Source organism: Tinamus guttatus, unplaced genomic scaffold (assembly GCF_059628265.1).
Source record: "Tinamus guttatus ecotype Peru unplaced genomic scaffold, ASM5962826v1 Tinamus_guttatus_pri_ptg000546l, whole genome shotgun sequence".
NCBI lineage: Eukaryota > Metazoa > Chordata > Aves > Tinamiformes > Tinamidae > Tinamus > Tinamus guttatus.
Window position 1 is genome coordinate 2,356,911 of NW_028289080.1, and position 124,442 is coordinate 2,481,352.

At 67.9% G+C, this 124,442-nt stretch overlaps 23 protein-coding genes across 31 annotated transcripts in view; 9 read left to right on the plus strand and 14 right to left on the minus strand.

Annotated features, from left to right (window-relative positions):
• Positions 1 to 479: 479 nt before the first annotated feature.
• Positions 480 to 4,715, minus strand: DTX4 (deltex E3 ubiquitin ligase 4). Its single transcript, XM_088534172.1, has 9 exons — positions 4,493 to 4,715; positions 3,600 to 4,287; positions 2,691 to 2,752; positions 2,438 to 2,599; positions 2,295 to 2,356; positions 2,031 to 2,183; positions 1,182 to 1,343; positions 934 to 1,023; positions 480 to 723 (listed from the first exon to the last, which is right to left on the minus strand). The coding sequence occupies exons 1-9, from the start codon at positions 4,701 to 4,703 to the stop codon at positions 490 to 492; spliced, it is 1,824 nt and encodes a 607-aa protein (XP_088390298.1). The 5' UTR covers positions 4,704 to 4,715; the 3' UTR covers positions 480 to 489.
• A 1,112-nt stretch (positions 4,716 to 5,827) lies between these two features.
• CNTF (ciliary neurotrophic factor) lies at positions 5,828 to 6,509 on the minus strand. Its single transcript, XM_088534246.1, has 2 exons — positions 6,399 to 6,509; positions 5,828 to 6,325 (listed from the first exon to the last, which is right to left on the minus strand). Exons 1-2 carry the CDS (start codon positions 6,507 to 6,509, stop codon positions 5,828 to 5,830), a joined length of 609 nt encoding a protein of 202 aa, XP_088390372.1.
• A 2,185-nt stretch (positions 6,510 to 8,694) lies between these two features.
• ZFP91 (ZFP91 zinc finger protein, atypical E3 ubiquitin ligase) lies at positions 8,695 to 14,865 on the minus strand. The gene is made up of 10 exons (XM_088534247.1): positions 14,844 to 14,865; positions 12,231 to 12,449; positions 11,988 to 12,024; positions 11,750 to 11,839; positions 11,494 to 11,616; positions 10,463 to 10,513; positions 10,121 to 10,199; positions 9,760 to 9,874; positions 9,577 to 9,676; positions 8,695 to 9,262 (listed from the first exon to the last, which is right to left on the minus strand). Exons 1-10 carry the CDS (start codon positions 14,863 to 14,865, stop codon positions 8,752 to 8,754), a joined length of 1,347 nt encoding a protein of 448 aa, XP_088390373.1. The 3' UTR covers positions 8,695 to 8,751.
• Positions 14,866 to 18,449: 3,584 nt separating this feature from the next.
• On the minus strand, positions 18,450 to 28,855 carry CTNND1 (catenin delta 1). Of its 7 annotated transcripts, none has more exons than XM_088534168.1 (20): positions 28,736 to 28,855; positions 27,614 to 27,931; positions 26,776 to 26,847; positions 26,510 to 26,668; positions 25,798 to 26,330; positions 23,695 to 24,152; positions 23,411 to 23,594; positions 23,019 to 23,136; positions 22,333 to 22,486; positions 21,942 to 21,959; positions 21,626 to 21,694; positions 20,924 to 21,051; positions 20,317 to 20,467; positions 19,902 to 20,094; positions 19,687 to 19,801; positions 19,323 to 19,410; positions 19,056 to 19,103; positions 18,881 to 18,978; positions 18,681 to 18,752; positions 18,450 to 18,514 (listed from the first exon to the last, which is right to left on the minus strand). In XM_088534168.1, the coding sequence occupies exons 2-20, from the start codon at positions 27,806 to 27,808 to the stop codon at positions 18,503 to 18,505; spliced, it is 2,865 nt and encodes a 954-aa protein (XP_088390294.1). In that variant the 5' UTR covers positions 27,809 to 27,931; positions 28,736 to 28,855; the 3' UTR covers positions 18,450 to 18,502. The 7 variants fall into 7 exon arrangements, with proteins under 7 accessions (XP_088390294.1, XP_088390293.1, XP_088390291.1 ...); XM_088534167.1 differs by having other exon boundaries at positions 18,450 to 18,511; positions 18,681 to 18,755; XM_088534165.1 differs by having other exon boundaries at positions 18,681 to 18,755.
• Positions 28,856 to 36,586: 7,731 nt separating this feature from the next.
• Positions 36,587 to 40,590, plus strand: LOC148592651 (uncharacterized). Its single transcript, XM_088534248.1, has 2 exons — positions 36,587 to 36,677; positions 40,049 to 40,590. The coding sequence occupies exons 1-2, from the start codon at positions 36,587 to 36,589 to the stop codon at positions 40,588 to 40,590; spliced, it is 633 nt and encodes a 210-aa protein (XP_088390374.1).
• Positions 40,591 to 40,866: 276 nt separating this feature from the next.
• On the minus strand, positions 40,867 to 41,397 carry SELENOH (selenoprotein H). Its single transcript, XM_088534191.1, has 3 exons — positions 41,284 to 41,397; positions 41,059 to 41,204; positions 40,867 to 40,978 (listed from the first exon to the last, which is right to left on the minus strand). Exons 1-3 carry the CDS (start codon positions 41,394 to 41,396, stop codon positions 40,878 to 40,880), a joined length of 360 nt encoding a protein of 119 aa, XP_088390317.1. The 5' UTR covers position 41,397; the 3' UTR covers positions 40,867 to 40,877.
• A 335-nt stretch (positions 41,398 to 41,732) lies between these two features.
• On the minus strand, positions 41,733 to 43,256 carry TMX2 (thioredoxin related transmembrane protein 2). 2 transcript variants are annotated; one of them, XM_088534194.1, is made up of 8 exons: positions 43,044 to 43,256; positions 42,907 to 42,967; positions 42,720 to 42,833; positions 42,573 to 42,649; positions 42,396 to 42,502; positions 42,249 to 42,314; positions 42,035 to 42,164; positions 41,733 to 41,930 (listed from the first exon to the last, which is right to left on the minus strand). In XM_088534194.1, exons 1-8 carry the CDS (start codon positions 43,230 to 43,232, stop codon positions 41,796 to 41,798), a joined length of 879 nt encoding a protein of 292 aa, XP_088390320.1. In that variant the 5' UTR covers positions 43,233 to 43,256; the 3' UTR covers positions 41,733 to 41,795. The 2 variants fall into 2 exon arrangements, with proteins under 2 accessions (XP_088390320.1, XP_088390319.1); XM_088534193.1 differs by having other exon boundaries at positions 42,035 to 42,314; positions 43,044 to 43,233.
• A 260-nt stretch (positions 43,257 to 43,516) lies between these two features.
• MED19 (mediator complex subunit 19) lies at positions 43,517 to 44,800 on the plus strand. Its single transcript, XM_088534154.1, has 5 exons — positions 43,517 to 43,713; positions 44,010 to 44,266; positions 44,362 to 44,458; positions 44,542 to 44,636; positions 44,719 to 44,800. Exons 1-5 carry the CDS (start codon positions 43,521 to 43,523, stop codon positions 44,785 to 44,787), a joined length of 711 nt encoding a protein of 236 aa, XP_088390280.1. The 5' UTR covers positions 43,517 to 43,520; the 3' UTR covers positions 44,788 to 44,800.
• A 1,336-nt stretch (positions 44,801 to 46,136) lies between these two features.
• Positions 46,137 to 51,363, minus strand: ZDHHC5 (zDHHC palmitoyltransferase 5). The gene is made up of 10 exons (XM_088534308.1): positions 51,193 to 51,363; positions 49,300 to 49,421; positions 48,883 to 49,213; positions 48,696 to 48,798; positions 48,435 to 48,526; positions 48,227 to 48,359; positions 47,816 to 47,939; positions 47,361 to 47,473; positions 46,418 to 47,286; positions 46,137 to 46,342 (listed from the first exon to the last, which is right to left on the minus strand). The coding sequence occupies exons 1-10, from the start codon at positions 51,294 to 51,296 to the stop codon at positions 46,198 to 46,200; spliced, it is 2,136 nt and encodes a 711-aa protein (XP_088390434.1). The 5' UTR covers positions 51,297 to 51,363; the 3' UTR covers positions 46,137 to 46,197.
• Positions 51,364 to 54,387: 3,024 nt separating this feature from the next.
• On the minus strand, positions 54,388 to 56,344 carry CLP1 (cleavage factor polyribonucleotide kinase subunit 1). Its single transcript, XM_088534306.1, has 2 exons — positions 55,724 to 56,344; positions 54,388 to 55,084 (listed from the first exon to the last, which is right to left on the minus strand). Exons 1-2 carry the CDS (start codon positions 56,327 to 56,329, stop codon positions 54,413 to 54,415), a joined length of 1,278 nt encoding a protein of 425 aa, XP_088390432.1. The 5' UTR covers positions 56,330 to 56,344; the 3' UTR covers positions 54,388 to 54,412.
• A 1,303-nt stretch (positions 56,345 to 57,647) lies between these two features.
• On the minus strand, positions 57,648 to 61,656 carry SERPING1 (serpin family G member 1). Its single transcript, XM_088534249.1, has 7 exons — positions 61,639 to 61,656; positions 60,981 to 61,545; positions 60,011 to 60,148; positions 59,736 to 59,939; positions 59,230 to 59,372; positions 58,362 to 58,581; positions 57,648 to 57,892 (listed from the first exon to the last, which is right to left on the minus strand). Exons 1-7 carry the CDS (start codon positions 61,654 to 61,656, stop codon positions 57,648 to 57,650), a joined length of 1,533 nt encoding a protein of 510 aa, XP_088390375.1.
• Positions 61,657 to 63,553: 1,897 nt separating this feature from the next.
• Positions 63,554 to 65,188, plus strand: LOC148592656 (ubiquitin-conjugating enzyme E2 L3-like). Its single transcript, XM_088534250.1, has 4 exons — positions 63,554 to 63,580; positions 64,463 to 64,552; positions 64,772 to 64,958; positions 65,031 to 65,188. The coding sequence occupies exons 1-4, from the start codon at positions 63,554 to 63,556 to the stop codon at positions 65,186 to 65,188; spliced, it is 462 nt and encodes a 153-aa protein (XP_088390376.1).
• A 55-nt stretch (positions 65,189 to 65,243) lies between these two features.
• On the minus strand, positions 65,244 to 68,563 carry SMTNL1 (smoothelin like 1). Its single transcript, XM_088534251.1, has 7 exons — positions 68,090 to 68,563; positions 67,668 to 67,830; positions 67,144 to 67,177; positions 66,832 to 66,927; positions 66,216 to 66,318; positions 65,473 to 65,624; positions 65,244 to 65,389 (listed from the first exon to the last, which is right to left on the minus strand). Exons 1-7 carry the CDS (start codon positions 68,561 to 68,563, stop codon positions 65,245 to 65,247), a joined length of 1,167 nt encoding a protein of 388 aa, XP_088390377.1. The 3' UTR covers position 65,244.
• Positions 68,564 to 69,685: 1,122 nt separating this feature from the next.
• On the plus strand, positions 69,686 to 70,839 carry TIMM10 (translocase of inner mitochondrial membrane 10). Its single transcript, XM_088534187.1, has 2 exons — positions 69,686 to 69,807; positions 70,641 to 70,839. The coding sequence occupies exons 1-2, from the start codon at positions 69,737 to 69,739 to the stop codon at positions 70,837 to 70,839; spliced, it is 270 nt and encodes an 89-aa protein (XP_088390313.1). The 5' UTR covers positions 69,686 to 69,736.
• Positions 70,840 to 72,047: 1,208 nt separating this feature from the next.
• RTN4RL2 (reticulon 4 receptor like 2) lies at positions 72,048 to 73,928 on the minus strand. Its single transcript, XM_088534253.1, has 2 exons — positions 73,335 to 73,928; positions 72,048 to 72,818 (listed from the first exon to the last, which is right to left on the minus strand). The coding sequence occupies exons 1-2, from the start codon at positions 73,926 to 73,928 to the stop codon at positions 72,048 to 72,050; spliced, it is 1,365 nt and encodes a 454-aa protein (XP_088390379.1).
• Positions 73,929 to 78,440: 4,512 nt separating this feature from the next.
• Positions 78,441 to 83,464, plus strand: SLC43A3 (solute carrier family 43 member 3). Its single transcript, XM_088534254.1, has 12 exons — positions 78,441 to 78,641; positions 79,243 to 79,372; positions 79,718 to 79,764; positions 79,849 to 79,925; positions 80,002 to 80,094; positions 80,745 to 80,884; positions 80,970 to 81,070; positions 81,682 to 81,837; positions 81,917 to 82,021; positions 82,152 to 82,338; positions 82,428 to 82,551; positions 83,324 to 83,464. The coding sequence occupies exons 1-12, from the start codon at positions 78,443 to 78,445 to the stop codon at positions 83,462 to 83,464; spliced, it is 1,500 nt and encodes a 499-aa protein (XP_088390380.1). The 5' UTR covers positions 78,441 to 78,442.
• A 4,133-nt stretch (positions 83,465 to 87,597) lies between these two features.
• Positions 87,598 to 89,564, plus strand: PRG2 (proteoglycan 2, pro eosinophil major basic protein). Of its 2 annotated transcripts, none has more exons than XM_088534304.1 (5): positions 87,598 to 87,717; positions 87,798 to 87,929; positions 88,011 to 88,145; positions 89,068 to 89,179; positions 89,500 to 89,564. In XM_088534304.1, exons 1-5 carry the CDS (start codon positions 87,601 to 87,603, stop codon positions 89,556 to 89,558), a joined length of 555 nt encoding a protein of 184 aa, XP_088390430.1. In that variant the 5' UTR covers positions 87,598 to 87,600; the 3' UTR covers positions 89,559 to 89,564. The 2 variants fall into 2 exon arrangements, with proteins under 2 accessions (XP_088390430.1, XP_088390429.1); XM_088534303.1 differs by having other exon boundaries at positions 87,637 to 87,703; positions 87,769 to 87,929.
• A 548-nt stretch (positions 89,565 to 90,112) lies between these two features.
• P2RX3 (purinergic receptor P2X 3) lies at positions 90,113 to 92,353 on the minus strand. The gene is made up of 12 exons (XM_088534255.1): positions 92,226 to 92,353; positions 91,989 to 92,124; positions 91,841 to 91,912; positions 91,704 to 91,770; positions 91,536 to 91,629; positions 91,382 to 91,459; positions 91,191 to 91,314; positions 90,997 to 91,115; positions 90,830 to 90,923; positions 90,681 to 90,746; positions 90,269 to 90,346; positions 90,113 to 90,193 (listed from the first exon to the last, which is right to left on the minus strand). The coding sequence occupies exons 1-12, from the start codon at positions 92,348 to 92,350 to the stop codon at positions 90,113 to 90,115; spliced, it is 1,134 nt and encodes a 377-aa protein (XP_088390381.1). The 5' UTR covers positions 92,351 to 92,353.
• Positions 92,354 to 94,681: 2,328 nt separating this feature from the next.
• SSRP1 (structure specific recognition protein 1) lies at positions 94,682 to 99,341 on the plus strand. Its single transcript, XM_088534317.1, has 16 exons — positions 94,682 to 94,802; positions 94,885 to 95,070; positions 95,173 to 95,278; positions 95,362 to 95,552; positions 95,655 to 95,885; positions 95,968 to 96,071; positions 96,724 to 96,852; positions 96,929 to 97,150; positions 97,218 to 97,290; positions 97,708 to 97,846; positions 97,930 to 97,975; positions 98,065 to 98,194; positions 98,307 to 98,477; positions 98,663 to 98,754; positions 98,849 to 99,029; positions 99,239 to 99,341. The coding sequence occupies exons 1-16, from the start codon at positions 94,749 to 94,751 to the stop codon at positions 99,305 to 99,307; spliced, it is 2,124 nt and encodes a 707-aa protein (XP_088390443.1). The 5' UTR covers positions 94,682 to 94,748; the 3' UTR covers positions 99,308 to 99,341.
• A 1,703-nt stretch (positions 99,342 to 101,044) lies between these two features.
• CNOT12 (CCR4-NOT transcription complex subunit 12) lies at positions 101,045 to 107,352 on the plus strand. The gene is given in 10 exon segments (XM_088534256.1): positions 101,045 to 101,098; positions 101,100 to 101,683; positions 101,740 to 101,909; positions 102,202 to 103,199; positions 103,324 to 104,903; positions 105,125 to 105,983; positions 106,115 to 106,238; positions 106,310 to 106,444; positions 106,526 to 106,682; positions 107,292 to 107,352. Coding segments are annotated over 10 exon segments (4,722 nt in total).
• Positions 107,353 to 109,814: 2,462 nt separating this feature from the next.
• Positions 109,815 to 110,945, plus strand: APLNR (apelin receptor). Its single transcript, XM_088534153.1, has one exon. The coding sequence runs from the start codon at positions 109,839 to 109,841 to the stop codon at positions 110,943 to 110,945; it is 1,107 nt and encodes a 368-aa protein (XP_088390279.1). The 5' UTR covers positions 109,815 to 109,838.
• Positions 110,946 to 114,396: 3,451 nt separating this feature from the next.
• LRRC55 (leucine rich repeat containing 55) lies at positions 114,397 to 115,637 on the minus strand. Its single transcript, XM_088534173.1, has 2 exons — positions 115,034 to 115,637; positions 114,397 to 114,648 (listed from the first exon to the last, which is right to left on the minus strand). Exons 1-2 carry the CDS (start codon positions 115,635 to 115,637, stop codon positions 114,413 to 114,415), a joined length of 840 nt encoding a protein of 279 aa, XP_088390299.1. The 3' UTR covers positions 114,397 to 114,412.
• A 5,766-nt stretch (positions 115,638 to 121,403) lies between these two features.
• LOC148592666 (inner centromere protein-like) overlaps positions 121,404 to 124,442 on the minus strand; it is an 11,193-nt gene continuing 8,154 nt past the window's right edge. Inside the window, exons 15-19 of the mRNA XM_088534257.1 lie at positions 124,320 to 124,398; positions 123,338 to 123,445; positions 122,976 to 123,086; positions 122,037 to 122,184; positions 121,404 to 121,609 (exon numbers count right to left, since the gene is read on the minus strand). Coding sequence (XP_088390383.1) covers positions 121,404 to 121,609; positions 122,037 to 122,184; positions 122,976 to 123,086; positions 123,338 to 123,445; positions 124,320 to 124,398 — 652 coding nt within the window. The remainder of the gene's footprint in view (positions 121,610 to 122,036; positions 122,185 to 122,975; positions 123,087 to 123,337; positions 123,446 to 124,319; positions 124,399 to 124,442) is intronic.

Below are 124,442 nucleotides of genomic sequence, written 5' to 3' on the forward strand. Positions count from 1 at the left end.
GACAGGACGGGGCTGGCCTGGCCCCAGCGCCGCTCCGGCTCCTGGCGCGACAGTGGCGGATGCTGACACACGGATGAGACGCCGGGGCTGGTTCGAATCCTCGTGGCTCCTGGGACACTGACACTGGCTCCATGGGGCCAGACAGCTCCCTCACTGCCGCCAAGGAGGCCATTCCCAGACTTGGGCCCTTCACTCGCCCTCCTGGAGCTCACGGCCACCCCAAACTCCAGGGAAGGGAAGGGGTTGTCCAAAAAGACCTTCTCCCGTGTCCCCCGCAGGCCCCAGCGCGGGGCTGCTCCCACGGACCGAGCGCCAGGGCCAGAAGCTCTCCAGCTCCTCCATGCGCAGCTCCAGCCCGGCTTCTCCGACAGCTCTGCCCTCGGAGCAGCATCCGGTGGGACAGGAGAGGAGGCAGAGAGCCCGGACACGGGGAGGCAGAGGCAGGTACCCAGGGCCGTCGGCCCCTTTCCTCACCTCCCCAGCACAGTCTCAGTCCTTCTCCTGGGCTAAGCTCTCCTCGGTGATGCCCTGCACCGCGAGCTCGGCCAGCACGTTGTCCAGGTAGTTGCCGTCGGGGTAGCCGTGGCCGGTGAGGTTGGAGCCGAACTCAGTCTTGTGGTGGATCTCGTTCCAGATCACGGTGTCCGACTCGCCCGTGGTGCTCGAGGTGCCGATGGCAAAAATCAAGCGCCGGTCCCAGGCCACCAGCAGCAGCTTCAGTACCTGCGGGGACAGCAGACGGGACAGGCCGCGCGGTCAACACGTGCTGATCGCAGGGGGCCCAAGCCCAGCGCCCGGGGAGCCGGACACAGGCTATTCCTATTGAATCCCAAGTCCTCCCAGGCTGCCTATGAATCCCCTGAAGCTCCAACCTCTGCATCCCAGCACAGGCAAGGAGGAAGCAGCCCCCGGCACCCCGGGAGCCCCGCTCACCTTCCTGCCCTTCTCGCTGTCTGGCAGGTAACAGTGTCGCGGGAAGCCGCGGGCGGTGAAGTTCTTCCCGGGGTTCGGATGCTCCGGGCCCTGCAGCGGGCAAAGCGGAAGAGAAATTAAGAGCTTTGGAAGCCAGAAACGCTCCGTGCGCAAAGCAAGGTCCCCCCGCTTCCTCCCGGAGCAGCTACGCTCTGGGATGGCTCTTAGGGCCGCCAGGGCTGTGACGTGGGTCCGCCGCCGGCGCCCACCTGCACCCCCGGCGGGATGTTGTAGATGATGCGGATGGTTTTGCAGTCAGCATGGCCGGGCAGCGCGTGCGGGATGAGGTGGAACTCCATCTTCCCCGGCGGCTGAGTCCCGGTCTTCACCCCGTAGATGGTTTTGCAGGTCGGACACTGCAGGCTCCCGTCCTGGGAGCGGGTGGGGAGGGAAGAAAAGAGGGGGAAAATGGGAGATCAGGATTCCCCAGCATTGCCTCCGGCCCAAGCCAGCCTGCCAGCGTGGGGCACTCTGTCCCCACGCAGTGCTGGACATCATTTCTGTCACAAAAACACGCTCATTTCCAACCCATGCAGCAAGCGGCGGGGAGGGTGGGCAGAAGGCGCTGCTGCGAACCGGCTTTAACCAAACACCCAAGGCTCAAATTTCTCTTCCTCATCCGTCCCACCACTTTCCTCACAGTGTTTATTTTGTTTTTCTTTGCAAATAGAGGAAACCATCATTTTGGTTTTTTGTTTTGCAAATAATAGAAATCCCCACCACACGGCCCGTTTCCCTCTTGGCATCCAAAGCCAAAGGTCTGTTTGCCAAGGGTTCAAAACGCCCTTGGCGAGGGCAAACATGGGATGCGGAGCGGGCAGCACCGCTGCAACGCCCCGAGCAAAGGTCACCGCTGCCAGGCGCGGGAGCGGAGTCAAGAGCGTAAAACTATTTAAATACAGGTTAAAATACATATATATAGGAAAAAAAAAAAAAAAAACAAGCTTGTGCAACTCAGGCTCCTGACACGGCACTCCCGGCCACGCTCCCCATGACAGGCCCCGAAAGGGGACGCGGACCCGTCGCCAGAGGCAGTTTGGGGCACGCGGGGCACCCACCTTGTTGCCGTTGTTGTACATGGCGACCAGGCAGTGGAGGTGGAAGACGTGCCCGCACTTGGCCAGCTTGCCCACCAGGTCGGGCTTGACGGCCGGCTGGGGGCCCTTGTAGCCCGAGGGCGCCGCGAGCCGCTCCATGCAGATGGTGCAGTCCTGGCACGGGGAATCGGCAGGGCGAGCAAGGCTTAGGCAAAAATCCCGGGAATCCTGGCAAGCGCTGGGATGCCCCCGAGCTCCAGGGGGGACCGTGGGCGCTGCCCTCACCTCATCCGGGGGGTGCCGCACCTTCTGCAGGTATTTTTTGAGGACTTCCTCCGGGGTTTTGCCTGCGGCAGGGAAGACAGGGCAGTGTCGGCGGGCGCGACACGTGGGGAGCGGGGAGCCGGGGAGGGTGCCGCGGCGCTCACCCTTCTTGGCCTGCTTCTTGGTGGTCTTGCGGCAGCTGTGGGAGATGCCGGGGATGGCCTGGATGTCGCTCTTGCTGACGGGCGGCGGGTGCAGCACCAGCTTGGGGGGCCGCGTGAGGCACACGGGCAGCCCCGCAGCGCTCATCAGGATGCCCGTGATGCCTGCGAGCGAGAGGGGACACGCGCCGAGCTCAGCTCCCGCTGCCGGGACGTCCTCCCGGCGTCCGGAGCGCCGGGCGCCCCCAGGCCTCACCTGCCAGCGCCGGGTTCACGGGGCTGGAGCCGGTGAGGTTCTTCACGGGCACCGTGGGAACCCTGCGCAGAGCAGGAGGCGGCGGTGACGGCTCTTCCCGGCACAAATCCCAAGCGAGGGGGTGGGAAAAAGCCCCGTGCGATCGAGGGCAGGACTCGGCGCGGAAAAGCCCCCTCCCCAGCCGGGGTCACGCGCCGGGGGGCCGGGGCCGAGGGCAGGACGGGCCGGTGCCCGCACAATAGTTGCCCGAGCGACAGACGGGGAAAGGGAGAATTCCCTAATCTAGCGCCATGCACCCCCCCCTCACAAAAATAAAAGCCTTTTCTTTCCTTGGCTCTTTAGAAACCCCCGCCTGCGTCTCCAAACTATTCACAGCCTCTTTTTGTCGCCGCTCGCTTTTCTTTGCCCCCCTCCTCCCTTTTCCCTCGGCGCAGCCACGTCGCCGCGGCTGCTTCCTCCAACCCCCGCGGCTGCCCCGCGCCTCTGGTCCATGGGAAAGTTTCCCAGCGGGGTCAGGGGGAAGGGGGGAGGATGGAGAAGGGAAGGGGCCAGGCGGCGACAGAAGGCGGCCGGGAGAGCCAGACAAAGGGGAGAAACGGGCTGATTAACCGGTGCCCCCGGCCTCTCCCCTCCGCCCCTTCTCCAAAACACAAAGTGACTCCCGGGGCCGGGGGGGCGGCGGGGGGATTCCTTCACCGGGGCCTGAATAGCTTTTCTGGAGGCCCCGCGGGATGAGCCGCCCAACTTCTGCCACCGCCAGCACAACGAGCAGCCCCGGCCGAACGTCCTCATTGCGATGCAGGAGGCGGCCGCGCGCCGCCCCTCCGCCCCGGCCCCGCCGTGGGGCCCTAGGGAGGACGAGACAGGGACCCCGCGCTCTCCCGGCGCTGCCCTCTCGCTCGCACTCACCCGGACGCAATGAGCACGCGGGACTGGGCGATGGCCAAGCGCTGCAGGTGGCTGCGGTTGAGGGTGCCGAGGCCCTGGCGCGGCGGCCCCTTGCCATCGCCCGCCCCGCCGCCAGCGCTCAGGGCCGGCGCGCTGGCCGCCTGCCGCCGGCCGCCTTGGGCCGCGAGCGCCTGCAGGGCACCGGGCGGCCCAGCCGTGCTGTGGGGCGCCGCGGGGCCCGGGGTGGCACCGGGGGCTGCCCGGCGCTGTGGCGGGGCCGCAGGGCCGCCCGTCGCCGCCGCCGCCTTGACGCTGCGCACCAGGAGGCACTGGGGACACGTGCAGGCGGGCGCGGGCGGCGCGCCGGCGGCGGCGGCGGCAGCACCGGGGCTGGCCGGCCACGACTGCGACTTGGGCAGGGCGCCCGACACGAGCGGGTAGATCATGTCAAGGCGGCGGCGGACGCGGCGCTTGCGCCGGGTCTGCCGGTTGATCTGGCCCATGGTGGCGAAGTCGATGACGTAGCAGAAGCCGATGGCGCTCAGGTCCACCCAGGGGTGCTGCTTCTCGTAGGCGCGCTGGATGGTGATGCCCACGTCCATGTCGTAGGGTGTCCAGGAGCCGCTGTCGTTCTCCCACTCCCACACGACGCCTTTGCCCGGCGCCGACGACGGGTCGTAGTAGCTGCGCCGCACCGGGCGGATGGTGCCTGCCGGGACACGGGTCGTGGGGAGGAGGAGGGCGGACACGCCGTAATTTATTCCAGGCGGGGAAGGGGCCCGCGCCGGCATGCGGCATCTGGCGGGGGCTGCCGTGGGAAAGGCGCTGCCGCCATTCAGCCCAGGGGACAATAGCCACTGAGGGCCACCCGGCGCGCGGCGGGCGCAGCGAGGGGGCCGCGGGGCGCCACTCACCCGTGTCCTGGCGGAACTGGTGCATGGAGTGCAGGTCGATGATGTAGGGCGCCAGGCGGCTGTCGGCCTGGCCCAGCACGACGCTGCCGCCGGCGCGCGGCCCCGCGCGGGCCACCGCCTCGATGTGGTGGCTCACGGCCGGCCCGTAGGGCCGCCAGCGCCCGTGCTCGTTCAGCCATTCCCACACCACGGCAGCCGAGGCCAGCAGCATGGCCGTCCCCAAGCCGCCTTCAGGCGCCCCGCCGCCCGCGCGCCGCCGGCATCCCCGCTCCCAGGATTTTTTTTTTTTTCTTCCCTTTTTTTCCTTCTTTTCTGCCTTTTTTTCTGCGTTCCCCTGGGCGCGGCGCGGAGCCTCACCCGGGCGGCGCGGCGCCCCGCGGCACCGGGCGGGGGCTGCCCATGGCGCGGCCGCCGCGCTCCGCTCCCGAGCCCCGCGCGCCCCGCGCCGGCCCCGCGCGCGCGCCCGCCCGCTCGCGCGTACCGACACGCGCGTGCACCCGCGCGCGCGCCCCCGGCACGCCCCCTCTGACGTCACCCGCGCGGGCTGAGCCACCCCGCCAAGTTTTGGGGGGGTCCGGACCGAACCATCGCGGCGGGTGCGGGGAGGGGGCCAGGTCGCGGCCGCCGCGGGAGGCCCCCGAGGGCGCTCGCGGGTGGAAGCGCGCTGGGATCGCGGGGTAATTTTTCCCCGTTTTCCTCCAAAATGCGACATCACGGGGCTCGTGACCGCGAGCTGACTTCTTCCGCCTCTCCCGTTAAAAGCCGGCATCTCCTCCAGGTTGGAGGGTCGCGGCCGCTTCCCGGCTCACGGCTTGGGAGCCGCTCCTCGGAGGGCCCATCGCGTCCCTTCCGGGTGCCCCAAGCAAAGGCCACCGCTGCTGCCGGCCACCCGGAGGCTGCCTGCGGTGTCACCGCGCGGCACTTTCCCCACCAGAAACAGGAATCGGGACGAGTTTGGATCATGGTTTCCCGCTGTCCAGGTCTCCAGGGGGAGGAAATTGTCCCGCTGCCTCCTTCAGCCTTCGGCACCGTCACCTCATGCAGCACGGGGGCCTCCCCCACACCCTCCGCCCCACAGGCACGCCGGCGCTCCAGGGCAATTCCAGCTGGGAACAGGGCTTGTGCAGCAGGCGCAGATCAAGGGGGAGCGCCCCGCGGCACCCGCAGCTCCCGGCCCAGTTATTCCCACACCCACACGGAGAGAGAGAGGAAAACACAATCCCGAGCGGCTGGGAAAGCTCCCGCGAGGCTATTTATTCCCCCGTGCCATTCCCAGCCCCGAAATAACCCACAGCAGGGCAGCGAGGGACACGGCGAGGGGCACGAGGGGCTGGCTCAGGGGCTCTCGGCGGCACCGGGCTTGGCGAGCAGGCGCAGGTCACGCGCCGAGCGCACGGCCCAACGCGCCAGCTCGCGCAGGACGCCCAGGCCGCGCAGCTTCCTCTCGAAGAGGCCGAGGCGGGAGCTGGTGGCGGTGGCGGGGCGGGCGGCCTCGTCCTCGCTGCCGTCGCCGTCGTCGCCGCTGCCGTTGCCATCGTCGCCGCCGCCATCGGGCGCACGGCCCTCCAGCTGCAGCAGCTCCTCGAGGTGGTAGGCGAAGGCCGACACCTGGAGCAGGACGGCGGCCATGGCGTCGCGCAGGGCGCCCGGCCCGCCCTGCTCCCGCTGCTCCTCCAGCATCTCAGCGAGCAGCTCGCGGAAGGCCCGGTAGGCCGCCACGTTGGCCTGCAGCCGCTGCCGCTCCGTCTGCTCGGCCCAGCGCTCCGCGGCCGCCGCCGGCACCCCGGCCGGAGCGGCCGCTACCAGCGCCGCGTCCAGGCCCTGCCGCTCCGCCTGGCGAGGGAGGGAGGGATGAATGGAGGCGCCGGGGCGGCGGCGCGGCGGCCCCCGTGCGCCCCGGACTCACGTAGGCCTCCAGCAGGTCGGCGACGTCCGCGCGCATCTGGGCGGCCAGGCGGGCGCCGCGGCTGCAGAGGTCGCGGCGGCGCAGGGCGGCCGAGGGGGCGGCCGCCGCCATGGCCTCCGCGCGCTCACGCAGCGGCCTCCGCGCCCCGGCCCGTGCTGAGCTGGTGCATTCCAGGCGGGAGCCGGCCCGGCTCTCCCCCTCTTCCGTGCCCGGGGCCTGGCATGGAGCGGCAAATTCCCTCCTCTGGGATCAGCGGCGACGGATTAGCGTGCTAAGTCCCGCGCGCGTCGCCCGGCCCAGAACGAGTCGCTCTCCCCGGCGCTTGCCCAAACGCGGCGCCCGGCCCCGCTCCTCCCTCCCCGGCAGCCAGCGGGATCAGCAGCCGCCGCAATCCCCTCCGCCCGCCCGCGCACGCCGGGATCAACGGGAGCGCCCGGGTCGCGGCTGCGCGGGAAGGGGCGGCCGGCGCCGGGAAGTTGCTCAAGGCTGCGGGATTTGGGTTTCCCAGCAGGGCTGGCCACGTTTCACCCCGCAAACCAAAGCCCCAAGAGGAGCCCAAGGGGGTCCCCGAGCACCAGCAGCCTCTTCCCTACTTTTTTTTTTTTTCCTCTCCTCGGGCATGTTTAGTTTTTCCTCCCAATATTTATTGTGGTTAGGCAGGACCCAGCTTAACAGAAAACAGGAGGCGGGAAGCGCCGTTGCCTCTTTATTCTCCTCTTACACCCAGCCTTTTGCCCTTTCCCTCCCCTGGAAGAGAAAAAACGAAATGAAAAATGGGGGGAAAAAATACAGGAAAAAATACAAAAAGGAGTTTATTGCAAACTACTACAATAATTTATTGAAGCAAACTGCATGCGAGTGGAGGAGACAGCGAGAGGAGGAGCGGCGGTCGCGGGAAAGGGAGGCAGCACCGGGCGCCCCTGCGCCGGGGTTGGAGCGGGCTCTGCTTGGAGGACAGACGAAACCAGAAAAAAAAAGGGGGGGAAAAATAAAAATGAGGCTGGGGGGGTGCAGGGAGCGCCAGGAAGGGGCCCCGCCGCGGCTGGAGCTGCCACCCTGGGGACAGTAGGAGCCCGAGGGGCTCGTGTTAGTGTTGTGGGCCCGGCCGAGCGCCCCGCGCCGCTGCGACACAGGTTCTGGGGACAGCGAAGGGGCAACAAGTTGGGGAAATAACGACGACCCCACAGAAGCCGCCTGGTTTGAGCCATGGTCGGCACCGAGGGATAGCGCGGGGGCCTAGAGGCAGGTTTTTTTTTCCATTAAAAAAAAAAAAAAGTTTTCACTTAAATCTCCCGTTTTCCTGCCCTTCTCCCAAGCCCCGGTACGCGGATGGAGCCTGCAGCGCAGGCCGCTCGCGCGCGGCTGAGCCTTCAGCTGCAGTCCCAGCCGCGCCGACCCCACCGAAAATCAAAACAAGCGAACAAAAGAAAACAAACCAACCAAAAAACCCACCCGGGTTATTTTTCACCTCTTCCAAAAAGCGCTAAGAATCCAAGGCCACCAGGTCTCTGCGAGAAGCTTCCCAGAACTGGGCAAAAAGACCCAAAGTCCCGACACCAGTGGCAGCGGCACCACTTGCTCCCTACAACTCCCTAGTGCCAAGGAGCCGGCTGGGAAACAGCCCCAACCCCCTTTTTCTCCTTTTTTTTTTTTTCCCCCTCCCTCTTCCCCAAAAACGTAACTAAAAAATACCGACCCTTTCATCAATAAATAAGGAATCTCGTTACCACAACACAAAAAACGAAACGCGTTCAAAGTGCAAATCACTGTCGTGGAGCCGGGCTGCTCCTCCTCGCCCGCCGGCGCCCCCAGGCCTCTCCACCGATCTCAGGGCGTTCCCGGGAGCTCCGGAGAGGGGCCATCTCGTCGCCGCTCGCCCTGCCCGGACCAGCACGGGTTGAGGGTGGCCTAAAGTGCCAAGGCGGCCGCGCAGCCCCGGCGCGCGGGGAGAGCGGGGAGCGGGGCGCCGCGGTGCATAGAACAAGTGGGGACCGTGGAGGGGAGGCCCGAGGAGGAGGCCGCGGGGCGCAGAGCCGGGGGCCGCGGTGCTCCGGAGGGATCCGGCGCCCGACCCCGCTCGCTCCGGCTCCGCCGGCCCCTTCCTGCGCCGGGGCGCGGAGCGGGCGGCAGGAGGGAGAAGTGGTTGGGAGGCAGAGGTTGCGCTGTGATCCGCGCTGGAGCGGGCCGACCCTTCTGTTATTTACTAGTATTTCAAAGTTTTAACTTTTCTCTCTTTCAGCAAGTTTCTCCTTCTGTGGTTTTTTTTTTTTGTGTTTTTGTTTTCTCTCTCTCTCTCTCCTCTCTTTTTAAATACAGAGTCCGACCTGTCCCAGCACCGGGGGCTGCCCGCCCGCTAGGGCCCGGCGGAGTCCGAATCCTCGATGAGCACCTCAGTGGTGGCGCCCAGGATCTCCGTGTTGACCACGAGCCCCTCGGCGCCGGCGCTGCTGCCGCTGCCCACGAAGAGCTTGCCGTCGGCCACGATGCCCACGCGCTCGCCCGCGCCGCAGTACGGCTTGGGCAGCCCCTCGGCGCTCAGCAGCAGGCACTCGGCCGGAGCGCCGCTTCCCAGCGGGTCGGGAAGCAGCGGGAGGCCCTGGCTGTCGGTGGGCGGCGCGATGGCCTCGGGATTGGCGCCCAGGATGTCGGTGCTGGTGATGAGGGCGCCCGCGTTGGCAGCCAGCGCTTCGGCGATGAGCACCTCGGGGTGGCTCTTGGCCTTGTGCGCCACGACGCTGTCCTTCTTCTCGAACTTCTTGCCGCAGATGTTGCAGGAGAACTGGTAGAAGGAGTCGGCGTCGTGCTTCTTCATGTGCCAGTTGAGGGACGCCTTCTGCCGGCACGTGAAGCCGCAGATCTCGCACCTGCGCGAGGGCGACACGAGAGCGGTCACGGGAGGCCGGGAGGAAAAACCAGGGCAACGGCGCCCTAAATGGCACTTCAGCCACGTGCCAGCCCTTCCAGCTGTGTCTGCAGGGGACTTAGCCGCGCTTCCCAGGCCTCTCCGGAGACACTGCCTCGAGGAGCAGCAGGAACAAGAGGCAGCTCCAAGGCTCCATCGAGCGGGCGCTCCAAGAAGAGGTCCCAGCCCCACCTCCAGGGCTGCCCCTGCTCCCGCCGCGGCCCCGAACGCGTCCGCGGTCGCTCCCGAGGAGGGGAGCGAGGCGCAGGCACTCACTGCAAGGGCTTCTCGCCCGTGTGGATCATGCGGTGCACGGCCAGGTTGTGGGAGCTCTTGAAGGCGCGGGCGCAGTACTCGCAGATGTAATCGCGCTGGTCTGCGGGGCGAGGGAGGCCTGAGGCGCGCGGCCCGCGGGGCTCCGCGGCCCCCCGTGCCCGCGACGGCCCCCGCTGCCCGTACCTGTGTGGTGCTTGGCGTGGCGCAGGAGCTGCTTCTGGAGCCGGAAGAGCCGGCCGCAGGAGGGATGGGGACACACATATTTCTTCTTCAGCAAGTGCTGGTACTTTATGTGATGCTGGAGAGAGAAGGGAGCACGAGAGAAGGTTGTTAAGCCACCCCGTCACGCACAGCAGCGCGGCGGGCCGGGCTCTAGGATCTCACAGGAGACCACGGTAACGCGAGGGCGCAGAGCCTGGGCGCTCACAGCGAGCCAAGCAAGCGCGGCGCAGTGCCAAGGAGCACTCGGGGCCGGCGCAGGGTTTGCTGCCTTGTTGCAGGTGGCCAACGTGCCCGTCCCGACGGGGCAGAGCCCGCCACGAACCTGCAGGTAGCGCGGGTGAGCCAGGACGGTGCCGCAGCCCTCCATCTCGCAGCGCACGTACTGGATGGGAGGCTTCTTCCTAGGAAGTCGGGAGGGAAACCGGCCCAGATCAGCTGGAATATCCACAGGAGGACACGCGACGACCGCGCGCAGCTCGGCAGCGGTGGGAGAGCAACGGGTGGCTGCTCCACATTCCCTGTGCTGACGGGGACCCCTCGGCTCCCAGCTCTGCTCGAGGCTCTTAGCAGAGCTGAGGAAATCCCCTGCTCACTTCTCTTCTGCCTCCCTGCTATTCCGAGATGTTACCTCTAATCCCAGGGACGAGCAGGGGGCTTCACTCACCTCCTCTTGGGCAGCCTCGGGCTCTTGTCGTCCTTTCTCCTCCTTCCCCGCCTGCAGCAGGGCGACAGAAACAGAACCAAGAACCTTCTTTACAAAGATACCCGGCAGGGTCGGGAAACGGGAGCACATTATCGTTCAGAGGGAAATATTACCCCTTTCAAAGCAAAAGGGAACGCGAGGGGAGGACGCGTGCAGAGGGAGAACACGTTCTCCTTCACTGTCACACTGCGTTGCGTACCAGCACGGGGCCTTCTCTCCCCGTAATTCATTGCTGCCAACCGTTAACAAAGCTAATGCTTCAATAGCTGAGAAAAATCAATCGAGTGGATCTGGAGGACAGCAACGTTTAAGACAGAAATGCTCCGTGCATTTCTACCCGTGCGCAGGGTAGCGTGCGTGACCCTTCCCATTTCCTGAGGCGTTTTTTTCCCCCAGAAACAGAGGAGGCCACAGCAGTGACAAGCCAAACAGCGACTCAAAATTCACGTGAAGCCTTCAGGAAGGGGCATTTTATGTGCAAAAGTAGCATCTGATCCAAGCGACAGAACATTGAGCCCCAGAGAGACAATTTTCCAGAGGAAAATAAAAGAAAAAAGCATCTCCCAGAATCCGTGCCCTTCTGCTTCTCCAGTGCAAATCTGCCCTGCTGCAGCTTGGAAGAGCATCACACTGGAAAAGGCTGCCAAAAATCACGGGCCAGCAGAGGGAGCCCCATTTGTTTTCATTTCTCACAGGAAGAAAAAAAAAAAAAAAAAAAGCACAAAAGCTGCTTTTTCACCCTGTCACCCTCACGCAGGGTGACTTAACCCACTGTGCAGAACAACCCGGCTCAAGCCCAATTAAACCCCCAGGGCTTTCACTTTCCTTGCCAACGTGGGCAAGAGAGGAGGAAGCAGGACTGGGAAAAACAGAGGTTCTTTCCTATTATCTTTCAGGCCTAGAAGCACAAGAAAAAACGTCCTCCCTGTTTAAAGGGAGGAGGGAACCACCACAGACACCCCCAAGCCGAGCGTTCGCAGCGTCACACTCACTTCCTCGGCGGTTCTTCGTCTTCCTGAAACTCGCTCTCTTCTTTCACCTCCACCTTAATCTCTTTCTGCTTCTCCTTCTCCTCCTTCCCCTTGGCAGCTTTCCGCCTTTGCTTGGGAGCTTCCCTGCAAAGACAGGAGCGCGACGCTGCAGCGGGAGCGGGGCCGGGCTGCGGCGCCCTCGCGTTGGACTAGTTGCACCGGGTTATCCCGGCTGCTTTGCTCTGAAAGCCCAGCCAGTGCGTGATCCCGTGCCTACTTTTCTAAGTGGGGCTTGTAGGTTTCGTCTCTCGGGTCGTCTTTGAAGGGAACTTCTTCCTCGCTGACGAGCATCTCCTCATCATCATCACTGCCGGGAGAAAGGAACAGGACAGTGGAGCAGCGGCGTGAGCCGCACTGCGAGAACATGCGGGAAAGCCGCTGTTGCAGAGTCCTTCCTCATCCCCCTTCCTGAAACGCGCCCGAGGAAGGAATAGCACAAACTCAGAGCTTCCTACCTGATTCCAGCTGGAGACTGATGCTCTTCTGTGACCTCTGAAAGGAAAAGCCACCGTTAGGTTTCAGCCTGTGCAGGCTGCAGCGAGCTCCTGTGCCTCAACATACCTCTGGGGACACTCAGCGCCAGGGGGGCTGCTGGCAGAAGGGACCCGTGACCAAGACGCGCGACGCCTCCGCGGCCACGGGCAGCGGCCCCCTGCCCCGGCTCCCGGACCGGCTCCGCGCTCCTCCGCGCCACGTACCGTATTCCAGCTGGTCCGTGTTGGGTTCCGACTTGCACACGAGCTGCAGGGGGCCCGTCTTGGAGCGGGAGGCGCGGGAGTTCTCGGCGTCCCGCTGGCGCGCGGCCGCCCTGCTGCTGCGCCAGCTCCGGCCGGGCCTGGCGGCGACCGCGGAACCGAGGACGCCAGCGACCTCCTCCTCCTCCTCTTCCTCCTTGGGAGCTGCAACGTCCACGGAACCTCGTTAATAACGACGGTAACGAGCGGAAACCCCGGCAGTGAGTCACGGCGCTCTCAGGAGAACAGCTTCCCTCGGGGCTCCGAGCAGGGAAACCGGCACCCTCTGCGATCCCGACAAGTTTCATTGAAACCCCTTCACGCTTCCCATTGCCTCCAAGAGGCAACTACTTAAAAAAAACAAGCTGACATTTTTCCTAATGAAGACTTAGGAGATAATTCCCTTAATGAACCAAGCGCCTTTCGATACTCCGTAAACCCGTCCCAAACAGCCAGCCGCGCTCGATGCTCCGTTTTGGCCACGGAGCCGTCGGGAGGCAGCAGGAGCTGGGTGTGAAACCAGCACCGGGGCTGACCCCTCACGCCCGCACCTGGGGCTTGGTGCTGCCCCGTTTTTGCAGCTCTGAGCGCCAACTGCCATTTCTGAGCTTTTTTCAGCTCAAGTGTGAACGTTCACAGGTTTTCCAAGCGCTCAATCCGAGCGTCCAAAGATGTCCTGGGACCATTCTCCACAAGTTTCCAGCGACCACTGTTCTGCCAGCGTTAGCACCTCCCACTTCCCTTGGAAAGAGCTTATTCCTCTGGAGGATAAGACTTACGGGAGGCTTCTCAGGGATATTTTAAAGGCTAAACCCTACGGCACACACGAGACCCCTTCCTAGGTAGGCTTTGTGCCCAAGGCAGCACCAACTTCAGCAGCTTTGCTCCCTTTTCCCAAGAAGGAGGTGGTTCATAAGCCTTCCCCGCGGTTCCTCCTTTTCCTTTTCCCTCTCCTTCGGGATGCATCCAGCAGATCTTAATGCTTCCTAGCACGCCGCGAGCGCCAGGGCAGGCACCTTTGGACGGCCGAGAAGGTCCCATCGGGAGAAGCACGAGCGCCTGATTTTACAACTGCTCCTAACGGCTGCGGCGCCGGACCTCACCCGCGGCGCAGGCGGAGCGGCCGCCGGCGCAAAGGTCGGAGCAGCGCCGGGCGGCAACACCTGCGAGCGCCCGGCTGTAGCAACAGGCGAGAGCGCGGCGCTCGCCGCGGCTGTGCGCGCCCCGAGGCGGCCAGACGGGACGCGCTTTCCGTTTCCTTCCCGGGAAGGGCGCGAGCCCCTAAGCGTGAACGTCGCTGCTGCCCGAACACGAAGGGCCTCCGGGACACCCTCCGTTTGAAGGGTCGCTGCCAACCCCGCGCCTGACACCCGGCCGGAGCCGCTCGCTCCGGTTTTTGTGGCGGGCTCCTGCCCTCCCGAGGAGGCCGGAAAAGCGAGTGCAGGACGACATCCTGCTGCTTCCGACATCCTGCTGCTTCCTCGTCCGCGCGGGACGGCCCGAGGCGCAGGTGGGACGGCTCCCACAGCGCGTTCCTGGCTCTTTTCCGCCGCTGGATGCGACGGCTGCCGCCCGCTCCCCGCGGGGACACGGCAAGCCCCGTGCTGCCGCTCTCCTCGCGTCCCGCCGCGGGACGCGGCTCCGTCGGGAGGATCCGGATCCTTATGAAAGGCCGTTTCACGGCGAGCTGGCGCCGGGGGTGCCATGCGCCGCTGGGCACCGCTCCGGGACACGAACAAGGGCCTCGTTGGGGACCCTCTGGGCAGCCACAGATGAACCCGCTCGCGCCCGGAACCTCTGCAGCCCAAAAAACCAAGCTGGTGGCAGCAGAATATTCCTGCGCTTGGGCGTTACGCCAGCAAGAGAGACCCGTGCCGCTTTCTATACTCCTCTCCCACTTGGTAACATACAAAAGCGGAGGTTGCAATTTTTTTCTCTTTCATTATAAGCCTGAAATTCCCTTAATCTCGACTGCCAAACATTGGAAAGCTCCTTGCTAAGGCAGCACAACAGGCACTTTCGGAAAGTACCTGCGCACACTCATGGGAAGGGATAATAAATACGTTATTAAGCCACGTCGATGCTGGAAATATTAGACTGTTGGACTGAGGCTCACGTTTAAGGTAGCACCTATAGGACAGGTACAAATGCACTGTTTAATGCCTTATAACAGCACAGCCATAAATCAAAACTCTGGGAAAAACTTCTAGCGGAAACGTCCCGAAGGCCTTTGCTTTCCCTCCAGAGAAGGGCCGTGAAGCTGCACGTGGGATGCAGGGAAAAAGCCTCCGCCAAAGTCAAAACAAATGGCAGCGATTCGAGTTACTCGAACGCAGCGCGTTCTTGGAAGGTTTCGGTTGAAGAAATGACATTTCTCTTTCAAAACAATGACAAATTCCTGGGGAAAAGCAGTCATTAGGGAAGCTTCGGGGCGGCCAATAACGAGGTACGACGCGAGGGCTCTCTGCGACGGGACTATTCTGCACAGCTCCAGCCTCGGGCTTTGCCACCTTCCCGGTTTTCCGAACATTTGGGCATCCAGCAACAGCATTCCTTGTGCATGCAATTTCCCCTCACTTAAAGGGCACGGCTGGAGCATGGCGATTTTTAAGGACCCCCTCAAACCGCAGCACGCACAGACTCCGTCCAGCGCCCGAAGGGCAACGTTCCCAGTTAAAATTACCGATACTCAACCAAAACAGACGGTCTTTGGAATAAAACTGCCCCATTTTCCAGTGGAGCTTTCACACAAGGGTTGGTGTGACCCCCTTCAGCTGTGAGACTGATCATAAAGAAATCGACCTGCTTCCGCTCGCAAAGCTCCACTTTGCCGGTCGAAACGCAACAGATTGCCATCCCCAAATGGAGTAAAGTTACAAGAGCAGAGAAACAACGTCTGAAAGCTGCAAAAGGCTAAATAAGAAAGGCTGCCTGCGCGTTTCGCACACAAACGTCTGCAAGTAAGAACAAAAAAGCACTAGCAAAGAAAAGGGTAATCTGTTTGCATGGTGTATAACCCTGTTCTCAGCTATTTTATCCTCTACGAGGACTCCCCAGTGCCAGACCCAAACCACCACCACACAGAGCCTAGTTTTATTTTCTCCCCTCTTTTTTGGGGGCGTTTCAGAACAAGTTTCAGGGAAAGGAGCAGCTGGAGGCTTAAGAAACACAGAGAGACCGGCCAAGAACGAGGCCGGTGTTTGGACGCTCTCGTTTCCCCGCATCCCCCTCGCACCTCGAGGCCCTGCGCCGCGACGGAGGCTTTCAGGAGCCCCTCGGCTAGCAGGGAAGGACCTCGGAAAGAAACTGCAAGTCACGGAGCAGCCTCCACAGGGCAGCTCCCACGCGAAGCTGCCTCTGCGGAGAAGCCGGAGAAGTGTTTTAGGAAGACGGCAGCAGCGCAGATAAGGAACACGGCTCTTACCTTTCCCAGCAGCTTTCTCCGGACACCTGTGAAAGGAGAGAAGAGAGCAGTGAGGAATAACGCAGGAATTGGTTTCTAATGACGCTAGGGACCCCAATGCCACCCGCGGGGGACAGGCTGAGCCCCGACACCCCGGTGCAGACCCCCTTCCCTGGCGGGGGGAGAAGCCTTCCCGGGGAAGCAGGAAGGGCCCTGGAGAGCCGGCGGGGAAGGGGAGGCCGCGGGACCCGCGGGACACTCACCCGGCGCGGGGGGCGCCCTTCCTGGCGGCGGGCGGCGCGGGCGGCTGCTCAGCGGCGCGGGCCGCGGGGCTGCTGCGGCGGCGCCGGGGGTACTCGGCCTTGCGGCGGCGGGAAACGGCGGCGGCGGCGGCTGCGGCGGCCCCCCCCGCGGCGCGGCCCCGCTCCCGGCCGCCCCGCAGCACCCGGCTGCCCGCGGCCTCCTCGGCGGCGGGCGGCGGGCAGCGGCGGCGGCCCGAGGGCGGCCTCTCGGCGGGCGCCGGCTGCTCCGCAGCGCCCGCCGGCTGCTCCGCGCCCGCCGGCATCGGGGCGGCGGCGGCGGCTGCTCCCCCCGCGCTGCTCCCGCCTTCCCCGGGCCGCCGCGGCGCGGCGCCCCGCCCCCCGGCTCAGCCGCGGCCAATCAGCGGCGGGCGGCCGGCTTCACGCGGCGCCGCGGGCCGCCCCGCCCCCGCCCGGCGCCCGCCAATGGGCGGGCGGCAGGCGCAGGGAGGGCGGCCTAGGCCCCGCCCCCTCCGCCGCGCGCCCCAATGGGCGGCGCGGGCTGAGCGCCGCGCGCCCGCCTCCTCCTCGCGGCCAATCAGGAGGCGGCTCCGCGCGGCCCGCTCCGCGCACGCGCCTCCCCGCTCCCTCGCTGCCCCCCCCCACCCCGCGCGGTCCCCGCCGCCGCCCCCCCCCCCGCCGCCGCCCCCCGCAACCGGCCCCGTTCAACGGCCGCTCCGCGCGCGCCGCCGCCGCCCGCCCCGCGCCGCCGCCAGCCCCGCGGCGCCGCCGGGCCTCGCCGCCGCCTTCCTACCGCCGCCTTGGCCCCTCGGGCTCCCCCCGAGTGCCGCCGCTCGGCGGGTGAGGCCGGGCAGGGGCAGCCCCTCGGCCGCCGACGCTCGCCGTCCCACCGGGGCTCCGCGGCGGCTGCGGGAGCGCCGTTTCTCTCCTTTTTTTTTTTTTTTTTTTTTTTTCTTTTTTTTTTTTGCTGTCGCTTCTCCTTTAAGAAAAAAAAAAAAAACGCCCCGTCGGGCGGCGGGTGAAAGTCGGTGACAAAATGGCGGCCGGCGCAAAGGGGGCGGGGCAGGGCGCCGTGGCCCGCCCCTCCGCTTCCGCCGGGGCGGTGCCTGCGCGGTGCCTGCCGGGAGTTGTGGTTCGTGCCGCGCGGCGGCGGAAGCGCCGGCCGGAAGCGGCCCGTCGCGCCTCGCGTTGCCCGCATGGAGCGGAGGGGGCCGGCTCCGTCCCCCCGTCCCGTCCCCTCCACCCCGGACACAGGGACACAGCCGCACGCTTTAAAAATTTTATTTATATAAAAAACTCATTTTTGTTGGAAAAGCGTTACAAGAGTGTGCACAGGAATCGGACACCGACAGCAGGACCCCCGCACCCCGCTCCCCTCCCGGGGCCGGGGCCCACGGCGAAGAAAGCGGGGGGGAGGGTTATTTTTTTTTTTTTTTTGGTTCATCTGGAATTAAAAAAAAAAAAAGAGGAGGAATTAGTGTTTTACATACGTTAAGAAAGGAGAAGGCGAGTTAGACCCCAGAGCAAAACCCAACGGTGGCGGGACGGGGCTGGAGCGGAGGGGACGGGGCGGCCCCGCCGGCCCCGCAGCACCGACGGCCAAGGCGAGCGGGGAAGACGCCCGAGCGGCCCCGCGGGGCTGCGCCCGGCCCAGGCCCCCGTTCGTCCGGTTGCGCGGGGCGCGCCCCAGGCCCCGCTTCCCCCCGGGATTCAGGGATTGCAGCACTTGGGCACGCGGGGTGCCCGGCGGGCAGGGCGCTTCCCAAGAGCTAGTTCACAGTGGCAAAGAAAGGCACGTGCGGAGCGGGCGAGAGGGGCTGGGGCGCCGGCCCGGGGCACTCTGGCCCCACCACCCCGGGCCCTACAGCCTCCTGCCAAAATTCCCTGCCAGAGCCATCAGCAAGGAGCGAGCCGGCCACCCTCCCGCAGGGGGAGGCCTATCCCACTTCTCCCACTCACCCTCTTCCCACCTTCGGATCCCTCCACCTACGGAACGGCCAGACCTCTCCCTTCCCCAGCTCCCGAGTGAGGTCCCCGGCCAGCAGCACCCGGTTCCCCTTCCCGCAGCCCCTGAGACCCAGAGCGAAGTGAGAGCCATTTCTGCCGTTGCTCCGGCACTGCCGCCGGGAGGGAGGGAGGCTCCCCTCGGCCCCGTGGCCTCGGTTCAGAGCGATTCCCACACAAAAATATATCCTATAGGCAACGCAAAAGAGGCGGCGGGGAGCCGTGGCCCCGGTGCCGCTGCAGAGAGAAGGCAGCTCCCGGTGAAGGCAGAGACACGGAGTCCCGGTGCAGCACCCTTGAGCCGGAGCGCGGCCCCGGTCCCTGGAGCGAGGAGGTGGCGGAGGACAGGGAGGAGAGTGAAGTCGGGAAGAGACGTCCCGGGCAGCTGCAGGAGGCAGAGCGGCCCAGGCTGCCCCACGCCCGGCCTTTTGGCTGGCTAAAGTTGGCACAAACAGTCCAGCGAAAAAAAAACAAAAATAAGACAAGGTAAAAATCAGTCCATTCCACCACGAAGAGTTATTATATATAATATATTATCAGCCCAAAGTGAGCGGAGGCGAGGGCAGCAGCTAGATCTTCTGCTGTGGAGAAAAAGAGAGGGAGAGACGTTAGTTTGGCTGGCCCACGCACGGACACGCGACGCTGGGCCCCGCCGGAGCGGGTGGTGATCGGAAGCAGCGATGATCGGAGCAGCAGGGGGCCGGCCCCAGCCCCCCGGGCGCGTGCGGGCTGCGTGACGGGACGTACCGACACGGGGTAGGACGGGGCCGCGTCCTCCTCGTCTAGCTCAGGTGGCGGCAGCAAGTCCTGCCCCTCGTCCTGCTGCAGACACACGGTGGATTAGTAGGGGCCACGGAGCAGGGGGTGGTTAGTGGCGGGACCCCGGCTTTCCCCTCCTTGTGGCAGCCAGGACAGCATCAGCCCCCCAGCCTGCTTGGGTCACTCACCATCAGCGGCGCCGCTTTCACGGGCTCCATGTCCCCGAGGTCCCCGGATCGTTCCAGCGTTCTGCTGTGGTCCCTCTCATTGAGTGTGGAATAGTTGTCTGGAGGGGGACAGGGCCCGGTCAGCGTGTGCCCTCCGGAGCAGCGAGCCTGGCCCCGCTCCCGGCCCCTCTCCTACCTGCTCCCATGTTGCTCATCTGGATCTCCTCCCGGGAGGACTTTTTGTCTGCAAGAAGGGGAGAAGAGCAGCTCAGGCCCTGCACCCCGCCGCTGCCGGTGCTGCAGGACCTACGGAAACCCTGCCCATCGCTTCTGGCACCAAGAAACCACCTGAAGCCATGGCCAGTGGTGGCCAGAGATGCCAGGAGAGCCAGGGAGGCAGAAGAGAGGGAAGGCTGGGAAGCTGGGAGAGAAGAGGGGCAGGTGGGCGTTCCCACAGCCCTACCTGCTTTTTGGTTTCGGTCGATGAGAGGCAAGGTGCTGTCATCGAAGGAGCTGCCGCCCTGGGGCCGGGATGCGTTGCTTAGGTTCACCTGGAGGAGCAGAGGGCAATTGCTCAGTGTGGAGGCAGACACCCCTTCCCCATCCTGGCACGCAGCCCCCCCACAAAGCCATGATGAACCCCCCAACGCTTCCTTGCTGCAGCCCAAGAGCAAGGGCCCGATTCGGCTGCTGAACCTCTCTTCCCCTGGAAACAGGGGCGCTGCTCAAGCCCTCGGGTGCCCTCACATCAGCCCCACAAAAAGGCAGAGTAGGGCCGGCTCTGGATCACAGCAGCGCCTGCGCATTTCCCCCCTTTTCCTCCATACCTGGAAATCTGACTTCTTCCAGCCCTCCTTCTCCAGTGGCTTCCGCAGTTCCTTGTAGCCCCAGACCGTCTGCAAGACGAGGGCAGCAGCCCGGACTTCTCTCTCTGAGCGGTTCCTACAAAGCAACACAGAGATATTTGGCAAAGCCCTAGGGGCCTCGAGGAGATCTCTGGGCAAGAGAGCCTCCTTCTTCACCCTCGCCCCAGAGAGCCTACCCGGATTTGTTGATCAGCACCAGCTTCTCAATGCCCTGCGTTTCCCGCAGCTTCTTCGCGGCCTCGAGGTTGTCCACGATGACTTCGTTGATGGTGTTGAGGATCGACACCACTGTGTCCTCAGAGAGGTTCTTGGCTGGTGTCTGCTGGCCGCCAGGCAGGTTCTTCACTAGGTTGGGGATGGCGTGTTTGCCTGGGAGGAAGAGTCGGGCGTGAGTAGGAGAAGGAAGCAAGGGCAGGAGCCAGTGCAGGAGGATCAGAAACGGCCACCAGTTTTGGTGCTTTTCCCATTTCCCAGACATTGGGGCAACCTGGCTGCCAGCAGGTCCCGAGGTTCCTGCAGCAGCCCCAGACCTAGAGCAAGGAGGCTCCCGGTGGCACCGCGCGGGGCCCTGGGGCGTGCCGCAGCCCTCACCTATCAGCTCCTTGTTCCGCAAGTCGACGGCCAGGTTGCGCAGGGCTCCGGAGGCCGCCTTCACCACGCGCTCGCTGTCGGTGGTCAGGAGGTCGGCGATGGCCGAGAGCCCCTTCTCCTGGCGCAGCGCCGCGCGGATGTAGCGCCCGTACTGCAGGGGACAGGACAGGGCACCGTGGTGTAACCCAGGCCTCTCTCTGCTCCCAGCAACAGGGACAGGCCTGAGAGCTTTGCCGTTCCCTTCTCCCTGATCTTATTGTTGGCTTCAGCTCTACACGGAGAGAGATTCCTGCCTCAGGAGGAAATACCTCATCTCTCAAGCGAGGGCAGGAAGACCTCGTCCCCAGGAGAGCTGCTCCAAGGCTCTCCTGGACCCGCACACACGAGAGTTTGGTAACGCAGCCAGTGAAGGGGCTTGTGGAGGACCAAGCTCTGCTCGGGGGCACCTGCCCCCGGTAACCTCTGGATTAAATCCACGAGCAGACGCTAGGAAGTGTTGAGCTGTGACCCTCCTCAGCTCCACCAGTACCCAGGGGACGATGCCTCCCTGCTCCTTGAGGCCCTGTTCCCAATATGCTCAGAGGAGCCACCGCCACGAGTCACTCACTGTCCAGCGGCCAGCGCACAGATTCTGAACGGCTCCTGCCGAAGCCTCCAGGATAGTGGGAGTCTTGCTCTCCTTCAACAGGGAGATGTATATCCGGACCACTTCTGGCTGGAAGAGGAGCTCGTAGCCTGCCAGAGGGACACAGGGATAGCAGAAGTTACCACCCCAAGGGCTCAGCCAGCACTCAACACCAAGTGATCGACTTGTTCAAAGAGCTTCTGGGCTGAGCCACAGCAGAACTATGAGCAGAGCACCCCCAATGTTAACCTAACACCGGGCTGAGAAGAACCCCAGGGCACAGGACGGCACAAGGACTCAGCAGAAGGTCTCAGCACCCGTGACTCTCAGCACCGTGCTGCAAGAGACTTGGGTTCAGCTCACTCCCAAAGCCTGAGGGCCCCAGGGCCCTGCTCCTCTAGCAAGTAGGTAGAGGCCTCCAGGCAACTACGTGTTGAGAGGGGGCTTCCAAAAGAGCACTTAGCTTGGTTTGCCCCTTCTCTAATTGGGGGCCACTGCAGGGATCTGCAGCCCTCCGAGGTTCAAGTTGGTTCCTCAAAAGGCTTCTCCGAACGATCCTTCCTCACATTTCTGTGGCAGAGCACTTACGCAGCGCTTTTAAAGTCTTTTGGGGTCAGAAAAGTGCAGGCCAGGGAACAAGTCACAATGAGACATTGCAGAGAACAAGCACACTAAGGAACCTACCCTTGGCTGGAGTTGTTCTTTTAGGGAAGTCCACTGTATCAGCACCAAGGTCTTCTGGATTTTTTTTACCTTCAAAGAGGAAGCACAGAGGCATGAGATACCCCCTCCCACACATGCAGGCCCAACAGTGCATTGCCACCTGCCACAGCAACAAGCCCAGAAGCCAGGTGAAGCTAAGCCACCAGCACGGCCCAAGGTAGGGCCACATGAGCCTTAGCCACAGTGCGGGCAGCACGTGGCCAGCTAGGGTAGAACGGTGAGCTGGGGAAAGTACCCAAACCAACCACAGAACAATTAAAACCAAGAACACACTCACCTCTGGAGAACCACTCATCTATTGGCGAAGCGGAGAGAAGGACAGGAGAGAGGGGAGGCGGGAGGAGAGAAGAGCCACCAGCACCATGGGGCAGATCGTTTGGCAAGAAAGCAGAGGGCAAGGACAACACAGGAGAGAGGGAAAGGCGTGGAGTTAGTGGAGATGCAGCCATCACCATCCCACCACCAGAGAAACCCCCCAGGAGACCCTTAGCTTGTGCCAAACTTTGGACAAGGCGAGCGGCAACTCCCCAAGGCAGGGGAGGCACAAACCACCACGTATCCAGGGAAAGCTGCCGTTGAGCCTCGGCATGAGCGATGCCAGAGCAGGAGCAGAGAGAGCCCACCCTTGAGCAGATTCGTCCCCATCCCACCTCCTGCCCCCAACAAACCTTTGCCCTTCTTGGCCCCAAAGCAGCTGGCAGCATGGGGCCCACTGTTGTTGGCGGGGACCAGGGGCGTCTCCTGGTAGCGCTCGGCGTGTGGGATCTCCCGATGGACTTGGTAGGACAAGTTTCTCAGCAGACACACACAGTTCTCCACCAGCTAGAGAGAGCAAGAGAGTTTGGCTCAGGGCAGCACGCACTCAGCCCACTCCTGCCTGGCCAAGGCCACAGAACTGGAGCAAGAGAAGCCTAATCAGGGCCAGGCAGCTCCATCTCCAGGGGATCTGACGCAGACCCCGTCCCAAGAGGGCATGGCCAATCCTGCTGATTTCGATTCATACCCTGCTGGGCCAAAAATCTCTCTGTCAGAGGCAGAAGTGATCTCAGGAAAGACCTAGGGACAGCTCAAGTCAACAGTGGGTCAAAGCAGGAGCCAGGGGATAACAGAGCACCTGGGTTCCACCCCCCAAAACTTCTCTCTTCCCCAGAGGGCTAGAGAAAGCTTGGCTTGCGTTTTCCAAGCTGTCACCTCAAAGGCTCTTCCCAGGGGAAGCTCTCAACTCCCCCCGCTTTGTTCTCAGTCCTTGAGAAGCCCACGCACAGCCACCACCAGCAGCAGAGCTCAACTGGACTTGGCCAATGAGGGCAGAGTGCCACGGGCGCTGCTGCCAATCCGCGCACCAACACAGTACCTTGTTGTCCGAGTTCTTCTGGCCAATCTTGGACTGGACGATGTAGATCAGGGCATCCACCAGCCCGTCACATTCCCGCAGCTTCCGTCGGGCCTCGCTCCGCTCCGAGCTCACGTTCCTGAAGCGAGCAGGGGACACCCGTCATGGGCGAAACTGCTGGGGCCCCAAGAGGAGCAACCTGACCTGGCAGCTCCAAGCAGAAGAAAACTCCTCTGGCTCCTTCCCACAGAAGGAAACCTCTCTTTCACCAAGAGCCCTACCACCGCTCGCAACCCTAGAGGGGCAGCTTGTCCAGGGAGCATGGCAGGCCCACAGGGCTGCCAGAAGCGGCTGCTCCCTCATCAGGAAGGGGCGTTGCAGCAGCCCGGAGGCACAGGCAGCGCCCCACGTACCTAAGGCAGCCGGCGGTGTTGGTAAGCACCGATTCCCACTCAATGTGGCGCGGTTTGGAGTCCTCGTTGGGCTCCCGCTCCCAGCCCGAGCGGGGAATGACCACCTCGTCAGTCAGGGCGTGCAGCGCGTGGTCCACAATGGCCATCTTGATGGAGTCATGCGAAGACAGGTTCCAGAGCGTCCCTGCAGTGTCGCACAAGGGAGGCACTCAGTCAGGCCACGGGGACACCGCGCACCCCTTGCCCACAACATCGGTCCCTCCTTCCCTCCCTGGAGCACCTACCCGTGATGACCTCCGTGAGGTCCATGTCGTGGGTCTTCCGCAAGAGGCGCACCAGGGCAGGCACGCCGTCACAGTTCTTGATGGCAATCTTGTTGTCTTGGTCCTTGCCAAAGGAGATGTTCTTGAGGGCCCCGCAGGCCCCGTAGTGCACCTCTTTCTTGGGGTGGTCCAGCAAGCCCACGAGCACGGGGATGCCCTTCAGCTTGCGCACTTCCGTCTTCATCTTGTCGTTGCGGAAGCAGAGGTGCTGCAGGTAGGCGGCCGCGTTGGACTTGACGGCGTCCAGCCGGAAGCTCAGCATGGCGATGACCTCCGGCAGCTCCGGCTGCCGCCAGGCGCCTGGCGCTCCCTTGCGCAGGCTGTCCAGGCTGGCCAAGCTGCCCCGCTCGTGCTGAGCCATGGGGGACCAGTAGTACCGGTCAGGAGCCCCTTCGTCCACCAACATGTCTTCGTAGCTCCTAGGAGAGGGGACAGCCAGCGTCAGCACGAGTCCCACGCTTGCAGGATGCTCTCCCTGCCTCGACCCACCAGGAGATGCGGAGCACCTTCCTGCTTCCCTTGCAGCCGGCGGGGAGCTGCCACCTCCTTCCCGTCCCCATGAAGCACGACGCTTCCCAGGAGGGGACAGCGATTCCGCTCCCTTTCCACCCTGCCAGATCCACCTTGGGGTCAGATATACAGTCTTGGTCTCTAAACCTCTTTAGAGCAACAGCAACAGCTCTAAAGAGGAGGCATGACCCAGTCCCAAGGCCCAGCCCATCCACAGAGAGGCAGGAATAAATATTCAGGTTCACAGCCACTAGAGGGCAAGTTCACCCCACGCTAAAGGAGCCATGACAAGGAACTCCGGAATTCCTCGGGGCTTTGGTCAGCTTAAGCTTCCCGCAAACCAGCCTGTTACGCCATCACCGAGGGGCGCAGCAGGAAAGCACAGCCTGCTTTCCGGCTATGCAGCTTGTCACTGTGCTGTCTGGCCTGTAACCAACAGGTACCCGGCCATCCGAGCCGCCTCCGGTATGGGCTACACCAAGAAAAGACAACCTGCGAGCTCTCGCCCGCTCCCATTCCTAGGGACCCGGTAGCGGAGCGAGGCTGGTGACCGAGGCAGCCATGCCGAGCTCAACAGCGCCTGGATTCTGCACGGGGCTGCCATCGGCCACAGGAGGAGGCTCAGGCCAAGCCGCAGCCCTGCCGCACGCAGAGCCCTCGGGAGGCCACGCGCTCCAGAGCGCTAACGCCGGCGTTCTGGAGCTACTGGCACGGCAGGGCAGCCGCCTTGCCCACTCTGCCCCAGCCGACGCGGGTAAGGCGGGTGGGGGAACAAACCCGAGCCAACAACCGCCCTGACTGGTTGGACGTGGCGGCAGAAACGCTCGCGCTGGCACTAGCCGAGCGGGCGGGCACAGCTCCTCCTCCAGCAGCGCAGCAGCTCCCGTGGAGCATGGCGCACCCCTGGAGCCGGGCAGACAGACAGGATACAGAACTTAATGTCCCAGGACACCCACCAACGTCTCTGAAGGGGCAGCAGAAGGCCTCCCAGCCCTTCCTCCAGCCACGGGGCAGCGCAGGTGGAGGAGGTGCCGCTCACACACAGCTGGAGGGGAGGGAGAAGCCGCTTTGCTGCCAAACAGGTCGAGCAGCTTCTCCCTGCGCCTACAGGAACAGTTTCTCCAGGGCACTGCGGGGCCGACCCATACTCTCCCCGGCCCAGCTGCCATCACGAGGCTACTGCAGGATGGCATCACATAGCCCCTACCAGGCACTCATCCCAGCAGGAGAAATGTTTTTTTTGATTTTTCTTTCCAGTGCCACCCTGCCACAGGGCATCCACCTCCCTCGGGAGCCCGCTGGCAGAGCAGGTAGTGCTAGAAGCAGCAGGGCCCGGAGCTACGGCCAAACGCTCCAGGGAACTCCACGCTGCAGGACAACCAGCTCAATTAGCAGCGAATTTTAACCGCCAATTAAAGGCACAATTAGGAGCGGATGCAAGTTTTCTCCTGCACGAGCCCTAGATGACTCAGCCTCCATCTTCCGAGGAGAATGGAGCTGTAGGGATCCCTGCTAGCGGTCCCCAGCTCCCGCCCCACACTCTGTCCCCAATACCTGAGCCGACGGCGGGCATCAGATGGGGTCCCTGCCCGCCTGGCCGTGCCATAGTCAGACATGGGCCCGTAGTCCACGTCGTCAAAGCCCACACTGCGCTGGTCATCCTCCAGGCCATACTGCTCGGGGTGGAAGTGGTTGAGGTCCATGTTGCTGCCGCCGACGCGCACTTGAGGCTGGGGGCCGTAGATGTCCTGGCGGCTGGGGGCCCGGTAGGTGTCCATGGAGGGCCGGTAGCGCTCGTCGATGCGGGTGACGCGAGACAGGCTGCCATAGCTGTGGTCGCTGCCCGGGTAGCCGTCCTCGTAGGGGCGGCCATAGCCATCGGGGTAGTGGTAGTTGCGTGGGAGAGTGGCTGTGCCCGGCTGGCTCAAGTAGCCGCCAGGGCCCCCGTTGCCATTCTTGCGGAAGTTCCTGTCCATGGTCTGCACGTAGCTGCTGGGGACTGGAGAGGCTTCCAAGGGTAACCCGTCAGGTCCCACGGGGACCTGCTGCACTGTCCGTGTGGTCACAGTCTTCACCACTTTCTTCACCTGCACGTGGGGCACATTCCAGTCAGGAGGTCCTGGCCCTACCGTGCCTCCGCCCCCAGGTTCCCAGCCCTGCGCCCTTTCTGGCTTTCACAACCCCCCTTCCACCTCCCAGCGCAACAAGCCCATAGTCATCCCCACCGTAACACCCCACCCCAGCGAGCCCTGCCCCGGGCCCGTACCGTGGTCTCCGTGCGCCGTGTCGTGCCGTCATCTGACGTCTCCACGGACACGACCGACATGGCCCCTTCGGGGTCCTCCTCCATGGTGTACGTCTCCTCCACGATGTGGCCCGGGTCCTGCATCCTGGGCAGCGTGCTGTACAAGAGGTGGCTGTGGTCCTGGGGGACAGGGGCACGCAGTCAGCCTCCACGGGTGGCCAGCCGAGGCATCACAAGCTCACGCCCGCTGCAGCGCCTCACGAGGGACGATGCCAGCCAACTCTCACCTGAGGCCCGTTGAGCTTCAGATCCGGGAACTTCTGCCTGTCCAGGTCAGCATCGCCCAGGAAACGGCCGTTCTGAAAAGCACGGCGGGCAGGCCCGTCAGTGGCCTGGCTGCCCCCCACCCTGCCGGGAGCCCGCATCCCCTCCCTGTCCCATCAGCCCCAGAGCATCCTGCTGCCACGTGAGCCGCTCCTGGAGGGCCGCGCCACGCACAGCAAGCCAGTGCCCAGTCCAGGCTGGCCAGACATCAAAGGAGGTGCCGCTCGACCCATCCCCAGCACCCCGAGCCGACTTGCATGGGCACCTGGGCTCCTTACAGAGAGGCCGAGTGCAGCACCCCTTCTCCTAGCATTTCTCTCCTAGCATTCCGCAGCCCGAGAGGGAGCCACCTCCTGCCTGGCACTGCATGCACCCGCCGGGCACCCGCTCCTCTCAAGGAAAGAGGCCTCTTCCAGCCCTGGTTGGGCTGTGCAGGGGGACAAACCAAGTCTCCAGGGACTCGGTGTCACGGGAGAGGGAGACGGACGCATCCCTGTGCCAGCCCCAGCATTTTGGCTGCCTTGCAAGACGCCGACGTGGAGAGAAGATGCTGAGAACCGAATGTAGCTCGCAAGCCCCTGCCCTCGGAAAGCCTCTGGCTGCCAGGGGGATCCGCGCATTCCCAAATCGCCCGCGGCTCCGCCGCCCCTACAGCACATCACAACACCAACCTAGCCTTCCTCCACCTCGCGAGGCCTAGGAACACCCCAGGAGAGCAGCCCGGCTCAGGGCTGCTGCCAGCAGGACCGGCCAGGGCTCCAGGAGCCGCGGCACCCGCCTCCACCGGCGCAGCTTTGTTACCTGGTGCCGCCGGGTGAGCGTGCCATTGGCCAAGGCCGGGCTGGCATCCTGCGGGGACACCCGGACTCGCTCCAGCTGTGCGGAGACGTGGCGCCGCTCCTCCTCCAGCGCCCGCGTGAGCTTCTCGAACTGCGCCTCCTGCTCCTTGACGGAGGCAAGGATGCTGGCGGTCGACTCCACCTCTGAGTCGTCCATGGGTGCCACGGGCCCGGGCCGGGCAGGGCGGGCGGCGCAGGGAGGCAAGAGCGAAGGCGGCTCGGTGGCAGGGTGAGGGGAGGAAAAGGAACCCAGAAAGGTTGAGGGGAGCCACTCTCTTCACTGCATGTGATGGAGGGAGAAGAAAGGAGGGACAAGAGGGCAGACAGACAGATGTCATTAAGGCAGGTTCTCAGAACAATGGGAAAAATAAATAAGATTAAGGCAATAACACCCACTTCCATGGAAAGAGGGTCCTGGAGCAGCCCAGCTCTTGGCATGGCCCAAATGGCCCCCTGTGGCACCTAAGTTTAGAGATGCAGTGTTTGGGCAGCAGTAGGTCCTGCATCCGCCACCCCAGTGAGCAAACCTGGTCAAGCCAGGTTCAGGAGAATGGTTATTTACCGAGGAGAACAAGTGGTGGAACCTTCTCCGATGTGGAAAGGGCCCCATAGAGCTGCTAGCAGGAAAGGAGGGCAGGCCCCACGCCTGGGCAAAGAGCAGGTCAGGGTCTCGTGGAACAAGCACTGACCCAAATCCCTCCCCACATTCCCTTCGGGCAGGGATGGAGGGAGACGGTCACGCCGTTTAATGCGCTCTCTCTTCCCTGGTGGGAGGACGGTGAGGTGTAAGGTGAGGTGGTGGGGACACCCCCAGCTTCACTTCATTGGGCTCCACAGCTCCCTCCTATGTAGGTAGGGTCACAACACGGGCAGCAATCCCCTGAAAGGGACCCCACGAGCCCTTTTGCCAGTTATTGAAACCCACCACCCTCCAGGTCCTTCCTTGGAGACCTCTAGGCAACCAATGTAGGGGCAGAGAGCAGCTTGGGCCTCTCAGACGTTCCCTCCCAAAAGAACACAGCAAAGGAGAGCAGCACAAATCAACATTTTTTGACAGCAAAAGGCGATGTGGTTGCATACAGACCTGTCCGAGGAGGAGGCTGAGGTTTGATTGGCAAAGGCACAGGGCAGCCAGGCCTAGGCGCAGAGAGTCATGGCAGAAACAGCCCAACCACCACAGGGAGGAAGCAAGAGGGGAGAGAGCTGCAGAGACAGCAGGGTCAAAACAATCACGTGAGCAGATTTAACATGAAGGCAGGGAAAGGCACGCCGAGATGAAGAGAAGGGGCTCAGCTCCGCAGCCACCCCTCCGAAGGACAGGTCTGGCTCGGACATGACGTTGTCCCCCCTCAATGTCCCGCTCATGGGATAAACAGCGGCAGAGCAGAGGGGCGGGATGGGCTCGGCCGAGTCGCGGCAAGCCCGCGGAAGGGTTTTCCCAACTCCACACAGTCACGGCAGGCGTGTGGCAACTTGTCCGGGCCAGGCAGCTGCCACGGATGCCGCTTTCCCACGGTCTGCGGCGGCTCTGGCCCGTTCCCCCGCAGCAGCGGCTGCAACGGCGCCGTTGGGCCCCCGTCGGCCCCACACATGGCGTCGCCCTCCCAGAGCCCTGCTGTGCCCGGCTCCCGGGCAGCCCTGCTCTTCCCACCGAGGCCACTAGCTCAGAGGAACCCGCAATCTCCAACAGGCCCATAAACAAACCCTTTGGCACAAGGGTTTTGCTCCCCGCACGTCCGCTCCCAAGGCTTCCCCAGGTGCTCGCGACATGTCACCAGGCTGCCTTGTCACCACAACACATGATAAAAGCCAAGTCAAGAGCTCTAAGAGGCATTTGGAGGCTTCCCGCCGTCCTCGTGCCTCCCACCTTGTGAGGGGTCGCGCACGAAGGCTTCTTCTGTCTACCTGAGCCCCACACAGGAAGGCGAGGTTAGCCTGACCCTCTCAGACTCCCAGTGATCCTCTCTCCACAAGGAAGGCCCAGTGCCACGCCGGGAGTGCTGACACATCCCAGCTCTCAACCTTGAGTCAACGCTCCCCACCTTCCGCAGGCATCCAGGCAGCAAGGTGCAGCTCGGGACAGTCCTACCAGCCAGACTCTCCTCGGGGGCGTCCAAAATCCCATGTCAGCTCGTCCCCATTTGGCAGCCTCTGCTTCCCGAGAGGTGTTTTGCCAAGTCCTTGCTAAGACAGGAATGCCAGCGCGTGGAGAAGGAATCTTCCACCTGTGACTGCCTGAAGAGCCACCCCTCCGTGACCATCTCCCGCTCTCCCCCGGAAGAGGCAGCTTCCCAGGGCTCTCACGGACCGTCTCACTCGTGCTGCCTCTGTGGGAAGGCCCAGAGGAGAGCGGCAGCAGATTCCTCTGGCCCCGCATCCCCTCCTCCGCACATCCCGTCCCCCGGGAACGCGACGGCCGCTAACAATGAAACTTGCAGGCCTCAGATAAGTGGCCGAACAGCAGCGAGGCTGTTTCCTTCCCGTCCTTTCCACAGGGAGTAAACATGCAGCAGCAAGGGGGAGGAACGGCGCCGGTCCCTCTGCCCAGAGCACCGGGCTCTCAAATGGCCCTCCGGCCCAGCCAGGGAGACGTGGGGGGACATCCACGAGTCCCCCTTCTTCTGGTCCCCAGGGGAGGAGAGGGTGCCACTCTGCTCCTGTCTGCACAGACCCCATGCCCCAGCCTGTCCCGGCTGGGGACACAAGCCAGCATCTAGACCCACACGTAGCAGAGCCCCTCACCACCTTCCAGCACTGCCTCCAGCGGAAGGGACGGAGGGGGCAAGGAGAGGAGAGGCCCCATCCCGCTCACCGAGGAGCCCTGGCAGCTCGAAGTTGAGGCAGCCGGAGCCTGAGAGGCAGCGAGGGAAATTCCAGGGATCACTCTGTGCCCATCCCTGCCGCCCCCCGCCTCTGAAGATGCAACCAGAGAGCAAATCTTTGCCCAGCGCCAGACCCCGATGCTCTTTGAGGACGGCTGCAAGAAAAGCAAAGCTCCTGGCCACGGCCGGGTGCGTGCCGGCACACCCGTTACTTAAAAACCCCAGGGAGCCCAAAATAGCCCAGCTGGCTCCGCTCAGGGCAAAGCGGAGAGGCAAGCGCAGCCAAGAGCGGCTTCTACCCCCAGGCACAAGGGACATGGGCGCATCCCTCCCGCTGCTGCCAGGAAAAAGGAACAACAGAGAAGAAAACCAACCAAATCACTTGGACAACCATCCTTGTCCTGATGTGCGGCTTCGCAGCCCCGTTAATTTGCCACTGGCTCCCGGTGGGTCCCATTAGTGAAAAAATAAATGGATCAATAGCCCTGGTGTCTGCCCCCGGCGCCAAGCAGAGAGGCTGGGCACCCTCCCCTCATTGAGGGCAGCAGGATGGACTTTGGCCAGGCTGGCACAGCCACCGCCCAGGGCGCCTCCCTGCGCAGCACAGCCCCAGAGTTGGGCCCAAATCACTCTGGCGAGAGCAGCAGAGCACATGGGGGACACCATGAAGCTCCCTCGGGCTGCAGGGGCAGGAGAGCCACTCACTGACACCTGCTCTGACTGGCACAGGATGGATGGCAGTCGGGTCTACATCGCCCTCCGCCCCCGCCAAGGCCACATACCTAAATTAGGAAAGGCACCCGCCAGAGCGAGGGAGTTACCTGCACAGGACGCAGGCAGGGACGCAGCCCGGCACCTTATAAGGGAACAGGGCCAGCAGCCAAAGGAGGACGATAAGGAGGGCAGAGATAAGAGGCAGGGCGGGGACGCACCGGGCCGGCAGGCAGGCGGCAGGGGAGGAAGCGGCCATGGACCCCGGTGGGAGCGCGCAGGGGCCCAGCACTGCCGCGATAGGGATCAGGTCCCAAGGACAGGTCCATGCAGGGCCGGCGATTGGGAAAGCGGCGAAGGGGGCGGGAGGCCCCTGGCTACCTGAGCAGGCGCGAGGGCCAAGCTGGCGCGAGGAAGGCCGGGGGTGCTGCGGGGCGGGCACGGCAGCCGCGCGGCCATGGGGCAGCTGGCCGGCTGCTGCTCCCGCCCCCTGCGAGCCCCCGAGCAGCACAAAGGCGGCTCTCTCTCCCCTCTGTGGGAATTTGCAGCTGAGCGGCTCAGCGGGGACAAAGGGATTTCACAGGCGCATCCACAGCCGGGCCGCCTGCCCCCCCGCTGCTCCCCCCCCTCCGCCGGCGTTGCCGCTTCCTGTCACGGTAGCGCCAGGCCTCGGGGGCGCCGCGCGAGCAGCAAACAAACACCCCGCGAGCCGAGCGAGCGGCCGACTCTGGGAACGGGGCCAGCGCATTCCCGGCGCGGGCCGCGCTCCGGCGGCCTCCTGCTTCCCTGGCGGGGCGGCTCCCAGGCGAGCAGTACCCCTGGCCACGGCCACCTCTGCCTCCCACGGGGCCTTCAGCCCATGCCTGTCTCTCCCCTTGCCAGGCTGGACTTTCCCAGCGAGCTGCCTCTCTCCCGCAGGCAAAGCAAACACGAGCGCAGCGCGCAGAGATAAGGGAGCCCAGGGAGCAAAGTCCCTCTCGGAGCGCCGGTGAGGCTGTGGCAGTCCAGGAGTCACTGCAGGCACCGGCACCTGCCACCAGCAGCCACCCACCAGGTTCCTGTGTTCCTCCCATCCATCAAAAGCACCTTGAATCGTTTCTTCCTTGGACGCTCATGGCCAGACCCTCAAGCATCCAGCACTCTGCAGCCCTTCAAGGAAGCAGAGTGGGATTAAGTGGGAATCGAACTGCCTGCCGTGCAGGATTTGCACTGCTGGTCCTGGAAGCCTGAGCCCATGTCACTTGCCACCCTCCTCCAGGAGGGCCTGAATTCACCAGGGAACAACTACCACGCACGCAGCGGGTAGTCTCCGTTCACCCCAGGGAGGGGACGCTCCAGAGGCAGCTCCTGGCGCCTCCCCTCGCGCTCCGCCGGGCGCCCTTTCCCCTGCCCATCCCGCACGCGTCACGCAGCCTGTGCGGCCGCGTGCTGAGCAAACAGGCGCCCGGCGGAGCCGTGCTGGGCCTGGGAGCGGCGGGGAGGGCAGGGCCGGCGCGATGCCGGGAGCTCCGTCCCCGGAGCTCCTCCCGGCCAGGCAGGAGAGGGGCTTCCCAGCCCCGGCACCGCTGCCCCCCAAGCCCGCAGGGAGCGAGGGGAAGGAAAGCCACGTTTCCTGGTGAGACGGGAAGCGCCGACGCCACTTCCCTTTCCCGTCGGCTTCCAAACACAACGTCCTGCCAAGCACCCCTCCCAGAGCCCTGGAACGGGGCCGGCAATGCCGTGAGCGGGTGAGCGCCGCCCAAGCGGCCCAGGGAGCATGGAGCAGAGGCCACCCAGCCTCGGTCACCCCAGTGGGACCTGACTGCACCCCACAGGCCTCAAACAGGCTCAGGGTCCCACTCCGAGGGGGGAAAGCTGCAATGCCTCTGTCCCTGCCAGCATCGCTCGCCCCCACGCACCTCGAAGCAAGCGAGGCCGCCCCGGGGCGGCGGAGCCGGGCGAAGCAGCGCGCGTGCAGCAACACGCTCCCAAGAATGCGTTAGCACGCCGGGCAAGGGGCCTGCCGGGAACATGCAAACGCCACCAGTGACCCACCCTTCCCGGTCGGAAAAACTCGTCTTTGCAGTTCGACGCACTCCTGTCCTGCCCGCCCACGCTCCCATGGTGGCGACCCACGCGGGCGCAAGCTGCCTGCCCGCAGCACTGCCACTGCCGGCTCCCCCCGCCACCGGCAAAATCCAGGAGCCATCCAGGGAAAAGCACCACATGACGTGGAGGCCTAGGGGAAAAATAGTGACTTTGAACAGACAGACACCTTCCTCCTCTTGGCCAGGGTGGGAACAGCCCTTTCATATCCATCTTTTCTCAGGCTGTCCAGCTCCTACTCTAGGCCACTACCCTGTGGGCAGGGAGCCCATCCCGCCTGCCTCAGGCCCTGGCTCTCCTACCTATGTGGGGGTCCTGGAAGTTTTCCAGCGGATCAAGGGGGCACAGGAGGCCCAGCAGCTTTCCCTGAGGATCAGACCGCTCCCACCTCTCCAGGAAGCAGCAGGTAAGGGCACTTGCAGCTTCCGGGTCCCTTCGGCCACGCGCAGGGCCCAGGAAGCAGGTGAACTTTGCGCAGGGTTTGGTTTCCACCAGGGCCAACGCCCTGAGGGGTAGGAGCGGCCGGCTCTGGACGGAGATGCGCAAGCAGCACCCGCCCGTGCCGATCTGGCACGTCCGTCCCTGCAACTGAAGCTGGCCCATCCACACAGCAAGGGCCTGAGGATGTTGCAGTCCCTGCACGACACCACTCCAGCAACAGGCACCTTAGCAAAACTCCATCCGTGCCGGCAGCCTGTGCCGCTTCAACACCAATTTGCCCGCTCGCACCAGTGGTTTGAAGGGGGGACCGCGAGGAGGAAGTGGGAAGCCGCACGGGGAAGCCGCTCTCCACCCCGCTTCCTCCAGAGGGGAACTGTCAAGTGGCGCCACGAGGATCACGCGGTCTCCAGCGCCGGTCAGGTCATGCCAAAAACACAGGACAGGGAGCACGTCAAGCTGCTCATCAGTTTGCCCCCGAGTACAGCGAATGTGGGGATCTCCACCAAAAACCCGTGTGGGGCAGGAAGTGAGGCAGGTTAGCAACAGGCACAAGATAAGCAGGAGACAGACTGACTCATGATCCAAAGCTGCGGCTATTGACCAGGGGAGTCCCCAGAGCGCCAGCTCTGAAAAAGCCAACTTCTTCTGAAGAGCCTCTTTGGCCTGCACAAGGAAAAAAGGGGGGGAAAAAAAAAGGGGGGGGGGGGGGGAACAACGCCCTAAAGAGCAGGTTGCGGCCACCTCGGGAAACTCCCGGACTTTGGTCTGAAGCCTGTAAATCCAGCCCCTTTCCAGCAGCCTCGTGTCGAGACACATTCTTGCACTCTGTGCCAGAGGACAATTTCCTCCACCAGACAAGCCCTGTGTCACACACTCACACGGAGCTCTGGAGCGGTTGCAACCACCTGACGGAGTGGGGTTTGTCACCTCGGCCAGGTGATATCTGCTCCCTTTTACACACCCGAAGCGGCCCAGGGCTTTCACTAGCAAGGGGTGTGGGGGGGGGGGTGGGACAAGTAAAAAAAAAAAAAAAAAAAAGATGCTAAAATTCGGGTTTCTTAATAATAATAATAATAATAAAAAAAAAAAAAAAAAAAAAGCAGGACAAGAGCCCTGTGGATCCTTTGAGATAGCAGCACCATGAGATTTAAGCAGCACTCTTCCCTACAGCCCCAGGCTGCTTTGAGGACTCAACCTCCCACCCGGCACAACCCAAGTCACGCCACGCTTTTCCAGGCCTCCGAAACCACCGCGAACCCAACACAATGGGCCGAGGCCTTATCTCCACGTCGGCGGCTGGAATAGGGAGAGGAAATAGGAGACAAGCCCAGGACCACTTGATTGCGGTTTGGGCAGCAGCGTCCGACTCCAAAGGCCGTCTTTAGGGAAGGGAGGACTCCGAGGGCTCGCAGACCGCAGAGATCCGGGCCTGACCTCGGAGCAGGCAGGGAGGAGACAGCAGGCACAGCGAAGCTGCCCAGCACGCTGTGCTACGCGAGCCGCTTTCATCCGCCCACCCCTGCCAGGAAGGCTCCGCGCAAAACACCATCAAACGCCAACAAGGACGGCCGTTTTCATGCACCCGATTCGAACCCAGCCGAGTTCGAGCGAGTGCAAGGAGAGCAGCTTGGTTTTTCTTCTCCCCCCACATACACTCCTCTCCTCGAGTGAATGAGTAAACAGTCAGAAACATGAGAACTGGTCTCCACAAAGTGCCGCATGGGACGGTGCAAGCAAGGTGACTGGGGAAGCCTGAAACAGCCCCTATTCATTAGGGCTCTGACACGCAACTCTCCAGCTGGGAGAAAACTGGAACCACCACAGTTGTAAGCGCTGGGCACAGGGGGTGTGTGGGTGTCGCTCTCTGAGCACAAGCCCGACAGCAGCACAACGCGTAAGAGCCCAAGCAGCCGGCGGCTGCGCTTCGGATACCAGCGGCCTCTGGCCCTCGAAGAGAAGCAGCTCTGCAGCCTGGACGGCCTCCCGCAAAGCCCGGGGGCATAACGGGGGTACCCAGCTACCCTGCAGCACAGCAGGCGACAACACCCGGGCCTTCCACTCGCCACTGTCCGAAGCTGCCCAAACTTTGCCACGTTTACTCCCCTGTGAGCCTCAGTAAGATTCTCTACTCCTGGCCCAGAAGACACCGGACGGGAGCAGGAAGGGAGTCAGCCAAGTGACAGCGCGGCCCGTGGCAGCTGCGACACCCGAGGCTCCGCAGGGCCGGGTCCCGGTTCGGGGGTGGGGAAGGTCGCTGGCCCGCGGTGGAGGCGCCGGTGCGCTCCGGGCGGGTGGTCCGCGCTCCACCCCCCGCGCCCGAGCCTCCCCGGGCGCCGCCGTGCCCAGAACAAAGGCGCGGCCGGAGCGGCACCGGGGCTGGGCGGGAGATGAGGCCGCCGCCTCGCCGCCGTGCCCGGGTGGCTGGCACGCGCGCGCCCTTTGTCTGCGCCCGGGCAGCGGCCGCCCTGGGAGCCGCCGCGCAGCCCCGAAGCCGCCCCAGAGTGGCCACCGCGTCTTCCCTTCTTTCCTCTCTCCCTCCTTCGCTCCTCACCGCCCGCGAGGCGCCGAGGGGACTCACCGTGGCCGCTTCCTCAGGGCAGACGGCGCGCTCCCTCCCGCGGGTTTCCCGGGAGCGGCGGCAGGTGCGGGCGGCGGCGGCCCGGGCGCCCCAGCGGGCCGGGAGCAGGGCCGGGGCGGGAGGGAAGGCGGGAGGGAGGGGAGGGGAGGGGGCCGGGCCGGGCCGCGCCGTGCGCCCCGCGCCGCTCCCGCACCTAAAATGGAAGTTGCTCCGGCGGGGCGGGGCGCTGCCGAGGCCCCGCCCCCGTGCGCGTCACCACGCCCGGCCTGCCAATGGCGGCCGCCGCCCGGCCCGCCCAATGGCCGCCGCCATTGTAAGGGAGTGCGCGGCGGGGGCGGCCGCAGGGCGAGGGGGCGGGGCCTGGGCCAAGCTGCCCCTCGCGGGGGGAGGTGGGAAACTGCCCCCGGCGTTGGGGGGGGACCCCGGCACCTCCGGGATGGCGCCAGCAGGGATCCAAGGGGGAGTTTTCCCCTCCCGGAGCTGGTTCGACACCCACTTAGCACCTACTTCCTTGCGCGGGCAGGCTGAATCCCGCTCCTCCACCTTTGGCCCGCTGCTTCCTGGGGAGGGAGAGCAGATGCATTAGCAGCACTGGAAATACGGCCCTCTCTCCCTTTTTTCACCGTAATTCGGTGTAATAACATGTTCCGCGTCCCCTTCCATCCCTCAGTGCCGGCAAGGCCCGAGGCGGACGAGCCGAGCCGCCCGGAAAAGGCGGCTGCTGCCGGAACAGGGCAGGACGCCCTGTTTATAGGAGGTGGCAGGAGGAAGAGGAGGCTCCGGCATGGAGACACCGACCCCGTGTGTGTGGTGCTAAATCGGGATAATGAGGCATTTCCGCAGCCCCTTTCTTATGGGAATGCCAACAGGTTGTTGTCTTTGCCCTCCAGCCCTTGGAAAAAACCTCCTGAGAATGGGCCCGGGAAAGGACATGGAAATGCAGGCCTGTAGGTGCCAAGTTATTTTAGTTAATTTGACTCTTTACTTTTGGACAGCTAAAGAAAAGGATCCATCCTAAACCTTTTGCCCACAAAAGAGTGAGAGATAATATATTTTTAGCACGGGATTCTGCCTAAAAACACAAACACAGGGATACAGAGAGAGGGTAACACGGGACAGGTGGGTGTTGGCGGTTGTTTTGCAGTGTAGATTCCACACCTTTGGGCACCCTGGTAAAAGTTACACGAATAAAAGGCCTCTTTTGCGCGCAGCGAGGACGGGAGGCTTTGCTGTTATGGCCAGGTCTCCTATCGGGAACTGTTTAAGGGCAGCCAAGGCCACGGGCGAGGAGGGAGAGGCCGCAGTGCCCACGGCAGTGATTCCGCAGCGGCCGAGAAGGCGGGATTGCGCCTCACCTGCGGATCAGCCGCTCGGGCGCGAGGCGAAGCCCCTCTGAGATCAGCGCTCTGGAATTTTTTAATTTAGCCGCGCGCCGGCTCCGTTGCTTTCACTCGACTTCCCCGGCTCAGCCGGCTGCAAAGCAATTTCCAGCGTTAGCGTTATCCCGATCGCCGGCTCCTTCGCAATCGGAGCATCTGCCCAGTTGGGCTGCAATTTCCTTCTCAGTTTCTCTGCTGACCCCCGTAAAAAAAAATAAAAATAATTTAAAAAAATGACATAAAAAACAAGGAAGCGCCAGGGAAGGCAAGACCGCTAAGCATAAACTAAAGCCCCTCACCTCAATCTATAACTTTACGATGCATCCCATATCCTTCAGCTCCCAAAGGACCCAAGCTTTCCACGCGACAGCTCCGATCGTTATAATCCCAAAGGATTGCAGGGGGCGGGGAGGAAACATCTTCTCTACTTTTCTGCTATTTTTACAAGCACATGATAGCGCTTTGATGCAAAATTATAGGTTTCGCTGTTTGCTCTGGTATTTGTGGCCTCAGTGAAAGCCACCCGAGGTCAGTGGAAAGGCTGCCACCAACCTCCCCAGCCTCTGGCCCAGACCCATAAGCAGCCGCTTTCCTCCTCGGTTTGCATCCACATGCAGCAAAGACCAAGGACCATGTGTCGAAACGCATGAAAACCCCTCTGCAAAGCCACCAAAAATACCAGAGGATGCCGCTGCAGTTAACTGGCCACAGAAAAGTTTGTAGATTATGAGTCCTTTAGGCTCCTGTTTGTCTCCAGCTCTCAAAATTTCCACCCGCTTTGGTTGTTTTTTAGAAGCGGCTCATATCTCCAGGCGATCGGGCTGGGATTATTATAATTGTTGTTCCTGTGTGCGGAGCGACTGACGCAGATGTTGCTACAATGGAGGCTTTATGAAACGATCAAGCGCGTTCCCAACTCTCCAAGTGGGCAGCATTGCTTCGCACGAAGGCTGGTTTCCAGAATACCCACCATCAATCCACCTCTTTTTGCTCAGTGCTTGGGTGCGCCTCCTTCCATCCAACAGGCATCAGGAAAGTGGGAAAACACCATTCCTCACGCACGAGGCCATGGCAGTTTTTCAAAGCCCCAAAACAAAACCTTGAGCGGCTCTGTCTGAGCGAGTGCAAGGCAAGACAGTGCCACCATGCTGGGAAGACCTTCTCGCCCACACCCCAGGTATTTCTCTCTTGCCAGCAGTACTTAAGCCTCCCAGTGACAGGATTCAGGGTCCAACGCAGTGAGATAAGATGGCTCCCAAGCGAGCCCCCGAGCAGCCCTTCTTCTCAAAAGAAGGTTTTTTCCCCTGAGCAGCCCTCAAAGGCGGCGCTCTGATACCTTCAGCAAAGAGCCCCGGGGCACGAGCGGGAAAAAGACAGGGAGGCACCATATTGCCAGTAACGGTCGCGGCGCCATTTTGTGACTAACGGTCGGCGGCGCCCTCCCTCGACGCCTTCCCGCCGGAGCGCGAGCGGCGCTGCGATTGGCCGGCGCGGCGGCCAGTGGCGGCGCGGTTGCTGGGCAGGATTGGGGGGAAGGTTCTGGCACAGGGGCACGTGCCGCGCGCTGGGGTGTTAATGGCGGCAGCCGGGCCGCCCCACTGCTTCTCACCTCCTCGAGCCCGCCGGTACCGGCAGGTAGGCTGCCCCCCCCCCACACCCCAACCGGGACCGCGCTGCCCGCTGAGGGAGGCTGCAGCACTGCCTGCTTTTTCCCCCAAATCCTGAATTCACCTCAATCTTTCATTTTTTACCCAAAGCCCTGCTTCCCCCTCTCAATTGCTTACTTTTACCTCAAAAATTCTCTTTTTTTTTTTCCTCAAATCCTTTGGTTATCTATCCAAAATCCTGCTTCTTTCCCTTGTTTTTTCACCAAAAACCTCGCTCCCCCCCCCCCAAAAAAAAATTATTGGTTTTACTCTGCAAATCCTACCTGCTTTCCAAAGATCTTCCATGTTCACTGCCAAAATCCCACTTTGTCTCCAAAATTCTTTAGTTCTCGGTGCCCAAACCCCATTTTTCCTCCAAAATTGCTTGGTTGCCCCCCCTCCCAAATCCCATTATTCCTCCAAAATTCCTTGGTTCTTGCCCCCAAATGCCACTTTTCCTCCAAAATTCCTGGTTGTCCACCCCAAATCCCGCTTTTCCTCCAACATGTCTATCCCCTCAAAATCCCATTTGCCCTCAAGAAACCCCTTGCTTTCCTGCCCCCAAATCCCACTTTTTCACCCCGTACCCCCACAGCCGGCGCCCCCTGGCGGCTGAGCTGATCCCTGTGCCCTCAAGGGCCCTTCTGGTGCCCCACGGCAGCAAATGGCGGTGCCGAGGCTGGGGGGCGGCCGGAGATGCGGGCGCTCCGTAACTGGTGTCTTCCCTATTCGCAGCGCAGCTGGAGTCGCCCTCGGAAAAGGTGTCAGAGGCCGAGCTGGAGCCGCTGCAGCTCGAGGGCAAGCGCCTGGCCAAGCCGGCTCCGCGCTGGCGCCTCAACCGCGGCTGCCTCCGGCCCGCGGTGCCACCGGACACGGCTGGGAAGGGGCCTGCGGCCCGTGGCACCGCGCCGCAGAAGCTGCTGCCGCGCGCCAAGCGGCCTGGCTGCCCCACCACGGGGCCTGTGGGGCCCGTGAAGCTGCGCAGGGCCACGAACCCCGGCTGCTGGGAGGTGGTGAAGGACGAGAGGCGCCCGGAGCCGCCTTGGGATAGGGCGGCAGGGGACGGGCCCCACGCCAGCCCCCGTCGCTCGCCCCCTGCCAAGGCTCTGCCCCGCGCACAGCGCCCCAGGAAGGCCGCACGGGTGCCTCCCGAAAGCCTGGAGGATGTCGAGGAGATCGACGTGGGCCACGCGGAGCCGCTGCTGCCACCGGGCGCCATCTGCGTGCGGCCAGACCCCTCCTCCGAGTCGGACATGGACGTGGATGTGCTGAGCTAGGGGTGGCCGCGGGGCCCCGCAGGGTCCCGCCGCGCGCAGTGCCAGCAGCACGTGAGCCAGCCGGGATTAAAGCGCTGGAGCCGTGAGTGTAATCCACCTTTTATTGCAAAACCGGGGAGAGGGTGGTTTTTGGGGAGGGGTGCAGAGCCAGGGCCCTTTCCCGACGGGGGAGCTGCAGCATCAGAGGCGGGACTGGGTGCTTCATCCCGCCTCCTCACGGACGCTCCGGCCCCGCGGGAGATGGGCTGATGTCGGGGATGGGGGTGTCGCGGCGGGCGGCGCTGCCCCTAGGCCAGGCTGCTCCTGAGCGTCTCCACCACGGCAGCCGCCTCGGGGAACTTGAGCCGGCGCGGGGGCCCCTTGCGGAGGCCGCTCCAGAGCTCCACGGCTGCAGGCGACACCGGGGCGCGGGGTGAGGGGCTGCCGGGGACCCCCCCGGACCCCCCCCCCGCCGCCACCTGCACTCACTGCTGCCGTCGTCCTTGTGCAGCGACACCTCGAAGCTGCCCCTGCGCGGCGGCGCCGGGTTGATGTCCACGGGCAGGCCGGGCCGGGCGTCGCGCAGCGCCGCGCTCAGCGCCGCCGCCTGCCGCCCGAACACGCGTCAGCTCTTGCTGCGGGGACAGCGGGGAGGGAGCGGGTTAACGGCGGGGCTGGCGCGGCCCCCCCCGCCAGCCCCGCGCGGCCTCTCACCAGTGCTCGATGACGACGCGGGGGCCGCCGTCCCGCGGCCTCTTCGGCGGCTCCGCGGCGCCCTCGGGCTGCGGCGGCTCCGCGGCGCGGCGCTTCCCGCGGCGGGGGGCCATGGCGCGGGGAGGCGGGACCCGCCGCGCCGAGCACGTGGCGGCGGGGAGCGGCGCGGGCGGAACCACCGCCGGGGCCGGGGGGGAAAGGAGACGGGAGCGGAACGCGGGCGGAGCGGGGCGGTCACGGCGGCTGCTCGCAGCCCCGGCGCCACTGGCGGCCCCGCCCCGCCGGCCCCTCCCCTTCCGCCGCGCCCGGCGCCGTTTCTCCCGTTCGCGCGTGCACGGTACCCCCCCCCCCCGCCTTCCCGCTGTTTTGTTGTGCGCGCGGAAAGCGCAGCCAATCCCAGCGCGGCGCCCGCGTGGCCACGCCCCCCAACAGCACAAGGACACGACGGGTGCCGGTAGCGGCCACGTTTATTGAGGGTGACAGCGACATTGACATTGCGGCGGGGGCGGCCCCTACTTGTCCTTCTTGGTCTCGGCGGCAGCCCCGGGCTCCGGCGCCTCCTCGGGCGCGTCGTCGCCGCGGGGCTTCGCCTGCTTTTTGCCCTTCTGGTAGAGCTCGTTGAGGTTGAACTCCCTGATGACGTTCTCCTGTGTCCGGCACGGCACCCGGCTGCGGCCTCCCAGAGCCTCCCAGGGCGCCGGGAGCCTCCGGACGCCCTGCGCGGCCGGCTGGGGGGCGCCCGCCCACCTACCTCTGAGAAGGTCCAGGAGACGGCACGGCCCTTCTTGTCGATCTGCGGGCGCCGCATGATCTCGGCGCCGCCCTGGAAGAGGATGAGGGTGGGCAGCTGCTTGGTGAGCGGCGAGGTGCTCACTTTGTACCTGCAGCAAGAGGGCACAGGGCAACAGTGACCCCGGGGCGGCCTCCGAGCCGAGGCCCTCGCGCCATCCCCGGCCTCAGCGCACCGGGTGCTGACATCCGTGTAGCGGCCCACGTCCACCTTGCCAAAGTGCAGCCCCGAGCAGTTGTACCTGGCGGGGACACAGGGCATGAGCGTCACCGCAGGTGGCTCTGCAGCCCCCTTTGCCACCCCCGCAGCGGGTACCGCTCACTTGAGGGAAAGGTCGGCGAAGATGGGGGCGAAGGACTGGCACTCGCTGGACCAGTTGGCAAAGAACTCCACGATCCACGTGACCCGCTTGTCACGCTCCAGCTCCTCCTGGCGCGTGGGGACGCCAGGGCTCAGCGGGGCCCGGCGCTGCCCCCCGGCCCCCCGAGCGGATACTCACATCGATGGTCTTGTCGCTGAAGTACTTGATGTACTCGGGGCCCATGTAGAGCGGCGGCTTGCACGTCATGAGGAACACTGCGAGGGCAGCGCCGCTGAGCCCCACGGCGCGGGCACGGCGCCGCCCCGCGCCCGCCGCGGCGCTCACCTATGCACAGCGTGAGGTAGAGCAGCCCCATGCGCACGTCGAGGCGGAAGAAGAGGATGACGTTGGCCACCTTGCTGAACATGAAGATGTTGCCGATGTGCTGCTCCACCGTGACTGCGGGCGGGAGGAGGCCGTGAGGCGCGGGAGCGGCTGCCCCGGCGCTCCCGGCTCGCGGGGCCGCACTCACTGGAGCGGCGGTTCTTCATCATGACGATGGCGCTCAGGAACATGAGGATCTCCACCTCGCGCTGCGGCGGGGGGGAGAGGCCGCGTGAGCGCGGGGCGGCCGCGCCGGCCCGGCCGCGCCGCGGCGCCGCCGCTCACCCAGTCGAAGTCGCAGGGGTTGCCGTCCTCGCGCTGCGAGGGCAGCCCGCGGCAGAGCGGCGGCACCTTGCGCACGAGCACGAAGGCGGCGGCGAGCAGCGCCGAGAGCGGGTAGTAGGGCCGCGCCAGCCAGCGGCACAGCTCGGGCACCGAGTACAGCAGCGCCAGCAGCGGCGCCAGCACCGCCATCTTCCCCCGCCGCCGCGGCTGAGCGCTCCCGGCCGCCGTACGGCCGCGCCGCGCTCACTGGGCCGCGCGCCTGCCCGTCAGCCCCACGGCCAATGGGGCGGCGGGGCTGCGCCCGGCTTCCGGCATCAAGCAGCAGGACGCGGCCAATCGGGAGGCTGGGGCAGCGCGGCGCCTAGCAACGGGGGGGAAGGAGGCGGGGCGCAGCGTAGTGCTCAGCCAATGGACGCCGCGCGCTCGCGGTGCGGGGCTGCCGCCATGGGGCGGGGCGGCGCGGGGCACGCCGGGAGCATGGAGAATTTCTCGGCGCTCTTCGGCGCGGCCGAGCCGCCCGCCGCCGCCGCCGCGCTGGGCTTCGGGCCGGCCAAGGCGGCGGGGCCGGGCGTGGGGCCGCCCCCCGCCGCCGCCGCGCCGCCGCCCGGCGAGGACGCGGCCCGCAAGGCCGCCGCCGCCGGCCCCTTCTACCTCCTGCGGGAGCTGCCCGGTACGCGCGGCTCGCTGGGGGGGGCGGGCCTCGCGCGCCATAGGTGGGCTTTGCCCGAGGGGCTGGTGATTGGCTGCGCGCTTCGCCAATAGGAAGGTGGGGGCGGGGCGGGCAGGTGCGAACTAGCAGCGCGGCTGGCCAATGGGAGGGGCGAGGCGGTGGGCTGTGTCAGCCAATGGGGCCGCGGGGCTTCGCGCCGCTGTCCCGTCGTGCCCCGCGCCGCCGGGTCGAGGGGGGAGGGCGGCGGCGGCGGCCATGTTACCGCCGGGGCCCATGTCGCCGCCGCCGCCCCGCAGGCAGCACGGAGCTGACGGGCAGCACCAACCTGATCACGCACTACAACCTGGAGCACGCGTACAACAAGTTCTGTGGCAAGAAGGTCAAGGAGAAGCTCAGCAACTTCCTGCCCGACCTGCCCGGCATGATTGACCTGCCCGGCTCCCACGACAACAGCAGCCTGCGCTCGCTCATCGAGAAGCCACCTATCTGCGGCAGCTCCTTCACGCCCCTCACGGGCGCCATGCTCACGGGCTTCCGCCTGCACGCCGGCCCGGTGAGCCCCGGCAGTGGCCGTGGGGCGGGACGGGGCGTGGGGAGGTTCCCCGACACCGCCTCACGTGGCCCCTCGTGCTCTCCCTCCCTGCGCAGCTGCCGGAGCAGTGCCGGCTCATGCACATCCAGCCGCCCAAGAAGAAGAACAAGCACAAGCACAAGCAGAGCCGCACGCAGGACCCCGTCCCACCTGGTGAGGGAGGCAGCTCGTGGCCACCCCATGCCCTTCACGGGTGTTTCTCCGAGGCAGCTCACCCAGCTCTTTCCCTTCTGCAGAAACCCCTTCGGACTCCGACCACAAGAAGAAAAAGAAGAAAAAGGAGGAGGACCCTGAGCGCAAGAGGAAGAAGAAGGAGAAGAAAAAGAAGAAGGTAAGGAGGCAGAGCCCGCAGCCGCTGCGGCCCTTTCCCGCAGCTCCGGGCGCTCACGGGGCCGCCTGTGTCTCCCCCGCAGAACCGGCACAGCCCCGAGCACCCGGGCGTGGGCGGCTCCCAGGCCAGCAGCAGCAGCAGCCTGCGCTGAGGCGCCCGCTCCGGGCACGGCCCCGGCCCTCAGCACCCCTGGGCAGGGGGGCAGCCCCACGGACTCCACTGGGGGTGCCACCTGGACCCTTTTCTGCCCCAACAGCTCCCTGCATCTCTTCTTTTTTATTACTGCTCACCTTTAATTAAAGTCTGTGCTCCAAGGAGGGGCTCTCAGCTCTGCTGCAACCCCCTTGCCTCTCCCCGCGCTGGGAGGCAAAGGGGAGACCCTGCGGCAGGGACGCCGAAAAAAACACACACAGGCCTGCCGGGCTGGCTCATTAAATATCCTTTTATTCCTCGTTTTTAAAATGGCTAGTAAGAATTAAAAAACAAACGGAAAAAAAAACACAAAAAATAAACAAAAATCCCACCCAAGGGCCTGGCCCTGCGGCGGCCGCAGGAGAATATTGCCGTGGAGAAAAGAGTCAAGTAGTGCCTGGAGCAGCCCTGGTGGTGCCTGGCTCGGGCTACCCCGCAAGGCAGTTTCAGGGAAGGGGGCGAAGCGCCGGCCCCCCTCGGCCGTGTTTTTTGGCATGGGAGGAGGAAATATTGGGAAGTATTGCTTGGGGGAGCTGCCCCCACCCTCCCCCTCAGCCTTCCTCTTTTCTCCGCCCGGGACATAAAAACAACCATGGGATGGGGAGAAAACTAGGACAGACCCCTTTAAAAAAAAAAAAAAAATCCCGGGGAAACATTTTTAAAAACTGAGAATGGCTAAAAGAGTGAGTGCAGAGAGGCCGGTGAGCACCAGCGCCCCCGCGCTCGCCCCTTCCTCCTTTCCCCTGCTGAGAGGAGCCCAGGGGCTCAAAAAGGAAGGAAAAGGGGGGAGGCTAAAAGCACCTCGTCCTGGGGGAACCCCCCGCATCCCTCTGTCCATCCGCCCCCTCCGGCGGGGGCGCGGAGTCCACGCCGGCCCCGCGTCCCCTCTCCGAGCTCGGGAGCAGGGCTGCGGGGCGGCTCCCTCCGTGCCCTGCAGGACATATAGCGTTTCTTCTCTCTGTTTTTTTTTAATATTTATATTTATATATAGATATTTATATATACACACACCTGGTAACTCGGAAAGAGGAAAAAAAAATAGAATCCGTAACAATAATAATAAAAAAAAGTATTCTGCTTTTAAAAACAATCCGGTCCTACCACGCTAGGCGAGCGGCTGATTGCACAAGGCCCACGAGCGGCCGGCCCGGGCGCCCCGGTGCCGGGGGGCAGCTGAAGTCTCTCCGTGGCGCACGGCGGCCTCCCCCTCGTCGCAGCCCCCGTGGCGGGGGGTAAAGGAAAAAGCACCGGGGCTGGGGGCCCCGTCCCCCCTCACCCGTGTCGTGTCCCCCTCCCCAGGAAGAAGCGTCCGTGCGCGCACAGGGGCCGTGGGCTCCCAGGAGGGGAGCGGGGCGGGCGGCTCGGCCCCTCATACGGAGATCTCGTACGTGGTCCCCCCCACGCCGGAGACCTTCTTGACCCCTCCGCGCGTGGGGCTGCTCAGGGCACCGGGGCCCAGGCTCTTGGGCTGCCCATTGGATTTGCTGTAGGCTGCTCGCAGCTGCGCCTCGTCCCTGCGGGAGGAAGATGATGCATGAGCAAGGGAGGGCACAGAGCAAGGGCAGACGGGGGGGACCCACAAAACTTACTTGGGCACCAGCAGTGCAACCTCCTCCGGCTCCGGCTGCGCCGCGGCCTTGGGGCTGCCGTGGGCCGCGGCTTTGGCGGGCGCGGGGCCGGCGGGCGGCTCGGGGGCGGCGAGCGCGCGTGCCCGCATCGCAGCGCCCGTGCCGGGCGCCTCGGGCTTGCCGAAGCGCGGCGGCGCCGGGCGCGTGAGCGGGTTCTTGCCCAGCGGCGAGCGCTTGCAATCGTCCGAGGAGGAGCTGCCGCGCGGCGCGTGGCTCGAGCCCGGCGTGGACTGGATGCCCGAGTCGGGCGGGTCGGCGGCGGCGCGGGTCGGCGGCGCCTGCTGCTGCAGCAGCTTCTCCCGCTCCTGCATGGAGGCCACGATGTGGCGCGAGAGGTTGTCGTAGCGCACAGGCGAGGGCGCGCGCGGCGCCGCGTGCTTGGGCGAGGCGGCGGCGGCGAAGCGGCCGTGCAGGTCAGGCTCGCGCTGCTGCGCGATGCGCGCCGACAGGAAGGGCGACGTGTAGCCCACGGGCGCCTCGGGCTCGGGGCCCGCCTGCACCGACTCGAAGTCGGGGCTGTCGGAGGGCGTGAGGAGGCTGTCATAGGACAGGCTGCCGTTGCGCGTCTGGTTGGCCAGGCTCTTGTAGGACGTGGACGTGGTGCCCTCGGAGCGGATGGACTGCAGGTGGCCCAGCTCGAAGGCCGTGCCCTGCGCCGACTTGAGGCTGGAGGAGCGCGAGCCGCTCGAGAGCGGGTCGAAGGGGAAGCTCTTGCCGAAGGTGGGCGAGCGGAAGCTCTCGGGCTCCAGGCTGGGCTCCGAGCGGTAGCTGGGCTTGCGGCTGCCGTCGCCCAGCGCGTTGGGCTCCTTGAGGCTGTTGACGCGGCTCAGCTGCGGGCGGAGGGAGCGCGGGCGTCACGGCGGGCGGGCGGTGCGCGCGCGGCGCCGCCGCGGCGCAGCCTTACCTTGGCGCTCGTGGAGTGCGGCAGCGCGGCCGAGCTGCTGCTGCTGCTGTAGCCGGGCCGGTACTTGTACATGGTGGGCGTTGGGGGGCTCTCCTTGCCTAGCAGGCCGCTGTCTGCGCGGGGAGGAGAGGGGACACGCTGCAGCGCGCGGCACCCGCCACGCACTGCCACCCTGCCCGCCCGCGCGCCATAACCGGCTCCGAGCCTGGACACACACACATAGCCACAGGGCAGAGAAGGGCTCGGGAAAGACGGGGCACGAGGAGGGACGTGATGCGGGCGAGCGCTGCTCCAGAGAGCTGCTGGCCTTGCGGAGCTGCCACGGAGCCCCCCGTGTGCCTGCCCTTCCTGCGCTCCCTCGGGACGGCGGCACAGGACAGGCCCGGCAGTGCCCAAGCAGAGCTGGCCACCAAGCATTGCGGCGTCTTCTCTGGGTTGGCGTGGGCCCCCCTTACCCTCGGTGGTGGCCAGCGCCAAGTGCGTCCTCAGGCCCGCGTAGCGGCCGAGGTCGGGCTTGGGCGGCGGCGGCGGCTCGGCGTCCGCGGACTGGCTCTCCGTCACCTCGAGGCTCCCCTTGGACTGCAGAGACAAAGCGCAGAGCGGGCGCTCAGCGGGCACGGCCCCGCGGCGCCGCACGGGCTCTCACTGCTGCCGCGGCCTTCGCCACTCCGTGGCCTCCAGTGCTCCAAGGTGGCGCCGGGCGCTGCTGCCGGGGACGAGGGGACAGGGCGACGGCAGCGGGTGCCGAGTCCCGCGCCACGGGGACACACAGAGCAGGAGCACACGGAGGGCGACGGGCACGGCACGACCAGGCTCGCTCGGCTCTTTACTCACAGGCACCGGGCGCTCATCCCCGCCTTCCTCACCTTCGTCCTCCTCAGCTCGCTCTGGATCCCATTGTCCATGATCTTGACGGCGATCTGCCCGTCCGACACCTCGGGCCGCAGGAATGGGGGTCGCACCAGCACCGTCTGCTCAGGCCTGGGGCGCCCCAGGTACCTAGCAGAGACACAGGGCACGGGAGGATCGTGGCAGCCCACAGCGACACTGTCCCCCGTCCCTGTCACCCCTTACCTGGGGGCCGGGGAGCTGCACAGCACCCGGCTCACATTCTTGCAGCAGCCATTGGTGAAGGGGTTGACGCCGCCGCGGAACTTGCCCGTCACCTGAGGGACGGCGAACATGGCACTGAGGGACCTCAGGGAGCCTCCGGGGCACCCGAGCGCCCCAACCACCTCAGGGACTTCGCAGGGCTCCGTGTCCGTCCTCGGTACAGCGGGGAGCCCCGGCGCGCGCGCGCGGTCCCTCGGAGCCTGCCGCGGCCCCCGCACGTACCTGCTCGTTGGTGGTGCGACCCCTGGCCACGAGTACCACGTGGAAGCCCGTGAGGCCAGCGACGGGGATGAAGAACAAGCCGGCCACACACATGACGGCCATGCTAGGGCAGGCGGCTAAGGAAGGGCCCCGCTGTGCTGCCCGCTGCCCCGCCGCGGCCCGCCGCCCCGCGCGCGCCAGAGGATACGTGACGGCCATGCGCACGCCGGAGAGCTCCTCCACCTGGTAGAGCACGTAGAGCAGCCCGAAGCCGAAGACGCCCATGATGTGCGTGGTGAGTGACAGCAGGAAGAGGAAGAAGTAGCGGTAGTTGCGGCGCCCGATGCAGTTGTTCACCCAGGGGCAGTGGTGGTCAAACTCCTCCACGCAGTTGTCGCAGACGCTGCAGTGGGAGCAGCGCGGCGGCCGGTAGAAGCGGCAGGTCGCGCACCACTTCATGCGCACCTGGATGCCCTTGATCTCCACCGTCTTGTAGAGCGGCGCGCGGAAGTCGTCCTCCTTGTCCTCGTCCTCCTCGGCTGCGCGGGAGAGGCCGGCGCAGCGTCAGCGAGGCGCTGCCCGCCGCACGCGGCGCTTCCCGCCCGCGGCAGCGCAGGGCACTCACCTCGCGGGAAGATGCCCGGGTCCATGAAGGTGGCCATGCTGAAGTTGGCCAGCACGAAGAGGAAGACGACGGCATTGTAGGCGGGAATGAGCGGGGACACGTAGAGGCTGAGCCCCGGACACCTGCACGCACGGGGACGGGGAGCCGCTGAGCCGCACCGGCCTCGCGGCTCCCACGCGCGGGAGCCCCCGCGCCCCTATTCCCGCTCGCTCACAACGCTGGGAAGCTCTAAGCGCCCAGCGGCTCGCGGGACACCTGGCACTGCCTTTGCCAGGAAGGCACCTCCGAGCGCCAGGGAACCTCCCCGCTCGCGCCACAGCCAGAGCTCCAGGAACAGGCCGAGCCGGTTGGACCGGCGGCGCCCTCGTCCCAGCTGGGATCCCGTGTCGCCGGCCCGGAGGGAAGCGCCCCCCGTGGGCTTCCCCCTGCAAGGCGCCACCGTAATTCCCTAAGCCGCTTTGCTGCCGGGGCTTTAATCCTGCGGATCTAGGGCAGCATCTGGCCCCTCTCTGCCCCCCGCGCTGCAGGAACGCCGAGCGGCTCGAGCAGCAGGAGGAGGGCGACATATGGAGCGTGGCCCAGGAGGAGCCAGCGGCAACGGCCCCGCTTTACCTCGGGATTAAGCGGAGAAAGTCCAGGTTCCCCACATGGGGCCGTGGCAAGGGCCGGAGCCAGCATGCCCGCCATGGCCCTTCGGGAATGCCAAGGGACGCCCGGGGCGCAAGCACCTTCCCATCACCTCCCTTGGGCTCCAAGCACGGAGCCTTTCCCACCAGGAGGCAGCGGCGGCGCGCCTGGAGCCGGGACACAGCGCATTTCCCACCCTGGACTCTGACCCGGCAGGGCGGGCACCGCACGAGGGCCCTTTGGCAGTAGGGTTGGACTCACAGCCTCGCCACAAGCAACCTCTGCTCCCCGTGGTGGGGCCTGGAAAACCCTGCCCGAGTCATCCCGCTGCCAGCTGGGAGCTCCTCTCCGGAGGGACGCGCATCCCGAGCGCCCCAGCCCAGGGGGGCACACAGCCCCAGCGGCCACCAGGATTGCGGGGTGCTCTGGAAGACACTCGGCACCCAAAGGGGCCGCGAGGGCCCCCCGCCTGCCGCCAGCCGCGCGGGAAGTGGCACCGAGCGCGCACGGGGAGCATTGCCCTGCCCTCGCACTCATCGCGGTGCCCGCGCGGCTGCCGCTAATTAAAGGTAATCAATTAAAGAGCGCCCTCACCCCGGGGCTGCAGTCACCAGGATGGACCAGAACCACCAGTGCGGCTCTCGGCAAAGGCGGCAGAGCCCGCCAAGACCCATCCCGAGGGAAACCGAAAAGCAGGCGGCGAATTCCCCGCGCTGCCACACGACAGCGCCGCGCATTTCGCCACGCTGCTCGATGCAGCCGAGGAGCCAAGCAGCACCCGGCGACCTGCGGCCCGAGCAGCTCTGCCCGACGCCGCGCGCGCTCCTGAATGACACCGGCAGCTGCCTCCCGGCCCGCCCGGCGGGGAACGGCAGCGGCTCGGCCCTTAGTCATCAAGTTACCCCTTTTTATGGCCTGGGTGCCGCCACGGCCTGCCGGGCGCCCGGAGCTGCTCCCGGTGCCTGGCGCGGCTCCGCAGGACGGGGCCGGCACAGGCAGTGCCACGGGGGCAGAGCGCAGCCCCCCGAGCCCTGCGAATACGTGGGGAAAGCAGGAAACCGGCCGCGAGCCACGGCCAGGCGCCTCGCTGGGATTCACCACGTCCACAGGGGACAAGCAGCGCGGGCCGAGCCCAGGTAGGGCTGTCGCAGCAGTGCTGTCAAGGGCCAGGTACCCCCAAACGCGTCCAAAACGCAGCGTTCCTCCCCCAAATCCGGCATCCCCTCGAGCGGCGCCATCTCCTCGGGCCCTGCAGCTGGGACTCACGTGAAGGCAAAGAAGAGGGTGGTGGCTCCCACTAGGAAGACGGCAGCAGCTGAGACCGGGACGTACTTGCTGGGTTTGAACCTCTTTGCGGATGCTGCTGGCATGGTGGAGCTCCAGTGGGAGAGCCGCCCTGCAGCATAGCCCAGGCCCGGCCGGAGGCAGCGCGGACGCGGAACGGGCTCGGAGCGGGCGCCGAGCGCAGTGGGAACGTCCCGGAGCCCGGGCGGATCCGCGCGGGCGCCCGAGGGAGGAGGTGTCAAGAACAACCACTAAAAACTCCGGGCAGCTTCGGGGTAGGAGACGCCGAGGGCTCTTCGGAGCTTCCCTTGGTCAGGCAAGGGCCCGCGAGCTGCAGGTCCTCATGGAGCCCTCGGCGAGGGATGGGGAGCGGCTCCCGAATCCCGGGGAAGCCGCGTGTCCTCTGCGATGCTCCGCTCGCTGCTGCGGCGGGGACTCCTCGCACGGCGCCGCCGCGCGCGCTCCCTCTCTCCCCGCTTTCGCCGGGCTCGGGGGCCGGCGGCCGCGGGGGCTGTTTAATTTTATTTATTTCGCTCCGGACTGGTAAAGCCGAGGAACAGCTGGTGCGAGGCTGAGCTGTAAATCCTTCCTTCACCAGGGGGGCTGCCGGGGAAGGGCCAGGGGATCGCGCGTTTTCCGCCGCTTCCTACTCGCTCCTTCCCGCCGACGCTCCGGGCCCGGCCGCGGGCTCCGCTTCCCCAATCCCCACGTGCTTCATCCAACCGTTCCCGGGAAGCGCTGGCTCGGTGCAGATCCGGAGCAGAGTTTTCTGGGAAGCGTTTTAGAGCCCCCGGAGACGCTGGGCTCTGCAAAGTAGGCCCGTCTCGTCCATGGCCTGCGGGGTGCGGAGCGGGAGCTCAGTCTCTTCCAGGCTGCCCTTCCATTTCTTTCTCCTCCCCTCCACGGAATGAAGTCGCTCCTCATTAATCCATTGCTTTTTAAAAACACCTACATAAAATCAGTACAATCTGGCATCCGGAACGCCGCCGCCTCACCTGGAAGAAAAAGAAACACAAAACTGATGCAAATCGACAGGGCAAAGGAAGGGGAAGAGCCGCGCTGCTCGCCAGGGCACACATCGATTTGAAGAGGGGAAACGGAGCCCCGCAGCTTTCCAGCCGCGTTAGCGAGTCCAAAGGTGCCGACTTCCCACGGCGGGAGCAACCCGAGCCCAACCGGAGCGCGACGGCACCTCCGACGCCGCCGCTTTTGTCCCCAGGTCCCTGCAGCGCGCGCGGGGCCGCAGCCGCCGGTCACCCCTTTGCCATGGCGGTTGCCTCCCCTCCTGCTCCTCAGAGCCCGTCTCCTAGGGGAGATTTTCGGCGCTGACTAAAGCCCGCGCGAGGGCAGGGAGAAACTGCAGCCCCAAATTAGAGGCGCGCTTAATGACGGCATTAGCGCAATTAAACCGGCCGCCAAACGAGGCGTGGGCCGCGCGGCTTTCTCCTCGCTGCCAAGCCGCGCGTGTCACCGCTCGCTCCCTTCCCTTTCTCCTCCGGCGCTCCGGGCTCTCCCCGCCGCGGCGCCCCTTTTCCCCAGCGCTGCGCCCTGCTCCTGGCCGCTCCCCGGGCGGCCGTCAGGCCTCGGCACGCGACGCTCCCCATCTCCTGCCCCTACTCCAGATTTCCAGGGCCGATCCCGCTGTCCAGGCTCGCGCTGAGCCCCGCGGGCTCCCCTCTGCCGGCACAAGGGCCCTCCACGGCCTCCCCTTCCTCCTCCCGCCGGCGCCGCCTCTGCTGCGGTTACGGCCCCGCAGGGCCTCCAGTTTCCTCCTTTCCCAGCACCTTTGCGCCTCGGCCTTCCCAAGGGCCGGAGCGCCGGACAAGAGCCGCTCCTCCCGCGACGGGGACGTTCCCAGCTCCCGCCAACAGCCTCCTCGGAGCGCGCGGGACGGCCCCGGCGCCTCCCCGGGAACGCCGTGAGCGGCGCCCAGGCCGGCGCGGGCACCCACCTACCTGCGCGGCTCCCACAAACAATTCCTTCCAGCTGACGCAATTCCCGGCCAGGGCAGATCCCGCCAAGGCGGGATGCGCTTTACCTGCTGCCGGCGCGTTCCGATCCGAACCCGCTCCAAAGAGCCGGGGCTGCTCGGGCTCCGCCGCCCCGCGGCCTCCGGGGCTACCCCCGGCCTCCCTCTCCGGGGACCCGACGCCTCCGCGGCCGCCGCTGCCGGAGCAGCTCCCGCATTCGCATCCCTGGAATAGCAACTCGGCCCCTCTGGGCGTCGGGAGGCGCTTCCCGGCCTGGGCTTCCCGGGCTTCCCCGCGTGCGGGCGGACCAGCCAGCGAGGCGGCGGCGGAGGGACAGGGCGGCCGCTCGGCCCCCCGCGCGGCCCCCGGCGTTTCGCCGCGCTTTGCCCGGGGTCGGTCCCGTCCCCCCGAGGCGGAACCGCCGCCCGGACGGGCCCGGTGCCGCGAGGAGCTCCAGGCCGCGCCTCCCGCCCCGTCCCCGAGAACGGGCCGGGACCCGGGCGCCCGTGAGGGGCTGCAGGCGCCGTCCCCGCCGAGCCGCCCCGGTGCGCCCGCGCGGCCCTGCCGTGCCCGCCGCCGCGGCGCCGCCTCGCCCGCAGCGCGCCGGGGGACACCCGCCTCCGCGCGGCGGCGGCGGCGGGCGGGCGGACGGCGCCGGCGGGCCGGAAGCGGGGGGGGACGCGGCGGAGGGCGGTTCCGGTTCGCGCGGACTCACCGGGGCGGCGCGGCCCAGGCGCTCGCGGGCTCGGAGCGGCGCCGCGCGGGGCGGCTGCGCGCGACGTCACGGCCGCGCCTGCGCACGGCCCGCCGGCGGCGCGCGTCCCCGCCCGCGGGGGGAGCCCAGCGCGCATGCGCGCCGGCGGGCGGCGGCCCCGCCCACCCCCGCCGCTATGAGGCGCATGCGCCAGCCGAGGGCGGCGCGGGCTGAACGCGCGTGCGCGGAACGTGCCATGTCCCGCGCGGGAGGGAGGGGGCGCCCGGGCACCCCCGCGACAGCGAGTGGCACCGCCCGACCCCCCCCCCGCCCCCACTCCAGGCGCTAAAACGGCCCCGTGTCCCCAAAAAGCGGCGCGGGGGGCGGGAAAACCCCGTCCCATCCCGAGCGGGTCCTGGAACACACGGCGGGACCCGGCAGGCAGTGAGTGCAGACACTTTACTACAAAACTCGGTAAAAAGGGCGCGAAGGGGCGCCCGTCCCGCTGGCGCCTGTCCCGCGGCCATCCACCCTGCGCCTACTTGAGGTCCATGAAGCGGATGTCCATGATGAGCAGGAAGCTCTTGGGCAGCGGGCGCGGCGCGGGCGAGAGCACGGTGAACACCTGGCGCTCCAGGTCCACGCCGGTGACCACGATGAAGCCGGCGACGCTGCTCTCGGAGACGGCGTCGTCGGCGCCGTCGGCCGTGCTCACGCTGAGCAGGTGGTGCACCATGTCGCGCCCCGGCGTCACCGGCACCAGCTTCAGCTGGTTGTCCTCCTGCGACATGCCCAGCGGCAGGCACGAGTCCGGGATGGTGGGGGCGCCCACCTTGTAGATCTTGACGTCGGAGAACTTGACGTCGAAGGCGTGCGGGTAGAAGCAGCCGCGGAAGCCGTAGAAGTACTCGCGGATGCGCTCGTCGCGGCATTCCCGGCGGAAGTCCTTGGAGCGCTCCACGACGCCGCCGGACTTGGGGAGCAGCACGGTGCGCACGAAGTGCGGCAGGTCCCGCTTGAGCTCGTTGTAGAGGCGCTCCTGGTCGAGCACCACCACGACGTCCACCTCGAAGGCGGAGGCGGCGTGCACGAGCGCGTGGTAGCCCGAGCCCTTCACCCAGCCGCACGTGTTGATGACGCAGCCGCTCACGGACGCGCGCCGGTTCACCTCGCACCGCTGGTTGAACACGTCGGCCAGGCGCGACGTGATCTGCGCGCGGGGGGGAGCGGAGGGTCGGCGCGCGGGACGCACAGAGCCCCGGGCGCTCCGAGCGCTCCTCGGCCGGGCACGTCGCCATCCCGGCCGTTTCCGTGCCACGAGGCCCCCCGCCCGCAGCCCCCGGGCAGGACCCCGCTGCTCCTCGTTGGGTAACCGTGTCAAGGCAGCGCCGAGATCGAGGGGGGATGTGGTCTAGAGGTACAAAAACCCAAGGCGGGGGATGCAGGGAGGATGGGGCCAAACCCTCCTTGGCGATGGCCAGTGACAAGGGGTAACGGGTGCAAGTTGAAGCCCAGGAAGCTCCATCTCCAAGTGAGGAAGAACCTCTTTACTGTGAGGGTGACAGAGCCCTGGGACAGGCTGCCCAGAGAGGCTGTGGAGGCTCCTGCTCTGGAGATCTTCAAACCCGCCTGGATGCCACCCCGTGCTCCGGGTGTCCCTGCTGGAGCAGGGGGATGATCCCTAGAGGTCCCTTCCAACCTCAACCACTCCGGGATTCCGTGACCTGCGACGCTTCCACCCCCAGCAGCCGCGACGCAGCGAGACGCCCCGGCCGGGAGAGCCGTGCGGCTCCTCCTCCGCGCGGTCCTGGGGAGCCCCCCGTGCCCCTCGGAGCCCCCCGGCGCCCACCTTGTTGTAGAGCTTGATGTTGGTGCCCGGCGTGGTGGAGCCGAAGTGGTAGACGAGCGGCGCCTGCAGGGAGAAGCCCTCCTCGACGTCGGCCGGGCGCTCGATGTAGAGCGCGCCCATGGTGCCGGGGATGGAGACGGAGCCCTGGCCCACGTCGAGCTCCACGAACGTGGGCCGGCGGCCGCGGCGCACGGCGTAGTTGAGCAGCAGGCGGCACACGGTGCTCTTGCCCACGTCCGTGGGCCCCACCACCATGACGCGGGGGCCGCGCTCGTCGTCGCGCTCCGCCTGCCGCCGCATCTGCTCGAGCGCCGTGTGCGTGTTGAGGTAGAGCAGCATGGGGGTGTCCTTGGAGACGTAGGCCACCTCGGTGCGCCCGCTGAGCTGCACCGAGCAGCCGTGCCACGTGAACACGGCCACCTTGGCGCCCGCGTCGAACGTGAACTTCTTGTTGCGCGTCAGCTCCGTGCCGAACACCTCGGCCATGCCGGTGAGCAGCTCCAGCTGCGCCGTCTGCGACGCCTCCACCTCGAAGCGCAGCTCCGTCTCCCGCTCCAGCTCGAACTTGGCCACCTGCTTCTTCTCGTCGCCGCCCTCGTCCGCCATGGCCGCGCTGGGGGCACCGCGCCCGGGGGGCGTCAGGGGCAGCCCCGCGCGCCCCCAAACCCGGCTCGGGGGTCCCTGCCCCGGGGCTGACCCGGTCCGGGGCTCCCCAGGTCGGTTCGGGAGTCCCGGCCCACTTTGGGAGGCTCTTGGTCCCGCCACCCCTACTCAGAGGTCCCCAGCCCGGTTCTGGGGTCCCGGTCCCAGCTCCATTGCAGTTCGGGGGTCCCTGGCCAAGTCCCGGCCCACTCAGGGGTCCCCAGCCCCGTTCGGAGGGTTCCTGGCTTGGTTTGAGGGTCCCTAGTCCCTTTTCCGGCCCGGTTTGAGGGTCCCAGGCCCGGTCCCGGGGGTCCTTGTCCCACTTCCGGCCCAGTTAGGGGGTCCCCGGCCTGGCTTTGGGGTCCCGGCCCGGCCCGGGGCTCCCGGGCCCGGTCCGCCCCCTCCCCCGCCGTTTCCATGGCAACCGCCGCCCCCACTCACCGTCCTCCCCACCGGGCCCCTACGGACCCACCGAACTTCCGGCCCGCGCGCGTCCCTAGGCCGCGCCGGAAGTGACGTCACGCGGCGGAGCGGTTGGGAGGGGCCGTTGCCGCGGCGCGCGGTGCCTCCTGGGAGGCGTAGTCCTCCCTGCTCGTTTGCATAAATTTGCATAGCGGCGCCGAAACCCCGCCCTCCCCCCGCGTCACGCGCCCTGGTCCCGCCGGGGCGCCTCGTCCGCGCGCCGTGGGCGTGTCATCTCCGTGCCATTTGCATGTCATTTGCATGTCGTTCTGCAGCCCCCTCCCTGCGCGCTCCCGGCGGGGTGGGAGACACGGCCGTCCCCCCCAGCAGAGCCCCCTCTGGGGCGTCCTCTGGGGTGTCCGTTCGACCCACAGGTCCTCCCGGGGGTGCCTGTCCCCACACGGCACTGGGTCCCCTCACCGCCGCTTTTGTACCGCAATAAAAGCCCTTTCCTTGGTTTTTCTTTTTCTTTCTTTTTGTAGGAACGTGCCGGGGTGGGGGGCGTCCCGGCAGGGAGCAGCACGTGGGAGTCTGCACCTGTATTGGGAGCGGGAGGGAAACTGAGGCACGGGGCGCACGGGGGAAGGAGGGAAGGGAAAAGGATGGGGCAGGGAGAGGAGGAAGAGAGGGAGCAAGCAAGGGAGGAGAGGGGGAAGGAGGGAAGGAAAGAGAAGGGGAGAAGGAAGGAGGGAAGGGAAAGAGGGAGGGGGGAGGAAGCAGGGGGGAAAGAGGGAGAGGAGGAGGAAGGAGGGACGGGGAGGCGGGAATGGCGGGACAGGAGGCGGGAAGGAGCAGGCGGCCCCGGGCGCTGCCGGAGCCATCAGGGCTGCGGGTCGCTGAGGCGGCCCATGAAGAGCGGCAGGGCGGCCGCGTCCTCCACCACGGCGAAGAGGAAGGGCCGCAGGGCCTCGAAGACGAGCGCCGTGCGGGCCAGCGACACGGCCAGGGCGCCCGCCGCCTCCACGCCGGCCTCGTCGAGCGCCAGCACCGCGCGGTGCTGCAGCGCGTCCACCGCCGCCTCCGGCGCCAGCCCGCACAGCTCCGCGTCCAGGAAGAGCCCGTAGTCTGCGGGGACCCCGCGCCGTGGGGACGCCGCAGCGCGGGGGGACACCGGGGACTGCGGGGGCGTGGGGACGTCACAGGGATGGGGGACGCAGGGACGGCGGGGGCAGGCGGGATGTGCAGGCGCTGGGGGGCAATGGGCACCAAGGGACACTGGGGACACTGAGGGGAACCTGGGACATGGTAGGCCCTGGGGGACATTTGTGGACACCGGGGTGCAGGAGGGCGCTGGAGGACATGTAGGGACAGAAAGGTTGGGGGGACACCGGGAATGCTGGGACACCAAGGACACCAAGGGGGCAGGAGGACTTGGAAGGGGGACACTGTGGGCACCAAGGGACACTGGGATATGTAGGGTCCCTGTGGGTCACCAAGGGCCACCCGGGTCCCTGGGCGGGATGGGGACACGGGGGGCACCTGCAGGGGCCAGGCTGGGACCGGAGGGCTGGGTGGGCAGGGGGAGCGCCCGTACCCATGTCGTGGATGACGGCCACGACGTCCTGCGCCAGGTCGAGGCGGAAGCGGGGCAGGGCCAGCACGGTGGCGCGGGGCGCCGTGGCCAGCGCCTTGCGCAGGAGGGCCAGGAAGGCGGCGGGGTGCAGCGCCCGCTCCAGCGCCCGCAGCGCCTCCGGGCCGCCCGCGGGCAGCAGCACCACCAGGCTCAGGCCCTGGCCCAGCTGCAGCCGCCCCACCTGCGGGAGGCAGCGGCCTCAGCGCCCCGGGGCCGCGGGCACGGCCGCCGCGCGGCCGCTCGGGGACGACGGTCGTCAAGCGCTGGGGCCACTTCCACCAGGAAGTGAGGCCACTGCCCAGCACGGCTAGTGCTTAACGCCATAAGAAGAGAGGTCGTTGCCCGTCATGGCCACTGCTTGGCCCTACAGGAAGTGGGATGATGACCCATCATGGCCGTTACTTGGCTCTATAAGAAGTGAGGTCACGGCCCATCATGGCCGCTACTTGGCTCTATAGGAAGTGAGGTCATAAGCCATCATGGCCACTAGTTGGCCCTACAGGAAGTGAGGTCACTGCCCAGCATGGCCACTGCTTAATTCCATAAGGAGTGAGGTCACACTCCAACACAGCTATTACTTGGCTCTACAGGAAGTGAGGTCATGACCCATCTTGGCTCTACAGGAAGTGAGGTCACTGCCCAGCATGGCCATTACTTGGCCCTCCAGGAAGTGAGGTCATTGCCCATCATGGCCGCTGCTTGGCCCTCCGGGCAGTGAGGTCACAGCCCAGCATGGTGCCGCTCAGCGCTGCAGGCCACGCGGTGGCGGTGGCCGTGGCCCTGCCGCGTCCCCGCGTGGTGGCCGCGGTGGCGGTGGCGGCGCCCGTACCTGTGCCTGCAGGGTGGGCTCGGTGAAGGAGGCCACCGGGTACTTCTTGCTGGTCATGGTGGGCACGAGCACGGCGGGGCGCCCGGGCCGCTCGAAGGGCTGCGGCACTGTCTCCTTGGCCCGGAACGGCCGCTGCCACTTGGCTGCGGGACAGGGCGGCCGCGGCGCCCGGCGCAGAGCTCGGCGCTGCCCGGCGGCTCCCGCGGCAGAGCTGGGCAGAGCCCGGGGGAAGATCCCGGGGGAGCCCCGGGTACATCCCATGGCCAATTCCCAGGGCAGGGCCAATCCCTGGAAGGGGGGCCGGGGTCAACCCCCAGGGCAGGTCCCCAGTGCAGATCCTAGGGCAGATCCCAGGCCAATTCCCAGCTCTGCTCACAGAGCAGGTCCCCAGGGCAGCTCCCAGGGCAGATCCTGGAGCAGGTCCCCAGGGCAGGTCCCCGGAGCAGCTCCCAGGGCAGCTCTCCCCGCGCTCCCCGGGGCGGCTCCCGGCGCGGCCGCGTCCCTACCCTGGAGGTAGACGGCGCTGAGCAGCACCAGCCGCGTGTCGGGGGGCAGCTGCTCGAGCAGGCGCCCCACGTGCCCCCGCGTGGCCTCCCGCACCCACTTGTTGATGTGCAGCAGGTCGAGGCTCTCGTTGCCGCTCAGCGCCTGCGGCCGGGCCTCGTAGAGCCGCCACGAGGCATTGAGGAAGCGGGGCTCGAGGCGCAGCTCTGCGGCGGGGGACGGCGCCCGCGTCAGCGCCATGGCCGCGCGGGGGGTGCCCGCGCGCACGGGGCCTCACCTGGGTGGTGGAAGATCTGCGAGGCGGCGAGCAGCCCGGGCGCCTTGGCGAGGCGCCGCAGGGCGCCGTGCACGCAGGGCAGCGCGGGCGGGTACGCCAGCACGGCGCGCAGGCGCTGCCGGGTCTCGCCGCGGGCACCTGCGGGCACAGGGGGGCTCAGCGCCGCCGGCTCTGCGCCGGGGCTGCGCGGGTGCCGCCTCGCGGCGTTGCTGCGGCCTGGAGGGGCACGTGCACGGCTTGCAGCGGGCACGGGGGCCGCACACGGGGGTCCTTTGCGTGGGTGCCTGCTGGGATGCCCATGGCAGTGCCCACAGAACATGGTGGTGTCTGTGGTGACGGCCACAGTGGTGCCCCTAGCAGTGCCCACAGCAATGACCATGGGTGGTGCCCATGGCAGTGCCCACAGCAATGACCGTGGTGGTGCCCATAGCAGTGCCCACAGCAATGACCATGGGTGGTGCCCATGGCAGTGCCCACAGCAATGACCATAGCAGTGCCCACAGCAATGACCATGGTGGTGCCCATGGCAGTGCCCACAGCAATGACCATGGTCGTGGTGCCCCTAGCAGTGCCCACAGCAATGACCATGGGTGGTGCCCATGGCAGTGCCCACAGCAATGACCGTGGTGGTGCCCATAGCAGTGCCCACAGCAGTGCCCATGGCGGTGCCCACAGCTCCACAGTTAGCAGAGCCCATGATGGTGTCTGTTGTGATGTCCACAGCGGTGCCCATAGCGGTGCCCATTTTGGTCACGACAATGCCCACTCTGGTGCCCACAGCGGTGCCCATAGCAGTGCCTATAGCAGCCACCACGGCAGTGCCCATTTCGGTCACCACGGCAGTGCCCATCACGGTGCCCATCACGGTGCTGCAGCAGGGCCCACGGTGGCACCCGTGGGTCAGCAGAGCAGTGCCCCTGCCGGCGCTCCCAACGGTGCCCATCACCGTGTCCCTGGCAGTGCCCCTCACCCAGCAGCAGGTGCGACAGCCCCAAGGCCACGTTGATGGGCGAGAAGAGCAGGTTGGCGCCGGGCTCCGCGGCCTCCGCCATTCGCTGGTAGAAGCGCAGGGCAAAGGTGCCCAGCGCCTCGGCCACCGCGGCCTTCTGCGCTCCCGTGGGTGCCCCGCACATCTCGGGCAGCTCCTCGTCCCCCGGGCACGGCGGGGCGGTTGTGCCTGGGGTGCCAGTGGGCCCCTCTGTGGCGGTGGGCACGGGTGCTGCTGCGGGCGCAATGGCCGCTGTGCCCGTGGGCTCAGGTAGTTCCTCTGGCTCCGTGGGGCTGGTGCTCGCCGGCTCCACGGGCACCTCCGTGTCCAGGCCAGGGCTCTCCGTGATGCCCCGCTCCGCGGCCGAGCCGGGCACCGCTTCAGGGTGGGCACCGGTCCCGGGCAGAGTGGAGCTCGTCATCCCCCCGGGGCTGGGGCTCTCTCCGTCGTCCTGCCCTGCAGCCCGGCTGGGCAGGGGGGAGCTCATCCCGCCCGCGGCCTCCTCCGCGCTCGGCTCGCCGGTCAGAGACGGCGCCAGCTGCAACCTCTGCGGTTGGGCAGAGGAAGGGGAAGAGGATTCCAGCGTGGGCCCCTGGGCGAGGGCACCGCGGGGAGCCACCTCCCCGTGGCCAGCGCTTACCGGGGCGACGCACGCCATGGCCGCGGTGGCCAAGCACAGCAGAGGCAGCGAGAGCTTCATGGTGGCCAACACAGGGCAGGGCCCGGCCGCTTGGCAGGGGCAGGAGGACCCTGAGCACCCGGCGCCGGGTCAGCTCCCTGCGCGGCCGCCCGGGCGCCGAGGGGAACTGGCCGGCCCCGGCCCCACGTGGTTAAAAATTAAGGAGGGCGGGTGGCGGCCGGGGTTTCCCGTAAATCAGCCGGAGGGCCGGGAGGGCTGGCACGGGCCGGGGGGTGGGGTGACCCGGAGGAGGCGCCTGCAGGGTCCCCCGGCAGCCCCAAGGGCGCCCGCGCCGGCCCTCCCGCTCAGGGCTCCGGCACTGGGGGCGGCAGGACCTCCTGGGCACTCTAGTCCCTCGGCTGCCCCTTCTCTACGGGCCGCGCGGTGACAAGGGGCAGTTTAACCCCTCGGCTGCCCCTTCTCTGTGGGCCGCGTGGTGACATGGGGCACTCTAGCCCCTCAACTGCCCCTTCTCTACAGGCCGCGCGGTGACAAGGGACAGTTTAACCTCTCAGTCCGCAGCTCCCTGTCCCTGTGATCCCCAAGAGGCCTGGAGGGAGGCACGGGTGCTGTGACACCGCGGGGGTGGCTTGGGGCGGGGGCTCCTTTCTCCGTCACCTGGATGGGGCGGGCGTGTCTAGCGCCCCGGCCCTGCAGGGGTGGCACAAGGTGGTCACGGAGGAGGGAGCAGGCCACGAGCCGGGTCAACAGCGTCGCGGTGCCCAACGGCGCGCAGGCGGCAGGACGAGGAGGTGGCACCCGCGTGAGGGGCTCCTGGGGGGAGCCCCCAGTGTCCCCTGCTGACCCCCAGGGCCCCGTCCCCCCTGTCCCTGCCCTGGGACACGTGTGGGGCCTGGCTACTCCTGCTCCTCCTCTCTGCAGTCCCGGACAGGAGGGTTTGGGGGGTGATCATCACAGCTGCCCTCCCGCCCCAGACATGGGAGAGCCAAGAGAGCTGCCCCTGGGCACCAGCAAGGGGCTGGTGGGGCTGCAACGACCCAGCCTGCCCAGCCCAAGAGCTCGGGCAGGAGCCCACGGGCACGTCTGGCCCCTCAACCCACCCATCTCTGTGACCCCCAGGGTCCCACAGGCAGGTCTGGCCCCTCAACCCACCCATCTCTGTGACCCCCAGGATCCCACAGGCACGTCTGGCCCCTCATCCCACCCATCTCTGTGACCCCCAGGGTCCCACAGGCAGGTCTGGCCCCTCAACCCACCCATCTCTGTGACCCCCAGGATCCCACGGGCACGTCTGGCCCCTCAACCCACCCATCTCTGTGACCCCCAGGGTCCCACAGGCAGGTCTGGCCCCTCAACCCACCCATCTCTGTGACCCCCAGGGTCCCACAGGCAGGTCTGGCCCCTCAACCCACCCATCTCTGTGACCCCCAGGATCCCACAGGCAGGTCTGGCCCCTCATCCCACCCCTCTCTGTGACCCCCAGGATCCCACGGGCACGTCTGGCCCCTCAACCCACCCATCTCTGTGACCCCCAGGGTCCCACAGGCAGGTCTGGCCCCTCAACCCACCCATCTCTGTGACCCCCAGGATCCCACAGGCTGGTCTGGCCCCTCATCCCACCCCTCTCTGTGACCCCCAGGATCCCACGGGCACGTCTGGCCCCTCAACCCACCCATCTCTGTGACCCCCAGGGTCCCACAGGCAGGTCTGGCCCCTCAACCCACCCATCTCTGTGACCCCCAGGGTCCCACAGGCAGGTCTGGCCCCTCATCCCACCCATCTCTATGACCCCCGAGCCCGCAGACGAGTCGTCTCCACCCCTTGGTGCTCGGGGCGGGGCTGGGGCCGCCATGCCCCGCCCCACGCGGCCGGGGGCGTGGCCTCCACCCCCGCAGGGCAGCGGGCGCCCCAGGCCATGGCCCTGAACAGGAGACTGGCCAAGGTGGGCCCCGTCCGGGTCCGGTTCGGGGGTCCTGCACCCGGCGGGGGCGGTACCGGGGGGTGGTGCTGGCCCTGGGGTGTCGGTACCGGGGTTGGGCCTTGCGCTGGGGGCAGCATCGAGGTGGGCGTGATGATAGCGGGTTGTGAGAGGTGCCGGTACCGAGTTGTGGGGCTGCCGGTACTGGGTTGTGGGAGTGCAGGTAAGGGGCAAGGGGTGCCGGTACCGGAGTGGGGGTGCCAGTACAGGGTTGTGGGGTTATCGGTACCGGGTTCGGTGAGTAACAGGTCAGGGTGCCGGTACCGGGTACCGGGGGGCGCTGGTACCGGGTTAGAGGTGTCAGTGCCAGGCCGGGGTGTCGGTACCGGGTTCGGGGGTGCGGGTACCAGGTCAGAATGTCGGTACCGGGTTCAGGGGTGCCGGTACGGGGGTGGCGGTGCCGGTACCGGGTTCGGGGGTGCCGGTACCGGGTTCGGGGTGTCAGTACCGGGTTCGGGGGGTGCTGGTACCGGGGTGGGGGTGTCGGTACCGGGTTCGGGGGTGCCCGTACAGGGTTGGCGGTGCCGGTACCGGGGTGGCGGTGCCGGGGGGCGGTGCCGGTACCGGGTTCGGGGGTGCCGGTACGGGGTTGGCGGTGCCGGTACCGGGGTGGCGGTGCCAGGGGGCGGTGCCGGTACCGGGTTTGGGGGTGCCGGTACCGGGTTCGGGGGTGCCGGTACGGGGGTGGCGGTGCCGGGGGGCGGTGCCGAGTCCCGCCGGGAGCCGCGAGCTGCAGTTTCGCTTCCCGGACGGGACCGCCCGGAGGGGGCGGGGTGACGCCAGAGCCCGCCCCCCCCGCGGGGGGCGTGCCCGGGAAAGCCCCGCCCTGACCCCGCCCTCCCGCAGGAGCTGGAGGAGGCGCGGGGCTGGCGCGGGGTGCGGGAGCTGGAGCCGCTGCGGGGCAGCGTCCTGCGCTGGGGCGGCCTCCTGCTGCCCGTGAGTGCGGGGCTGGGGATGTGGGGGGCACCCCGGGGCGGGGGGCGCCCGGGGGGGACCCCAAGGGGCTTTGGGGGGCGGGGGGCTGTCCCTGGGGGTCCCTTGGGGGGTTAATGGGGTGTCCTGGGCTGTGGGGCTCCCCCTGCGCGCGGCTCTGTGGGGACGAGCTGCGGGTGTCCGTGGGGCCGCGCGCGGGGCTGAGTTGCCCCCGTCGCGCAGTCCCGGCCGCCCTACAGCGCGGGCGCCTTCCGCTTCGAGCTGCACTTCTCTCCGCGGCACCCGCTGGCGCCGCCCCACGTCACCCTGCGCACCCCCATCTACCACCCGGCCGTGGGCGCCGACGGCCGCGTGTGCCTGCCCCTCACGGCGCCCGAGCGCTGGGCGCCCCACGTCACCGCCCTGCACGGTGGGTCCCGCACGGGGCTGGGGGGTCCCCGCGCCGCCCCCCAGCGCCGCGCTGAGCCCCGGCTCCCCGCAGTGCTCCAGGACCTGCTGCTGCTGCTGGAGAACCCGGTGGCGCACGGGGCGCTGCGGCCGGAGCTGGCGCGGGAGCTGGCGCAGGAGCCGGAGCGGTTCCGGCAGCGCGCGGAGGAGCACGCGCGGCAGCACGGCGAGCGGCGCCCCGGCGCCGAATAAACCTGCACACACGGGCGAACGCGGCTGTATTTGAGGTCCCGCGCGCGCCGCGGCGCTCAGCGCTTCTTGGTCTTGACGAGCCCCTTGGCCACGAGGCTGCGGTAGAGCTCCTGCACGTACGTGTAGACGCACTTGGCGTCGGGCACGGGCAGCCGCACCAGGTCGTCCACGTCGAGCAGCGGGGCGCAGCCGGCGCGCTCCCTGCGGCGCGGGGGGCAGCCGTGGGGCGGGCGCCGCGGGGCGCGCGCCGCCGCGGGGACGGGCAGGGGCGCGGGGACACTCACTGCGCGGTGGCGAAGGCCAGCGCCAGGTTGCGGCGGCGCTCGGCGGGCGCCAGCGCGCCGTAGTCGAAGGCGTCGGGGAAGAAGCTGTGCACGAGCGCGCAGAAGGCCAGCCCCGAGGCCCAGCTCGACGAGAAGTTCTGGATGTCCACGTGCTGCCGGGGGGCGCGCGTCCGGGACCGGCCCACGGCGCGGCCCCGCGCGGCTCGGCCCACCGTGTCCCATCCCCGCGCAGCGCGTCCCCGCGTGTCCCATCCCCTGTCACATCCCCATGTGTCCTCTCCCTGTGTCCTATCCCCACGTCCCATCCCCATGTGTCCCATCCCTGTATCACATCCCTCCGTTTCCCATCCCTGTGTCCCATCCCCATGAGTCCCATCCCTGTGTGTCCCATCCCCGTGTCATGTCCCCGTGTGTCCCATCCCCACGTGTCCTGTCCCCGTGTGTCGCATCCCACCATGTCCCATCCCCATGCGTCCCATCCCCGCACATCCTATCCCCACATGTCCCATCCCTGCGTGTCCCATCCCCATATCCCATCCCCACGTGTCCAATCCCCATGTATCACACCCTCTCGCGTGTTGTATCCCGCATCTGTCCCCGTGTGTCACATCCCGCCGTGTGTCACGACCCCCACGTCTCGTCCCCACATTTCCCATCCCCTCTGCGTTTCGCGTCCCCGCCACGTGTCCCGTTCCCGTGTCCCCCCCGTGTGTCCCGTCCCCGTGTCCCCCTGCCGCCGTCACCTGGTAGCGCCGCGTCCTGGCGCGGCACCACTCCAGCAGCATGGCCTTCACGGCGGCGGTGCCCCCCGTGCCCCTCAGGTGCGGCGCCAGCCCCGTCGCCGCCCTGCGCCGGGGGCACGTGGGGCTCCTGCCCCACACCGGCCCCCTCGCGCTGCCCCGGGGCTCCCCATTGGCTCACGGGCCCCCAGCAGCTCCCCATTGGCCCGTCGGTCCCCCCCACCTGGCTCCCCATTGGCCCGTCAATCCCCTGCTACCTCCCCATTGGCTCTTCTGGCTCTTCCCGGGGTCCCCATTGGCCCATCACTCCCTCCGTGTCCTCCCATTGGCCCATCTCCCCCAACCCTGCAGGCTCCCCATTGGTCCTTGCTTCCCCCACGTCGCTCCCCATTGGTCCCTGCCCCCCCCAGCACCTCCCCATTGGCCCCTTCTCCCCCCGCACCTCCCCATTGGTCCCTGCTCCCCCCGCACCTCCCCATTGGCTCCCCCCACGCGGCTCCCCATTGGCCAACGGCTGCCCCAAGCGACTCCCCATTGGCCCAGCACTCCCCGGCCGCGCGGCCCAGGCCTCTCATTGGCCGGCGGCTCCCCACGGTGGCTCCCCATTGGCCCCGCTCACCCTCCGAACTTCTCCAGGATGGCGCTGCGCCCCCTGGCCGGGCCGCCCGCCGGCGCCCGCCCCACGGCGCCACGGCCCGGCGCCCCCCCGGCCGCCCTCCTGCGGGCACAGAGCCGCCGTGGGGCGAGAGCTGGCGCGGGGCGGCTGCAGGGCACAGGCTGTGGGGCGGCAGCCATAGGATGTGGGGCAGGGGGCACAGGTTGTGGGGCGCCATTTGGTGGCAGCCAGGGGTCACAGGCAGGCAGATGCCACCGAGGGTGGCAGCCGTGGGGCGGGGGCCATGGGGCACCGTGGGGCCGGGCATGCACTCACCTCTGGCCGCCCCCCGAGCCAGCGGCGGCACCAGCTGTGGGGAGAGCAGAGACGTCGGGGCCGCCGTGGGGCACCCACGCGCAGGGGGCACCCACAGTGGATCCCTGGGGTATGGGGCAACTATAGGGGATCCCTGGGGGCGCTATAGGGGATCCATGGGGGGACAGGGGAGCTATGGGGGACCCTAGAGAGATGGGGCACCTATAGGGGATCCCTGGGGCGCTATAGGGGATCCGAGGGGGGACAGGGGAGCTACAGGGGATCCCTGGGGCAGGGGGCAGCTATAGGGGATCCCTGGGGCGCTATAGGGGATCCGAGGGGGAACAGGGGAGCTATAGGAGATCCGCAATGCATGGGGGATCGGGATCGGGAAACTCTAGGGGACCCCAGGGGGACAAGGGAGCTATAGGGAGCCCCAGGGGGATGGGGCAGCTATAGGGAGCCCCAGGGGGATGGTATGGGGTGCTGGGGGTCCCTGGCGCCCAAGGAGCTGCGGTGCCCACCCCGCCCCACGCAGCCCTCACCCGTGGGGGACGTGGGGGTCACAGGCGCCGTGGGGCTCGTGGGTGTCGCGGGCGCCGTGGGGCTCGTGGGGGACGTGGGGGACGTGGGGCTGGCGGGAGGGAACTCAGGCCACAGCTCGTCCTCGTCGTCCTCGTCCTGCCGCCACGTGGGCGCCGGCCGGGCCTGGGGGTGCGGGGGGCGCTGTCCCCACCGCCCCACATCGCCCCACACCGCCCTACATCACTACCCACTGTCCCCCGCTGCCCCATATCACCCCACACTGCCCCCCACTGCCCCACATCGCCCCCCACTGCCCCCCATTGCCCCACACCGCCCCACGCCATGCCCCACCACCCCACAGCTCCTTCCCTGCCCCCCCGCAGCTCCCCCACTGCTGCCCCACAGATCCCGCCCCACAGAGCCCCCAGGATCCTGCTGGCACCTGCCCAGGGCCCGAGGGGCTGGCGGCCTCCATTGCCGCGGCCTCGCTCCCAGCAGGCCCTGTGGCCTGGCCCTCGCTCCCAGCATCCTCTGGGGCCTGGGCCCGGGCCTGGGTCTGGGCCTCACTCCCAGCATCCTCCGTGGTCTGGGCCTCACTCCCAGCATCCTCTGGGGCCTGGGCCTGGCTCCCAGCATCCTCTGGGGCCTGGGCCCGGGCCTGGGTCTGGGCCTCACTCCCAGCATCCTCTGGGGCCGGGGCCTGGGCCTCACTCCCAGCATCCTCCGTAGTCTGGGCCTCACTCCCAGCATCCTCTGGGGCCTGGGCCTGGCCTTCGCTCCCAGCATCCTCTGGGGCCTGGGCCTGGCTCCCAGCATCCTCTGGGGCCTGGGCCCGGGCCTGGGCCTGGGCCTGGCTCCCAGCATCCTCTGGGGCCATGGGACGGGCGGGGGGCGGGGCGGCTCTCTCGTCCTCCATGTTGGGCTCTGGGGACAGGGGCACCCACGGGGGGGAGGGGTCAGGGGGACGCAGCCCCCCCACCCCCCACAGCGGCCCCGGCCCCACGGCAGCCCCTGCCCCCGGCCCCCAGCCCCACAGTGGCCCCACAGACCCCACCCCTGGCCCCGCTGGCTGCCCCACGGCAGCGCCCGCCCCACAGTCCCCAGCCCTGACCCCCATGGCAGCCCCTGCCCCCAAAACTCCCCTGCCCCACAGATCCCCCTGCCCCACACATCCCGATGGCCCCACAGGGTGCCCCACGGCAGCCCCCATCCCACAGTCCCCACCCCTTACCCCCATGGCAACCCCTGCCGCACAAATCCCCCAGCCCCACAGCCTCCTGATGCCCCCCAGCCCCACAGGCTGCCCCACGGCAGCCCCTGCCCCACGTGCCCCCCAGCCCCACGGCCGCCCCACGGCCGCCCCGGCCCCGCTCACCGGTGCTGGTGCCGCAGGCGGCGCCGGCGCTGCCTATTTTTACCCGCAGCGACAGGTGCCCCTTTCATTCAGGCCAGGGGGCCGGGCTGGGGGCCGCGGGGACGGACGTGGGGACACGGGGACAATGGGACGGACGTGGGGACAGACGTGGGGACGGGCTGCCCGCCCCACGCGCGCTGCGGGGGCGCCCCAAGGACAGGGACGGGACACGTCGGGGGCGCAGGACGCCCAGGGGGCACTGGGGACACGGAGGGGGCACGGGGAGACACGGGGACCCCTGGATAGAGCCATGGGGACACGGGGAGGACATGGGGGACAGGGACCCCTGGGCAGGGCCCTGGGGACACGGAGACCCCTGGACGGGGACACGGGACCCCCGACAGGGCCGGGGGGACAGAGAGGACAGACCCCTCCCCCCCCGCCCCGCGCCAGGGGCGGGGCCTGGCCCTGGGGGCGTGTCCCGCCGCTGGGGGCGGGGCGCGCCGCCGCCAATCAGCCCCGCCGCCGCTCTGGCCCCGCCCCCTGGAGGGCTCCGCGGGCACCGCCTCCCTGGGCCGCCCTTGGCCTCGGCGAGGCCCCGCCCCCTCCCCGCGACCGCCCAATCAGCGCAGGGCCCGGCCCGCGGCCCGCGACACCTATTGGCCGGGCGCGGCGGGGGGGCGGTGCCGCGCGGCGGCGGAAGCGGCGGGGACCACGTGGGCGCGCGCGGGCGCCATGGAGCCGCTGCGGGCGCAGCAGCTGGCGGCCGAGCTGGAGGTTGACATGATGGCCGACATGTACAACCGGTGCGGGGCGAGCGGGGCTGGGGGCTGCTGTGGGGCACGGGGCTCCCAGGATAGGGGGCAATGGGGAGGCACTGGGGGCTGCTGTGGGGCACGGGGCTCCCAGGATAGGGGGCAATGGGGGGCCCTGGGGGCTGCTGTGGGGCACGGGGCTCCCAGGATAGGGGGCAATGGGGAGGCACTGGGGGCTGTTGTGGGGCACGGGGCTCCCAGGATAGGGGGCAATGGGGGGGCCCTGGGGGCTGCTGTGGGGCACGGGGCTCCCAGGATAGGGGGCAATCGGGGGGCACTGGGGGCTGCTGTGGGGCACGGGGCTCCCAAGATAGGGGGCAATCGGGGGGCACTGGGGGCTGCTGTGGGGCACGGGGGCTCCCAGGATAGGGGCAGTCGGGGGGCACAGGGGCTCTGGGGGGCATTGGGGGCTGCTGTGGGGCACGGGGGTTCCTAGGATGGGGGTGGTCAGGGGTACAGGGGCCTTGGGGGGCACTAGGGGCTGCCGTGGGGTAGGGGGCTCCCAGAATAGGGGGCAATCAGGGACACAGGGGCCCTGGGGACTGCTGTGGGGCATGAGGGTTCCTAGGTCGGGGCCACTGGGGGCTGCTGTGGGGCACAGGGGCTCCCAGGATAGGGGGCAATCAGGGGGCACCGGGGGGCTGGAGGCTGCTGTGGGGCACGGGGGTTCCTAGGACAGGGGCAATGGGGGGCCCTGGGGGCTGCTGTGGGGCACGGGGGTTCCTAGGATGGGGGGCCCTGGGGGCTGCTGTGGGGCACAGGGGCTCCCAGGACACGGGGGCCCCGGCGCCGCCGCGGGGCGCCCGCCTGACGCCGCGGCGCAGGATGACGCGCGCGTGCCACCGCAAGTGCGTGCCGCCGCACTACAAGGAGGCCGAGCTGTCCAAGGGCGAGAGCGTGTGCCTGGACCGCTGCGTGGCCAAGTACCTGGACGTGCACGAGCGCCTGGGCAAGAAGCTCACGGAGCTGTCGCTGCAGGACGAGGAGCTGCTGCGGCGCGTGCAGCAGGGCGGCTCCGCCTGAGCCCAATAAACCGGCCCCGCCGCCGCCTCGGCCCCTTCTTCGGCGCGGGGACAGCCGGACGGAGACGCCCCCGGCGGGGGTGCGCGGGAGGGCGGCGCGGGGACAGGCGGCGAGAGCCGTCCCCGCTGGTGACGCGTGTGGGGGTGACGCAGGAACAGTCGGAGACGCTGGGGACAGGGCCCCCTGGACAGAGCCACGGGGACGGGAGGGGACGTGGTGGGACACCTGTCCCTGGGGGGGACACCCGGAGCGACAGCCGGAAAGAGGCACCGCCGAGGGACACCGGGGGGGTGCGCACAGTCACACCAGGGACACTCGGACAGGGGCACGGGACAGCCAAGAAGAGGCCACGTGGGGACACCCCAGAGACACAACCGCCCCTGGGGACAACCAGAGAGAAACAGCCTTGAGACACCCGCACAGAGACACCCCAGGGACACGCACACCCGCACAGGGACAGAGGGAGAGGCAGACGCCAGGGACACCCCCAGAGACACCAACACACCCTGGGACACCTGTAGAAATAGAGCCCAGAGACACCCACACACACACCTGGGGACAGCCAGAGAGAGACAACGCAGGGACACCCGCACAGGGACACCCCGACATATAAACAGGCACCCAGGGACAGCCGGAGAGACAGCCCTGAGGCACCTGCACAGAGACACCCCAGGGACACGCATACCCGCACAGGGGGACACCCACACACCCCCAAGGACAACCGGAGACGGGGACAGCCCCGGGACAGGCGCACAGAGGAACAGCCGCACAGCCCCATCCTGGCAGCACAGCTGCACCTGCAAACACCCAGAGAGGGCAGGAACCACCCAACAACACCCGTGCGGGGACAACCGCAGCCGAGGGCGCACAGGGCACGCGCGGGTGTTGCGGCTCCCAACAGCCCTCCCCGGGGAAGCGGGTCGGGCCGCACAGCGCACCCCGTTACACCCCGCGGTGTCGCGGGGCCCCGGCAGCGCCCGGCTCCGCCGCCGGGAGCATCAATATTTCAGGAGCAGCGAGACGTGACCTGGAAAAGGCTCCGGCGGCGCCGCCCGGCCCCCGCCGCCAGCCCAGGCGCCGCGCTCCCAAAATAAGACCATTTTTAATAAATAATTCCCGGCCTCTCGGCGGCTCCGGGCGGAGCGGGGCCGCTCGCGGGGGTCCCCCCGTGCCCGCAGTCCCGGGGCCGCCCCGCTCGCGCGCGGGGCTCAGAGCCACAGCAGCAGCAGCAGGAGGAGGAGGAGGAGGAGGAGGAAGGGGGCGGCCGCGGGCCGGGGGGCGGCCGAAGGCAGCGGGGCGCAGGGGGCCCCGGGGCAGCGCCCGGCCGCCTCGGGGGGGGTCCCGTAGCCCCCCCAGTAGTCGCTGGGGTGCGGGCGGGCGGGCGCCGGGCCCCGCAGGTCGTGGGGGGGCAGGTCGCGGTAGAAGGCGGAGGGCGGCGCCGCGGGCAGGGGGCCGGGCCGCCCCGGGCGGGGGCCGCTGTCGCCGTGGTCGCCGTCGCGGGCGGCGCCGTCGCCCGCCTCCTCCTCGTCGCCCTCCTCGTCGTCCTCGTCGCGGGGCGCGGGGCAGCCGTCGAAGTCGTCGGGGCGCAGGTGGCGCAGGTCGGCGCCGCGGCGGTGCGGGGGGCTGGCGCAGGGCACGGGCGAGCTCGAGACGCGCGTGCGGCGGAACCAGGCCCAGAGCGGGCGCGCGCGGCAGTCGCACGCCCACGGGTTGGCGTTGAGGCGCAGGAACTGCAGCGCGGGCAGCGCGGCCAGCGGGTCCCCCGGCAGCGCCACGAGGCTGTTGTTGAACAGGTAGAGGATGGTGAGGCGGGCCAGGCCGCGGAAGGCGCGCCGGTGCACGGCGGCCAGGCGGTTGGCGTGCAGCAGCAGGCGGTCCAGGCTCGCCAGCCCTCGGAAGACGCCCTCGGACAGCGCCCGCACCCGGTTGCCGTGCAGGAAGAGGTGGCTCAGGTTGGCCAGGTCGGCGAAGAGGTCGTCCTGCGCGGCGGCGGCGGTGAGAGACGGCACCGTGGGTGCGGGCGCCCGGCAGCCCGGCCCCACGGAGCGCTCCCGTGGGCACCCCCTGCAGCCCTGCCCTGGGGGTGTCCCCCTGCATCCTCGCTCCTGCACATCCTCCTGCGTCCTTGGTCCATGCAGCTGCATCCTCTGCACCCCTGCCCTGTGTGCATCCTCCTGGTCCCTGCCCCACAGGACTCATCCTGCCTCCCTGCTTCCCTGCATCCTCCTGCAGCCCTGCCCCAGGAGTGTCCTCCCGGCTCCCATGGATGCCCCCTGTATCCCTGCCCTGTGCGCCCTGTCCCAGGAGTGTCCCCTTGTCGTCTTGCCCTCGCTCCATGATCATCCCTCATCACCCTGCCCTATGTGACCTGACCCAGAGGAGACGCCCTGCTCCCTCGCCCCGAGCACCTCATCCCTGCCCCATGGGCACCCCCTGCCAGGCAGCCCAGGGGCTCCCTTGCCTCTCGCCACCCCCGGATGCCCCCGTGCCCGCACCTGGAGGTAGAGCAGCCCGTTCTCCTGCAGGTAGAGGTACTGGAGGCTGTGGAGGCCGCGGAAGATGGCGTTGGGCAGGCTGGCCAGCCGGCACCGGTAGAGGTGCAGCGCCTGCAGGCGCCGCAGCCCGTGGAAGGTGTCGGGCGCCAGGGCCCGCAGGTGGGGGTTGTCGCCCAGGTCGAGCTCCTCGAGGGCGGGCAGGTGGCGGAAGGTGCCCGGCTGGATGGAGGAGATGTTGTTGGAGTAGAGCCAGAGGGTGACGGTGCTGGGCCCGAAGGCGCCGGCCCGCAGCGCCCCGATGACGTTGTTCTGCAGGAAGAGGCGGCGGGCGCCGGGCGGCAGCCCCGCGGGCACCGCCGACAGGTTGCTGGCCTGGCAGCTCACGGTGGGCGGCGAGACGTAGCACGTGCAGAGCGCGGGGCAGGCGGGCGCCGCGCCGGGCACCCACGACAGCGCCGCCAGGAGCAGGGCCGCCAGCCGCCGGCCTGCGGGCACAGGGGGGCGGGCGTCAGCGCGGGGCCGCGGCCGAGGGACCGGGCCCCACGCGCCCCATCCCGGGCGGGAACCCCATGCGGGTGGCCCTTGGGGCCCCATGTGGAGCCCCAGGAGGATGGGAACCCTGAGGAGCACCCCAAGACGCTCACCGCCCCTTGGGGATGGGCACCCCAAGGGGCATCTCTGTGACATTGATACTCTATGGGTACCCCCAGGAGCCCCATGAGGGTGTCCCATGAGGGTGGGTACCCCAAGGACCCCATATGGGTGTCCCATTGGGCTGAGGAGCTCTCCAAGCTGATGCCCACACTCCACCTCTCCATCTCCGCCCATGGGCCGTGCACCCCAAGGAGCACCCACAGACCACACCAAGGAGCTCTCCAGGGCACAGATCACAGCTCTGGGCACTCTGAGGGGCTCCCTACGGCCCACTCTCCACGTGCACTCCAAGGAGCGCCCTAGGGTGCTGATGGCCCCATGGGACTGTGCACCCCAAGGAGCCCTCCCAGTGCCTGCCCGCCCTCTGTGGTCCGGGCACCCATAGGGCTGTTCCCACCAGCTGCCCCATGGGGCTGAGCACCCTCCCAGGGCCAAGGGCACCCTAGGAGGCCCCCCAGGTGCCTGACTCCCCCCTCGGGCACCTTGAAGAGCCCCCAGGGCTGCCCCCGCCGCAGGGACCCGCCGGGGCACTGACCGCCCCATAGGACCGCACAGCCCCGGGACCCCCGCGGGTGAAGGGGGGCGGTCTGCCCCCCCCCCCCAAGGCGGGGCGGCCCCACGTGCGCGCGTGCCGCGGGCCACGTGCGGGGCGGCGGCGCGCGTGGGCGCGGGCTGACGCGCTCGCCGGTGACACGCGCCGCCGCCGCCGCCGTTCCTGTTGTTCGCGCCGCCGCCCCCGCCCCCCGCGAGCGCGCGGAGGGACCGGGAACCGGCCCGGGCCCGGGCCCGGGGCGGGGGGGGGGGGGCCCTGCCCCGCCGCTGCAACCCGAGCGCCTCATCCATAATTCAGCCCCGCGGCCTGGCCCGCTGCCCGCTGCGGCCGGGAGGGGCCCCGGGCTCCCTTCCCCGCCGGCAACGGGGACGGCGCGGGGAGGAGGCCGCTGGCGCCGCCCCCCTCCCCCGGCGCCCCGTGCCGGCGGCCCCCCCCGCGCCCCCCTCCCGCGCCCCATCTGTCACTCCCCCTCGCCGCGGGCTGACTCAGTTTGGCGCTGAAGTCACCGGCTCCCGGGCCCGCTCCCCGTGCCAACCGGCTCCCCCCCCCGCCCCGCTCCGCTCCCCCGCCGTCCCGCGCCCGTAGCGGCTCCTGCCCCGCCACCCCCCGAGCCGCCGACGGCCGCAGCGGCACCTTGGGGTGGCCCCGCGCACCCCGCGCCCTCCCCGTCTGTCCCGCGCGGCGCTCCCGGGAGCCCCCGGTGCCGCCGCGCGTCCCCCCCCGCCGCCAAGGAAAGCGGGACCCCTCCCCGGTGCCCGCGGGGCTCCGGGGCCGCCCCGTCCCGCTCCTACCTTGGGGCACGTCCCGAGCCGTCGGGGGCCGCATGGCGGGAGCGGGACGGGACGGGCGCTCAGGCGCTGCCCGCAGCCCGGGCGCTCATGGCCGCCGGTGCCGGGGGCGCTTGGGGGGCGCGCGCCCCGTTACCCCCCGCTGCGCCGCCGCGAGCAGCCGCCGGTGCCGCCGCGGGGCATGGCACGACACGGCGCGACACGACACGCGTGGGAGCGGCGCGGCCCCGGCGCTGCCTGCGGCTCCCGGAGGGTCTGAGCCGAGCCCGGCGCCGCCGCCTTATCCCGGGGCGGCCGCGCTCCGCCTCCCGCCGCCGGCCCCGCCGCTTAACCCTTCGCGGGACGCGTCCCCACGCCGGGAGCCCACGCGGGACGCGGCGCCGTCCGGGAGAATCTGGCGGGACGCGGGGAGGCGCCTGCTGGGGGCTCCGTGTGCGGCGCCGGACGGACTGTGGGGCTCCCACGCGGGACAAGGGAGCCCGCGGGAGATGGGGACGCGCCGCTCGTGGGGAGTTTGACGGGAGTCAGCGAGCGGGTTCCCGCACTGAAGACCCGCGCGCGGCTGCGCACTCGGGACGCACGCGGAGGGGCCCACTGGAGACACTGGGACCCACGCGTGGGGCCCAGCCCTCAGGGGATGGGTGTGTGCGGGGAGCGGGGGGAACCCACGTGAGGGGGGTGCCCACCCGGGACCCGCTGGCCCCGCGGGCCACCTACCCACGCGGCCACCGGGCAGCGCTGCCCACCCACGGGGAAACACGAGCGAGTCCCGGAGGGGAGGGCTACAGCGGCGGGGCGCAGCGGGGCGCCCCCCACCCCAAGCAGCCCCGTCCCCACGCGGGACAGCGGGCGCAGCCGGGGCGCTGTCCATGGTAGCTCGCGTCCCGCTCCCCGCCGCGCACCCCACGGCGCGTCCCGCGTGGGCGCGGGGCTGCGGCGCGGGCGCGTGCCAGGCTGCGGCGGCACAATCTGGCAGCCGGTTTGTTTGCGGCGCTGCCTCCGGCGCGGCTCCCGGCGAGCGAAATATCACAAGCTGGAGAGGCAGACGCCGGCGCGGAGCGGTGGGCGTCGCGGGCGGCACCGGCCCCACGCGGGGAGCGGGGGGGCTGCCGGCCGCTCGCTGCCCCCCCCCCGGTGCACCCATAGCCCCCCCTGCCGCCTGTGCGGGGCCGCGGGCCCGCGTGGGCTCCTGGCCGGGGTTCCCTGCTCGGGAACGGGGCACGGGGAGCGGGACGGGCGGATGGAGCCGGGCACGGGGGGCCGCGGGCCGGCGGCCACGTGGAGACGCGGGGTGACACGCGGTGGCCGCAGGGGCGGGACGGGGACACGCGGGGGGGCCGCGGCGGGAGGCGCCCCCCGCCGCCCCGGGGGGCGGGCCCGGGCCGCTCCTCCCCCGCCGCGAAGGACGGAGCGGGCGCGGCCGCGCGGCGGTGAGTGCGCGCGCCGAGCCGGGCCGGGCCGGGCCGGGCCGGGCCGGGCCGGGCCGCGCTTGATGCCGCCGCCGCCGCTCGGGCCGGGCCGGGGCGGAGTCGGGCCCGCCCCGTCGCCGCCACCGGGAGGCTCCGAGCCGCTCGCTGCCCGCGGGTCGGACCGGGCCGGCGCTTCCCGGGAAGGCGGCAGCTCCGCCCCGGCTCTGCCGGCCCCGGGCGCTGCGGTGGATGGGGCCGGGGGGCTGCGCTCGGCGGCCCGGGCTATAGCAGGGCCGCGTGCTATAGGATGGCCCCGGGGCCCGGATATAGGATGAGCAGGAGGCGGGGAGAGCGGGTGGCCCGGGGGCGGGGATATAGGATGAGCGCGGAGCGGAGATAGCGCATGGCCAAGAGGTGGGGATATAGGAAGAAATATCCCGCGGGAAGGAATATAGGGTGTCTTGGGGACAGGGATACAGCGTAGCCAGAGGGCTGGGGTTTAGGGAAGCCAGGGAGCGGGGACAAAGGGTGACCTGGGATATAGGTGAGCTGGGGGCTGGCATATGGTGTGGCCAGGGGGCTGGGATACAGAGTAGCTGAGGGCTGGAATCCAGGGGACACAGGAGCTGGGATTTAGGATGACCAGGGGGGCTGGACTACAGGGTAGGCAGAGGGTTGGGGTACAGGATGGCCCAGGAGCTGGGCTATAGGGTGACCCGGGGCCTGGGCTACAGGGTGACCTGGGGGCCGTGAGCTGGGCGCTGCGCCTTGCCCACGGCACCGTCCTACCCCGGGGCCCGGCACCCCCCGGCCTGGGGTTGGGGCGCGCGGCCGGGGCGCTGCCGTGCCCTGCGCTACTTCCTCCCGCCTCCTCCCGTGCCAGCACATCCGCTCGCGCCGGGAACCAGCCAAGCGCGGCCGGGAAGCCCCAAAACGGCCCTGTCACATCCGCCCTGTGCGGCCCGGTGGGGCCTGGCCGCGCCGGCTCCTGGCTCCGCTGCCGGCGTGTGGGACCGATCCCCCGCGGACGCCTCCGTGCCCGCCTGGCGTGGGGCACACGGGCGGGGGGCGCACGCGTGTCCCCGCCGCCACTGCCCCCAGCCATGGGTGTGCACACACATGTGCAAGGGCAAAGTCCCCCCTCGCAGGGCCGGGGCCTCGCTCGCTTGCCCCACATGCTGCATCAGCACTTCTGCCCCCGTGGCCATGGGGCTGTGCTGCCCCACGGCTCCCCCCGCCCCCGCCCCCTATGCCCAGGGCACCCGAATCAGGGCGCAAAGTCCCCTGGTGCCTTGTGCAACGGGCTCGCCGGGGCAGGACGGGGCGCCCCCCCGCTTTGCTGCCCCCTCCGGCACGAGCTCAACCCCATAGTAGACACCGGAGAATCCCCACGGGGAGCCCACGGCTGCTCTCCACAGCCGCCGCTAGCTGAAGGCAGCGCGGCCCCGGGATAAACACCCAGCACTGCCCGGCGTGCGGGTTAATCTTTAGCTGAGCGGGGCCATGCGCTCGGCTTGGCGCCTGCCCTCCCGGGGACATGCGGCTTCTGAAGCTTCATTAGGAGTCATTACAGGCGGCGTGCGAGCGAGGGGCACCGGGGCCCGTGTCACTGCGTGATAAGGCCCCGGGCGCACGCGCCGGCGAGATCAGCGGTGGCCGCGGGACGGCGCGGCCCGGGGGTGACGCGGGGCTGTCCCCGCAGGCATGGCGAGCGCGGCGGCGCGCGGCGTGGGGCTGCCCAAGCGCCTGGCCACGCTGCTCACGGGGCTGCTGGAGTGCGGCGCCTTCTGCGGCGTCGTCTTCGGCTGGGCCTCCCTCGTCTACGTGCTCAAGGACCTCCACTACTTCCAGGACCTCTGCCTGCCCGCCGCCGCCGCCGGCCCCAACGGCACCGCACCCCTCGGTAGGACGGTCCCACTGGCCCTGCCGGCCCCGCGCCTCCGTCCCTCGCCCGCCGAGGCCTGGCTGCCCTGTGTCCCTGCTGCCCCGTGTCCCTGCTGCCCCAGACCTGGTTCTTCACTGTCCTTGTGGCCTTGTTCTGCTGCCTTGGTGGTCTGGGGTGTCCCGTGTATCTGCTGGGCCAGGCCCATGTGCCCAGTGTCCCGGGATACCCCCTGTTCCTGCTCTCCTAGACCTGGGTCTTTGCAGCCTTGGTGGCCTGTGGTTCCCCATGTCCCTGGTTTCCCAGGTGTGTGTCCCCAGTGTCCCAGTGGCCTGTGATACCGCATGTTCCTGCTATCTCAGCAGGCTGTGATGGTCCATGTCCCTGCTGCCATGGTGCCCTGTGTCCCCAGTGTCCTAGTAACTTGTGGTACCCCTCGTCCCTGCTGTCCCAGACCCATATCCCCACTGTCCCTTGTGGGGTGCCTTGTGGTACTCCATGTTCCGGGTGGCCTGTTATACCCCATGTCCCTGGTGTCCCAGCCCCATGTCCCCACTGTCCCCGTGGCCTGGGACACCCCGTGTCCCTGGTGTCCCCATGCCTGCTGACCGCGGCCTTGCAGACTGCAGCGGGCAGGATGAGCAGTTCTCCCTCGTCTTCACCATCGCCTCCTTCATGAACAACTTTGTGACCTTCCCCATGGGCTACATCTTCGACCGCTTCGGCACCGCCGTGGCCCGCCTGATCGCCATGTGAGTGCCGCGGGCACCGGGGCCGCTCACCGGGGTGCGGGCGCCGCTATCAGCTGGGGGGTTATCAGGGTGGACGGGTAGGGTGCGCCCACGGGCCCCCCTGCTGCCCCCCGGGCACCAAGGTCCCCAGCAGCCCCGGCCCGTCCAGGGGAGGAGGGTCAGCCCGTGCCCAGCACCTCCCATGGAGCCGCCGCGCTCCCACACGCCCCGAGGGTCCCCATGTCCCCGGAGTCCCCCCGATGCCCACGGGGAGGGGTGGGCGCCGCGAGAGCCTGGGGTGCGGAGCGGGCGCCAGGCGCGGTGACGGCCGCGCATCCCCGCGTCACCAGCGCCCGTGCTCTGCAGCTCCCTCTACACCACCGGCACCCTGCTCGTGGCCTTCTCCACCCCAGGTGAGACCACCTCGTGGGCGCCCCTCGCCCGCCCCAGCCCCACGGCGGCCCCATGGCAGCCCCCGCTGATCCCCGTGTCCCCAGGCTCTGCCGTGCTGCTCTTCCCGGCCATGTCGCTGCTGTCGGTGGGCGGCATCCTCCTCATCCTCACCAACATGCAGGTGAGGGGGCTGCGCGCACCGGGCCGGGCCGTCCTGCCGGCAGCGGGGCGCTCACGCGGGGCTCTCGCCATGCCAGGTGGGCAACCTCTTCGGGAAGTACCGCTCCATCATCATCACGCTCTACAACGGCGCCTTCGACTCCTCCTCGGCCATCTTCCTCATCATCAAGGTGGGCACAGGCGGGACGATGGGGACAGCGCTGTGGACACGGAGGGGTCATGGATTGGGGTGTAGATGGAGATGTTAATGGGAGACATGGCTGGGGATGAGGATTGAGGCATATCTAGGGGATGTGACTTGTGGCATGGATGGCACCGTGGCAGGGGGTGTGGGGACACAGGTAGGGACGTGGCTGGCGGCATGGCTGGGGACATGGATGGGGATGTTGCTGGTGGCATGGCTGGGGACACGGATGGGGGACATGGTTGGTGCCATCAATTGGGGGGTAGCTGGAGACATCGATGGGGGACATGGCTGAGGACACAGACAGGGGCATGGCTGGGGACATGAAATGGGGACCGGGATGGGGAATATGACTGGGGACACAGATGGGGTAGGAGTTGGAGACAGAGATGTGGGACAGGGATAGGGGCAGTGCTGGGGTTGCAGATGAGGGACATGGATGGGGACGCAGATAGGGGTATGGATTGCAGATGTCGATGGGGGACAGGGATAAGGACACGGCCGTGGTCAAGGATGGGGACGTGGCTGGGGAGGCGCATGGCAGGGGGCATGGGTTGGGGCCTGGCGGGGTGGCAGCTGGGGGACCCGTGCGGGGACACGTGTGGGGCGGCGTGGGGCTCAGCGCCGGCCCTGCAGGTGCTCTACGAGCGGGGCCTGTCGCTGCGGGCCATGTTCCTGTTCCTGGCGAGCTGCAGCGCCTGGCACGTGCTGCGCACGCTGCTGCTGCTGCCGCGGCGCCGCGTGCCCTACCCGCTGCCGCCCGCCTACGACTACGGGTGAGCGCGGGGCGCGCGGGGGCACGGGGGGACGCGCGGGGTGCGCGTGGGGGCCGCGGCGCCCGCGCTGACGGCGCCGCCCCAGGCTGCGCTGCCCGCGGCGCTCCCGCTCCTACCGCGACGAGACGGGGTCGCCGGGCGCCGGGAGCCCCGAGGACGCCCCGCTAGAGCCCGGAGCGCCCAAGGGTGAGGGGCGGGGTGAGGGGCAACGCGGCGGGGCCAAGGAGGGGGCGTGTCCAGAGCGGGAGGGCTGTGGTGGGGGCGGGGTCTGTGTGGGGCGTGGCTATGCAGATTTGACGGGGCACACCTAATGGGGCATGGGGTGGTATATATGCAAATATAGCGCGGGAGTGGGCGGGGCTATGTAAATGAAGGGGGCAAAGGGAGTGGGCGTGGCCTTTGGAATGGGTGTGGGTGTGTCACGCGGGGTGGGTGTGGCTAAGTGAGCTCAAGCCTGATGGAGCCAAGGGGGCGTGGCCATGCAAATAGAATGCGTGTGGGGAGGGGGTCGAGTGGAGTGGGAGCGACTATTCAAATACAACTTGGGCGTGTCCAGGAGGGTGGGCGTGGTCATGCCGTTGAACCAGGGCTGCTCAACAGGCACGGGTGTGGCTATGCAAATAGGGGAGGGAGTGGGCGTGGCCACACGGGCAGCACCTGAGGGGTGCCCGAAGGGGAGTGGGCGTGGCCATATAATAGTAATAGAGCGCAGCGCTTGGATGGGGTGGGCGTGGCCATGCAAATGAGCGGGGCGGCGGGGGCGTGTCCCGCGCTGAGCGCCGCCCCGCCCGCGGCAGGCGCCCCCGGGGCTCCGTCCTTCGGGCACTGCGTGCGCTCGCGGCTCTTCGCTTGGCACGTGGCCTGGCTGTCCTGCATGCAGCTGCGCCACTACCTCTTCATCGGCACCCTCAACACGCTGCTGGAGCACCTGGCGCACCGGGACCTGGCCCTGGGTACGGCGGCGCGCGTGGTGGCGGGGGACGCGCGGCCGTGCCCCCGCGGCAGCACCCGCCCTCACCGTGCCACCCGCAGTGAGCAGCTACACGAACGCCTTCGCCTTCGTGCAGCTCAGCGGGGTGCTCTTCGCGCCCTGGAACGGCCTCATCCTCGACCGCCACAAGCGGGGCCGGGCGCCCCGCGCGGCGTACGGTGAGCGTCGGCGCCCGCGGGCCCCAACCCTCCATGGGGCACCAACCCCATCAGGCACCAACTGCATCCCACTATGGGGTACCAACCCCATCCCGACTCAAGGCCGCTGTGCCGGCAGGAGCCGCCGCGGCGCTGGCCGATCTGCGGGCGTCCGTGCTGTCGCTGGCGGTGACGGCAACGCAGTGCCTGCTGTTCTCGGTGTGCGCCGCCGTGCCCGTGCTGCCCGTGCAGTACGGCACCTTCGTGCTGCAGGTGATCAGCCGCTCCTTCCTCTACGGCGGCAACGCCGCCTTCCTCGCCATCGCGTGAGTCCTGCGGCGGGGGCACCGGGGCGGCGGCAGGGGGTGGCAGCGGCGGCGGCGGCGGTGACGGTGACGCCGACGCTGCGCGGCAGGTTCCCCCCACAGCACTTTGGGAAGCTCTATGGCTTGGCCATGGCCCTGTCAGCGCTCGTGGCCCTGCTGCAGTACCCCTGTGTGGCCTTGGTGCAGGGGCCACTCGGGGGGGACCCCTTCTACGTAAGTGCCCCACGGCGGGATGTGGTTGGTGCCCCATGGCAGGAGGGGGTTGGTGCCCAATGGCGGGAAGGGGTTGGTGCTCAATGATGGGATGGGGTTGGTGCCCCATGGTGGGATGGGGTTGGTGCCCCATGGTGGGATGATGTTGGTGCCCCATAGCAGGATGGGGTTGGTGCCCAATGGTGGGAGGGGGTTGGTGCCCCATGTCTGGATGGGGTTGCTGCCCCAGGGCAGGAAGATCTTGGTGTCTCATGGTGGGAAGGGGTTGGTGTCCCTTGAAGGGATGGGGTTGGTGTCTCATGGTGGGATGGGGTTGGTGTCTCATGGTGGGATGGGGTTGGTGCCCTATGGAGGGTTGGGGTTTGTGCCCCATGGCAGGATGGGGTTGGTGTCTCATGGTGGGAAGGGGTTGGTGTCCCTTGAAGGGATGGGGTTGGTGCCCCGTGTCTGGATGGGGTTGGTGCCCACAGCTGGAGAGTTGGTCCCCATCGTGGGATGGGTTTGATGGCTTGTGGTGGAAGGAATTGGTGCCCCACAATGGGAGGCGTGGTGCCCCACGGCAGCATGGGGTCGGTACCCACGGTTGAAGCTTTGTGCCCCATGGTGGGATGGGGCTGGTGCCCCACAGGACGGGGTGGTGCCCATGGCAAGAGGGCTGGTTCCCCGTGGTGGGCCGGGGGTGCAGACCCACGTCGGGAGCGTGGGCGCCCCATGCCAGGAGGGGGGTCCCGCCCCCCGGCAGGGGCCGCTGCGAGGTGCCGCGTGCCCGCAGGTGAACGTGGGGCTCGTGGCCGTGGTGCTGCTGGCCTTCGGCAGCCCCCTCGTCGTGCACCGCGAGTGCCAGCGGCGGCAGCGCGAGCTGGCGGCCATGGAAGGCACCGCGCTGGCCGCCACCTCCGAGGCGCCTGGCTAGGCCGCCCCCCGGCCCCACAGCGTCCCCCCGCCCCACGGCGCCCGGGGGCCGGGGCAATAAAGGCTGTGCGAGCGGCACCCGCTGTGCCCGGCCTGCGCGCGCCACCGCCACCGCCGCCGGGGGTTGTGCGGGGTCTCGTGTGGGGCTGTGCACATCCCCCGGCATCCCGAGCGCTCGGGCCCGCATGGCCGTGGTACATGATGGGGGGCACATGAGCGGGCCCCCCGTCCCGCTCCCATGTCCCATTTTCCCCAATGACCCCGCAGTATTCCCGGTGCCTGCTGTTCCCCACCCGTGTCCCCCCTCACCCGCTATCCTGTGATGCTCCCAGCGCCCAGTGTGCCCGTCCCTGTGCCCACCCCTGTTCCCAGTGCTCCCAGCGCCCACCCCCTGCTCCCAGTGTCCCCAGTGCTCCCGGTGCTCCCAGCCCTTCTGGTGCCCCTGGTGCTCCCAGTGCCCCCAGTGCTCCTGGTGCCCCCGGTGCTCCCAGTACTCCCGGTGCTCCCGGTGCTCCCAATGCACCCAGTACTCCCAGTGCCCCCAGTGCCCCAGTGCTCCTGGTGCTCCTGGTGCCCCGATGCTCCCAATGCTCCGAGTGCCCCTGGTGCTTCTGGTGCCCCCAGTGCTCCCGGTGCCACCGGTGCTCCTGATGCTCCCGGTGCTCCCGGTGCTTCTGGTGCTCCCGGTGCTCCTGATGCTCCCGGTGCTCTCAGTGCTCTCGGTGCTCCCAGTGCACCCAGTACTCCCAGTGTCCCCAGTGCCCCAATGCTCCTGGTGCTCCCAGTGCTCCCCGTGCCCCCAGTGCTTCCCGTGCTCCTGGTGCTCTGAGTACCCCCAGTGCTTCTGATGCCCTCGGTGCCCCCAGTGCTCCTGGTGCTCCTACTGCCCCCAGTGCTCCCGGTGCTCCTGGTGCCAGCAGTGCTCCTGGGGCCCCCAGTGCTCCCGGTGCCCCCGGTGCTCCCGTTGCCCCTGGTGCTCCTGATGCTCTCAGTGTTACCAGTGCCCCCAGTGCTCTCAATGCATGCAGTACTTGCAGTGTCCCCAGTGCCCCAATGCTCCCGGTGCCCCTGGTGCTCCCAGTGCCCCCAGTGCACCCAGTGCTCTGAGTGTCCCCAGTGCTACCAGTGCTCCTGATGCTCCCGGTGCTCTCAGTGTTCTCGGTGCTCCCAGTGCCCCCAGTGCTCCCAGTGCTCCCAGTGTTCTCAGTGCTCCCAGTGCTCCTAGTGCCCCCAGTGCTCCCGGTGCTCCTGATGCTCCCGGTGCTCCCAGTGCTCTCAGTGCTCCCAGTGCCCCCAGTGTTCCCAGTGCTCCCAGTGTTCTCAGTGCTCCCAGTGCTCCTAGTGCACCCAGTGTTCCCGGTGCTCCCAGTGCTCCAAGTGCTCCCAGTGCTTCTGGTGCCCCTGGTGCCCCCAGTGCTCCCGGTGCTCCTGATTCTCCCAGTGTTCCCAGTGCTCCCAGTGTTCCCAGTGCCCCCAGTGCCCTCAGTGCTCCTGGTGCTCCCTGTGCCCCCGGTGCTCCCAATGTACGCAGTACTCGCAGTGTCCCCAGTGCCCCAGTGCTCCCAGTGCCCCTGGTGCTCCTTATGCTCCCGGTGCTCCCAGTGCCCCCGGTGCACCCAGTGTCCTGAGTGCCCCCAGTGCTCCTGGTGCTCCTGATGCTTGCCGGTGCTCTCAGTGCTCTCGGTGCTCCCAGTGCACCCAGTACTCCCAGTGTCTCCAGTGCCCCAGTGCTCCTGATGCCCCCAGTGCTCCCAGTGTTCTCAGTGCCCCCAGTGCCCTCAGTGCTCCTGGTGCTCCTACTGTCCCCAGTGCTCCTAGTGCCCCCAGTGCTCCTGGTGCTCCTGATTCTCCCAGTGTTCCCAGTGCTCCCAGTGTTCCCAGTGCTCCTGGTGCCTCCAGTGCTCCTGGTGCACTCAGTGTTACCAATGCCCCCGGTGCTCCCAGTGCCTGTAGTGCTCCCAGTACCCCCGGTGCTCCCAGTGCTCCTGGTGCCCCCGATGTTCCTGGTGCCACCAGTACTTCTGGTGCCCCTGCTGTCCCCAGTTCTCCTGGTGCTCCCAGTGCCCCCGGTGCTCCTGGTGCCTCCAGTGCTCCCACTGCCCCCGGTGCTCCCAGTGCTCTGGGAGCACCCCTGGTGCCTCCAGTGCTGCCAGTCTCTCTGGTGCTCCCAGTGTCCCTGATGCTCCTGGTGCCCCGAGGCTCCTGGTGCCCCCGGTTCTCCCAGTGCCCCAGTGCCCCCAGGGCTCTCAGTGCCCCCAATGCTCTCAGTGCCCCCAGTGCCCCCAGTGCCCCCAGTGCCCGTGGTGCTCCCAGTGCCCACTCTGCTCCCACCCGGTGCTCCCCGCGCCCTCTGTGCCCCCTCCCTGTGCCCCTGTCCCATCCCTCCCGTCCCGTCCTGTCCCATCCGTGGTGGGCAGGGGCTGTGGGGCTGGGGGGCGCCAGGCGCTGCCGTCCCCATGTCCCTGCCGTGGGCACTGCGCATCACCCTTGTCCCGTCCCCCTCTTACCACCTGCCGGGGGATGGCACCGATCCGCAGGGCCACGTGGCGGTGGTGGCGCTGGGGTGGCCACGTGCCACCCCCATGGATACGCCGTGTCCCCCTGTGCTCCCCGCGCCACCCTGTGTCCCCTCTGCCCACCCGCGTCCTTGGTGTCCCTGCAGGTGGCCACCCCCAGGCCACCCTGTGTCCCCAGGGCCCCTCGTCACGCCCAGGCTGCCCCCCATGTCCCCAGGACCCCCAAGCTGCCCCCCGTGTCCCCACGGCCCCCAGGCTGCCCTCTATGTCCCCAAGTTGCCCCTCTGCCACCTCCCAGGTCAACCCCATGGCCCTTGAGCCCCTGGGGCCCCTCTGTCCCCTTGGTGGCCTTTACCCATCCCTGGGGTCACCCCCGTGTCCCCAGTGCCCCCCACCATCCCCAGGTCCCCCCGCACCTTTGATCCCCTCCACGTCCCTCTGCCCTCCTGGGGCCACCTCGTGACCTCCGGTGGCCTCTGCCACCCTGGGGTCACTCCCACGGCCCTTGCCCCCCCCAGGGCCACCCATGTCCCTCTGCCACCCTAGGGGTCACCCCAAAATTCCTGGATCCCCCCGCACCGCCACCCTTGTGCCACCAAGTCCCCCCATCGCAGTGACACCCCACACCCCCGCGGCCACCCTTGAGGCCACCGGGGCCAGCCGGGCAGGACAGTGTCCTCCCCCCTCCATGTCCCCATTGCTGTCCCCGTCCCTGACCAGTGACTGGGGGGGCTCCCTCCCCGCGGGGGGCCCTTATAGCGCCCGCAGGCGCCACGTGGCCCCACCACAGCCTTGCGCCACCCCCGGCGCCCCCAGCCGCCGTGGGGACTGGGGGGACAGTGATAGCATCTGAGGGCCAACGGCGCCAACGGCCGCGCGCGGGAGATGGTATCGGCGCCGGCGGGGGGACACGCTCGGGGCGGCCGCGGTGGCGCAAGGACGGGGCAGGGCCGCGGGGCGCCCGTGAGCACTATAAGGGCCCCGCACGCGGGCAGAGCCCCACAGCGCCCAGGTGAGGGACGGGGACGGGGACGGTGGGACGTTCCCGGCTCCTGGCAGCTCTGCCCGGGTCGTGCTTATGGGTCAGGGTGGCCTCGAGGGTGCCGGGGTGGGTCTGGGAGCTGCTTATGTGGGGGGACGCGGGGGCGCAGGGGTCTTGGGGGTGGCCCTGGGGGTGGCGGAGGGACAGAGGGAGATGAGGGACATGGGAGAGATGAGGGACGTGGGGGAGATGAGGGACATGGGGTGGCCCTGGAAGTGGCAGAGGGACGGGGGGGAGATGAGGGACATGGGGGACATGGGGGAGATGAGGGATGTGGGGTGGCCCTGGGGGTGGCAGAGGGACAGGGGGGAGATGAGGGACATGGGGGAGATGAGGGACATGGGGTGGCCCTGGAAGTGGCAGAGGGACGGAGGGAGATGAGGGACATGGGGGACATGGGGGAGATGAGGGATGTGGGGTGGCCCTGGGGGTGGCAGAGGGGCAGGAGGTGACACCCAGGGGCAGGAGGGACCCCATGGTCACTGCTGGGAGGGCGGGAGGGCGCAGGGGCCGCGGGGTGGCAGCAGGGGCAGGAGGAGCACCGCGTGGGTGGCCCTGGGGACAGCAGCGGGTCCCCACATGCCGCCCTGTGCCCCCAGCGCCGCCGCCGCCGCCATGTCCCCCTGGCTGCTCCTCGCGCTGGCCCTGCTGGGCTCCGCCAGTGCCCACCACCCCGGTGAGTGTCCCCCGCACGGCGTCATGGGGCGCCCCACGGCACGGCCGCCCCGTGACCCCCTGCGCCCGCAGGCGCCCCCGAGGACCCAGAGGACGAGGAGGTGGCGGCTGTGGAGGCCGCGCAGTGCCCGAGCGAGCGCGACGCGACGCACCTGACACTGCCCGCGGGCTCCGGCGCCGCCACTTTCCGCTACGTGATCGTGCGGCGCTGCCAGACCTTCCGCGGCGCCCAGGTGGGGCCAGGGGTGCGTGGGGGGCGGCGGGCGGCACGCGGGGCCGCGCGGTGATGGTGACGGTGACGCCGCCGCGCGCAGACCGTGTGCCGCCGCTGCTACCGCGGGCGCCTGGCCTCGGTGCACAGCTTCGCCGTCAACCGCCGGCTGCAGCACTGCGCCCGCGCCCGCACCAACCGCGGCCAGGTCTGGATCGGCGGCATCGTCAAGCCCCTGGTGAGGAGCCGCCGCCGCCGCTGCGGCCCCGCGGCGCTGACGTGGCCTCCGGGGCCGCCGGGCCCTGCCCCGTGGGCCCGCGGCCGCCCTGGGGTGCCCCATGCTGCCCAACGTCCCCGTGTCCCTCCTGGGCTGCCCCAACGCCACCCAATGTCCCCATGTCCCTCCTGGGCTGCCCCAATGTCACCCAACGCCTCCACGTCCACCCTGGGGTGCCCCAGTGTCACCCAATGTCCCCACATCTGCCCTGGGCTGGCCCAGCCCTGCCCAACGTCCTCGTGTCCCTCCTGGGGTGCCCCAATGCCGCCTAACGTCTCCATGTCCACACTGGGGTGTCCCCAGCGCCGCGCAGTGTCCCCGGGTGCTCTGCCCAACGTCCCCATGTCCGTTTTGGCATGCCTCAACCCTGCTCAATGTTCCCATGTCCATCCCAGGGTGACCCAACTCTGCCCAACATCTCCATGTCCACCCTGGGGTGACCCAATGCCACCCAATGTCCCCACGTCCACCCTGGGATACCCCAACCCTACCCGACGTCCCCATGTCCCTCTTGGGGTATCCCAGCTCTGCCCAATGTCTCCACATCTATCCTGAGATGTCCCAATGCTACCCAATGTCCCCACGTCCACCCTGGAGTGCCCCATGCTGCCCATTGTCCCCACGTCCACCATGGGTGCCCCGGCCCTGCCCAACATCTCCATGTCCCTCCTGGGGTGTCCCAGCCCTGCCCAATGTCCCCACGTCCATCCCAGGGTGTCCCAATGCCACCCAATGTCCATCCCGGGTTCCCCTGGCCCTGCCCATCGCGGGGTTCCCAGCGCTGTCCCGCTGTCCCCACGGGGCGCCCTGGCCCCGGTCATCGCTGCGCTGGTGGCGGGTGACACCAGATGACATTGGTGACACCGGGTGCCCCGCGGTGCAGGGCAGGAACGTGTACTGCCAGTGGGTGGACCACACGGTGTGGAACTACGCGCACTGGCTGCACGGCTACCCGCGGCTCTTGGGCACCCTCTGCACCTCCCTCTGCACCGCAAGTCAGCACGGACCGGGACTGGGATGGAGATGGGGACAGGGTGGCCATGGGGCCCCACGCGCCGGGGGCTGCGGTTCATGGGGTTTGGGGGCTGCAACGTGGGGGTTCGGGGGTTGGAACTTGGGGGTCCGGAGGCTGCAACCTAGGGTGTTCAGAGGCTGCAAGCCGGGGGTCTGGGGGCTGCAATTTAGGGGGTCTGGGGACTGCAGCCCGTGGGTCGGGGCCGGGTGCCCGGGATGTGGGGCCGGTCCCCGGGGCGAGGGGGCAGCGGGGATCTATGGGGTGGTGCTGGGGGGCACTGACGCCTGCCCTCCCCGGCAGACGGGCGCTGGAGGAGCTTGCACTGCAGCACGAGGCTGCCCTTCATCTGCGAGTACTGAGGGGCTCGGCCCCACGGCTGGACCCCCGCCTGCCCCACGGCGCCCCACGGACCCCAATAAAGTGCCAGTGTTCAGCACCCGCGTGGCCCCCTTGTTGCAGCCGGTGCAGCCCCCAGCCCCACGGCCACCCCCAGCGGGTCCTCCCGCTGCCCCCCATGTCCCCGCTGTGCCCCACACCAGCACGGAGGCCGGACACGGGCACCGGGAGCCAGAGCTTTATTGAGGGCCGGGCTGGGGAGGCTGCTGCCGCCGTGGGGCAGGGAGCAGGATGAGGGGCAGCGCAGAGGTGGGACCCCCGGGATGGGTGTTATGGGCAGTGGGGGGACCCCCAGAGAGGGGGCACCAAGGGCAGCGGGGCAAGACTGGAGCCCCACATTGAGCTCTGCCCCACGGCAGCCTCAGTTCCCAGCTGCAATGAGGGCACCGGGGGGGCAGCGCAGTGCATGTGCGGGGGGTCATGCAGAGAACGCCGCCGTGGGGCTGGCCCCCAGCCTCCTACCAGCGGGCCCTGCCCCACAGCGGCGCCGCTTGGGGGCAGCTGGCGGCGCAGGGGGCTAGAGGCCAAGGGAGCCGGTGCCCGAGTCGGTGGAGAGCATCTCGCCGCCCACCGGCGCCGTGGGGCCGGCCTCGGGCACCTGTGGGGCAGGGGCACCGCGGCGGTAGCGCCTGCCCCACGGCGCGGCCCCGCGGCGCCCGGCCCCGCGTCTCACCTCCTCGAACTTGCGCGCCCGGTAGCGCGGGGCGCCCTTGAGCGCGTGCAGCAGGATGAGGTCGCACAGCACCGAGCCCTGCGGCACCACGGGCACCGCTGCCCCACGGCGCCCGCTGCCCCACGGCGCCCGCGGCTGCGGGGCCGCGCCGCTCCCCACCGCCGTGGGGTCCCGCTGCAGCCCCCTGGATGGGTCCCGACCCAGCCCCACCGCTATGGGTCCCACTGCAGCCCCCTCCCCATTGCTGTGGGTCCCAACCCATCCCCTCCTCTATGGGACCCCTCTGCAGCCCCCTTCCCAGTGCCACGGGGCCCGTTGCAGCCCCCTCCCCGCTGCTATGGGTCCCACCCCACCTCCCCGGGGCCCCATCGCAGTGCCCTGCGTGCGCCGTGGGGCAGCCCCCCGCGCTCACCATGCCGACGGAGGCGAAGGCGGCCACGGCGTTCACCAGCGTGGGGACGAGGCTGAACTTGCCGGCCTGGCGGGGCACACACGGTGTCCGCCGTGGGGCAGCCCCACGGCAGCGTGTCCGTGGGGCCAGGCGGGGGGGCGGGCACGTACGCTGCCGTAGACCAGCACGTCGAAGCGGATGCCGAAGGCCTTGGTGAGCGTGCGGCGCTCGGTGCCGTCAGCGCCGCGCTCGTAGCGGGCCCACCTGCACGCGGGCGCGGGGGCGGCTCGGGGGGCGCCCCACACCCCGCCCCACACCCTGCCCCACGGCCCCGCACCTGAAGTTGTAGCCGGGGGCGGCGGCGTCGAGGCGGGCGAAGGAGTAGCGGGGCCGGCAGCGCTCGGGCGCGCGGTCCAGGTCGCAGAGCCAGCCGATCTTGATGGCCACCACGGCGCCCTGCAACAGGCGGCGCCGTCACCGCCACCGCTGTCACCGTCACCGCCGTCACCGTCACTGTCACCGTGCCCGCACCGTGTCGGCCATGGCGGCGAAGTCGTGGCGGGCCCAGCGGGCCACGTCGCCCAGGCGCAGCACGGGGCAGAGCGGCCGCCGCCGCGGGTGGAAGCGGCAGCCGGGCGCCGGCGCCGCCGTGGACCTGCCGGGGGACGCGCGGGTCACCCGCCGCCGTCACCGTCCCGCCGGGTGCCGCCCCCGCGCGTCACCTCTCCACGCCGAAGAGCGGGAAGCGGACGCTGTTCTTCACCAGCAGGGTGAAGTTGGCGGCCTCCAACATAATGGGCCTGCGGGCGGCGGGGCGGCTGTAGCGGGGCCGATGGGGTGACGGCCGCGCTACAGCCACCCCGCACACGCGCTCACGCCGGCACCGCGTCGTCCTCGGGCGGGCACCAGCCGCGGATCTCGCAGGTGCGCAGCGTCGCGTTGTAGCGCGTGCAGCGCCCCGTCAGCAGCCCTGCAACAAGCGGCGGCGACCGTCGGCGCCGCGAGCGCGTCAGGCGCCGCGCACACCTGCCGGGCGCCGCTTACCGCTGGCCGTGGCGCCGCCGCGCTCCCGGCAGTCGCTGTCGGCCGTGCAGCGGTACCGGGCGTCACTCTGCGCGAGGGGACACGGCTGGAGGTGACGCCGGGACACCCCGCCGCCGCCTGTGGGGACAGCCGCTCACCTCCGCGCACAGCCCCTGCGCCTGGTCGCGCGTCACGATGCGCTTGGTGACCACCACGACCACGGCGCCGCCCTGGGGACGCGCGGGGACGGCGTCAGGCGCCGCCGCCGCCTGTGCGCCCCGCGCTGCACCGCCGCCCCGGCCCCACCTGCGCGGGGGTGACGTAGTCGGCGGCGTCCAGCACCCGCGCGCCGGAGCGCCCCGCGCCCTTCACCTTGGTCACCACCGAGGACTCGATGGCCGTGTCGCGCTCCTGGTACGCCTTCTCGTGCAGGAACACCCACCTGCGCGCACAGGCGGCGCCTGACGTCCCTCCGACAGGCGGCCGTCACCCGCCCGGGCACTGCGGGGGTTAACCCCGCGGGAGGTGACGGGCAGCGCTCACCCCACGAAGTAGGCGAGCACGAGGAGCTGCACGGCGCGGTGCACGGCGCCCACCACCCAGCTCCGCACCACCACCGCCTTGGGGGTCTCGTAGGCCAGCAGCGACGACAGGCAGCGCGCGGCCATGGGGGCGACCGCCTGTGCGGCTCCGTGTCCGCCTGTGCCGCTGTGTCCGCCTGTGCGGCTCCGCGTCCGACTGTACCGCTGTGTCCGCCTGTGCCGCCCCGAGCGGCGGTACCGGCGCCCGCCCCGGCGGGAGGCGCTGACGGGAAGCCCTGGCGGGGAGCCCGGCGCCCGCCCCCTGCCCCCGCCTCTGCCGTGGGGCAGCCCCATAGGGAGGTGCCCCGTGTTGGGGGGTGCCCCACTGCGGGGGGTTGGAGATGCTCCGTTTTGGGGGTGTCCCCGTTGGGAGGGTGACACTGTGTTGGGGGGTGACACGTTTTGGGGGTGCCTTTCAGTGGGGAGCCCCATTCTAGGGGGCCTCTGGGGACTTTTGGGGTCCCTTGTTTTGGGGGTGCCCCCCTTTGGAAGAGCCTCGTTTTGGGGGTGCCCCTTTTTGGGGTGCCCCCTTAGGGGAAGCCCCGGTCTGGGGGTGCTGCTGCGTGGGGAGCCCCGTTGTGGGGGTGCCCCGCTCTGAGGAAGCTCCGTTTTGGGGTCGCCCCTTTTTGGGGTGCCCCATGGTGAGACAGACCCATTTTGGGGGTGTCCCTGGGGGGTTTGGGGTCCCCCCGTTTGTCGGGGTGCTGCAGGGCAGCGTTGGGAGCCGCGTTTTGGGGAGCCCCTCTTTGAGGGTGCCCCGTTTTGGGGGGGATTCCCTTTTTTGGGGTTGGGAGCCCCGTTTTCCGGTGCCCCTCAGTGGGGAGCCCTGTTTTGGCGCTGCCTTTGGGGGTGCCCCGTTTTGGGGGTGCCTCTCAGTGGGGTGCCCTGCTGTGGGGGTCCCTTTTTTGTGGTGGAGAAGCCCCTTTTTGGGGGGTCCCTCTTTGGGGAAGCCCCGTTTTGGCGGATCCCGTTTTTTGGGGTAGGGGAGGCCCGTTTCGGGGGGGAAGCCCCGTTTTGGGGGGTCCCGTTTTGGGGGGGAAGCCCCGTTTTGGGGGTCCCCCTTTGCGGAGGCCCCGTTTTGGGGGGTCCCGTTTTGGGGGGGAAGCCCCGTTTTGGGGGTCCCTTTTTTTTTGGGGGGGAACCCCGTTTTGGGGGGGAAGCCCCGTTTTGGGGGTCCCGTTTTGTGGGGGGGAAGCCCTGTTTTGGGGGTCCCGTTTTTTTTGGGGGGGGAACCCCGTTTTGGAGGTGCCCCTCAGTGGGGATCCCCGTTTTGGGGGTCCCGTTTTGGGGGGGAAGCCCCGTTTTGGGGGTCCCCGGGGGCGGCGGCCCCGCCCACGTCACCCCACGGCCGCGGCGGTGACGTCACGGGGCTCCCCCGCCGCCGGCCAATGGGGGCAGCGCCCGCCCCCGCGGGGAGCCGCAGTCCTCCCGCGCTCTATGGTAGCAGGTGAGCGAGCGCCTCAGGCGCGGGCTCGGCGCGCGCCCGTTCCAGCCCCGCACCTCTATGGCGGGCGGCGCGCGGGGCAGGCGGGGGCCGCTCTAGCCGCTAGTCCGCCGCGCTCTCCATGGTGCCGCCCGGCGCGGGCAGCGCGCGGCCCCCCTCCCCCCCACCCCCGCGGTGGCCCCTAGAGCGGCCGCGCGTCTCTATGGCGGAAGTGCGGGCGGGTTCCGGCGGCGGCGGCGGCGGCGGGGGGGAGGCTGCGCGCGAGGTTCGTGCTGCGCAGGCGGGAAAGGGCCGCGGGGCGGGGGGGGTTGGGGGGAGGAAGGGGGATGGGGTGGGGGGTGGGGGCGTGTGGGGGGGTTGTGGGGCGCGGGGGGGTTGTGGGGCTCACAGGGAGTTGTGGGGCACGTGGAGGTGTTGTGGGGAGTGAAGGGGGTTGTGGGGCACGTGTGGTTGTTGTGGGGCTCACAGGGGTTGTGGGGCATGTGGGGGTGTTGTGGGGCGCGGGAGGGGTTGTGGGGAGTGAAGGGGGTTGTGGGGCTCACAGGGGGTTGTGGGGCACGGGGGGGTTGTGGGGAGTGAAGGGGGTTGTGGGGCTCAAAGGGGGTTGTGGAGCTCACAAGTGGTTGTGGGGTGCAGGGGGGGTTGGGCTCACAGGGGGTTGTGGGGCAAGTGGGGTGTTGTGGGGTGTGAGGGGGGTTGTGGGGCTCACAGGGGGTTGTGGGGTGCAGGGGGGGTTGTGGGGCTCACAGGGGGTTGTGGGGCAAGTGGGGTGTTGTGGGGTGTTGTGGGGTGTGGGGGTGTTGTGGGGCTCACAGGGGGTTGTGGGGTGCAGGGGGGGTTGTGGGGCTCACAGGGGGTTGTGGGGCGCAGAGGGGGTCGTGTGGGGAGCGCAGGGCCGGAGGGGGTCCAGGCCGGCCCGGGGCCGCGGGTGTTGGGGGTCTCAGCGCCCTGGGCCGGTCCCTCGGCCGCCCCCGCAGCGCCTGGCCCTCGGGACGAGCCCCTGCCGCAGCCCCGCGCGGGGCTGACGCGCGCGCCGGCGCCATGGCCGACACGCTGGAGTTCAACGAGATCTACCAGGAGGTGAAGGGCTCCATGGTGAGGCCGGGCGGGTCGTGCGGGGCCCCCCGGGGCGGCCCGTGCGGGTCCCCCCGGCGCTCAGAGCCGCCTCCGCCGGCAGAACGACGGGCGCCTGCGCCTGAGCCGCCAGGGCGTCATCTTCAAGAACAGCAAGACGGGCAAGGTGGACAACATCCAGGCGGCCGAGCTGGCCGAGGGCGTGTGGCGCCGCGTGGCGCTCGGCCACGGCCTCAAGCTGCTCACCAAGAACGGCCACGTCTACAAATACGACGGCTTCCGCGAGTCGGTGAGCGCGCGGCGGCCCCGGGCCCTCCCGGGCGCTCCGGCGGCTCCCGTTCGCGCGGGCGCCCCGTGACGGCGCCCGCTCCGCTCCCTCTCCCCGCGGCAGGAGTTCGACAAGCTCTCGGACTTCTTCAAGGCGCACTACCGCCTGGAGCTGGCCGAGAAGGACCTGTGCGTGAAGGGCTGGAACTGGGGCACCGTGCGGTTCGGAGGTGAGCGCGGCGGCGCCGGCGCGGGGAGGCTCCGGAGGAACCCGCGGGCCCTCGGATCCGACCGCGGCGCCCCCGTCCCGCAGGGCAGCTCCTCTCCTTCGACATCGGCGAGCAGCCCGTGTTCGAGATCCCGCTGAGCAACGTGTCGCAGTGCACGACGGGCAAGAACGAGGTGACGCTGGAGTTCCACCAGAACGACGACGCCGAGGTGTCGCTCATGGAGGTGCGCTTCTATGTGCCCCCCACGCAGGAGGACGGCGTCGACCCCGTCGAGGTGAGCCGCCCCGGCCGCGGGGCCGGGCCCTTCCGCAGGGGGCCGGAGCGGGGCCGGAGCGGGGCGGGCGCGCGGGGCCGCGTCCCAGCCGTTCCCTTGCAGGCCTTCGCGCAGAACGTGCTGTCCAAGGCGGACGTGATCCAGGCCACCGGCGACGCCATCTGCATCTTCCGGGAGCTGCAGTGCCTGACGCCGCGCGGCCGCTACGACATCCGCATCTACCCCACGTTCCTGCACCTGCACGGCAAGACCTTCGACTACAAGATCCCCTACACCACCGTGCTGCGCCTCTTCCTGCTGCCGCACAAGGACCAGCGCCAGATGTTCTTCGTGGTGAGCGCCGCGGCGCGCCGGCAGCGCCGCCCGGCCCGCCGCCCGCGCCGCCGCCATCGCCGCCGCCTCCTCCCTCTCGCAGATCAGCCTGGACCCCCCCATAAAGCAAGGCCAGACCCGCTACCACTTCCTCATCCTGCTCTTCTCCAAGGACGAGGACATCTCACTCACGCTCAACATGAATGAGTGAGCCCCCCGCCGCTGCTGCGGGGCCGCTCGGGGATGTGGTGGGATGCCAAGGGCCCCATGGGGACGCGGAGGGACGCAGGGGGCCGTGGGGACACGGAGCCACTCGAGGACGCGGTGGGATGCCGGGGGACATGGAGCCACTCAGGATGCAGTGGGATGCCCGGGGATGTGGCGACATGGAGCCACTTGGGGACATGGCGGGATGCCGGGGGCCGCGGAGCCACTTGTGGATGTGACGGGATGCTGGGGGCTCCGTGGAGCTGCTCGGGACGTGGCGGGATGCTGGGGGCTATGGGGACACGGAGACGCTTACGGATGTGGCAGGACGCCAGGAGACGTGGGGACATGGAGCCACTCGGGATGCAGCGGGATGCCCGGGGATGTGGGGACGTGGAGCCACTCGGGAATGCGGCGGGACACCGGGGGACACGGAGCCGTTCGGGATGCAGCGGGATGCCCATGGACGTGGGGACACGGAGCCACTTGGGGACATGGCGGGATGCCGGGGGCCGCGGAGCCGCTCGGGATGCAGCGGGATGCCCAGGGACGTGGGGACATGGAGCTGCTCGGGGACGTGGCGGGATGCCGGGGGCCGCGGAGCCGCTCGGGACGCCGGCACCCCGCGCTCACGGCGCCCGCGGCCGCGCAGGGAGGAGGTGGAGAAGCGCTTCGAGGGCCGCCTCACCAAGAACATGTCGGGCTCCCTCTACGAGATGGTGAGCCGCGTGATGAAGGCGCTGGTGAACCGCAAGATCACGGTGCCCGGCAACTTCCAGGGGTGAGCGCCGCCGCGCCGGCGCCCCGGCGCCCGGGCCCGCCGCCGGCTCCGCGCCGCTCACCGCGGCCTCCCGCAGGCACTCGGGCGCCCAGTGCATCACGTGCTCCTACAAGGCGAGCTCGGGGCTGCTGTACCCGCTGGAGCGGGGCTTCATCTACGTGCACAAGCCGCCCGTGCACATCCGCTTCGACGAGATCTCCTTCGTGAACTTCGCGCGCGGCACCACCACCACGCGCTCCTTTGACTTCGAGATCGAGACCAAGCAGGGCACGCAGTACACCTTCAGCAGCATCGAGAGGTGGGCCCGGGCGCGCGCCGGCCCCGCGCCGCGCCGCCGTCGCTCACCGCCGTCCCCCGCCCCGCAGGGAGGAGTACGGGAAGCTCTTCGACTTCGTCAACGCCAAGAAGCTCAACATCAAGAACCGCGGCCTCAAGGAGGTACCGGCGCCCCGCGCCCGCCGGCACCTCCGCCCCGGGGCTGCCGCTTTCCTTCCGCCCAGGATTTGGCTGCCTTTATTTTTTTTTCCTTTTTATTTTTCACCTCTTTTTTTTTTTTTTTTCTCTCCTTGCCCCTGTAGAGAAAAAAGGTCCGTGCGATCCCCCTTCCTCTCTCTCCTCCTCCTCCTCCTCCTGGTGCAGGTTTCCTCTGCATGGCCGTGGTGCTCCATGACTAACCCCAGTAACCCCAGCATGACTCGGGAGAGGCCCTAACTCGCCTAACGCCTCGGGGCGCCCCTCGCGCTGCCCCACCGCGATTCCCGGCGGGGGGAAGGAGGGATCCGGCGGGCGTCCCGCGCGGAAGCGCGTCGGGAGCTGCCCTTCCCGGCGGGCGGCGCTGACCCCGCGCTCCCGCAGGGCATGAAGCAGAGCTACGACGAGTACGCCGACTCCGACGAGGACCAGCACGACGCCTACCTGGAGAGGATGAAGGAGGAGGGCAAGATCCGCGAGGAGAACGCCAACGACAGCAGCGACGGCTCCGGCGAGGAGACGGGTGAGCGCGCGGCGCGCGCCGGCACGTCCCGCCGCCCCCGCGCCGGCCCGGCCGCGCGCCCACCCCGCGCTCTGCCCTCGCAGATGAGTCCTTCAACCCCGGGGAGGAGGACGACGACGTGGCCGAGGAGTGAGTGGGCGCCGGGGCGGGAGGGCGGCGCTGGGGCCGGCGCCGCTCGGAGGCGCCGCGAGCCCCGCGCTGAGGCCGCCCGCGCGCAGGTTCGACAGCAACGCCTCGGCCAGCTCGTCCAGCGGCGACGGCGACAGCGACCGCGACCGCGACGGCAGGAGGGCAGCCAAGAAGGCCAAGGTGGCCAAGGAGCGCAAGCCCCGCAAGAAGCAGGCGGAGGTGAGACCGGGCTGCCGGTGGGGACAGCGAGGGGACAGCGAGGACGCGGCGGCTGCCCGCGCTCGCCCGGCTCCCTCGTCCCGTCAGCGTGCCGCCGCTCTGCCCTTCCCAGAGCAAGAAGGGGAAGGATCCCAACGCTCCCAAGAGGCCCATGTCGGCCTACATGCTGTGGCTGAACGCCAGCCGCGAGAAGATCAAGTCGGAGCATCCCGGCATCAGCATCACCGACCTGTCCAAGAGGGCCGGGGAGCTCTGGAAAGCCATGTCCAAGGAGAAGAAGGAGGTGAGCCGCGTGCCGGCGGGAATGGCGGCACGAGGGGGTCCCGGGCTGCTCCGTGGTCCCGGCGAGCAGGGCGGCGCGGCGGGCCCGTGCTCGGCCGCGGAGCTCTCCGGAGGGAGCAGGAGGGAAAGCGGCTTTGCCCCGGGGAGGTGGCGAGAACGGTGCCACCGCGGCGCTCTGCCCCGCAGGAGTGGGAGCGCAAGGCCGAGGACGCGCGGAGGGACTACGAGAAGGCCATGAAGGAGTACAGCGGCGGCGGCCGCGCCGACGGCGCCAGGGCGTGAGTGCGGCCGAGCGGAGCGGCTCCGCGTCCCCGCGCGCTCCGGGCACCGCCAGCGCCGCCACGCCGCCCCTGTGTCCCCCCCGGGCTGCAGGGAGAGGTCCAAGAAGAAGAAGAAGAAGCAGGAGAAGCAGGTGAAGGGCAAAGCGGAGAGGAAAGGCGGCACCAAGCCCTCGCCAGCCGCCCGCTCGCCCGCCAAGCCCCTCGGCGAGAGCTTCAAGAGCAAAGAGTTCGTGTCGAGCGACGAGAGCTCCTCGGCCGAGAGCAAGAAGGAGGTACCGGCCCCTCCGCGGGCGCCTGTCCCTGTCCCCCGCGTGTTGGTGGCAGCCCCGCTCACCCCTCCGCTACACCCGCGCGGCCCCCACAGCTCCCAGGGCGGAGGCCGTGTGTGCTCGGAGGCGTCAGCGCCTCGGCCTGTCCCCAGCGGGGAGCAACAGCCCTCACGTTGTCACCCTGACGTCCCCTCTCGTCCTCTCCCGCGCAGGACTCGGAGGAGGAGGGAGGCGCCAGCCCGGCGCCCAGCTCGGAAGACTCCGCGTCCGCCTCGGATTAGCCCTGTCCCGGGGCGGGCACGGAGCGGGGCCGGCGGCACCCGGGATACCCCCGGTCACCCTCCTGCCGCGGGTGAGCACCGGCTGCCGGGGGGCCGCGCGGGGCCTCGCGCTCGGCCCCGGTTCTCATCAATTTATTTTTTTAAAATACTCAGGCTCTTTTCAGTCTCCTTTATTTTTTCCCTTTCTATTTTTTTGTATTTTGGGTCCGTTCGCGTGGCAAAGCCGATTGAATAAAAAAACCCCTGCGAGGGTGCGAGAGTGGGTGCGAAGGGGACGGTGGGTCCTCTACCAGGAACTGCGGGAGCCGCGGGCAGCTACAGGCGGCGGGCGCCTGTCGCGGGGCCAGCGGCTGAGCTCACTCGCGGCCATTAGCGGCCCCTAATTCCGTTAGGGATCCATCAGGAGGCCCCTGCGCTCCATCCCCACGCGCTTCGGGAAACCCGAAGCTCCCCGGAGCGCTACAGGCGGCCGCGCGGGCCTCTCATCCGATTAGCGCCTCATCTCCGGCACCGCCGGCCTCCCTTCCCGCTCCGGCTGTAACTCAATCGCCGGGGCGGGCTCGGCGGGGCCGTTTCCCGGCACCGCCGCCGCAGCGGGGGTTGCCGGGGTGTTGCGGCCGCCTGTGCGCGGCGGAGGGCTGTGGGGCAGACCCGGTGTACAGGGCCCGGGGGTACCGCGCCCCGCGGGGTGACGCTGCCCCCGGGGGCGGGGGTACCCCCGGGCGCGGGGCCGCTCTGGCGCGCGCTCTATGGTGCGCGCGGCGGGGGGGGTGGCCCTTCCGGCCGCCGCCTCTATGGCGCCCTCCCCCCGCACAAACGGACCAGGCGGGGCAGGGGCCGCTCTGGCCCCCTTCTCTATGACCCCCCGCTGCCCGAGCAGAGGGGCAGGGGCCTCTCTAGCCCCCTCCTCTATGATCCCCCCCCACCTCTGGCGGAGGGGCCCCTCTGTCTCCGCCCCCTGGTCACGTGGCCTCCGCGGCCACGCGGCGCTGCATGGCGGGGAGGGCGGGGCGGTCGGCGGCGGGGGGCGTGGCCCGGCGGTGCTCATGAATATTCAGCGCGGCGGCGGCGGCGGCGGGTGAGGCCCGCGGGGCGGCCCCGGTGCCCGCGTGGGCGGAGCGGGACGGGCCGGGCTGGGCCGCGGCGGGGCGGGCTGGGCCGCGGGGACGGAGCCGCTCCCGGTAGGGCGGGCGCGGGGGGCACGGCCGCCACTTGAGCAGGGGCGGCGTTGCCGGGGCGACGCGCGCGGGCCGCGCCGGGGGCGCCGGTGCCGGGGCCCTAACGGGGAGCGGGGCCGCGTCCCCCCCCAGCCCCCCCGCGGCGGCGGGGCGGGGCGGGCCGGGCCGGGCGCGGCGGCAGGGGCGGCCCCGAGCGGGTTTTTCCTGTCCCCGCAGCCTCCGCCGTGAGTCACGGGCGGCGACGCGGGACGCGGGCCCCGCCATGCGGGCGAGGTGAGCGCGGGGCCCGGCCGCGCGGCGGGGAGGGGGCCCCGGGGGCGGCACCGGCCGGCGGGGGGCGGGGGTTGGTACCGGCGTCCGCGGGGTCGCTACAGGTGGCCGGGAACAGGCGGGGCGGCCGCGGCGCGCGGTTGGAACGGGGCACGGCCGCGTGCGGGGGGCTACAGGCGCACGGGGCCGCCGCGGGCTACAGGCGGAGGCCGCGCACAGGCGGCGCCCGCAACGCGCTCCGTCCCGCAGGCCGTGACGCCGCCGCCGCCAGGACCCCGCCGCCGCCGCCATGGCCTCGCGGCCCCTGCGCCCGCCGCCGCCCGGTGCAGACGCAGGTAACGGGCCCGGCCGCCGCGGGCGCCGCCGTGAGCGCCGGGCCCCGCCGACGCGCCCGTCTCCCCCCCGCAGGCAGCGCCCGGCCCAAGCCGCCCGTGCGGCCCAAGCCCCGCGTGCCGCCCAAGCCGCCCGTGCCCGCCAAGCCCGCGCTGCTGCTGCCGCCGCCACCGCGGCACCCCCGGCCCGAGCTGCCCTCGGCCGAGAAGATCAACCGCCTGGCGGGGCCCAAGCCCTACGGCGGCGGCGGCGGCGCCGGGGCCCTCAAGCGGCCGCCGCTCGGCGCGAAGGTGCCCGATGCTCCCAATGGGAAGGGGCTCCCGGCTGCCGGTGAGCCGGGCTCGCCCCCCGCCGCCGAGGCGCCGCCGCGCAGGGCCGCCGGTGCCGCCTTCAAGGTGACGCCGGTGCCCGTGGCCGCCAAGCCGGAGCGCTTCCCGGGCACCACCGTGGAGGAGATCCTGGCGCGCATGGACAGCCGGGACGGCGCCGGCAGCCCGGAGCGGGGCCGCCTCTCCCCGTTCTGCTCCGAGGCGCCGTCCCGCTTCGGCTCCAAGGCCTTCGCCGCCTTCCGCGGGCGGCCCAGCGCCGAGGCCGAGCCGGCGGCGGGCGCCAACGACGACGACGGGGGCCCCGCGGCCGCCACGAGGTGAGCGGCGCCGCGCCGGGGAGGGAGGTAGCGCCGCCCTCCCGAGGGATCCCGGGGGCGCGAGGAGCTCACGGGCTGCCCGCGTGTCCCCGCAGCGGCTCCCCCGCCGCCGGCGCGGGCTGTGCCGGGGCGCCCCGCGGACGCCGGAGGCCGCCATCGCCGCCTGACGTGAGTTGCCGGGCCGGCCCCCTGCGGCGCCGCTGCGCTCCTGGGCTCTCTCCTTCGGGGCTCTCCTGTCTCCTCCGGGGCTCCCTCTGTGCGGGGTGCGTGCGGCGGCGCCGCCGGCCGGGGCCGCGCGCGGGGACACGGGGGCGGCCGCGGGCGCCGCCGGCCGGGGCGCAGGGAGCGGCCGTGAGTCACCCGCGGGGATCGGGTGACCGCGCAGGTATGCGGCGCGACGGGCCCCGCCGGGCGCCCCGCCAGGCCCCGCGGACGCGAAGGGGCCGCCCGGTGACGCGGGGCCCGGCCGCTCTCCCCGCAGCTCTGCCCTCCGCCGCCCGGCGCCCCGCGGCCTCCCGCCTGCCCCGCGGCGCCTCCGGGCGCTCCGTTCCGGCCGGCCGAGCTGCCCGCCCCGGCTCCGGGCTCCCCCGCGCCGCCGCCCGGCTCCCCCGCGCCGCCGCCGCCCCGGATCCCGGCCGCCTCCGCCCCGGGAGCCCCGGCAGCCACGGCCCGGCCCGGCGCCTCCCGCCCGCCCGGCTCCCCGCACGCCCCCGGCGAGGGCTCCCCGGGCACTGCCAGCCCCCCGGGCACCCCCGGCTCCCCCGAGGCCGGTGCCGCGGCCTCCAGCCCCGAACCGGAGCTTCCCGCTGGAGTCTCCCGCCCGCCCGGCTCCCCGGAGGGCCCCGAAGACTCCCGGGGCGCCGGCTCCGGCGCCGGCTCCCCATGCCCGGATGAGGCGCTCCGGCAGGGCCTGGTGGAGCCGTCAGAGCAGACGCTGGGCAGTGATTCCGCATGGAGCCTTTCCCAGTGCTTGGAGTGGACGTTCCCGGGGGTCAGAGGCACTGGCTCCCCGCCCAGCTCGCCCGTCCCGGAGGCGCCCGGCTCGGGGCCCTCGGAAGAGGGCGAGTCGGACGGGGACGGTCCTTGTCCCGCTGCCCCGGGTTCCCAGGGGGATGGCGGATCCCACGAGCCCGGTTCCGAGGCGGCCAGGAGCCCGGGAGCGCAGGGCGACCCGTGTCCGGGCGGCCCCGTGGGCCAGCGAGAGGCCGAGGGCTCCACGGAGGAGGAGGAGGAGGATGAAGAGCAGGACGGCGCCCGGCTTCGCGTGCCGGCCGCGTCGGAGGCGCCTTCCCAGCGCTTCCCGCCGTGCGGAGCGGCGCCGGGCGCGGGCGGCCGCCCCGTGAGCCTGCAGGGCCCCGGTGGGCCGGGCCGCGGCGCCGCGGGCGCCGAGCGGGAGCCGGAGCGGGACCCGCGGTGGCTGACGGAGCTGCTGGCGTCGCCCGTGGGCCCCGCGGCCGGGGCGCAGGTGGGTGCCGCGCTGCGGGAACGCCGCGGGCACCGTGCCCCGGGATAGCTCCCTCTTTGGACCCTGCTGCCCGTTTTTCCTCCCTAACGGGCCGTCCTGCTGCTGCTTCCGTCCCGTTTGCCAGGACCTGCTGGGCTGGTCGCGGAAGGACCTGCGCAGCGAGTTCGGCATCGGCGGCTCCCACCGAGCCGGCGCCTTCGATTGGAGCCCCGGCGCCGCGGCCGCGCAGCGGGATTGGCCCGGCGAGGCGGAGCCGGAGCGGGAATCGGGGAGCAAGCGGCACTGGGACGGCGACGCCGGTGACGCGGAGCGGCAGGACGGGCCCTTGGGCGGCGCCGAGCGGGACTGGGGCAGCGGCTACAGCGGGCCGGAGCCGGGCTCGGATGGCAGCAAATCCACGTGGAGCCCCAGCTACGGCCTGGCCGGCTACGGCGCCGCGGAGCCCCGCGCCGGGGACGGCCCCTCGGCCTGGCCCGCGGGATACGGCGACGCTGGCATCGAGGACAGGGTCGAGAGCCCGGACTGGTCCGGCCCGTATGGCAAGAGGGATGCGGAGAGCAAGGACAAGGACCTGACGCTGGGCTGGGCCGGCAGATCCAGCACCGCGGAGCCGGGGAGCCCGGAGAAGGAGTTTTGTGCCAGCAGAGCGGCTTGGGACAGCGGCTACAACACTAAGGAGCTGGAGAGCCAGGACAGGGAGTTCAGCCCCAGCCGGCCGGCCTGGGATGGGAATTACAGCGCCCAGGATATGGAGAGCCAGGACAGGGAGTTCGGCCCCGGCCGGCCGGCCTGGGATGGGAATTACAGCACCAGGGACAGGGAATCACAGGATAGGGAGTTTGGGCCCGTCCGGGCTGCCGAGCCCGGTGAATACAGCGCCAGGGACCGGGAGACGCAGGACAGGGAGTTCAGCCCCAGCCGGCCGGCCTGGGATGGGCATCGCAGCGCCCGGGACAGGGAATCGCAGGACAGGGAGCTCAGCCCTGGCCAGGCCCCCTGGGCCGAGGGCTACAGCGCTCAGGACAGGGAGAGGCAGGACAGGGAGTTCGGGCCCAGGCGGCCGCCGTGGGCCGGCGAGCCCGTCCCCGGGGATGCGGAGAGCCGGGACAGGGATCCCGGCACCGGCCGCCCCGCCTGGGCCGGCGGCCGCGGCTCTGTGGGCGCCGAGGAGGAAGGCGGAGAGGTGGGAGCCGGCCGCACGGAGCCGGCCGACGTTTTCCGCGTGGGAAAAGGAGCCGGCGGCCCCGCCGAGCCGGAGCCCAGCTGGAGCGGCGCGGCCGGGCCGGAGAGGCGCTGGGATGAGGAGCTCGGCCTCAGCGTGGCCGGGCGCCACCACCACGTCGGCGCCATCGGCACGGAGCGGCCGCCGGATGCGGCGAGGGCTGGGACCGCCGCGGACCAACCGGCGCCCTGGCCCGGCGAGAGGAGCTCCCGGGAGCCGCAGGAGCGCCCGGAGCCCCGGGAAGCGCTGGGAGATTGGCACAGGGATCTCTCCTTCGGCGGCCTGGATGGCGCTGGAGCGGACCGCGCGTCCTGGGCCGCGGGCGCCCCGCACGGCGAGGCTGGAGCCGCGGAGCCGGACTGGGAGCGAGCGCTCGGCGGTGCCGGCTGGAGCGCGGAGCTGTGCGAGGCCGAGGCCAGGCGGCGGGAATGGGCCAGCGCCTTTGGCGCCCGCTGCGCCGCCCGCAGCGCCCGGGAGCAGGGGTGAGTGGGAGCCGCAGGAGCGCCGGTTCCTGCCGGACGCGAGTTCCTGGGAGCGCGGTTCCCTGGGGACCTGGTCCTGGGGAGGCCGGAGGCTCTGTGCCCAGCCTGTCCCGTGCCTCTGGGAGCAGCCCCAGGCCCTCCTGGTGCCTCCGTTTCCCCAGGAGGGGAGGGAGACGGGGCTGAACAGGAGCTGCAAGGTCCTGTCTGGTCTCCCCGCGCAGGAGCCCCGGAGGCGGCCGGGAGCAGAGCCCGGTGCCCGGGGATGCTCCGGAGGAGCCGCCGGCTGCGACGCTCCCCCGGGATGAGCGCCCGGCCCCGTGGCAGCGACGCGGCTCTGCCGATGGCGGGGACCTGCCCGAGCGGCCTCTGCGGAGCCCCAGGGCCTCCTCGATGGAGCCGGAGGCTGCGGGTGACACCCCAATGGATGAGGATGAGGATGAGGAGGCTGCAAGTGACTCCCCGCTGGACATGGAGGCTGCGGGTGACACCTCAGTAGATGTGGAGGCTGCGGGTGAGACCCTGCTGGATGAGGAGGCTGCAGGTGACTCCCTGCTGGATACAGAGGCTGTGGGTGAGATCCCACTGGATATGGAGGCTGCGGGTGACACCCGGCTGGATATGGAGGCTGCGTGTGACGCCTCAGTGGATGCGGAAGCTGTGGGTGACACCTGGCTGGATGCGGAGGCTGTGGGTGAGACCCCAGAAGATACGGAGGCTGCAGGTGACACCCGGCTGGATGCGGAGGCTGTGGGTGAGACCCCAGAAGATACGGAGGCTGCGGGTGACACCCGGCTGGATGCAGAGGCTGTGGGTGACACCTCGCTGGATATGGAGGCTGCGGGTGGCACCTCAGTAGATACAGAGGCTGTGGGTGACTCCCCCCTGGATATGGAGGCTGTGGGTGACTCCCCCCTGGATATGGAGGCTGCGGGTGCCTCCCCGCCGGGGAGCCCGGAGGCGCACTCGGAGCAGGCGGACGGGAGGAGGTCGCCCCCGTGGCAGGAGCAGCGGCTCTCCTGGGGCCCCGCGCAGGCCGAGGACCCCGGCGAGCTCTCCGGGCAGGAATTCCCCTTCCTGGAGGTGAGTGGGGAACGGGCGGCGCGCGGGCCTCTCCTGCCGCCCGGGGACACGTGTCCCCTTGAGGGGCGGCAGGTTGGGGTCCCCCCCGCGCGGGGCCGCCCTCCCGCCGCGGCACTGACGGGGCCATGCAGGACACGGAGCTCCTGGACTGCGCCGTGTACCGCAGCAAGGCCCAGCTGGGCCGCACGCGGGGCCACCGCGCGCCCGCCCTGCGCCCCGCCGCCGCTGCCGCCTGCGTCTTCCAGGACTCCACAGGTGAGAGGCGGCGCGAGGGCAGCGGCGACGCCGCGCGGGGCCCTCGCTGTGACACCGCCGTCCCCCTGCAGAGCCGCGCGGCGACGACGACGATGACGAGGCTGCCGAGGAGCCCCGGAGCCGGCGGGCGCGCGCGGCGCCGCCAGGCAGGGCCCTCAAGGTGCCCCTGTTCCCCGGCCTCAACGCGGCCGCCCTCAAGGTAAGCCGTGGGGCCGGCACTGGGCTCGGGGCCCGCGGAAGCGGCCGCGGCGGCGGTTTGAGCCCCCGGCGCGGTGCCGCAGGCCAAGCTGAGGGCCGCAACCGCTCGGCCGAGGAGGGCGCTGCGGGCGGCGACGGCCGCGGCGGCGCCAAGGAGCCGCACGTGCAGCGCTCCAAGTCCTGCAAGCTGCCCAGCGCGGGCGGCAGGGCCCTGCCGCCACCGCCCCGGCCCGAGAGACCCGCGGGGTGAGCGGGGCCTGCGGGGCTGCGCGCGTGCGGGGACGGCGGCGGTTGGCACACGTGGGGTGTCCGCGAGGGGGTATGTGGCCTGGCTGTTACTGCCTCGGCAGTGGCTCTGTGCGACTGTTGTTGGAGGTGTTTGCCTTGGCCAGAGGTGTTGTGAGCAGGTGTCCCCGCGCCACTTGGGCAGGGGAGCTGTTGGCTGCAGGGAGGGCGCTGAAGGGTGTGAGGGTGTTGGGGTGTCACGGGGTGAGGTTCCTTGGCGAGGGCTGTAGCTGGTGGTGCACAGGCGCTCGGAGCACTCGGGAGTGTGTGGGGGTGTAGGGGGTTCTGGACCACAGGCGTTTTGGGGGTGTTGGAGGAGTAAAGGGGTTCTGGGAGTAAAGGGTACCGCAGAGGGGTGTTGGCAAGGGTGGTGGTTGCGGATGTTGGCCTGTCCCTTTTGGTGGTAGCGAGAAGGTGTTGGGCACAGCCGGAGGGCGGCGGTCTCATCCACGCATCGGGTGTCGGGGCGGTCGGGGCATTGGGCACAGCGGGGTGCAGCGCGGCGGTCTCGACCGCGTGGCGGGTGTAGCGATGCTCACGGGCGCCACATCCCCGCGGTGTCCCGCGCAGGCCGGACGCCGCCGCCCCGCACTGGCTGCAGGCGCTGAAGCTCAAGAAGAAGAAGCCGTGAGCGGCCCCCCGTGAGCGGCGGCCCCGCGGCCCCCCGTGCCGCTCACTCCGCTCCCGGTCTCTCCAGGCTCCCGGAGCTGCCGGTGCCACCCGGCTCCACACACATCTATGCACTTTGAGCGATGCTCCCGCGGCGCCCCCAGGCTCCCCCTTCCCTCCGGCCACCCGACCCTGTCCCCCGTTGTGGGGAGGGGAGAGGGGCCGCCTGCCCGTTCCCGCGTCCCCCCTCCCCTCCAGCCGCGGAGCAACAGGTCAAGATTTCGGTGCCACTTTGCCAAGACAATAAAACATTTTCGGTTGGTTCGCGTGGGCTCCTGGTCTTGTGTCCCCCCGCCCCGGGGTTGGGTGTGCGGGGTCACCCGGCGCGGGGACGGCCACCAGGAGGAGCTCGAGCCCTTCCCGCGGCCCCGGCAGCGGGAGGCGCCGCCGCGGGCCCACGGCCGGACCCCCCCGTTCCAGCGACGCCACCGCCGTCCCCTTGCGCCTCCCTGCGCCGGCTGGGACGTCCCTCCCCGCTCCCTCGGGACCTGTCACACACGGTCACGACCTTCCCGCTGCCCCTGGCTCTTCTCCCCCGCTCCCGTAGGAACCCGGAGCTGTTTATTTTCCTTTTCCCCCCTCCTCTGGCAGAGGCTGGCGGAAAAAGGGAGCGAGCAGCTCCAAGACCTTATTTCTTCCCGGGTAGGATGTGAGTAACTCCGAGCGCCTTCGGAGGAAGCGGCTGGATCCCACCTCCCTGGGGGGCCACCGATAAGGGGGGGCCTCCCCCTGGAAGGGCAAAGCCGGCCCCAAAGCGCCCCCGCTGCGCTGCCCGGGGCGGCTTCCCAGCCCCGCGGCTGTATCCGCGGACTCGCTCCTTCCCTGCGGAGCGAGCGCCATCCTGCTCGCGTGTCCCGCGCCATCCTGCTCGCGTGTCCCGCGCCGCCTCTCCCGCCGCCCCAGGGAGGAAGGAGGCGCGGGACCCGCTCCCGAGCCCTTCCCTGGGGCTGTCCCGGAGCGCCGAAAGGGAGCGGGAAGCTCCGCTCGCCCGGGAGCAGCCCTGGCTTCCCGCCCCGTCTCTCGTTCTTCCAAAGCTTCCCCCGCCGCAGGGCTGCGCAAAAGTTCGGTCTTTTCCAAGGCAGTCCCGCAAGGCAAAATCCTGGCGCTCAATTCCACCTTTTTCATGTTTTTCCCTTTTCCCCCCTTCTTGCACTCGGGATATATAGATAAAGACCGGGTGTGCGCGTAGCTCCATACACCCCTGCCGCCCGCGGCGTTGCCCGCGGGAGAGGGTTACTCACCCCTCCGTGCTACCTACGGAACCCAAAATAGCCGGGCTGGGTATAAATAGCGCTCCTTCGCCCTCCGAGCGGGAACAGCTCCCTTTGCGGCGCTTCCCGCTGCGATCAGGGCTTTCATTAGCATTTTTATTTCCCGATTTTGTTCTCTTTCATTAGCTGATGGGCGAGAGCAGCGTCTGCCCCCGCCGGCGCGGGGCTCCCCTCGGCAGCAAACGCAGCGGCCGCAGGTCCCTAATGCCCTTTTCCTCGGCAAAAAGAAATCGCCCAAGTGCCCCCTGCGGGTCCCTGCAGCCCTAGTGCCATTAAAGGGTTAACTCTGGGCTTGCTGTCCCGGGTCAGCAGAGGATTTTATTATTCACCGTGTCCCTCCCAGACCTGTGCCCGCGCTCCCGCTTCGGGGGCGGCTAGCAGGGCGCTGCTTGAAGCAGCTCAGGTCCCTTCGCAGCCCCCGGGGGCCTCTGCTTGGAAAAAACTTCCCCGAATTCCCCAATCCTATCAGGGAGCTGCCGCGGCTCCTTTTCATCTGCTATCGCCTGCATTTGCGCTGCTCGACCCCCCGGTGATTGCGTTACCGCCGCGCGGAGCTTTGGGAGCCGCCTCGGAGCGGGCGCTGGGTCGGGCTGGGGGGGACACGGGTCGCCCGGAGCCCCCTTCGCCGGCCCGGCCTTCACCCCGACCGAGCCGGGGGCCCGGCCGGGCAAGGGCGCTAAAAGGAAAAAGGGGGAAAGGAAAAGGGGCAACAGGTAAAACCTGCAAAAATGCCGAAAAAGTTGCAAAATGCAGACCCTGCCAAAGAAAAAAAAAGGCAAAAATGAAAAAAAAAAAAAGGCAAGCAAAAGAAGAGCAATATATAATTTAGAAAATAAAACAGTTATTTGGGGGCTGAGGGGATATTTTTCCATTTTCCCGGGTCCCCGAAGGTGCTGCCACGGGGGGCAGCGGGGTGGCACCGTGGGGCGTTGGGGGCGTTGCGGGTCCCCCGCGGCGCCCCCCGTCCCCGCTTGGTGCAGGGAGCGCAGGTCCCCCCGCCACCAACCCCCTCCCCGGGCGGGCAATTCCCACGGGGCCGGAGCGGGAGGAAGGAGGAGGAGGAGGAGGAGGAGGGCGGGGAAGGGGTGGGAGCTCGGGGGGATTCGCGCCCGGGGCTGGGCCGGGCTCAGAGGAGCCGGAGCGGTCAGCGGGGCCGGGGATGAGCTGAGCGGGCGGCATGGAGGAGGTGACGGAGGGCTACGCGTACGGCGAGAACCAGAGCGAGTGCGAGTACGCCGAGTGGGCGCCCTCGCCGGCGCTGCTGCCCGCCATCTACCTGCTGGTCTTCCTGCTGGGCACGGCAGGCAACGGGCTCGTCCTCTGGACCGTCTTCAAGGGCGGCCGCGGGCGGCGCCGCTCGGCCGACACCTTCATCGCCAACCTGGCTGCCGCCGACCTGGCCTTCGTGGCCACGCTGCCGCTGTGGGCCGCCTACGCCTGCCTGGGCTACCACTGGCCCTTCGGCACGGCCGCCTGCAAGGTGAGCAGCTACCTGGTCTTCGTCAACATGTACGCCAGCGTCTTCTGCCTCACGGGGCTCAGCTTCGACCGCTACCTGGCCATCGTGCGGCCCATGGCCACGGCCAAGCTGCGCTCGCGGGTGAGCGGGCTGCTGGCAACGGCGGCGCTCTGGGCGCTGGCCGCCCTGCTGGCGCTGCCGGCCATGGTGCTGCGGCGCGCGGCCGCGCTGCCCGGCGACGCCAAGGTCACCTGCTACATGGACTACGCCGGCGTGGCGGCGCCGGGCACCGAGGCCGCCTGGGAGGTGGGCCTGGGCCTCTCGTCCACGGCGCTGGGCTTCGTGGCGCCCTTCGGCGTCATGCTCACGTGCTACTTCTTCATCGCCCGCACCGTGGCCAGCCACTTCGGGCCCGAGCGTGGCGAGGGGGGCCCGCGCGAGCGCCGCCGCCTGCTCACCATCATCGTGGTGCTCGTGGCCACCTTCGGCGCCTGCTGGCTGCCCTTCCACCTCGTCAAGACCGTCTACGGCCTCATGGACCTGGAGGTGCTGCCCTGGTCGTGCGCGCTGCACGCCTTCCTGCACAACCTGCACCCCTACTGCACCTGCGTGGCCTACGGCAACAGCTGCCTCAACCCCTTCCTCTACGCCTTCCTGGACCCCCGGTTCCGCCGTGCCTGCGCCGCGCTGCTCTGCTGCCGCCGGCCGCCCGCCGCCACCGCCGACAAGTCCAACAGCGGCTCGTCCGCGGCCAAGGCACCCGCCGAGGCGCCCGCCGCCGCCAAGGCCGAGCACGCCACGCAGGAGACGCTCTTCCGCGGATGAGCGCGGGGGACGGGGCGTGCGGTCGCCGCCGGGTGCCCTCGGGCCTGCCGGCGGTCCCCGGGGCGGCGGTGGCGCGGAGTTTGCGGGCAAATAAACGGAGTTTTGGTTGCAAGAAGCTGCGCGGTGTGGCCGGTTGCCTCACTGGGGGCGGCACAGGGCTCGGCGGGGGGCGTGCGGGTGCGCAGGGATTGCGCTGCAGGGCTGCGCGTGTGGGTGCACGTGAGCGTGTGTCGCACAGGGGCCCGTACGCCCACTCTTACAGAGGGGCCTTGCAAAGATTCCCCCCTCCAACCATGTCCCCCCCCCAGCACCTCGATTTGCAGCTGGGGTTTGTGGCAAACTGCTCCTAGACCCTGCACTGCCGCACGGGGAAAGGAGGAGCCGGCTGCCCCAAAGAGCCGTCCCGGGGCCAGGGCGGGCACCACCAACCCCATTCCAGGGGCTTGGAGCTGCGCTGTCCGTGCAGGAAGCACCAAGCAGCCGGGGAGGGCTTGGCACGCTCCGGCGGCTGGGAAACGGGGATGCTCCCGGGGAGATAAACCCTGCCGGGAAGGGCGGCTTTCGCTCTTCCTCAGCTCAACATGCAGGAGAAGGGGGGGGAAACATCCTGGCGGCGCCGCTAAATAAATCTCGGCCGTCCCCCGTCCCGTTTGCTATTTCCAGCGGCGCTTTGCAGCCGCCGTGGCCCTTGGCCCCGCTGCTGCTCGGAGAGGATGCGGCGCCGCTGGCACCGCTTCCCCTCGGCCGCCGCGCGCCCCGCTCGCCCTCGCGCTGGGAAGCGGCCAAGGAGCCAAATGCCCAGCTCCTCGGGGACGTCCCTGATCCTCGGCCGGAATTAAGGCTGCAATAACAACAGGCGAATGGTTTTCCGGGATATGCGGACGGCCCGGCAGCACCGAGCATCGCCGGCACTCGGCTCAGGCGCGAAGGGGTTTCGGAGGAGGGGGAAGCGTTAAAAGTTTGGCCAAAAGGAGGTGTCTTTCCCAACGCCTTTCCAGCTTCCCAAACGGGCGGCCGGCGGTGTTTTTGGGAGCCACATCCCCTCCGATCCCCTCCTTCCCGGGGCGAGGAAGCGCTGCAGGGCGCCTGGCCAACAACACCGGGAGCCACTGACTTTCTATCCGGCTCTTGGAGATTTCCCTTTCCCTTGGAGGAGGGAAACGGTCTGGGATGGGGTGGGGGGGGGGTTGAGTCTTGGGATGAAGGCGGGGGGGGAAATTGGGAAAAAAGCCAAGGCCGGTGCGGGGGGAAGGGGCCGGGGGCCAGGCCGCCCGTCGGAAGGAGATAAGGGAGCTGCTGCCTTCCTGGAGGCCGCGCGGGGCCGGCGGGGGGGCCGGGATGCTCCGCGCGGGGCTCATCCCGGCCGGATCCGGCGTTTCGGGAAGGTGGCGGCAAGGGGGGGAGAACGAGGTGTTGTTTTTCCCGCGGCGCCCCGCTGGGACGGGCGGGCGGGTGGACGCTCCCGCCAAATGGCCGGGCGAGCGCGGAGATAAGCGCGGCCTCCCCGGCGCCTTTGAAGCGGGGCCCGGTTCCTGCTTGCCTCCGGCCCGGTTTGGGCCCCGCGCGCTAAAACGGTACCCGGGCGCCAACGCGGGGGGCACCGGCAGCACCCGGGGCCGCGGCGGGGCCGTGTGGTGCCGCCCGCCACCCCCATCCCACTCCGTCGCTGCGGGAATAACAGGAAGCGTCGGGAGCCACGGGGAGGCTAATGGCTTCTGCAGGCCGCGTGCCTCCGCGCGGAGCGGGCCCCTTCCTGGCGGGAAGGGCAGCGGCGGCACGGCGCATCCCGCATCCCGCCCGCGTGCACACACGGCCCCGGAGAGCTGCCACGGCTGCAAAAGTCGGTGTTTATAAAATGTGCTCAGTACAAAGGGTCGGGGGGGGGGTTGGTTTGGTTTGGTTGGTGCCCCTCTCCCCACCTCCTTCCTCAGGTTTGGCCTCCCCTTCGCCGCTCACGGACATGCAGAAGGGAGGGAGACAGGGAGGAGGAGGGAGAGGGGGATAGAAAGGAAGAAAGAGAGAAACTGGAAGAAGAAATAAAGAAAAATGAAAAAGGAGGGAGAAGAGGAAAGAAGAAATAAAAGGGAAAAGCAGAGAAGAAGGAGAGGAGAGAGGAGAGGAGAGGAGAGGAGAGGAGAGGAGAGGAGAGGAGAGGAGAGGAGAGGAGAGGAGAGGAGAGGAGAGGAGAGGAGAGGAGAGGAGAGGAGAGGAGAGGGGAAAAAGGAAGAAAAGCAGAGAGAAACAAAGGAAAAATAAAATCAGAAAAAGAAAAAAGAAAAAGGAGGAGGAGGAGATGCCAGCAGGGCTCACATGCCACGGATCCCCCGGCAGTTCCCTGGCGGAGTGGGAAAGCACCGGGAGCCGCAGCCCTTGGGTCGTGTCCCGTGTGGGGCGGCCGGGCCGGGAGCCCCAGCAAGGCCACCAATGTGGGTACCGCAGTGTGGGGCAGCCCCGGTGCGGGCACCGTCGCTGCCGTTGCTGCCGCGTCCTGCCCGCTGTGGAGCCCGCAGGACGCGGCCCCGGCAGCGCGAGGGCAGCCCAGGCCGCACGGTGCGGCCGAGCTGGCACGCTGCCTCTGTTTTCCTGTTTTCCACCTCACTTCAGGGTTGTTTGGTTTGTTTGGCTGGGTTTTGGACCACGCACACATGGACGCTCTACTTGGACACACCAGAAATGCAGGTTGACAAAAAAAAAAAGCAATTTGAGGGAAAATTCCCCTCTCACGAGTGAGGGGCGATGCTCAGACCGCTCCAGCCCCTTTCCTTGCTCCGGGCTTCCTCCGCGCGAGGAGGGCGGGAGACCCGAGCCCCAGAGGAAGGCGACCCCGGCGCAACGTGGGATGCGTGTGGCCACCACGAGGAAGGCAGGTTTCGAGGCCGGGCAAGGAGCAACCGGCCATGAGAAAGGCCTCATTGATGAGCCCTGTGTGCATCGGCTGCCGGGGCGGCCGCAGGGACTGGGACACGCGCGCGCAGGGAAGGAAGCCGCCCAGGAGGACAGAGGGACGTTGTCTTTGCTTTTCCGTTCTTATTTTTTGAGTTTTTTTCACCTCCTTCACCTTCTGCCGGGATTCACCAAGACGCCCTGGGCCTCCCTGGGGCACCCGGCATCCTCTTTGGTCCGAAACCGGCACCAAACCTCCAAAGAGGGAGGCGAGGGAAAGGGCGAGAGCTGCACGGAGGCAGTGCTGGGCCGCGTTGCGGGGGCCTTCGGTGCCCTGCTGGCTGCCGGCTTGGCCGTCCATGGAGCTCCTCACGAGGAAAGGTGACTGCCAGCCCCGGCCGCCTCGACCGGCACCGGTCTTGGGGCACGAGTTGGGTTTTTCTTGGCTTTGACTGGCTACCCCAAGCAAAAGGGTTTGGCTTTCCGGAGGGGAAGGTTTGGAGGAAGAGGAGGGAAGGGAAGCGGAGGGTCGCATCCCGATGGCAGGTGGTGCGGCTGGACACGGCCAGCGCCGCGCGCCGTACCTAGATCTCCTCGTCCTCGCTGGCTTTGCTCCAGCGGTGGCAGCAGTTGGCTGTGATGCCCAGCAAGAAGTTGGTGGCCACCGACGCGATGGACACCACGAAGCCCACGAAGGCGATGAAGAGGTAGTCGTCCAGCGTCAGCGTGAGGTGGCAGGCCTTGAAGCTCTCTTCCGTGAGGGAGAAGAGCGGGGCACCCGCCACCTCGGGGGGCGCCCGGCACTCAGCCATCTGCGAGTCTGTGAGGGGATCCCACGCAGTGGGGGGGGTTAGGGTCCGCGAGGTGGCACTGAGGTCCCTCCACAACCTCTCCCACCCATAACATCCCCCTCCTCACGCTGGGGTCCCTCCAGTGCATCTTCCACCCGTTCCACATTCCTCCCCAAGCTGGAGACACTGACATCCCTCCACCACCTCTCCGGCCGATACCACATTCCTTCTTGGAGGGGAGGCACCGAGGGCCCTCTGCCACCTCTCCGTCCCACACCACGTCCCGTCTGGCCTGGAGATGCTGAGGTCCTCCCACCACCTCCACCACCTCCCTCCCCAGGCTGGCGCCACCGGGGTGGCTCCACCACCTGTCCCACGTTGCCCCCACAGCCCCGCGGGCACCGGGGCGCCTACCCGAGCTGCAGCGCTGGACGCGGCTCCGCAGCCACTTGAGGAAGGGCTCCATGGTGCAGCCGCACACCCAGGGGTTGCCGCCGATCTGCAGGGTCACCAAGCCCGGCAGGCCCTCGAGCGCCTCGAGGCTGAGGGCGCCCAGGGCGCCGTAGCTGAGGTCCAGGTCCCGCAGCTGGGCCAGGCCGCGGAAGGCCTGCGGGTGCACCTTGCGCAGCCCCGGGTTGTGGCTGAGGTCGAGGCGCAGCAGCCCGCGCGCCTCCAAGAACATGTCGGCGGCCACGTGGCTGAAGTTGTTGTAGCTGAGGTCCAGGTGGGCCAGGCGCGTGGCGGCCAGGAAGAGGCCGGCGGGCAGCTCGGCCAGCGAGTTGTTGCGCAGGTCGAGCACGCGCAGCTCGGCGTAGCACGCCAGGTAGCCCGGCGGGATGCTGGCGATGCGGTTGTGCGCCAGGCTCAGGTTGCCCGTGTCCAGCGGCAGCTCGGGCGGCACCGAGAACAGGCGCTGCCCGCTGCAGTCCACCGCCTGCCCGCGGCAGCGGCACAGCGCCGGGCAGCTGGCGCCCGCCAACGCCGCCGCCGCCGCCACCAGCAAGGGGCTCAGCAGCATGGCGGCCGTCAGCGGCGCCCCCCGGCACCGAGGGGGCCTCCGGCGGCCATGCCCGGCCCCGCGGCGCTCGCGGGCACCGACGCGGCTCCGCCGGCCCCGGCGGCGGGCGGCCTGCGGGAGACACGGAGGGAGCTGCGGCGGGGCCTGCTGCCGCCACCCCCCGGCCCAGCCTGGCCCCCCCGCCGCCGCCGCCGGCCCCTCGTACTCACGCGCGGCCGCCGCAGCTCCCGCTGCCGAGCCCCGGCGATCCCGGTGGGGCTTTTCCCCACCTCCGGCCTCCCCTCCCTCCTCCTCCTCCTCCTCCCTTGTCTCTCTTTCTCTCTGGCTCCTTTATTTTTTATTTATTTTTTTATTTTTTTTTAATTTTTTTCCTCCTGGAGGGCCAGATACTGACGTTGCTCGGTTGTCTCTTAGCAACTGCCTCCACATCCCTGAGCAACAGGAGAGCAGGATGCGGAGCCCGCCGGAGCGCCGGTGCCGGGCGAGGGCATGGAGACACCCTCCCTCCTCCGGCCACGCGCCCCTACCCAATTCCCCTTCCCATTTATCCCGCTGCTCCCTATAGCTGCCGTCTCCCCACTGTCTCCGCAGCTTTTCATCCACATGGGCAGCAGACTCCCACCCCATTCCTGCATCCGCCAGCACCAGCCCTTTCCACAGATCCCGGGATCGGCACCCGCTGCTGCTTGATGCGGTGGGTCCTGCTGGGGCCCCCCATGGGACTCGGGGAGCCAGATGCAGCCAGACATCCCTGGGGCCAGATGCGGCGCAGGCAGACGTAATTAGAGATAAGGCTGCAAATCCAGCCCGCAGGCTCCGGGAGCACCGAGGTTTTGCTTTTCCACCCTCCCAGCTCGCGGCGTTGAGGGCTACGTCCGCGCTAATACATAAAACCAGAACGTGGCCTGGCTTTAATGTCCCCTGGGGGCAACCGGCGCAGCAGAGCACTCCCCGCTCCCCATGGCTCTGCCTCCTCAGAGCTCTGGGTTTTCTTTTTCGCTTGGATTCAGAGCAAATAAGCCCCAAAGGCTGGAGGCGGTGAGGGGGAAGAGAGATCCAAGATTTCTTTTGCATTTGGCTCTGGAGCAAATACTGGAGGCAAGTGGGAATTCCCTCCCCGGCGCTGGTCTCGCGGGCATCAAGGAATGGGAAAAACAGCTTGTCCACCCTCCCTGTGGATCCTCTCCCTATCCCGTGGATCCTCTCCTTATCCCATGCCACTTCAACAGTGCGGGGCTTTTGCAGCAGAGGTGTTCCCTGGGAATAGCGGGAGACAGGGATGCGCTGGGACAGGGATGCTTGACTTTACTTTGGGTTCCTTTCCCTCCAAAATCCGTTTTTCCTTTGGCTGCCGCTCTTTGCAAGTACGAGCTGCTGGCGGAAAGCCAAAAGCCAGATCTGCTTTCGGATTTGGCCGTGGTGCGCTCGTGCCAAGGGAGGGTTTTAGCCTTTTCCAGGCTTTGCAAGCGCTTAAGCAGCTTTGCACTGGTGTCGGACCGGCCTCTGTGCAGCCAGGGGACCTGGCCAACCCTACTTTTTGCCTACAAACTTGGCTAAAATGTAGAGCCTTTGCCCAAAGACAGGAGTACAGGGTGAGGCCTCTGTTCCTTTTCGCACCCAGCACCGCCCGCATCCCCAGCACAGCCACTCTGGGGCCAAGTTTGCGTGTTTTTGGCTCGCAGGATTAGCATTTCTTGCGTGTTTCCGCACGCGTTTTGCCCAGGGAGGTGCCAGACGTGCTCCCGCACCCCGGCTTGATCGACATGTTGGTGCAAACAGCTCCTGGCCTTGATGAAGCGGTGTTTTGCCTGCGGCTGTTTTTCACTCTCGGGTGCGTGCGAATGGCTCAGAGGTGACTCCGGCCTGGATTGAGACTCCCAGATAAACCTTCGCCCCGACCCCTTCCTCAACATCCCCCTTCACAGCGGCTCTGGGAGATTCCTTGGGCGTTTTAGCTCTTTATCAGCCCCACCTGAGCAGGCACTGAAGCCACCTGAGATTTTTTCCAAAGCTTTTTTCTTCAACAAAAACACCTGAGTGGTGACCGGGAATGGAGTGGGGGGTGGGTAGGGGGGGAAATTGGCCACCAGCCAAGGAGGAAACGAGCAGGCAGTGACAGCCTGCGGAAAGGCAGATTGTCACCAGATAGATAAGTGACACCTGGGGAGCTGCTAGTGAAGAGTGAGGGCAGTTGTCCTGGTGGTGATGGGGGCTCTCCTGGTGGTGATGCTGCGTTCCTGGGGGGACGTGGCTGTCTCAGTGGGGACACTGCTCTTCTGCTGGGGCCATGGCCGGCAGCTGCCCAGTGCCTGGAGGACGCGGGCCTGGAGAGCTTGTTGTGACGGGAAAGGCTTCCCGCACTTCTGATGCGGCCTCTCGCCGTTCCAGGTCGCGAGAGGACTTGCAAGGAGGATATTTGCTACGCTGACGGCGGGTTAAAGGACCAAAATGCCGGTGTCAGTGACAACATGAGCCTCAAGTGAGCATGGGGTCCCCTCGAGGAGCAGAACGTCCTTTGGCAAGCAGCTCCAGCATGAGGGTGGCTCACTGAGTGCTCGTTGGGTGAGAGGGGGCTCAGGAGTCCAGGAGCTGCTTCCTGCGCCTCAGAGAGAGTCTTCTCAACACACAGGGCTTGGCTCTGGCTGCCCAGGCTCCCCTCTGATCCTCCTGTGCAGGAACTATCCCTCGGAGATCCCCTGAGAGCTGCTCATGCCTCACAGGGCCCGGCTGCACCTCCTCCGTGGTCCTGGGCAGAGAGGCGCGGGGACTGATGGAAGGGTGTAGGAAACCGGGATGGGACACGGGATGTGTGTGTGAAGCCTCCGTTTTTGGTTGCGTTCTCTTGGGGGCGGCGAGGTCCTATATGGCACGAACCAGCCTTGGATAAAGATGTTTTTCTTCAGCTCCCATGGTTCATTCACTGTGACTTTTGTATTGATGAAGGTTTCTGTATTCCATAATTCCTAGGAAGGTCTTTCTGTTTCTGATTTCGATATGTACTTATGGTAGAGGATGATTGTGTTGGTGATATCAATGTCAAATAAAGATCCCATACCTGCTGTGACAACCCCAGGCCTTCCTGCAGCCGGGGGCATTGCCCCAGGGCCCTGTGCCCAGGCGATCTGCAGGGATGGCACCCAGAGAACGGTCCATGCACCTGGTTTCTCTCTTGCTCCTGTGCTTCACGGCTTTGCCAATGGCTCTTCTCAGAGCAGAAATGCTCCAAGGGCAGCTCTGATTTTGGCAGGGCTCTCCTGTGAACTCCCAGCTTTCTGGCAGAAAACCGTGGCTGGCGCCCGGTCAGGAGGGCTGCCTGGGGCCTTCACAGCCAGGCTGAGGCAAAACCAAGTCATTTCTTGGAATGACTCAAAGCCAGGGCCCCTGTTCCCTCCAACCTCCTGCACTCAGGCACCTGCGGGCAGATCCCTAAATGAGAGCTTGGCCTTCATCTCCCTGGTCGGACAGGTACAGAAGTCATCACGGCTACAGCTCCTTATGTCTTATGAGGGAACTCAGTGCACTAGGGATGGAGGCCACCTGGCAGGGGACAGCCCATGTCTGTTCCAGGGAGCTTCCCCAGAGCCCTGCAAGGAGCTCTATGCACAAACCTCCTGCCTGGGAGCAGCCCCTGGCTCCTGGCAAGCATGGGAGATGGGTTTGGAGAAGCCCATGTCCCACCAGAAGAGCACGCGAGCGGCTGAGCAGGGCAGGCAGTCACACTGCAGTTCTCAGACCTGGCCCTGGGGCTGGTTTCCTCCAAAGCGCAGTTCATGCCCAAGATTGAAGTCTCATCCCCATCACTAGCCCTTACGTCTTTTGCTTTCGACATCTTGTCATCACCTCACAAGCACCCTTGTCTTATTGTCTTTGCATCATCTTGACATTGTCTCACTATCATCTTTGTGTCTCATCACATCACCAGCACCGTTATCATCTTTTTGCCATCTCACCATCCTCGCCTCATCATTACTTCATCACCATCCTCATCTTGTCATCATTTTTGCATTGTCTCATTGCCACCATCAACTCGCCAGCTGTGAGTTGGTCAACTCGCCAACTTCAGTTGGCGAGGAGTGGGGAGGAAGATATCAAACATCGGGGGCAGCAACAGGCCCGACCCTGGCAGTGTCAGAGTACAGGGAGTGTGACAGAGTTTGGCCACATTGTCTTCACTCCGCTCCACCCTCTGCTGCTCCTCTTTGCAGCTGCGGGGAGGGCAGATAGTCATGAGGCATCACCTCGTCTTATGATTTCATCATCTTTGTGACTTTATCTCGTGAATATCTCTAAAGCTGCTTCATTGTCTTATGGTTTTTCACATTTTCTCATCATCCTCTTGTTATGATGCCATCACATTTTTTGACACCCCCCCTCATCGCCTTAGTGATGTCATCTCATCGCATCTTGCAATCTGGTCCCCCAGTTGTTACATTTCTAGCATCATCTGGTCAACATCTTATCAACATCTGGTCTGTTTGGGATCTTATCATCATCCATGTTACATCACCTGCTCCCTGTTTTTGTCTGAGCATCTCATCCTTATGTCATGGTCGAGTCTTTTTGCTGTGCCAGGGTTATCTGGGATTGTCTTTATCCCGGCATCATCTTGTCTCATATCAGCACTGTTCTCATTTGTCTCTTACTAACAGGGTCTCTTGGGCCTTAAAGATGATATTGAAGGAAAATAAGACAGCGGGAAAGAAAGAGCCCTGAGTCAAGCATCGTTGGAGAGATACGGACTCATACAAGTCCATGGGACAAGGTAGGATACATCTGAGAGCTTTATCATCTTCGTTTTGCACAGACACACGCACAGGGAATAACCAATTTATTTTATACCTTCCTAGGCCTGCGTTCTCTCTCACGAATCCTTCTAACACCCCCCAAAGAATCCTTCGGTAGCGCCTTCCCCACCCCTCTGAGGACTTGCCGGCCGCCCGGCCGCGTTTCCCTGCTGAACCGAAGCAGGGCAGGGGCGCAAGACGCAGGGGCTGCAGTGCAGGGACACGCGGCTTCCCGCAGGGCCCCGGAGCCGCCACCACCGCTGCCACCCCGGCGCGGCTCAGCCGTCACCAGGCAACAGCTTCCCGGGGCCGGGATAGCAGCGGGATGCACCGCCCGGGCCGCCTGATGTGGACACCAAGCCCCAGCTTTTAACTAAAGCAGCAGCCTGCCCCCAGGAAGGCTGCAGCCTGAAGCTTCTGCATAAAAACAGCACCCAGAATTGAGGCTAGGTGCCTGGCTTAGGCTAGGTAGGAAGACCCCCTGCCCCAGACGTAGTTTAACCTGCACAAGCAGCTTTTTCTAGCCAAAGAGAGAGTTTTTCCGCCCCCCACCTCTGGCTCAGAGTAACAAGAGAGGAGAAGGATGTGGAGTTGAAAGCTAATACTTAGGCATAAAAGCATCATTAGCACATAAACACCGTCAAGAAGGGGTTGGGAGAACATTGCACCCCCCCGTCGCCTTACAAGATCGATCGTTCCCAGCGCAGCTCCAGTTTCTAGGCTGAGGAACCCGAGAGAGGGAGTGAGGGGCAGGAGTACATCTGCCCCTGTCCCTACCACCACCCCCAGGAACCCCAGCCTGCACCCCGGCTGTGCAGGACCCACGCAGGGAAGCGGGGGAAAGGAGAGCACTGAGCAGGGAGTGCGTGTGGGAAAACTTTATTTTCATATAAAAATCAAGGATTAAAAACATAAATATTCTGCACTCTCAGAAAAGCAGAGTGATCGGCCCTGTGGGGAAAAGAGACTCCTCTGCCTTGCCTCAGTTCTTGAAGCTGCAGGATGGGCCTCCTGCAGGCTTCGGCCCCGGTGGGGAGTGCCACACGGCTGAGCTGGTACGTTTGAAGTACCGAGGCTTGCTCTTGCCAAAAATGTCCTCCAGGTTGGGGCTTGCAATTAACCCGAAGAGCTGGTCAACGTTCACGGGGTGATAGTACTGGTGTAAAACAGCTTCATTAAGCTGAGACCCTGTAAAACAAACAAGCAAACAGAAAACAATCACAGCAGGAAAGCAGAAAATAAGTTTCTCAGTGCTCTGCTCGAGGAAACCTTTATCTTAGAGCCCCCAGAGTTGTTGCACATCTCCTCCCATGCCTGAAAAACTTAAAACCCGTGCAGAAAGCAAAATTAATATTTTTCCTGGTCTTTGCAAAGCTTTGTGCTTTGCACACCCATCCTCATGCTACTAAACTGCTTGTTTTCAAGTCAGTTTATCCCAAACCCAACACATCTCAGCTCCCTTCAGGAGAAGGGGCTGCTTCATTGCAGTAAGCTTCCACTTTTCTATTCCCACTCTTGGATCCAGGTGGAATCTGAAATTGTACTGGAAGAATCCGGAAGCTCCCGGCTGTCTAGTGAAGGAATTAAAACAAGCAGGACCAAACTCTGCACCTACCATCAGCCCAGGAAGGGACAGGCTTACGGGGATCATCCTCATCATCCGTGGAGTCATCGCTGTTCAGATCCATCCCGTAATTATTTGCACTTATTTTGGGGGATCTGGACTCCCCTGGTGGTCCTAAGCAGGAGGTGGAGACGGATTTCTGAAGCCAGAGGAAAACATTAAATAAATGTTTTATGCCTTTACCTTGCAGCCCCAGGCAGCAGAGCTGCAGCCCTGCCAGCGTGCTCAGCCCCTCGTAGGCCCCTCAAGGCTTCCAAGGAGCACACGGGCTCTGTTGAGATCCCAGCTACCCTGCCCTGCTGAGGCAGCTGGGCGATGCCTGCGCACACAGGAGGAATCCCGAGGCAGAGGCAAAGCCCCGGAGCTATTTGCTGGGCAATGAACTGCACCCCGGAGGGAAGGTGGCCAGAAACAAGCTTATATATCCAGCGGGAAAAGCATCATCCCAGAGCCCTCCAGGTGAGAGGGTTGAGAAGGGGCACCTGACAGGCGGAACTGAGGGCTGCCCGGGTGTTTGAGCAGCCTTTTTCCACCCTTCCAGTCTCGGTGCCCGAGCGGTCCCAATGGAAACCTCCTTCTGGAGGCACACGCAGTCCAAGAGCCACGTTCCACGGGGAGGCCGGAATCGGCGCCACCGCGGGTGCCGCAGGCAACCCGGCCGCTCGGGATGTGCTGCCATCATGTGGCAATTCCCAAGCCCTTCCTGGAGACGGAGCACGGGCTTTTTCTTCAGGTTGCCCTGCACAGAGCACCCAGCCCAGCAACAGGACTTCTGCCCTCGCTCTGTGGTTAAATCCCAAGAGCCTGCGCTCCAGGAATCCTGTGCTTTTCCTCCAGTGTTGCCTGTGAATAAAACCACGGGCTGCTGCCAATGCACGGAAACCAGGTAAGGCCCCACTGAACCGGGGCTTTGCTGCCACCCAGGCCCACCTTCACAGGCTTGCTCAGCCACGTGCTGCAAGCAGCAGTCTGCAGCTGTGGCGGCTTGCTGCTCTGCTCCTCTCCCATCTGCTGCGGAGGCTCCTGCAGACCCGTTTCCTCCTGTTAAGATACAAGCAGCAAGTCCTCCTTCGCTCACATTCCCTCAAGGAAAACCACCAGATTCCACCTCTGGAAGCGAGCCACGCTTTCTGCTGCTCTTTGTGCAGAATCCTGTCACACTCCCCTTTTACAGAAAGTTTTTGTTTAACAGAATAACATTTTTCAAAGTCTTCCTACAGGACAAGAGTCACACAGGTAAGTCCTGTCTTTGCTGCCGTTGTACCAGCCACCTTTCCTGAACCCCTACGCACCTTTACCACGCTGAGCCCTGGATTAGAAGCAAGGGCAATGAATTCTGCTTGCTTGCCTCTCTTCTCCTGACCAAGCAGCTGGGGCAGCTCTTTAGGGCTCTCTTCCTCCTGTTAAAAAGTACCAAAAGATTTTCACTGCATAAACTCCTTCACCCCAATGATTTTACCCAGGAGTTTCCTCTTCCTCTCTCCTCAGCAGGGAAAGGCAGCACATAGCTCACAGGAGAGCCAGGGCTGCAGTCACTCTGAATTAGACTCAGCTTCTCTTATCTGCAAGAGCTTTGTCATCTCTCACTGCAAGCCAGCTGCTGGCAGCACATGGGGAACTCAGACCTTCATTAAAATTAGATGGGAAGAAGTAGGTGTTTGAAAGCCAGTGGTCTAGTGAATAAGAGCAGTGAGGACAGATGCAGAAGGAAGAATTTTTGCTTAACAGGGATAGCAGTTGGAGGTGGATTTTTTTTTAAACTAAAGAATAAAGGCAAAAAAAAAAAAAAGTCGTGTTAATTTGTTAGCAGTGGAAAGAACAGGTACTGTGATATTTTGAGACAAGCAGCTTTGACTAAGCCTTAAGATTCTTTCCTAACCTCGTCTAAGTGCAAATGAGGTTACATGAAGCCAAATGATACCTGAAGTTTGTTATGGGGATCGTATGAAACCTATATGGTAAGTGAATGGAGTAAACAGAAATTAGTAAAAGACTTAAACAAGCAAGTGCTTTTTGGAGCTCTTCCTCAAAGTGCCCTTCAGCCCTTTAACAAAAGGGAACACAAAACCAACTCTGATTTCAGCAACAGAACTAACTCATTCTTGCAAAAAACCCAGCTTCTTATTGCAATAACACGCTTGCCTATCAGATTCATTGCAGTCATTCCTCTAGGCAACTTAATTGCTGATTTCAAAGCCTTAAAGGGTGACACAGTATTTTCAGCCCTCACTAGATTAAGAGAGAGGTTACTTCAAGGCCCCTTCAACTCCCCACCTTTATTTTTCTCCCACTGAAAGCTCCGAGCTCCAGCTGTGGCGACGCAGCCTTCTCCTTTCCCCGCTGTCTGTGATCCCTGGGGAACAAAACCACCATTTAGTCAAGAGGGAAGTACCCAGC

Excerpts from the sequence above, each read along its gene's own strand:
- LOC148592651 (XM_088534248.1), top strand. The coding sequence starts at position 36,587 with ATGGCCGCCGCCATTGTAAGGGAGTGCGCGGCGGGGGCGGCCGCAGGG. Across the intron at positions 36,678-40,048 it reads GCTGCCCCTCGCGGGGGGAG|CGCAGCTGGAGTCGCCCTCG; the intron begins GTGGGAAACTGC and ends CCCTATTCGCAG.
- LOC148592656 (XM_088534250.1), top strand. The coding sequence starts at position 63,554 with ATGGCCCTGAACAGGAGACTGGCCAAG. Across the intron at positions 63,581-64,462 it reads TGAACAGGAGACTGGCCAAG|GAGCTGGAGGAGGCGCGGGG; the intron begins GTGGGCCCCGTC and ends GCCCTCCCGCAG. Across the intron at positions 64,959-65,030 it reads CCACGTCACCGCCCTGCACG|TGCTCCAGGACCTGCTGCTG; the intron begins GTGGGTCCCGCA and ends GGCTCCCCGCAG.
- ZFP91 (XM_088534247.1), bottom strand. The coding sequence starts at position 14,865 with ATGCTCCAGCCGTGCCCTTTAA. Across the intron at positions 12,450-14,843 it reads GCTCCAGCCGTGCCCTTTAA|GTTCCGTGGACGTTGCAGCT; the intron begins GTGAGGGGAAAT and ends GTTATTAACGAG. Across the intron at positions 9,875-10,120 it reads CTCACCCGCGCTACCTGCAG|CATCACATAAAGTACCAGCA; the intron begins GTTCGTGGCGGG and ends TTCTCTCTCCAG.
- CTNND1 (XM_088534165.1), bottom strand. The coding sequence starts at position 27,808 with ATGGACGACTCAGAGGTGGAGTCGACCGCCAGCATCCTTGCCTCCGTC. Across the intron at positions 22,487-23,018 it reads AGAAGAACTCGGACAACAAG|CTGGTGGAGAACTGTGTGTG; the intron begins GTACTGTGTTGG and ends TGCTCTCTCTAG. Across the intron at positions 20,095-20,316 it reads GCGGAACAAGGAGCTGATAG|GCAAACACGCCATCCCCAAC; the intron begins GTGAGGGCTGCG and ends TCTTCCTCCCAG.
- PRG2 (XM_088534304.1), top strand. The coding sequence starts at position 87,601 with ATGCCGCCCTGTGCCCCCAGCGCCGCCGCCGCCGCCATGTCCCCCTGG. Across the intron at positions 87,718-87,797 it reads GTGAGTGTCCCCCGCACGGC|GTGGCGGCTGTGGAGGCCGC; the intron begins GTCATGGGGCGC and ends GAGGACGAGGAG. Across the intron at positions 88,146-89,067 it reads GCGGCATCGTCAAGCCCCTG|GGCAGGAACGTGTACTGCCA; the intron begins GTGAGGAGCCGC and ends CCCGCGGTGCAG.
- SSRP1 (XM_088534317.1), top strand. The coding sequence starts at position 94,749 with ATGGCCGACACGCTGGAGTTCAACGAGATCTACCAGGAGGTGAAGGGC. Across the intron at positions 97,976-98,064 it reads GACGACGACGTGGCCGAGGA|GTTCGACAGCAACGCCTCGG; the intron begins GTGAGTGGGCGC and ends GCCCGCGCGCAG. Across the intron at positions 98,195-98,306 it reads CCCGCAAGAAGCAGGCGGAG|AGCAAGAAGGGGAAGGATCC; the intron begins GTGAGACCGGGC and ends TGCCCTTCCCAG.
- DTX4 (XM_088534172.1), bottom strand. The coding sequence starts at position 4,703 with ATGCTGCTGGCCTCGGCTGCCGTGGTGTGGGAATGGCTGAACGAGCAC. Across the intron at positions 2,357-2,437 it reads CAAGAAGCAGGCCAAGAAGG|GCAAAACCCCGGAGGAAGTC; the intron begins GTGAGCGCCGCG and ends TCCCTGCCGCAG. Across the intron at positions 1,024-1,181 it reads ACATCCCGCCGGGGGTGCAG|GGCCCGGAGCATCCGAACCC; the intron begins GTGGGCGCCGGC and ends TGCCCGCTGCAG.
- P2RX3 (XM_088534255.1), bottom strand. The coding sequence starts at position 92,350 with ATGGCCGCGCGCTGCCTGTCGTCGCTGCTGGCCTACGAGACCCCCAAG. Across the intron at positions 90,347-90,680 it reads CCTTCGCCTCCGTCGGCATG|GGCTCGGTGCTGTGCGACCT; the intron begins GTGAGCGCGGGG and ends GTGGTGCCGCAG. Across the intron at positions 90,194-90,268 it reads GGGCGCGCAAGTTCGAGGAG|GTGCCCGAGGCCGGCCCCAC; the intron begins GTGAGACGCGGG and ends CCTGCCCCACAG.
- SLC43A3 (XM_088534254.1), top strand. The coding sequence starts at position 78,443 with ATGGCGAGCGCGGCGGCGCGCGGCGTGGGGCTGCCCAAGCGCCTGGCC. Across the intron at positions 80,885-80,969 it reads CCGCCCGCCTACGACTACGG|GCTGCGCTGCCCGCGGCGCT; the intron begins GTGAGCGCGGGG and ends GCGCCGCCCCAG. Across the intron at positions 82,339-82,427 it reads GCCGCCTTCCTCGCCATCGC|GTTCCCCCCACAGCACTTTG; the intron begins GTGAGTCCTGCG and ends GCTGCGCGGCAG.
- TIMM10 (XM_088534187.1), top strand. The coding sequence starts at position 69,737 with ATGGAGCCGCTGCGGGCGCAGCAGCTGGCGGCCGAGCTGGAGGTTGAC. Across the intron at positions 69,808-70,640 it reads ATGGCCGACATGTACAACCG|GATGACGCGCGCGTGCCACC; the intron begins GTGCGGGGCGAG and ends GCCGCGGCGCAG.
- SMTNL1 (XM_088534251.1), bottom strand. The coding sequence starts at position 68,563 with ATGGAGGACGAGAGAGCCGCCCCGCCCCCCGCCCGTCCCATGGCCCCA. Across the intron at positions 67,178-67,667 it reads GACCCCCACGTCCCCCACGG|CTGGTGCCGCCGCTGGCTCG; the intron begins GTGAGGGCTGCG and ends CTCTCCCCACAG. Across the intron at positions 66,928-67,143 it reads GGCTCGGGGGGCGGCCAGAG|GGCGGCCGGGGGGGCGCCGG; the intron begins GTGAGTGCATGC and ends TGCCCGCAGGAG.
- CNTF (XM_088534246.1), bottom strand. The coding sequence starts at position 6,509 with ATGGCGGCGGCCGCCCCCTCGGCCGCCCTGCGCCGCCGCGACCTCTGC. Across the intron at positions 6,326-6,398 it reads CCGACCTGCTGGAGGCCTAC|GCGGAGCGGCAGGGCCTGGA; the intron begins GTGAGTCCGGGG and ends CTCCCTCGCCAG.
- TMX2 (XM_088534193.1), bottom strand. The coding sequence starts at position 43,232 with ATGGCGGTGCTGGCGCCGCTGCTGGCGCTGCTGTACTCGGTGCCCGAG. Across the intron at positions 42,834-42,906 it reads GATGAAGAACCGCCGCTCCA|TCACGGTGGAGCAGCACATC; the intron begins GTGAGTGCGGCC and ends TCCCGCCCGCAG. Across the intron at positions 42,315-42,395 it reads TTCGCCGACCTTTCCCTCAA|GTACAACTGCTCGGGGCTGC; the intron begins GTGAGCGGTACC and ends TGTCCCCGCCAG.
- LRRC55 (XM_088534173.1), bottom strand. The coding sequence starts at position 115,637 with ATGCTGCTGAGCCCCTTGCTGGTGGCGGCGGCGGCGGCGTTGGCGGGC. Across the intron at positions 114,649-115,033 it reads CGTCCAGCGCTGCAGCTCGG|ACTCGCAGATGGCTGAGTGC; the intron begins GTAGGCGCCCCG and ends ATCCCCTCACAG.
- RTN4RL2 (XM_088534253.1), bottom strand. The coding sequence starts at position 73,928 with ATGGGGCCCCAAGGGCCACCCGCATGGGGTTCCCGCCCGGGATGGGGC. Across the intron at positions 72,819-73,334 it reads ACGGGCTGCTCTACCTCCAG|GACGACCTCTTCGCCGACCT; the intron begins GTGCGGGCACGG and ends GCCGCCGCGCAG.
- CLP1 (XM_088534306.1), bottom strand. The coding sequence starts at position 56,329 with ATGGCGGACGAGGGCGGCGACGAGAAGAAGCAGGTGGCCAAGTTCGAG. Across the intron at positions 55,085-55,723 it reads ACATCAAGCTCTACAACAAG|ATCACGTCGCGCCTGGCCGA; the intron begins GTGGGCGCCGGG and ends CCCCGCGCGCAG.
- ZDHHC5 (XM_088534308.1), bottom strand. The coding sequence starts at position 51,296 with ATGCCAGCAGCATCCGCAAAGAGGTTCAAACCCAGCAAGTACGTCCCG. Across the intron at positions 48,360-48,434 it reads TGCAGCTCCCCGGCCCCCAG|GTACCTGGGGCGCCCCAGGC; the intron begins GTAAGGGGTGAC and ends TGTCTCTGCTAG. Across the intron at positions 46,343-46,417 it reads GTTGCACTGCTGGTGCCCAA|GGACGAGGCGCAGCTGCGAG; the intron begins GTAAGTTTTGTG and ends TTCCTCCCGCAG.
- MED19 (XM_088534154.1), top strand. The coding sequence starts at position 43,521 with ATGGAGAATTTCTCGGCGCTCTTCGGCGCGGCCGAGCCGCCCGCCGCC. Across the intron at positions 44,267-44,361 it reads TCCGCCTGCACGCCGGCCCG|CTGCCGGAGCAGTGCCGGCT; the intron begins GTGAGCCCCGGC and ends CTCCCTGCGCAG. Across the intron at positions 44,637-44,718 it reads AGGAGAAGAAAAAGAAGAAG|AACCGGCACAGCCCCGAGCA; the intron begins GTAAGGAGGCAG and ends TCTCCCCCGCAG.
- APLNR (XM_088534153.1), top strand. The coding sequence starts at position 109,839 with ATGGAGGAGGTGACGGAGGGCTACGCGTACGGCGAGAACCAGAGCGAG.
- SERPING1 (XM_088534249.1), bottom strand. Across the intron at positions 59,373-59,735 it reads CAGCGCCGTCTACCTCCAGG|CCAAGTGGCAGCGGCCGTTC; the intron begins GTAGGGACGCGG and ends CCTGTCCCGCAG. Across the intron at positions 58,582-59,229 it reads AGCCCACCCTGCAGGCACAG|GTGGGGCGGCTGCAGCTGGG; the intron begins GTACGGGCGCCG and ends TGCCTCCCGCAG.